At 43.3% G+C, this 101,579-nt stretch overlaps 6 protein-coding genes and 1 long non-coding RNA gene across 18 annotated transcripts in view; 4 read left to right on the top strand and 3 right to left on the bottom strand.

Moving 5' to 3' along the window:
• LOC138622604 (endophilin-B2-like) overlaps positions 1-5,997 on the top strand; it is a 32,557-nt gene extending 26,560 nt beyond the window's left edge. For all 10 annotated transcript variants that reach the window (XM_069701499.1, XM_069701497.1, XM_069701498.1 and 7 more), the window contains one exon: positions 2,933-5,997. In XM_069701499.1, the coding sequence (XP_069557600.1) occupies positions 2,933-3,040 (108 nt within the window). In that variant the 3' untranslated portion in view covers positions 3,041-5,997. The remainder of the gene's footprint in view (positions 1-2,932) is intronic.
• A 12,362-nt stretch (positions 5,998-18,359) lies between these two features.
• Positions 18,360-23,288, bottom strand: LOC138622603 (lymphotoxin-alpha-like). Its single transcript, XM_069701489.1, has 4 exons — positions 23,000-23,288; positions 21,207-21,237; positions 21,030-21,086; positions 18,360-20,692 (listed from the first exon to the last, which is right to left on the bottom strand). The coding sequence occupies exons 1-4, from the start codon at positions 23,237-23,239 to the stop codon at positions 20,271-20,273; spliced, it is 750 nt and encodes a 249-aa protein (XP_069557590.1). The 5' UTR covers positions 23,240-23,288; the 3' UTR covers positions 18,360-20,270.
• Positions 23,289-26,156: 2,868 nt separating this feature from the next.
• Positions 26,157-56,712, bottom strand: LOC138622601 (multiple epidermal growth factor-like domains protein 9). Its single transcript, XM_069701488.1, has 6 exons — positions 56,064-56,712; positions 52,168-52,372; positions 40,745-40,884; positions 38,251-38,385; positions 28,998-29,267; positions 26,157-27,923 (listed from the first exon to the last, which is right to left on the bottom strand). The coding sequence occupies exons 1-6, from the start codon at positions 56,524-56,526 to the stop codon at positions 27,361-27,363; spliced, it is 1,776 nt and encodes a 591-aa protein (XP_069557589.1). The 5' UTR covers positions 56,527-56,712; the 3' UTR covers positions 26,157-27,360.
• Positions 44,520-45,399, bottom strand: LOC138622602 (uncharacterized). The gene is made up of 2 exons (XR_011311019.1): positions 44,838-45,399; positions 44,520-44,800 (listed from the first exon to the last, which is right to left on the bottom strand). It is a non-coding gene; the product is annotated as an uncharacterized lncRNA (long non-coding RNA).
• A 1,487-nt stretch (positions 56,713-58,199) lies between the features above and the next one.
• Positions 58,200-62,079, top strand: LOC138622600 (serine/threonine-protein phosphatase 6 catalytic subunit). Its single transcript, XM_069701487.1, has 7 exons — positions 58,200-58,309; positions 59,851-59,946; positions 60,035-60,100; positions 60,212-60,353; positions 60,446-60,525; positions 60,727-60,936; positions 61,308-62,079. Exons 1-7 carry the CDS (start codon positions 58,235-58,237, stop codon positions 61,554-61,556), a joined length of 918 nt encoding a protein of 305 aa, XP_069557588.1. The 5' UTR covers positions 58,200-58,234; the 3' UTR covers positions 61,557-62,079.
• Positions 62,080-63,092: 1,013 nt separating this feature from the next.
• golga1 (golgin A1) lies at positions 63,093-82,781 on the top strand. 3 transcript variants are annotated; one of them, XM_069701483.1, is made up of 24 exons: positions 63,093-63,259; positions 64,802-65,120; positions 68,193-68,283; positions 69,760-69,834; positions 71,209-71,306; positions 71,388-71,420; positions 72,785-72,913; positions 73,104-73,273; positions 74,230-74,341; positions 74,433-74,516; positions 74,594-74,719; positions 75,048-75,143; positions 75,368-75,463; positions 75,637-75,732; positions 76,192-76,332; positions 77,002-77,076; positions 77,330-77,419; positions 77,668-77,770; positions 78,180-78,340; positions 78,737-78,895; positions 79,005-79,064; positions 79,646-79,873; positions 80,001-80,087; positions 80,641-82,781. In XM_069701483.1, exons 2-24 carry the CDS (start codon positions 64,992-64,994, stop codon positions 80,719-80,721), a joined length of 2,520 nt encoding a protein of 839 aa, XP_069557584.1. In that variant the 5' UTR covers positions 63,093-63,259; positions 64,802-64,991; the 3' UTR covers positions 80,722-82,781. The 3 variants fall into 3 exon arrangements, with proteins under 3 accessions (XP_069557584.1, XP_069557585.1, XP_069557586.1); XM_069701484.1 differs by lacking the exon at positions 69,760-69,834; XM_069701485.1 differs by lacking the exon at positions 72,785-72,913.
• Positions 82,782-83,549: 768 nt separating this feature from the next.
• rpl35 (ribosomal protein L35) lies at positions 83,550-86,010 on the top strand. Its single transcript, XM_069701482.1, has 4 exons — positions 83,550-83,573; positions 84,008-84,144; positions 85,137-85,218; positions 85,794-86,010. Exons 1-4 carry the CDS (start codon positions 83,571-83,573, stop codon positions 85,941-85,943), a joined length of 372 nt encoding a protein of 123 aa, XP_069557583.1. The 5' UTR covers positions 83,550-83,570; the 3' UTR covers positions 85,944-86,010.
• The last annotated feature ends 15,569 nt before the right edge of the window (positions 86,011-101,579 follow it).

Below are 101,579 nucleotides of genomic sequence, written 5' to 3'. Positions count from 1 at the left end.
ACAATAATCTATAACAAAATATAAAATACAATAATAAAGAGGAGGGGACACACTAGAACATAACACAATTAGAAATATTCTATAAACCAGCAGTTCTTAAACACAACTACAGCTTAAAATCCAGTGAAATATTTTTTTTTTTAAAAGACAGATTTACATTGAATTATAGGCATATATTTCCTGTTCAGGTTAGTTTAAACTCATTGAAGTTTTAATAATCTAAATGAAACTGTACAAAATATGAAATAAAAAGGAACTGTGTTCAGAGGCAAATTTTCTGCGTCTTTGCACTGAAGTTGTTTGTGGTCGCTTTGGTCTGATCTCAGTGTTTACAGATGCTCAAATAAGAGCTAATTAGTGGCAAAACTTAAAAATCTTTTTTTGTCCCCTTCTCTTTTCACACATAAACCACCGCCTCAGAAAATTTCCCCAATTCACTTTTGGGTCGTGACTCACCAGTTGAAAACCAGGAATAAAACAACGACCTCAACACCAGTGTCTGCGATGTAATTGATGAGACTGCGGTAAAACAGTGACACTCTATTAAAGATCTATCAAGATCCTTTTTACATTGTCTCTGTTTATAGTTTGAAAGTAGAGATGCCGGTGGTGTGTGTGTCACAGTCTGACATGATGATCCATACTTCTGGCAGACCCTCCGGCTGACGTCGGGCTGAGATGCGGTGAAATCCACAGGATATAAATAACATTCCGTTGGTGTCACATGAAAACATTTGTTCTGGCAGAGAAGATACTTTCTTCACAATTTAGCCAGTTTTGGTTCTTTTCTCGACTTCTCGACTCCCGATGAATGTATGACTTCCATTGAATGAAAATTACAGCAGGTGGGCAAAAGGTCAGAGACTTGGCCGTTGTTTTTTTTGTATGTCTCAACTTTTCCAGTATCCAGTGTTTCTCACCGAAACACAGGATGAAGTTGTCTGAGCAGCTTCCAGAGAGACGGAAGATGATTTCAGACAACCAGCTTTGGTTTGGTCTGACCTGGATGTCACTCCGATGCCCACTCAGTGTGACGAATAACGAAAGGGAACGCTCGGGTTTCCTGCGTTTCCTGAACTTGTTGATGGGAGAAATGGGCGACGCTGCAGATCATTTATCAAAAAGGGAAAACTACACGGTGTGATCTGTGTTTGCGAAGTAGTTCCACCCTTTTGGGAAACTGCAGAGAAGGTGTCGATGCCTCGTAAAAAGAAATTACTGAATTAAAAAAAAAAAAAAACAGAGGAAGGGAATTTAATCAACATTTATAGTTTATTTTGCTTTAGTGAAATAAATGACAAAAGATTCTCCACGAATTTTTTATTTAATAATAAAACGATTTCAACTGACCTGTCATTAATTGATAAAGGCATAAAATACCCCCAAATAATACATAAAAACAACAAAATAAGCCACAAACTAGAACAAATTACACCTGAGAATAGTTAACTTTTAAAAATAGAATAAAAAAAAAAAAACTTCACAAATTAAACCTGTAATTAAAAAAACAAAAACATAATGAAGGGCTTCATGAAAAATCTGTTCCCTGAGGAATTCCTCAGTAGCTTTGTTATATGTGATATATTCATCAGCTATTGAGTCACTGCTCAGTTTCAAATGCACTGCAATATTATTATGACAAATTTTCCTTTTTTTCTTTTGGGGGTTTAGTTTAAGTCACTCATAGGTCACCGCCCACACAAAGGAAGTGGATCTGAAGGTTTGTGTAGGAGGGTTTAATTTCAGTGTGGGCTGCAGGAATGTGTTCAGTCCAACTTCTCCGTATCAACGAAGGAATAAGCTCTTTTAGCTTCCTGATTCATTAGCCTGCGGAAGAAAACAACAGTTGGTAAGGATATTGCTAAATCACTTTTTTACGAGTGAGGCTTGGCTCATGAACAGAAACACTGGTTATGATGCAATAAATCATGAAGCCAGCAGTTACAACTTGTTTCTGCAGCATAAAAAAGAGTTTTGAGAGAATCAACTTTTTGTGACACAATAACAGTTTCATAAAGAAAATTCTAGAGTCTGTGACCAAAAACAATACAAATGTAAGGGATATAGTGTTTACAATCCACATCATTTTATTTTCAGCTCATAGAGTCTATCACTAAGCTGGGGCCATCCTGCACTAATCTGTAAAGGATTGGTTTTTAAAACAGTGTTCAAATGTTTAGAAATCAGTCCTGAGATTAGTTTTTTTTTTCTGCAGCAGATGTTTGAGATAATTTGTGGAGTTTTTGCTGTAAAATTGTGGGAATTAGCAAAAATTGCAAGTCGAGGAAATCTTTAAAAACTTTTTTTTTTATCAACTACCTGATATTACCTATACCTATAGTAATAAGCGTTCTGTGGATCATCATTCTCTTTTAATTTATTTTTTGCACTTGGAGGGACTGAGATGTGTCGTAACTTAAACCAATGCAGACACGGCTGTGAGAGAGCAACCTTTGAACGGTGAGGCTGATATCTGTGAGATAAAAAAAAAAAAAAAAACAGCAATTTACATGGATTACATGCATCATTTCCTATCAATCCCTCATGCATGAGAAGGGAAGTAAAACTGGTATAAATGGCGCTGGAGGTCCCGGGTTGTAATCCCGGACGAGCCCCCACTTTTTGCAAATCGACTCCATGCTTGTGACAAAGAGGAGGGGGGACCAGACAGGTTGAAATGCCAAGTTTATTTCAAATTAACATAAAAAAAAAACAAGATGAGGTGTGAAGATGAGTTGCATCAATGGTGAGTGAAATCTATGGATGGGTTCAAAATGTGTACGCAAGTGTTGAAGTTGGAAGGAGAAGGTCAACCAAACCAAACTGAAACTAAACGCCAGTCGTCTTTTTAATAGTTTTATTTCATGTTTGAGCCCCTCGCGCTTCTTCCAGCTGCCCGTTCTGAACGTTCGACATGTCTTCTGTGTTACAGCTTATCACAGTTTACACAGTGCCAGGAATGGACTCTGATTGGCTGATCGGAGAGCGCGGAAACCAGAAGGGAAAAGTGCCTGTCACATACCTGGAGCTCCTCAGTTAGACAGAACACACACACACACACACACACACACACACACACACACACACACACACACACACACACACACACACACACACGCACGCACGCGCATGTGCATGTGTGTGAGCGGGCACGACTAAAGCCATGAGGATATTTAGTTTTTACTTTTCCTGAATTTAACACTCCTACACTAACCCTCAATAATACTCCCAACACAACACACAAAAGAGTCACACACTCATTCATGTGCTTCTCAAAACATCGTTTAGTCGGCCCTGTTCACGCCTGACATTAGCACGCGTCCCCCCGGCTGATCCGATCACAAGTGGACAGCTCGGAGCACAGATGCGAACACAGCCAGGACACATCGAGGACGTCCTCTGAATAAGCAATAGAAAAATTTTCCTGAGTGATTTACGTCAAAGTGAAGCAGCCGTTTACTGAATAGAAAACGAAGGCTGTCTTCCTGACGCTTGTTTCACCAAAGCCTCGTCCGGGTTTAGTTTTTTTTCTTTTAAGTTGACCTCGTTTGTAAATTTCTGAGACATCAGATTCACAGCTGTTGAAGAAGCCCAGTCCACTGATCCACCGCAGCGCAGAGCCCATCCCTCCTCAAAACTGCTGAGATAATTTCAACAAGCCGAGCCTGAACTGATGGGCTCCTGACGGTTCAGGTTGTGAATTACAAACTCAAGTGTTCAGATATTTACAAACGTGAATTAAGTCATACATTTCTAACAGAGAAGAACTTTGAAATAGAACTACAGTGAGCAAAGATGTCTCATTTAGTTTCTGTACGTTTTCCCGTGTTTATTTCTGTGATTGTACTCGTTCTTTTGCATACAAAGCGTGAAAGTGAGATCGCCGTACTGCCGGGCGTGAACAGGGCCGTGTATTCACACCACACTGACAGCAGGGAAAACGGAGACGTTGTTACGATGAGTGCAGCAAAATCCCCTCGAGGGATGCTTAACATTCCTTTTAGATTAGTTTGGTGATTTATTATTATTATTATTATTATTATTATTATTTATTTTTGTTTTTATTTATTGTTGTGCATCCCGAAGGTTCAGGCTGACGTGTCCCCTGCTTGGATGAAGTCTTTATTAGAGATTTATTTAAACAAAAAAACCTGTCTTATTTTGTTTTCAAGCCGCCTTTGTTGATAAATTCATTGATGGATCTTTAGAAGTTTGACAAATCTAAAATTGTATTTCTCAACACTCGGTCCTGATACAAGACGTGATGTGAGCTTTCACATCCGTTTCGATGAGCAGCGCTTGATAAAACAAACACACAATTACATAGCCTTAATCTTCCGAGTTAAAAGTGGGATGTTAAAGTCATTGTGGGTAAAATAAAAAGTGTGGCGACATTGTTGTTTTGACGTCAATGAATTTCCAAGAATTGCTAGCCTCAGACAAGGAGGAGAAACACGAATGCCAATTTGGTTTATTTAAACTAGTTTTAGTGCATATAAAAATATTTGTCGTCCCCCCTTTTTCTTTCAGCGCGTTACATCTTTTTTATTTATATTCTGGTCAAAGTCGTTAAATACGACAAAACATTAGCTTTTTACTCCGGAGAGCTACGAAACTGCAAATATAAGTTCCTCGTGGATGGTTTTGTCATCCAGGAATCTGGGGAAGAAGATTTGCCTTAACCACTAGTCGAAATGAATGTAATACCTTGTGTTATATTAAGCGATGTTAATTTTGTGGACAGTTTGGAACTGAATTTCCCACATTTGTTTTTTGTTGCGTTTTTTTGCTTTCAACCGCACTGCAGATGTCAAACCAATACAAACGTGTGCAAATAAACACCAACACTCCCATCCTTAACTGCCTTAAGATGACGCAAAAAAAAAAAAAAAAAAAAAATTGCTGCAAACCAGAAAATGTGCTCTTCACAACACAAATATCCAACGACTTTAATGTTCTCCGCAGTTCGCATGCAAGACTGTAACTCTCTAATTACACGAGTGTTTGTGTGATTTGCCCCTTTTTTTTAATGACAGTGTTCCTGTTTGTCCGTTTGAAGTGTCTTCAGTCTTAGTGCTGCATGTGCTACAGCCCGTCCTGCCGGACACGTATGTGTGTGTGTATATGACGTAGCTAAGTCTGTTTGCGTGAGATCGTGAGCTAACGTGCTCTCTCATGTTCAGTATGTGTACGTGCATGCACTGTCTTTTTTTTCTTTTTTGTTTTAAACCAGCCTGGTTTTATGAGTTTTTTTGTGAAATGAGCACAATTATTTTTGACAGAGCGCTATTACAGCAGAACCTGTAATACAACCAACCGTCCACTAGAGGGTACAGTGTTAGCGTTACATTTTTTTTTTCCGCCTCAAGCGTGAAAAGTACGCAAACCAAATGACCACACTCAAAGAAGGAGGTCATGTGACAAAGTACAAGGAATGTTTAAGTCCAAGTAAGTTATGCAAGTAAGTTAAGTGCATAGCATGTTTGAGTTTTGTAACGTAACTTTTTATTTTTTAACCCAAACCGTGATCTTTTAATTCATTACCAACTATTTTTTACATTATTATAATCTGTTGTTTGTAATAAAATACACTTAAATGACTTTATGGACCATTTAAAGTGTCGTTGTTACACCTTTCCGTAATACTCTTGTTCACCACCAGGTGGAGCCTCACCTGTACGAATCGTACACCTACTACAGTTTAGGAATTGCTGCTCTAGTGGACTGACGGGTGTATTGCATGCTTTGGAGTGATACTGGGTTTCACAGATAGGTAAGAATAGGGTCAAATAAACATAGTCAGAGGAAGGTAACGTATGTCTTCTCTTGTGCTGCTCATTTCATAAATTTCCTTTTTTTTTTTTTTTACAACTTGCTGTGATTCTGTTGTACCTCATCTGATATTATTATTATTATTTTGTTTGGATATGTTATTGCCTGTTCCTTGCTGAATGAATGAAATGTATGGGATTTAATAAAAAGTCTGATTTATTTGAATTCCATGTGCTTTTTTCCCCACAGTTAGTATATTTGTCTTCGGAAAAAAAACGTGAAAAACCAGCGCGGTCGAGAGCTGAAACCGAAACATTTCCTCCAACTGGCTTCAAAATGTAACAGCAGAGGGACAAAATTAATACTTTTATTTTTACACAAGATCATCATGGTCACGTTTCACAGTCATGATTCCACACACACTTGTTTTTCTGTAGTTGTGAGGATGCTCATTGACATTTCCTACCCCCACTAACGCTAACCTCAACCATCTCAACTAAGCGGCTAACTTTAACATAATTCTAAGATGAACCCTAAAACCACGTCTTAATGCTCAGGTTGCACTTTAAAGTTACGAATCACCAACCGAAATGTCTCCACAAAGTATGTTTGTCTTCATAAATATGACTTTTAAACAAAATTGGTCTGCGCAACAGAAACGTGGACACCACAGACTGGATGTAAAACTACAGACTGGATGTAAAACCACAGACTGGATGTAAAACTACAGACTGGATGTAAAACTACAGACTGGATGTAAAACCACAGACTGGATGTAAAACCACAGACTGGATGTAAAACCACAGACTGGATGTAAAACTACAGACTGGATGTAAAACTACAGACTGGATGTAAAACCACAGACTGGATGTAAAACTACAGACTGGATATAAAACTACAGACTGGATATAAAACTACAGACTGGATATAAAATCACAGACTGGATATAAAACTACAGACTGGATATAAAATCACAGACTGGATATAAAACTACAGACTGGATATAAAACTACAGACTGGATATAAAAATGTCCTATGCGGAAAGTGTCTTCAGCTGCAATACCAGCGAGTGCCACTAGAGGTCGGCTCCAAAAAGCGTCCGGCTCCATAGACTCCCATTCAACTTCGGGGGGGCGGGACTTAGTATTGTCGCGTTTTCAACAAGATCAAGTCAGATCCACCGCTCGCTCGCCCCCTCCCCCCAGCTTATCCAAATATGGTCACTTCCTGCTCCAAACCACTCCGAACTAGCAAAGATGGTGACGGACAGAATCTGAACGGGAGTCTTCGTAACGGCCGTTCAACAAACCGACAGGCTGATGAACGGCCGCTTGGTGCACACAGCCTGAGAGCAAAGAACATCAGAGCCTGATCAAGATAAACATCTGTTACAGCTGGCCCAGATGCAGTGTGAGCCGATAGAAGTCGTTTAAACCAGTGGTCCCCAACCCCCGGGCCGCGGACCGGTACCGGTCCGTGGATCAATTGGTACCGGGCCGCCCAAGAAATAATTAATTATTTCCGTTGTATTTATTATCTGAGTCTGAACAATCTTTTATTTTGAAAAATGACCGGATTCTCTCAGTTACATCTCGGTCGCTTGAGCGCCAAAAATTTAACCCACAAGCAAAATGAGCAAAACACAGACGTCTTTGGAAAGTTTCCTTTCGAAGGGGAAAAGGGCAAATTAAATTAAATTAAATTAAATTAAATTAAATTAAATTAAAGAGGTGAAGAGACAGAAGAAGAGCCCACAACCTCCAAGAAAAAGAAAGTTTTTAACAGACAATCCCAGGAGTTGTACTTGAAGTCTGGGTTTATGGCGACAGGTGGTTCCCACAGACCAAGCCCGCTCTGCATCACATGCGGCCAACGGCTCTCTAACGAGGCAACGAAGCCTTCAAAATGGCTTCGCCACTTGGAGACCAAACACCCTGGATTAGAAAACAAGCCCCCGGAGGATTTGGAAAGAAAAAAAAGAGGAACACGAAGGACAGAAGGAATTACTGGCGGCCGCCACGTCAATAAATGCGAAAGCAGTGAGAGCATCATACTTGGTGGCTCACCGTGTTGCTCAGGCTAAAGAGCCATCAGTATTGGTGAAGAGTTGATCGAACCTCCACTAAAGACATCTGCCGCGAACTTCTAGGAGAGGAGAGGCTGCTGTTAACAAGATAGCACGGGGACCTTTGTCGGCCAGCACCGCGACCCGAAGCGTTGAGGAAATGGCCGAAGACATTGAGAAACAATTGTTGGAGAGGATGAATACGTCACCGTGGTACGCACTCCGGGTAGACGAATCTACGGATGTTGACAACAAGGCAATACTACTTGTTTATGTGCGTATCAGGAGGATGGACATGAGGACATGTTGTGTGCACTATCGTTGCCAACCAACACCACAGCCGCAGAACTGTTCAAGTCGCTGGATGGTTATATGTTAGGAAAACGGAAATGGTCCTTTTGTGTCGGCATGTGCACAGACGGAGCTGCTGCCAGGACCGGACGGCTGTCTGGTTCAACTGCTCGGATTAAGGAGGTTGAACCTGAGTGTGAATCTACGCATCGGATCATCCACAGGGAAATACTGGCAAGCCGAAAAATGCAACCGGAATTGAACAGCGTTTTGAATGATGTGGTTAAAGTTGTTAACCGCATCAGAGCACACGCCCTTAACGCACGGCTTTTGGAGCAGCTTTGTGAGGAGATGGACGCGGAGCACACACGGCTTCTCTGATACACAGAAATAAGATGGTTGTCCAGACGGTTTGAATTACGAGAGCCGCTGCAAAGATTTCTCTCAGAAAAGAAGTCACCGCTGGCAGCGCATTTCAGTGACGAGGAATGGGTCGCAAAACTGGCACACTTGTGTGACATATTCAGCCTGCTCAATGAATTAAATCTGTCACTTCAAGGGAAAATGACAACGGTCTTCAACTTGGCAGATAAAGTAGCTGCATTTAAAGCCAAACTGGATTTGTGGGGACGGCGCGTGAACAGAGACATATTGGACATGTTTCAAACATTAGCGGGGATTTTGTGTGAGACTGAGCCTGAGCCTTCATTCTCCAGCTGGTGCACGATCACCTGTTTTTGCTTTTAAAAGAGTTCGAGCGCTACTTCCCAACCAAAGAGGACCCACGAACTGCCGAGGAACGGATCCGAGACCCATTTATCAACGAACCAGGGGGATCCAGCATGTCTGTGCAAGAAGAGGATCAACTGCTGGAGATCGCAAACAACGGCGGCTTCAGAAGTCTTTGGGAGACAACAACTCTGCCGGTGATCTGGATCAAAGTAACGGCAGAATACCCGGAGATCAACCACAGCACTGGAAACCCTGTTGTCATCTCCGACATCCGGTCTGTGTGAAGCGGGTTTTCTGCCGTGACAGCAACCAAAACAAAACAACGGAGTCGACTGGACATCAGCAACACACTTCGGGTGTCAGGCTCTCCCGTTACCCCGAGATGGGACCATCTCGTTGCAGAGAAACAAGCTCAGGGCTCTCATTGATTTAGCGTTATGGTGAGGAAACATGTTCATGCACTTTCTATTCATTTTTGTGGGTTAGATATAGATAGATAGATATCATGTCTATATATTATCTGTATCTTATCGTGAAGGCGTGTTTAAACGTTACCATAGCGACCAGAGTCCGAGAGCGTTGGGGCTGTGGTCGCCAACAGGGGGGGAGGAGGGGGGGAGGAGGAGAGGACAGGGGAGGAGGGGAGAGGAGAGGAGAGGGGAGGAGAGGAGGAGAGGGGAGGAGGAGAGGAGACGGTTCAAACTGACAACTTTATTTCAGCTGTTGAAAAATAACATTCATGGAGTGTTTAATAATAAAAATGTGAAATTGCTGGTTCTTCGTATTTTCTATAACGTTGATTATTTTATTATTTGTTTTATTATTATATATATTTCTTTATTATTTATTATCACGTTTATTATATTCGCAATATAAACAATCTACGTACCCCCCCCCCCGGTCCGCAGTACAATTGTCAAGCATTGACCGGTCCGCGGTGATAAAAAGGTTTAAACGATCTCAGATTTAATCTGTGGATGAGGGACGGTTCAGGGCAGGTAGTACGTTTCTTGTTTCCTGAGAATGTTTTTATTTTTTATTTTTATACACTTTATTAATCCCCGAGGGGAAATGTCTTCACTACAGCAGGGGGGCTCTCAGGGGGGAGCTGCTGCAGCAGGCTGCCACTAGCGCGGCGCCAGGTAACCTGACCGGAGGTGCATGTTTTTGGATGATGGGAGGAAGCCGGAGAACCTTTGAGAGAACCCACGCAAGCACAGGGAGAACATGCAAACTCCGCACAGAAAGGCCCAGGACCGGATTCGAACCCGGAACCTTTTTTGCTGTGAGGTGACAGCGCTAACCACTGCACCACCGTGACGCCCTCAAGACGGCACGCCCTTCTTGACAAGAAAAGGGTCGCCTTTACCTCGCTCCTCGATGCCCTCAACTCTCTCTGGGTTTCCATGACAACGGGCCGATCTCCGGACAACCGTGGCAAGAGTTGTGTTCGTGTTTTCGGTAAAACGTCAGAAAACCCTCCCGCCGAGATGCACGATGATGTTTTTGTGACGCGCCATCAAATTTCACTGACTTCCTGAAATCACAGAGAGTAAAAAAAAAACGAAAAAAAAAACTCACGAGACCAACCGGGTGACTCTCTTCACTATTTCAGCAAAATACGGCGTTTCACTTCCCTTGTTGTGGACCGTCGTTCTTTCGGCTGCGATGTGAACCGTTTGAAACCAGGTCTCTTGTGACGCACGCGTTTATTTTTTTTTGCACGATCGATGTATGTTGCTGCAGCACGTCACCCTCCTCCTCCTCCTCCTCCTCCTCCTCCTCCACCTCACCAATTAAAAAATTTCCCCTCGGGGATTAATAAAGTAAAAACCTACCTCCCTTCGATCCTCCATCATCTCTGGCTCTTCGCTGATTAAAGCCTGACATGACTTAGCAAAGGCTTTCTTACCTTTGGATGACAGCAGTGTTTTCTGGAGGCTCTGAAAGGAGACCTAAGATGAAAGTTTTTTTTTGTTGTTTTCTTTTTACCCCACCAGTTCTGCAATGCACGATTTCACAACCGTTTCACTTCCCCTTCTTTTTCCAGACTTCATATTTCACGGTGCGTCACGCTGTCGTGCTGTAACGACGGCGAAGTGTGCTAAGTACTCATCGCTGATTTATGTCTTTAAAAAAAATTAAAACAAATATCCACCTCAGTTTCATCACACTTGGTGGGAACAAAAGGTGTCGTTTTCCGTATGTATGGACGGAGTATATGACCGAGCTTGTGGGGCTGCGGTGCTGGTAAAAACCTCAGCAGCGTGACTTGACACTCAACTACGTTGTTCAGGAAGCCACAGTTAAAAAAAAACAGGAATTATCTCACCACAAATTGGTTTCAAATGGTATATGAAACAATTCCAGCACCAACAGCCACATTAAAAACGCTCGGCAATGAACTCTCCAACCTGCACGGTCTAAACACTCAGTGACAAAACTTAAAGTTGCATTTTTTTTCTGAGATTTATTGGCATAAACGCGGAACGTTTTAAGAAGCTGCCAAAAGACGTCACGTTAAGGCCAAAGCGAGTCACGCTTCAGCGGTCTGGGGAGTTTTCACAGCGCTCCTCTGATGATTTTTGCAGGACTTAAGACTGCAAATCACCATAAATCAAAGTTCTTCATCGGGGAGCAAATTACAAACGACTCTGGAGTCAAAGACAACAACCCAGTATGAAAGTGATTTTTGATGAACCAGAATGAATTGCTCCAACTGATGCAGACAACCTAAACAAGCACAGAGACTATGAACCTGGCAATTAAATACTAGACGCCCTGTCTGGAGCTGACACGAAGAATAAAAAAGATCAGGCGTCAATACTTAATCTGAAGACAACTTCCTAAGAACCCTTCAGAGGAGACACAGTGTCCAAGTGTTGTCAAGACAAATTGTTCTGTAATTATGACTCATTTAAAAAACAGCATGAGTCATGATTTTTTGATATGTGCCAACAGTAATTTACAGAATGAAAAAGAGAGATTGTACAAAACATTTACGTGAACCTGGAAATAATCCGAAAGTTTGAGGATTTTAGAAACATTTCAATTCCAGATCCTGCAGCTGATCAGCAGCATTGATTCTGTGTAAAAGGTCAGACGTCCTTCGAATCTGCAGCTAAACGACGCTCAGCTGGATGTCGTTGACTCATCGGAGGCTTGTTTAGCTGAAACCATCTGCAGCTGTTGATCAGCTGATATAAGTCAAGTTTTAGTGACCACCACGGTGGGAAAACAGAAAGGGGTTTAAATGAAGAGCACAATTTGTGATTGTGAACCACATCTCAGTCGGATGATGGGATGTGGCTGGGAGCTAGGGAGAGAAAAAAAAAACCCGCCGGAGGGCACGAGGAGGCCTCAGGAGATGGGAAATGCCCACACAATACCGCCTCCATCAAAACACGCTTATTGGATCATCTGGGAGTGATTTACAGTAAACGGCGGTCACGAATTGTTGAGTCAAGCATAAGACACTTCACATTTGGGCCAACAGGAAACGGCAATGAAGAAACTCTCGTTTTCACCCTGGGGGGTCCTGACTTCCAAGAATGACGCACTCACATCCTGCAGCTGCGGAAGGAAGGTCAGTCTGCAGACAGGAAATTATTGATATCAATAGAGGCCTCCTTATTACGTAGCTGACGCTTTTATCCCTTTTTTGGACGATGCACCCGCCTGTTCCACCCGTTCCCTCCATCCATCCATCCACCCACGCGCACATGACACATCCTCAAATCCAGCCTTCCTTTCTGTCTACGAGAAAAGGAACGGAAATGGAAATTAGGAAAGAGCAGCTGGTTACAGATAGAGAAAAAATAAAGAATGCACTCGAGTGTCGTAAGAAGATTAATGGTGTCTGTTTGTACCTCCTGATTGTCTGCCAAAGTATCTCAGTAAAGTCAATAAAGTATTTCATCCGTAGTATATATGAGATGTCCATGAGAAAGTCTGGGACTCTGATGAAAGTCAGGACTCTTCTCGGGACACCTCACAACATCGGGTGTTTAGAAAAATGCATCCGGATCTGGAAAGTGAAATTAATGCAGAAGTGACTTAAGCTGCAATACCAGCGAGTGCCACTAGAGGTCGGCTCCAAAAAGCCTCTGGCTTCTCAGTCAAATAAAAGTTATGTATCACTCCTTCTTCCGAGTTTTCTTTAATTCCATTATTAATTAGAAAAATAAGCCTCAAAATCCATGTTTTTGGGGGCGTGTCTGATTGATTGACAGGCCTGTGGTGCAGTCAGGCTACAGCTATCGGTGGGCGGGACGTAGTAGAGTCAGGTTTCCAATCAGATCATCCAAATATGGTCACTTCCTGCTCCAAACCGCTCCGTACTAGCAAAGGTGACGCCTGCCAAATTCCGATTTGAGGCTTTATAACAGCCGTTCACGAACCAACGGGTGACGTCACTGCTGGTCGCCGCTCGGTCCAAATATGGTCACTTATTGCCCAAAGAAAACAAGATGGCGACGGCCAAAAACGCCAGATTGGAGCACAGCCTACAGGTAAATGTGGACGTAGCTGCCGGGTCTGAAAAACGAGGCACCTGCCGAAGTGTTTTAAAGTGCAATACCACCGAAGGCCAGTAGGGGCGACCTCTGGCTGTAACACAAAAAGACGAGCTTGTACCTTCATAAATAACAACCGGTGGAAAAGAGTTTGTTCGCAGTGATTTGTAGAATCTTCACCTCATTTACATCCAAAACTGAACTACTAGTAATATAAACCTTTGTGATCGAAAAAGTAAAAAAAAACAGGAGAAGAAAATAACCTACTTAACCATTTAATAAATAATAGTCCGTTTGTAGTTTGTGTACCTCTAAAACTGAAATATGTCCAATGCGTCAGATGGAAAAACATTTCAGCAAAGTTCATTTAAAGAGCAAAAATTCAGCGGGAAAGGGATTTGTGTCTCAGGCAATGATGACGCCTTACTCACAGATGAATCAGCTTATCTGTCATAAATGAAGGAAAACATACGAGTGCCGGCAAATGAGTTCCATGTGGTAATTTCACAAAAACAATCTCAGGTTATAAAAACGTCATCTGAGAGACCGAATCTGAAGTGTTTGTTTCATTTGTTGCCCTCTGCAGTAAAATACAGGATTTGAGTTCAAAGCCGACATGGCTTTTCAGATTTCTTTGAACGGGGAAAGTCAATCAAAACCTTATAACTTCATTCCCCAAAAATGAAGAAATGTGAACCGACACATTAAGTTCAAACGTAGTTTATTATAAAATATTGCAGCTGTACATCAAAGAAAGTGATTCTCACAGAGTCACCGGTTCCATCCAGGTGAGACTGAGCTCGTTGCAGCAGGTAGATGATGGCGTCGTCCACTCCCACACGAGGCTGGTACGCAAATTGCAGAGGGTCCAGAGAAGATTTCACCAGATTTGAGATTGAGGGCTCTATGCAGTTCACCAGGGGGGGGGGGGGGGGGGGGAGGCAGCAGAGGTGTTTGGGAGGTGTGAGGTGTGGAGGAGACAGATGAGGGTGGTGAACTAAACCTGTTGAAGAAACAGTTTAGTTCATTTGACCTCTCCAGGTTCCCCCTGGTTGTTCCTCTCCAGGTTCCCCCTGGTTGTTCCTCTCCAGGTTCCCCCTGGTCGTTCCTCTCCAGGTTCCCCCTGGTTGTTCCTCTCCAGGTTCCCCCTGGTTGTCTCTCTCGCCCCTTGAACCCAGTAATCTCCTTCATACCAGTCCACACCTCCCTCACGTTGTTCTGCTGGAGTTTGGCCTCCAGCTTCCTCCTGTAGGAGTCCTTGCACTCCCTCATCTTCTCCTTCAGGTGGCGCTGCACTCTCCAGAGCTCCTCCCTGTCCCCAGACCTGAAGGCTGCTTTCTCCTTCTTAAGAAGCACCTTCAGGTCACTGGTGATCCACGACTTGTTGTTGGGGAAGCATTTTACAGTCCTGGATGGTACGGTGGAGTGTTCACAGAATTTAATGTATTCTGTGAAACAGTCCGTCATTCTGTTGATGTCCTCCCCATGTGGTCCACACAGCACATCCCAGTCCGTGGACTCAAAGCAGTCCTGCAGGGCTTCTTTAGCCTCCTGTGTCCACCTCCTCACAGTCCTGGTGGACACAGACTGCCTCTGCACCAGAGGAACATACCTGGGAGTCAGCAGGACCAGGTTGTGGTCTGATCTACCAAGGGGGGAAGGGCAGTAGTACTGTATGCATCCATGGCATTAGCATACAGTAAGTCCAGAGTTTTATTGTTCCTTGTGGGGCAGTTCACATACTGGTGCAAAGTTGGCAGTACTTTATCCAGACTGGTTAAAGTCTCCAGTAACTGCCAAAAATGCACCGGGATGCTGAGTCTGTAGTTTAGACACAGTGGAGTGGATGGTGTCCACTGCTGCCTCTGCGTCAGCTGATGGAGGAATGTAAACAACGATAACAATGGCGGACGTGAACTCCCTCGGTAAATAATAAGGGCGCATCCCCACGGCTAGAAGTTCAATGTCCGGGCTACACACACGTTCCTTCACACACACGTGGTCGGGATTGCACCACCTCTCGTTCACATAGACTGCAATCCCTCCACCTTTCTTCTTGCCGCTCCGAACAACGTCTCCGTCCCCCCGAACGGTCCTGAAGCCGGGTACGGCCGCGCTGTGGTCCGGGAGATGTGAGTGCAGCCATGTCTCGGTGAAACACATGATGCTGCACTCCCGGTACTCTCTCTGGGTCTTTACCAGCACCGAGCTGGTCCGTCTTGTTGGCCAACGACCTCACGTTCCCCGTTAAGATCTCCGGTACCGCTGGCTTGTATTTCCTCCTTTCCGCCTTTAGCTTAGCTCCGGCTCTGCAACCCCGCCGTCTTCTCCGAAGTTCAACGGGGATCTCAGGCCTCGCTCCGGGCAGCAGCAGTCGAGGGCTACTCAGCGCGATCAGCTGATCACGCGAGTAAACAATAACAGAGCCCCCAGCCAGAAACGTGGAAAAATTACGGTCCATTACGGACCGTTAACTGAACACGAGAGAAAGAAAAAAAACAACAACTCCGAAGAGAGGAGAAAGGCTTAAAAATACTAATAATACTAATAACAAGGGGAGCTGCCGCAACAGGCTGCCGCTAGCGCGGCGCCATCTTGATTATGTTTTGTTTTTTGAATGTGTATCATAAACCTGTGTTCGCGAAAGAAGTCGACGAATTAGTTTGATGGTGAAAAAGACTCGGACAAAAAAAACATTACAAATTTTAAGACCAGTGTCCCATGTCAAAGTCACAAGACCTCACATTTTGTCTACGATATAGAAAATAGGTGCCACTTCCACCTCGGCTGCTGAGTACGCTTTTTATTCTCTGAGGTTTGCAGATTTTTTTATACACTGAAAAAAAAAAAAATTTACTCGGAAAAAAAAAATCTCGAGGATGTCAGTCGGCCATGCAAAAAGATTGTTACCCAGGAGGGCTGCAAGGAAAATACGGGTGGGTGATTTCGATGACACCTTATCGTCAAATCCAGGAGATAAAAGCTGACTCGCCGAGTCTGTTTCTTTATTTGTACCTATCGTAAACCGGTTTCCATGGTGATCATTTTGCACTGCGTTACTCTAATTACTTAGATCCAAGTGGGTCCACATGGAATTGGCAAAAAATGGCAAAAAATATATTTCTCAGCTGTTAGTGTTTTTACGCCATTGTGTTAACTGGTGACAAAGTGGTGCTGATGGAGAACAGATGCCGTCAGCTGTTCCGGCACCAGTGTGGATCCTGAGATGGGTTTTGTGATTTAACATCTTTGCTGATGTGCATACCAGAAAAACAAAACTTACTCAGCGACTTTAAAACGATCAAAAACAAAGACAAATCATTGACAGAACTCTGCACTTGTGAAATATCCTGATATATGAAAAAAATAAGAGAACGAGTTCAAACACAAAGCCAAAGCTTGCACGGGATTGATGTGGAAACAAAAATGTTAGTGAGAATTCGTTCCAAGCTTTTGTGATTTCAATTATTAACAATCTGTCAAAGATAAGTAAAAGATTGCTCCGCCGAGCTTTGACTGTTTGCAGAGAACGCTTTGTGGAGATGGATTTCTCCTGTACTTACAGCTGTGGCAGCTTTTACTAGGATGTCAAAACAAACAAATATGCTTGAGTGTTTGCACCCCTCAAAACAGATGTGCATGGAGTTAAAAGGATGTAAAAGAATACGCTTTGTGTGACGGACAAAGAATGTGTGACGGTTGAAGGATGTGGCTTGAGGTTAAAAATGAAATACCAAATGTGGAACGACAGTGATAAAGGCTGTGGGAAGAAAGATATTAACAAGATTGTGTGTTAGTCGTGCCCTCTAATGTTGCTGCAATAAGACTGTCCAATAACTCACCTCTGGCAAAATCCATCACACAACAATAACACTGCTGTCTGTGTTTCTTGTTTGTTTAAATATTTAAAAAAATATATATATATATACTGTACTGTATATACTGTGTGTTTTTATATTTAAATTTTTTTTACTGTTATTTTATTGCTTTCCTGTATATATAAATGCTGCTGTAGCGAAGAAATTTCCCCTTGGGGATTAATAAAGCAACTACCTAACCTAACCTAAATGTAAAATATCTCCGTCCGCCACAAATGTTCACTTAAGATAAATTGATTTGATTTAGGGTCAAAGGTCACTCTGACTTCACTGTCCTAATCTTGTGAACGCCTTTTTCTCAGAAACACCTTGAGAGAACTTCTGTTGGAATAGGCACAAATGTTAACTTGGACTCAAGGATGACCCAGATAGATTTTGGTGAACAAAGGTCAAAGGTCAAGGTCATACAGGTCAATTTCTTAGTGTGCTTAATTTGACAGTCATTCAGTTTGCCAATAAGGACTCAGGGAGAAATGAATCGCCCCGAATATCCCAATAAACTGTGGAAACTGTGAAAACAGCAGCCAAGATAAGAAGAACAAAACAAGGGGAAAAAAGTTAGACTGTGATTCATTTTGATGACACAGTGATCATGGGATGCCTGTAATCCAAAGGAAGTTTGCCTGCCGGAAACTTTACTGTGACCTTATGACGGCTGTAAGTTGGTTGACGAAACAATAGGCAACACATGCATTTACTCAAATACTGCACTTCAGTATCATTTCTCAATATATATCAATATCAATATATTAATACTCAATATCAATACTCAAGTAAAGTATTTACTGTTTGATGCTGCTTTATACAGTATTTCCACTCCACTACAGTTCAGACAAAAATTGTACTTCTACTCTACTAATTTACTTTACAGAGGAAGATTTGACAGAAAACAAAACCTTAAAATACAAAACGTTAAAAATGAAACTAGCGGCTTCCAAACTGACGTCTTTTTTTTTTTTTATCCAAAAGCTCAACTTCACTGTGATGTCATGGTTGTTTTGCAAAAAAATACTTTCCTGGCTATTACTCAGCACCATAACTGGAACATGGAAGTGTTTACTACATGTGTTACGGGATCTGGGCAGATATGGAGACAAACACAAAGGCTGCAATTCTTGTTTTGTTTTTTTTATTTTAGAAACTCATAGAAACGTACACATATACACAAATATATAAAAAGTTCACAAATTATTTGATAATTTTTTTTTTTCAAAGAAGGAAAAACTGTTATTGCACCAACTTCAGAGTACAGAGTGCCCCCACAAGCATTGAATTAAATAATTAAATAATAATAATAAAAAACATGTCCTTAAGCTCGTTAAATAGGTCCATGTTAGCACACTTATACAACAGCACCCTACATGTAAAAAAACAAATAAAAAAACAAGAGAAAAACCCTTATTTATATTTGTTTTATCAGCTTCATCCAAGACTCCCAAGATAAATATAAACAAAAAGCCAATTTTATCCACAGGCAGCCATTCTTTCGTACATAATTAGCTGATCTACAGGAGAGTTTTCTGGCTTTCCTCGGGCCTCTCGAGTCACACATGCAGGTAGGGGTTCCCCTGATTATGCATACTAGTTTAATATTTCCATATTTGGTTCAGTTTAACAGGTACATTTCACAAGTTTGAATGGCTCAGACACATCGTCCTACGTGACACCATTACTGTCATACTGCCGCTTTGAATGCCACCGTGCACGTGGCTTTTTCTTTTTCCAAAATAGCTTCAAAGATCAGCAGTTCTGGTGAGGTCCCCAAAAAAAAATAAAAAAATAAGTGTGGTGAAGAAAGTGTTGATAAAAACCCTAGCATGGTTAAACATACCACAAATATGTTATTGTGACAGCAGGACAGTTTGGGTGTGGGATAATGTAGCCTGAAATCAACTCCGTCAGAGCTGCTTTCATTCATAAAATCCTTCATCTGGCCAATACCCTGTTCTCCAATCTCTTTTCTCTCTTCAGTCAGACTTTGAAGGTAATATCTACTATCATCTCGTGGCTACGAGGCCTCCATTTGTTTTTCTGTTGCCAAATATTTAGTGCCTTCGTCAGTCTCCTCCTGAAAGTGACAAATACACTCTTAAGTGTTATCTGATTTGTATTTTGCCGCCAGGCTTCAATGGACTGACCTACAGGTTACCTTTTTCCTGTAACAGCTATTCAAAAAAACGTGACCTGGTTCGAAAAAAGGAGACAAAAATTATTGCAAAGTTTGGCCAGATCGCTGCCTCCAGCGCCAACGACACAAAAACAAGTTTCATAGCCGAAACTGAATCCACAGAAAATAACAAGAGTTCCCGGCATCAAACAAACTGTATCAGCTTGGTGGACTTGGTGCAAACCAAAGCGGGAGGAAATTGGATTTGGATGAGGGCAAGTTCAAAGAGACAGACTAACTTTGCGGATGCGTCGATGGTTCGCCGCCCCGCTGCTGCTTTTCTGCAAACTTTTTTTTGTTGTTTTTAGAAGAATGCTAACGTTTTACGACACCTTTAGATCACCTCTTTTGTATTTGCTCTGAAACTCAACTGAAACTTAACACTTGGTGATCTTCTAAATCCACGTTAAACAACAACTTCTAGTTTCAATCTGTCCATTGTTTATTTATTTTGCTAAGTTGATTTTTTTTTTGTAATCTTATTTATTTAAGATAAACTGATGAGCTGTTAAGTGTCGTCGGGTGAATCTACCGGCTCGTTAGGCCGGTTTGTGAGTACGAGTTGAATCACAGTTGAGGAATCTGTATGTCAACACCAGCTGAGTGAACATTTAAAAAAAAACAATGCAGCTTTTAAATTGAATGAGATAAAGCAGACCTGCTGTCGAGCAGACACTAGTAGCTTCTTTAGCAGCTTGTTGCTGTTGCAGATTTGTGAATGAGTGAAGACTTTACGTTAGCAGTAATAGTAAAAAAAACACACACAAAATAAAAGAAGGAAAACCTCAGAACTACTCGGGTCTCTCGCAGACCAAACCTCCAGCTGGGATTCGGGTCTCTTTCTGACCGTATCAGTCAGGAAGAAGTTCGACGCCGAAGAACACTTCGTGTTGTTCACTAGTGATGCATTCTGGATGATTTGCGATCACGTATAGTTTGTCAGACCCGTTCAGGCTGAATATACCGGACGTGTAAATGGATTTACGCCACGGTTCGCTTTTGTTGACGCTCATTGTTTCCACCGTTTTCACGAGAATCTTTTTACTCGAGTGGGAGTGAGGTTCACACGTCACCTCGTTGTAGAGCACGTGGGTCGTATCGGGACACCCAGTGTTTAAACGGTTGTAGGTGATCTGCAGGAAGACTCTGTAGAGGCCCATTTTGGGCACCGTGAGCCTCCCGTTGCTGTACTTGAAACCTCCGTTACACATGGCGTGGTCCACTGAATGGCTCCACAGGAGAACTGTCCCGTTACTCTTGTCGCCAACAGGAGCTACGGAGAAGAAAAGAGGCAAAAGCCGGCGTTACGAAGGTTCCCGTGTCACCTCACACACAAAGTGTCTGTGTAAAAGCCACTGAAGGCGAGAAAGGCATTTCAATTCGTACAAAGTGGAGTAAACAGGAAAAAAAAAAAAGATCTGTTGCTTTCTCCTTCTGTGACCTATTATGAGCCACGATTATGGTTTGCAACAAAACCCCAAAATTAACACCATCCGAAGCTCAAACCACAGAATAGTTTCGACGTTTTCTGACCGCAGCGCAGCACTTCTTCTGTCGCTTATTCTCAAACAACTCAAAATCTCAGTCAAAAGTCCGGTGGGTGTTTTTACCTGTTAGAAAGGCGCTGGGTCTCACCCAGTCGTCGGTGGTTTGTTTCAAGGTGTGTCCTGAAGGTGAGATGTAAAAAAAATAAGGATTGTTTTTCACACAAAATTGTTCACTTTCGTAGGCCTGTGATTTTTTTTTTTTTTTTTAATGTCGATAGATCATTTGGCGAAAACATTTACCTGATAAAGAGAAATTGGACGGGCGCTTGTCCTGTGAGCAAACAAACACACACATTTTGTTGTTATCTAACAGCGGCGATACAAGAAATCAAAGCATCGCAGACGTAAAAGAACAAATGGCGAAGAAAATGTGCATTTAGGCGGTACAATTTAAAGGGTTTGTGATTTTGCAGCTGTTAATTACGTCCCTACGTTTTCTAAAAAAAATACAAGTCAGGAGGCTGTGTTAAATGAAAATAAAAACAGAATTTGCAAAATCATCTCAACGCATATTTCAGTGAAAACAGACCAAAGAAAACATCTCGAATGTTGAAACTGTTTTGATGGCCATGGGCAACATCCGTGCTGCATCACCTCTTTTTGTTTACATTTGGGAACTGAGGAGGTCAGTTTGCCTGGAATTTTAAAAGTGAAATGTTGTTTCAGTTGCTCAACAATTCAGAGTCCCTTTGTTTATTTTTCACTTCACTGATGTGTCCAATCTTTAAAGATGGGAGACATGTCTGGACTGGCAGGCCACTCTTCTCCTGCGGAGCCGCGGTGTTGTAATACCCGCAGAACACTGCTTGGTGTTATGTTCATGAAATAAGCAAAGCCTTCCCTGAAAAAGACGTTGTCTGTATATATCGTTGAGCGTTAACGGTTCCTTCCCAGATGTGCAAGCTACTCGGCATCAAATTCACCATTTTTCATAAAACAATGAAATTTCTCAGTTTCAGAATTTGATACATATTGCACAAGCGTCCCAACGTTTTTGTTAACGGGGTTGTTAAGGAGTCAAATCAGGACTTTTACTTCATTACTTTTAACTACATTTTGCTGCTAACACTTCTGTACTTTTAGTTTTTGTCTGACTTTTACTCGTAAAGAAGTACTTTTCCATTGCTGTATTATTTTACTTCAGTAAAGGGTCTGAATACTGAGTTCTGAGATCTTTTACTCGAGTAAAAATAGTAACATCCCAATGAAAAAAATACTCCTTACTGTCCTGTACTTACAATCTTTCTTAAGTAAGAGGGGAAAAGTATTCACAGCAACCTGTAGGCTCGTTAAAGTATCAGGAGTTTTGATTTCTTATATGTAGCCTGTATTACTGGAATATTCACTGACGTGTATTTTAATGCTGTCGAGCTCATTTCAACGCTTGATACTTTTGAAGCAACTTTCAATGTGTATTAATGCACATATAGGAACTAATCATATGCTTTAGATTTCAAATATTGATTTTTAAAAGTAACTAAAGCTGTCAGGTAAAAGTAGTGGAGTACAAAGTTCAATATTTCCCTCTGCAATGTGGAGTGGAAGTATGAAGCAGCACCAAACGGAAATACTCAAGTAAAGTACAAGTACCTCTAAATTGTAAATACCCGAGTAATGTACTTCCACACCGTGGTATTTATTTTTTTTTTTTCCGGTTTACCGGGTTATCTCGGAGTTGTTGGAGCTTGTCACGAGCGCACAAAGCGAGCACCTGCTGGTCTTTTAACGCACGTGCAAACGTTGAAAACAAACAAACAAACAAACAAACAACGTTTGATCATTTCTTTGAACTTGCGCAGTCACAGCACCTGGAGCTGAAAACCAAACACGGCGCGAAGAAGTGAACTTTGACGGAGTTGTCTTCTGAAGCGCAGAAGCTCCGCGCGCGGCTGAAACCGTTTCAAAGAGCTCGCCGCCCTCCGGCGCTGTTGCGCAATTTCATAAACGTCTTTCTGCTGCGCGTTAAAGAACCTTTTCAAAGCGTGTGGCGGCGCCCGTGAAGTGGAGAACAGCAGGAGGGTTTGAAGGGTTACCTCGCACCGCCAGGTGCACGGTCCTTCGCGTCCGGCCGCGACAAAGAGCGCCAGAGATCCGGTGAACAGCAGGAGCAGCGCCGCGATGGAAAACCTGAGTATCCACTGGAGCCGCTTCTGCTTCTGGAGGAGAGCCTGGATTTTGCGCTGGTGAAGTCCTTCTGCACCCCCTGCGTCGTCCTCCATTCCGCCGGCTTCCCATTCATGGATCAGCTGTCGGTTTACATCCAGCATCTCCATTTATCGGCGGCGGTGTCGCCCACGTTGAGACGAAGTGCTGTCTGGCAGGTGGAGTTTCACCCGAGTCGTCGAGGCTGCAACACGAACTTCCTTTTTCTAATGGGTGTGTGTGTGTGTGTGGGGGGGGGGGGGGGTGTGTGGTGTGTGTGTGTGTGTGGGGGGCGGGGGTGGGGCAGGGGGAGGAGAGAGGGGATGTCTGGTTTTCTTAATTTAAGCAGTCTGCAGCGGGAACACGTAATGAACATGTGTTGTACTGCCTCCTAACCACATGTGTCCATGAGTGCACATGTGGTTAGGAGGCAGTACAACACATGTTCACCCTCAGTAAAGGTCCTGCATTAACAAGTATGAGCAACAAAAATGAAGTTAAAAGTATAAAAAGTAAAGGTCCAGGTTGGGTCCTTTCTGACTACTACTATATTATACATGTCATATATATATATATATATATATATATATATATATATATATATATACCAGGTTGATGCAACATCAGTGTGTGTGCAGCATGTTGCTGTTGTAGCTGCTGTAGGTGGAGCTGGTTTTATATCCACTTTTATATCCAGGATTAAATCAGAAAGGGTCATCAGCTGATTTCTGGGAAGATGAAATAAAAATAAAAAAAAAAATGAAATAAAAACAAGTCTGGATCCCCGATTCTGTGTTTTTTAGGACTTTTTTTGAACTGAGATTTTGAAATGAAACCGTGTAAGACGAAAAAAAATCTCAACTCTCACAGTTGGGTTATATTTGAATTTTTTGGCTGCCTGGAGCCCAATGAACCAACGTTGGGTTAAAGAGTATCTTTATGGAGATGAAAGTGGTAAACTCATTCAGTACGTGGTTTGGAAGCTTTTTACAGTCAGGCAGCTGGGACTGCTGCACAATGTGGTCAATGTGAGTAAGTTGGTTATGACACAATCACGTCACATAGCACTGACCTTTCAAAACTGGAGCCAGTCCAGCAGTGGAAAATTATGGGATATAAAAAAATAAAAAACAAAAAAATAAAATGCCCTAGCTTCTTTTCTAATGAATGAGGGATTATTTTCAGATGGACCTCCAGAAAACTGATAAGAAGGAGCGACGTTTGAGGCCACGAAGGTCGAAAAGTTTCATCTGATTCTAAAAGTTTGTTCTATTCTCCGTTGGGTCAAATCTTTATCTGGAAATGCTGTCAAATAAGTGTAGCACAAAGTGCATTATTTCCTTCGAGATGTGTTGGAGTGGAAGTATTAAGAAGCTTAGAAATGGAAATACTCGAGTAAAGTCCCAAGGACCTCTCATTTGTTTTTTGTTTTTAAGCACTTAGTTTCTGTCCACGTCCCGACCTAATGACCCCATACTTCTAATAAATGATGTGCAGCCTAAAGGAAAATAACACATTTGGTTGTGACAGATATTTCTTCAGAACATTATGCAACACGATGGTTAAATTGCCCGAGTGCTCAAAAAAACGTCACCTTCAAAGCCGAACGGTGGCGAGACCGACAGATAAAGTTTTATTTGTGTGTTTTGGGAAAAGTTTTGACCGCCGAGCAATCGGCCGGCAATCCCTGCAGAGACGCAGTTAAAACTCCTGAACCGTCTGCACACAGCAGAGACTTTGGCCGGACTGTTTGAGGCCTGCGGGAGCCTTTTAAGTAATACGCTTGGTTAGCTAGACTTTTTTTAATACCCTGCAATTGCATGAAATCCTCCCCAACCAATAAAAAAATATTCCTCTTTTAATAGCAGCTTAAGTGGTCACATCGAAACCTTCAATTCAATTCAATTCAATTCAACTTTATTTATATCGCGCCATATCACAACAGAGGTTATTTCATGGCACTTAACACATTAAAGTCCGGTCAGGCACACGGGAGACATTAAAGATCTGCAGGAATAATAGAGATGAGATGTTGATTTCCACTTCCTCCCCACTGACGTGTTTAATTGGGACCCGACTTCCCTTTATTCTCTCTCACGGTACATAACGTGTGCAGAGTTCGGTTTCACATTCGTTTTCTGTAGCCAAGCCTGTAGCAATTATTACGCAATCGCCTGAATTTGATGAAAAGAGTCATTTATATCGTAAAATAAAAAACAGTGGAAGGAAATCATAGACTGTAATAAAAGTGTTTGTAGCTATTATTAGTTTTCTGGAGGTCCATCTGAAAATAATCCCTCATTCATTAGAAAAGAAGATTCAAGAAGACCTGTTTTTGGGGGCGTGTCTGTTTGATTGACAGGTGCAGTCAGGTTACAGCTATCGGTGGACGGGACGTAGTATCGTCAGGTTTCCAATCAGATCGGTCAGATCCACCGCTGGCTCCTCCCCCAGCTCGTCCAAATATGGTCACTTCCTGCTCCAAACCGCTCTGAACCAGCAAAGATGGTGGAGAAAAATCTAAATTCTCAGAAAAACTAAAAGAAATGTCATATTTCTGTTATCGTTTCCACCGTTTGAAGTCTCTTTCCCTTCTTCTTCTTCTTCTTCTTCTTCTGTACTTTTAACGGCAGACGAGTGTCGAAATAGCGCCACCAACCGTCTTCACGTCTGACGTTTATCCGACCGCGTTGCGATGATGTATTGACACAAACATCGTGGATTTCGTTGCAAATGAGGAAATTTGTTAGATTTGCAGCCAAAAGGTGGCGCTTAAAATAAAATAAACAAAAAACAATTAAATTGTTAATCGCATTTATTTGTATGTCAATTTATCGGGCCGATCTGTAGCACCAAAGTTTCCCCGTGATCCGTTTGAACTCGTACGAATAGTATTTGAATGTTTGTTGATTTTGAATGAGGGAAAAAGAAGTTAACATACTTCTAATAATTTTAAAGTCCTTTGTATGTTTGTATGTCTTCGAACGTCTCTGCAGGAGATCTTTTCAAATGCGTCAGCGGTTGAAGTTGGACACAAAACACGGAGTCAACAGTTAAACCCATTTTTATTGGAGAGTCGGTCTCTGACTTTGGGAGATTATTTACATCGTTTGTATTCTTCGTTGAGTTCTGGGTGCATTTTTTTTTTTTTTTTTTTTAGTCCTGCGTATACGGCGAAAAAAGTCCACTGACAAATAAGAAATGAAAAATACAAAAAGCTGTGGGCTGACTGCGACATCACACCCTGGAGAGTGAAAGGTGTGGGAGAAGGGGAGGGGGCGGAGCTTGTTCGGTGACAGTGCACACACAGTATTCTACCTGTACAATAATAGTGCTACTATTCACATTCATCTGTACAGTAATAATATTTACAGTGATCACATTAGGGAAAGAGCCAGTACCTGAGGAGTTAGTTCCATAATTAAGCTTTTACTCATTCGGCGTGGTTAAAAAGAAGCGCACCCCAAACCGACGGTAGCCCCCCGCGTAAAACACAGAAAAACACGGCATCCGCGTCGAGGACCAGGTGTGAAGTGATTTCATCCGAGGTGACGAAACCTGATTTTGCAGGTGATAACGGGGAGAGCCGAAGATTTTTTTTTTACAGCCAACACGAAGGCTTGTTTCACTCCACCACATGACGACAGTTTTTATCATCTGAGTCACATGAACCAACACCCATCAGCATGAATGAGGAGCAGCAAAGAGTAAAGATCAGAAGATACCACACAGGAGTGTGTGTCACCGCCCCGGGGTAATGCCCAATAGTGAGAGTCTATCAGGTGGTATTTCCTTGTAAAAGAAAATCTCCTCTTAAAAATACTTTCAGGTGAGCTGGCAAGCTTGAACAGACACAGGGAGTTATAAACAAATAGATGTCATCCCCCAACACCATCCGAAAAAACAACAAACACACCCACTTTTTTTCTTTTACGGATTGCCCGCAAAAAATCATACCCCTGCCCCCCCCCCCAAAAATAATAATTAAATAAATAAAAAAAGGTAAAACGAGTGGAAACTCTGCGTCTCTTTGATCGCCGTCCGCTCGAAGTCTGTCCGTCCGCGTCGTGAACGAGCGGTCGTTCGTGAAGGAGCTTTGGATTCGGTGCTTTCCAGCAGCTTTTTGTGTCATCTGTGAGTCCAGGTGTCTGGTTGTTGTTGTTGTTGTTGTTTTTTGGGGGTGGGAAGTGGGGGTTGGATGGATTGCTCAGACGGATGGACGTAGAGGGGAGGGGGGAGGGTGTGGCGGGGGCTAGGCCTTGTAGCAGTTCCCCTGCGTGGTGAGCGCCAGCTGGCCGTTGGGCGCCACCTCGTTGGCCTCGTCCTCCAGCAGGCCCGACACGTCGGCGTTGGGGATGCTGTCGTGGTAGCTGCTGAAGCTGATGTTGTCCTCCTTCAGCTCGATGGTCCAGAAGGGCGCGTTGAGCTTGCGGTTCTGGTACTCCCGGTACGTGTACACGCCTCCGACGAAGCCCAGCAGCAGCAGCACCACCAGGATGATGACGGCCAGGATGATGATGTTGAACTGCGTCCAGGAGACTTCGGTCAGCGCCGCCGTGGTGTTGTCGGTGGGGCTGCTGAGGCTGGTGAGCAGGGCCTGGGCGGGGGTGGTGGTGGCACCGGTGGTGGTGGTGGTGGCGGCGCCGGTGGTGGTGGTGGAGGCGGTGGTGGTGGTGGTGGTGGGGGCGGTGCTCGTGTTGCCGGGACGGGATGTGGAGGCCAGGACGCCCCTCGCCGCGGTGCTGGTGGGAGACGTGGAGGAGGAGGGCGTGCTGGCGGCGGTCGGAGCTGCTGACATGGGAACGAGTCGCGACGCTGAGGACAGAAAAGTGTTGAAAAATGTATGAACAAATGGCAAAATTGTATTTCTTCAATTTGTGAAATTCTCAATCCTGACTGGCCAAAGGATGCAGGCCTGAATTCAGGAAGTAAATTTAACACAGAGCTGTCTTGTAACCTAGGTTGTCTTCACGAGGGACACTAGTGACACCTTGTGGTAAAAAGGCGTAACTACCTCTTAGTTTTCTCCATAATTAAAAAGCTGGTAAGTGAAGATGGCGGGTTGTTTTTATCATAATTATATAACAATATTTTCATTATTATGGTTACAGGCTGCATATTTGACTGTAATGTTTCCGTAACAAGTTAGTGTGCCAGAAATTAATGCTAAGTGGGAGAATAAAAGACAATAAATACAGGAAAGTAAATAAATAATTGTAACACACATTTGTCATCCTTACAGGAATATTGTCTTTTTTTAATTAATTTTTTTATGAAAATATAAAAGACATAAACGTTTTTGAGAGCCAATCAAAAATCAAGTTTATACGTAAAAATATCTGAATTGAGAATAAATTATTTGGATTAATACAGAACAAAGTCTTGTTGGTTTTGGTCGCAGACTTCAGGTTTTCAGGCCTCACAAAAAGTTCTGATCGTGAATCAGACGTCTTCGGTTTGCGAGTGGATTTTGGACGTAGTGGGCGTGGCCTGCGCCGATGGATGAGACGGGAGTTTCTATTGGTGGGTTTGACACGGCATAATCGTCAAGAAGGATTGAATCCGACCGTGTGTGTGTGTGTGTGTGTCGGGTCTTTGCGAGATAAATGTGAGCTTTTCTACGACACACACAACGTGTGTTTTGGCAGCTGCAGGATTCTCCTGTTTTTCACTGCTTGTTTTCCTGCTACGACGAGTCAGTGTTTTTGTTTTGTTTTTGTCCAACGACTCGTTGGGAGAAACTCCCAACAAGCTGCTCACTCAATAATTGATGAATTTTAGTCTGCAAACAGGCAAATTCGTCTGGATGTTCACGACTCCGAGAAAAAGCCACAGTTCATTCGGACGCATTTATTTCCTCACAAAAGAAACCTGCTGGTTGGCTCTTACTCGGACGGGTGCAGTTGTGCGCCCGGGCGTCCCCGGCGAAGCCCGGAGCGCAGAGCTGGCACCGCGGCCCGGCGGTGCCGTCGGCGCAGCGGAGGCAGCGGCCGGTGTCGGGGTGGCAGAGCTGGGCGGGGCCCCGGGGGTCGGCGTTCCCGCTGCAGTCGCACGGCACGCAGGCCCCCGACGCTTTGTAGAAGCCGGCGCCGCACTCGTCGCAGCGCGGGCCGCCGTACCGGGGAAGGCACTGGTCGCACACCGGGGCGCCGCCGGCATCTGAGCGGGAAGAGAGGAGGCAAAGATCTTATTATAAAACAAGAAAAAAACACAAGAAAGGTGCACACGATACGACAAAATGTACAAATACGTACACATGAAATAAGTTAGATGAATATTATTACTTTAGAAAACAAATAAGAGCAATGACTAAATACACACACAAACTATAAACACAAAAACAAATCAAATAAATAAATACAGCCTCCGAGAGCATCAGTGTTAAATAGAAACAGCTCGATTTCTGACACGTCGTAAATTACTCATTTAAAAATGTATAAAAATACTTTTTAAAACCCACTTTTAACATCAACCTTAATCTTTTTTTTTTTTTTTTTTACCACAGATTAAGTGGGGGAAATAATTGGCTTCAATTTTTGTTTACATGTTTCAAGGAGAACCAGCCAAACGTGAGTTCATCTTCATTTAGAGCAGCGGTGTCAAACTCAATGGCACAGGGGGCCAAAACTCAAAGCAAACTTCAGGTCGCGGGCCGAACAGGATAAACATTTGTTGAACACACTGAAACGACATGTTTGAACATAAATATGAATAAAACAGACAGGAATATTATTTCAGAATAAATAAACTTAAACTTTAAATAAAATAAAGTATTTTGCTCTCCATAAAAATATATCCTGTCAAAATTAGACAAGTTAGAAATATGAACATGCTGCAAAAAAACCCTGAAAAAAATAAATAAAAATAGCGCTTTTAAGTAAAATAAATCAAAACATGTTTCTTTGCTCTTATGCCATTTTGTCAGAGCAGGATGTTTGGCATCTTTTTTTAGGCAATAAGATGGTTTCGGTTTGGTGTGAGTTCCTGTGTTGTGGAGATCCTCAGGATGGACTGCAGGTGTTCGTCGGTGAGACGACTCCTGTGTGCTGTTTTGTTCGTCTTCATCACTGAGAACAGCTTCTCACACAGATATGTGCGACCAAACATGCACAAGGTTTGAGCAGCATGCAGACGGAGCTGGGGCTTTGTTTCAGGGATGGAGCGAATAAACTGTGCGTGTCCTGCGGTGTCCTACTTTGTCTTTAGTGTCTCATTACACTGCAGCTCAATCAGCTCCATCTGAATCTGTACAGGAGCAGTTTCCACGTCGACGGCAAACGGGTTGCGAAGCAGCTCCAACTTCTTTTTTCGTGCGGATTTAGTGCGTAGTGGCTCCGTTTGTCAGCAAAGTGCGTATTTGGGAACACCGTTGCGCCGACTTGGTTCAACATTACTTGGCAACAGGGGAAGTGAGGCAAGTTGGACTGGTGCATTTATGTCTCCCATAAGAGCAGCTTCATTACAGCAGCTTCACTTTAAATGCAGCTTCACTTTAAATGCCTTCACCGCATCGTACATGTCAGTGATGATGCGGTCACGTCCCTTTCGGTACTTTCATCAACAGCAAGAGAAAATGCAGGAAAGTCTTTGCTTCTCTCGCTCAACTGTGTTTTTAAATCAGTGGCCGTCTCACAAATCCGATCAGCAACCGTATTTCTACTCAGGCTTACATTTGCAAACATCTGCTTTTGTTCTGGACACAAGACATCGCACACCTTCATCATGCATCCCTTCACAAACTCTCCCTCGGTAAATGGACGGGCTGATTTGGCAGATCTCCTCTGCCACAATAAAACTTGCTTTCACAGCAGCTTCGCTTTGGGATTTTGCTCTGGTGAAAAGCGTCTGCTGAACTCTCAGAGTCTTCTTGAACTCTTCTCCTCTCTGTATCTTCTCCTCTGCATTCAGGTTTTGCAGCTCCTGATGTTTTGTCTCGTAGTGCCGTCGTAGATTAAATTCCTTCATTACAGCCACATGAGCTCCACAAATGAGACTCACAGGTTTACCGGCAGTGTCAGTAAACATGTACTCAGCCTCCCGTCGGTTTTGAAAAGCTCTGTTTTCAGAATCAACTTTTCTCTCCTCCATTGTGAGGAGCATCGCAATAACTTTTCAACAGGGTTGCAGCCAGTTGGAGAGCATCAGAAGCTGACTTGATTGACGTGGGAAAGTTCCCGGGTATCCGAGTGTCCGTAAAGGCAACTGAAGCACTGCATTATGGGATCTGTAGTTCGTGTATTATCAGCGCTTCGTATCGCCGGGCCATAATAATAGATCTATATAAAATGATCTGCGGGCCGGATATAATTGCACGCCTGGCCGGATGTGGCCCGCGGGCCTTGAGCTTGACGTATATGATTTAGAGGATCCCTAAATGGAAGATCTCGTGTTGCGCCACTAGGGGGCTCCAGACGACAAGATATGAAAGTGGGAGCGAGCTCCATGTTCTCCAACGTCTTCCCTGTTCGGTCCCGTGGAACTCAGACTGCTGTTTATATCTGAGGAGCGCTCACTGGACAGTCTGATGAGAATAAATATGATCTGAATTCAAATTATTTCCCGATCACCAGAATGGATGTTTTGGGAGCAGCGCCGTTAAAACACCACGAGAGGAAACGACGCTTCGTTCGGGAAGTCGTACGCTTGGCTCTCCATCGGTTAAGTCGTAAAATTACACAGTTGCTAGGTAACAGACGTGGAGGATAACAATGAAGGAAACGCAAAGGCACATAAAAGATGGGAATATCGACATTGTTCCTCAGACGTAGGCGATTATCTAAATTACGAAGACAAACTCTACGTGACTAAAATTACAACATATTAGCTTAACATCCGTCGAAAAAAAAAAAAAAGAGCTTCTACGACCTCTGACCTTTCTGTAAAGATAGCAACGCCAACAAAAAAAATTGTAATTAAGTCGGATTCTGCAAAGTCGGCAGAGGTCATTTACCCGAGGCCGACGCCCATCAGGATGCAACGACTGGAAACAATAACAATAAACCAGCACGTTCGTGATACGAATAAAAACACTGACTGTTTAAGTGATGCTAACAGTCCCCGAGCTTTCCTCCTCGGTTCCGCTGAGCCCTCAAAAAAAAAACAAGCCTCGATTTAGCACGACAAACACGTTTTCTAAAGCCAAAAAGTTCGTTCAATTGGCAACTTTCACGATCAACTTTATGTCTCTTTTGACCTCTCGAGAGACATTTTGAAGCTAGTTGTTAGTTTGGGCTAACGGGAATTTTTTTTTTTCCTTTGCGGAGTTTCACGTAATCCCGCTGCAGTCAACGTCAGCTCATACCGGAACACACCGGGGTTTCCCCCGACCCCGCACGATACCACGTCAACGAGGTTGCACACCGAGATACGAATAGAGACGCACATTCGGAATTGCTTCGCTCAGAAGTTTTATTTATCATATCGACACACAAGCCATCAAAAACTTAAAAAGGCCGTATCTGGGCAGCTGCTTCAGATTTTACATTTCGACCGGTACTTTTGGTTTTGCTTTGTCATCAATCTGAACTCTATCCTGTGTATTTTTATGTTTAAATATCTACCAGTAATAAGATCTTTAAAGGTCGGCTGGAGTTTGATTTCTTCCCGAATCGATCGCGGCTCGACATCATTGTTCCACAGCATCAAGGGTACAGTACGTCATTTTTGCGAAGTGTCAACTTTTCTTTCCGGCAACCTCCCCCACACCCCTTCCTCCTCCGCCCTCCACCTCCCCGGTAACACGACACCACAACATCTCCTGGCATGTCAAACGGGAACAGCGGTATCACAGCATCTACCTTCAACGGCACCGCGTCGCCGAGACCAAACGATGACTTATTTACGGCCGGCGAGCGTCCGATGTCTCCTTCAAATAACTCCGTAGAGTCCAAAACTGAGAAACACGCTGCTTATGTTGCTGAAAATGAACAGTGAGGTGACTGTTTTGTTTTTTACAGTGTAAAAGTAGACTGAAAAATGTTGATTTACTACGATATTGAAGTTTCGCATTCGGTGCGACGGGCTCTTTTTTGTTTTATTTTGGTGTATAAAAACTAGCAGGATGTTTTTTGGCTTCATTTTAATTCACCAATCCGGTCACCGGAAATGAACGCGCACACAAAGGATGAAGACTTTTTGATTAGTTGACTGACAGAAAATGAACTATTTTAAATAATGCAATTTTTTTTTTAAGCAAAACAAACATTCATTTATTAGTTCAAGCTGCGACAGCTGTGAGAAAACCAACTGATGATGAGGATTAGAGGTTTTTTTCTCCTCAGGTGTTTCTGATCTGTGATGAGCGGTTGGCTCCGCCCACTTTAGCCTATTTAGAGGGAGGCTGGAAGAGAAGCAGCTCAGTCATATATATATATATTTAAGTAAAATATATGTTACTGGTATGGCCATCCTCTTTTATATGTTAGTAATCACAAGGCTCATCAATCTGATAATTTAGAGGCAGAATCAGCTGAATGACGCCATGCAGAGCACACGGATAGACGACTTTTGATATCAAATAATTGGGAGGAAAAAAGGGTAAAATAAAAAAAAAGTGCCACGGGAGGGTTTAACGCTGATAATATTTAGTTTTGTGTGTAAAGTTGACAAGAAATCCTGTTTTTAAAGTCAACATTAAAATTCAGGTGGCTGCAGACGTGAAGCATGTAAATAACATCCGGTCATTTAAGGGTTAATCTGTACAAGTTGGTAGATGCACATTTTGATGGCTATAAAGATTTTTCATTTAACTGTAAGTGCAAGAAACAATTTAATATTTTGCATCCTTAATATGGATTTTTATAAATGATGTTTTTTAGGACCTAAATGGTAAGTTTCCAAAATAAAGACATGCATCCAGAGGAAACCAGATGTCTCCATGTCCTTCAGCTCCCTCTGGAGGATGTCAATGTGTACCCAGGCCAGACCCCCTCTTTTATTTTATTATTATTATTATTATTATTATTATTATTTGAGCAGCAGCCATCTCGCACCCTGAAGACGGCAGCGTGGCGTTCAAGTCTCTCATAGAAAAATGCTTTTCCAATCATCAAGCAGACTTTTTGAGGATGTTCATGATGAGGTCGGGACGCCCCGTGTTCAGACGTCGGGTCCTCGGCGGAGCCCCGACAGCGTTGAATGATTTAGACGCAGAGAGCTGCCTCCCGATGGCCTACATGTCGGCGCCTCGCTCTGTCTCCCGCGGTCACATGACCCGCGTTCGTGTCCCAGCGCCGAGGCCGGCTGCTCCTGATAAGCTTGATTTAACCTCTTCTGGAGGTTCAAAGGCAGCCAGTCGGCCTGCTGGGGGGCGGAAGGGGGGAGAAGCGGGGGGCGGGGGGGTGGATAACAGAAGAGGAAACACGAGGAGGACCTGACCCCACTCGGTTACCCGGCGTCCCCTCCGATCGGCCGCGAGGTCGGCCAAGTGCGGCCTGCTCCGACACACACACACACACACACACACACACACACACACACACACACACACACACACACACATTTAAAAGATGCGAACTATAGAACTGGAGGAGAAATGAATGGAAATATTTGATGAACCTCAGGATGCACACAGAGAGAGGAAGAGAGAGAGATCGGCCACCGGAGTGAAGACACAATCATACATGGATGATTTAATATGTGTGACCCACATTCAGAGCTGGTGCAATGCTCCATTTCACCTCTGTGTGTGTGTGTGTGTGTGTGTGTGTGTGTGTGTGTGTGTGTGTGTGTGTGTGTGTGTGTGTGTGTGTGTGTGTGTGTGTAGACGCCTCCTGAATGTGCTGAAGAGGCCTGTTGCAGTAAATGACTCTCCCTCTCCCGTACGTACACACACACACACACACACACACACACACACACACACACACACACACACACACACACACACACACACACACACACACACACACACACGCAATGTTGGAGAGCCGTGATGCTGCATTGTGGCATCGTCTCACTTGTCACTGTTGCCGCGGCAACCTCTACCTGGAGGGCTGCTTTCTGTTTTTTCCTGCTCCGGCGTCGAGAGTATGTGAAACCAACTCCTCCTACACACACACACACACACACACACACACACACACACACACACACACACACACAGACGCACACACACACACACACACACACACACACACACGCACACACACACACACACACACACACACACAGACACAGACACACACACACAATCTCTGACGACGTACTTCTGATCATTTCCTGTCTTCCCGTTGCGATGCTGTCTCAACAGATAACGTGACCCCCCCCCCCCCCGGTCTGTTGATGCATGACTGGCGTTGAAACGGCCCAGCTGTGCTCATGCTGTCCCAGCTCAGCTCGACCTGGTTCATGTCCCAACACCCCTCCGCTCCCCTCCCCCGTTGTGCAACCTTGGTGTCCCCCCCCCCCCAGCAGGCACCGAACATAAAGTGACAGCCTAAGTGCATCTATAGATGTGCTGTTGCCATGCGGTGCCTCGGCCCAATGGAGGGGCGCCGGGACGTGGCGGAGCCGTCTTGCGATTGGTCTGGGCAGGGGGAGGGGACGGGGGCGGGGAGGGCAAGGTGAGACAACGTGGATAAAACAGTAGAGTTGACGGACAGCTGGCAGGAAGGGTTCAAGGCGTGTGGATGAGGTGAGATCACGTAACCACGGCTACCCACCACGCTGTCTGTAAGCTCCGGGAGTTAACCTCGTTTTATCCGTCGCCACAAATTAACCTGGCGAACAGATAATTAAACGATGAGTCAGTTAACGGATCCACAGATGAGGACATTGTTAAAGGATTTAAACTTTTTTTTCTTTTTTTTTTTAAGCCTGTTAGCTGTGAGTCTTTGTTTTAAAGTAGTTTGGACACACTTTGAGGACAATTTTTTATTTTATTTTTTATCTCTGGGCAGTTATAACAGATTTTTTTCAAAAGTAGACCAGAAATAATACATCACCCACCAAAATATCTGCAGCTTTAATGATTTTTTTTTTACCCAGAAATCAATGTGTTTTTGTGTTTCCTCTGTTTAACACTCAGTAAAACACACTGATTCAGTTAGTAAAAAAGAAACACTTCTGTGCAGCTTCCTCAAACGCCTTAATTTGAAAAATTCTTTAACATCGGTGGCCCCGCCCCCTTTTCTTCTACGCAGCCAAGATAGCGATAGTAGAGCAGGTTTATCTACTAATCATGAGGTTGAGACTGCCGAGGTGATAAAAGGACGAATGAGGGCAAAGCATTTCATCATCAAATGGTCTTTTTCTGTATTTAATCAAATCTTACTGTTAATAAATAACAGAATCAGAAAAAAGCTCTGAGCACTTTAGATTCATTGAGATCTCGATCCCTAATTGTTTCTTAGATAATAAAGAAAGAAATAAAACACGAAGAGTGACTGAATTCGGATCAAACTATCTGTGATTTTTCCTCTCCGGTGTAACCCATTTACCGAAAGACTAATCAGAAAATGTTCACCACGTTTCTTTTAATTAGTGAGATGAAGCAAAAACTGGGTTATTCAGTAAAGCGTGTTTCTATAGAACTGGGTTAAGGAGGTGGAGGTGGAGGTGCGGCGGCAGCAGCGGCCCAGAGGTGAAAGATGAGGAGGTCAAAGGGAAGGTCGGCGTGTTTTGAGAGATTATTTAATCACGGCAAATAGTTAACAAACAGCTGAAGCGAGGAATAAAAGCGGTATTATTTAAAGCAGAAACAGATGGCGGTCGAATGTGAATTTGTTGACGACCTTTTCGTGGTAAAATGATACAGCAGGAAAGAAACAAAAACCTACGCAGTCGCATTCAGCCAGTTTTATGTCGAGTAAACTCACCTCTCTGTAAACGAAGAGAAATCGGACCCATCCGTGTGATTTAGTATTTTTTTTTTTTTTTTTTTGTGTTGTCAGAGAAATTTGAAGAGCTGAATTTCCTCTGCAGTGTCACTAAAAGCGGTGTTTAATATACAAAGTATTCACGTTGGTGGATGAAGAGTTTTCGCCCAGTTCGCTAATGGAACTGAAGTTGTTATGAAGAGGATTCAATCAGGAATACGGAGGCTCGTTTTTTAACGCCAGGACGACAAGACCTCGCTCACCTCACTTTATGTTGAAAACATAATAAATCAGGCAGCACAGAGATTGGAAATCAGCTACAATGATTGTCTGGAGCAGAGAACAACGTTGTGCCTCTTGTATGAGCTGAGATTCCCATCAGAAATCAGAAAATGACATTAAAACAAGGTGTAGCAGTCAAATACGGGTTAAATATCAGCACTGTAATGTTGTGTAGTTTCTTCAGTTTCTTAGTCTTGCAGTTAGTTGTGTGACTTGAAGATTCTCTGTATTTACCATTTTATGCTCAAAGGATGCAACATGGTGGTTCTCCTATTTTTTTTGTCGTGGTTTGCCTCGTTACAAAAATCGGGGGCCCGTCCGGGATAAAACACCTCAGTAGCTTCATAATGGACGAAGCTTCTTTTAATGCGAGGCTTTAAAATGCTGAATTCGAGACAAAAAAAAGACGAGAAGCGAACTAGAGAACTAAAGATAATGAGTTAATTTGACTTGCGAAGACGTCGAATAAGTAGAAAATGCTGTTTTGTAGGTGAAAAAGACTCGAGATCAGACTCACTAAAAGTACATGATTAGGTCAAACACACTGAGTGTTACTTACCTCTCATGCTCAGTATATCATTCTGTGCTATTTTGGCTTATCAGGTTTTTTTTTTTTTTTATTCCCTTAATTTTGTTTTATATCTTAATTTGTCTTTAAATGTTTCAAGTCTATCTGACTGTTTTGATTGTGTCTGATGTTGTGCAGAAGTTTTGGTCGGCTATTTTGTTGTATTTAAATGTGCCATATGGATAAAAGCAAATATAAAGAGAGGTTTTAAAGTCAAATGCTGTGACAGACACAAAAGGTGCTGCTTTGTTTCATATTTATTTCTCTTTTTCTGGATGTCTGAACTATGTGACAACGACGTGTCGCCCTCTTCCCTTTTCATCTCGTCTCCTCAACTTCTTTTGACAGTTGACTGTGCGATGTCTCGTCGAGTTATCTCCAGTTTAATAAGCTGAGACCATTTTCTGACGACACCGCCGCCGTCAGAACCTGCAGGATTAACGGTTAGCGTGCGAGGCCGAGCGGCGGGACTGACCCGTGCGGCAGGTGCCGGTGGAGGTGGAGTTGGGGCAGGGGCACGGGGAGCAGGCTTCGGCGCCGCGGTAGAAACCGGGCTTACACTCCTCGCAGTTGGATCCCTGCGTGTTGCCTTCACAGTTCAGACACACTCCTGGAGGACAGAACAAAAAGGTCACATGATCAGCTGTGCAGGGTTACGTCAGAGAGGCAGATTAGCTGGTTACGTAAGTCTCAGCTCAGGTCAGCGCACACAAAGTCAGAGCTGCTCCAACTTAAAAAAAACAACAACAACAACAACAACAAGATTACACGGAAACAGCCACATATTTATCTGAATCCAGTTGGTCATCGGGCTTCTGTGTTATTGTGGTATCATGAATTAGAGGCTTATTTTTTTGTAATAGGGGCTTCGTGATGATTCAATTTAACATGTTTTAAGATCTTTTAATCGCCATATCAAAAAAGAATCGAAAATATAAGGTGAAAAAACGATATTTCAACTTCTATAAGAACGGCAGTATAAAGTCAAATATAACACATCAGGCAGCACCTGTCGCCGAGATAGAAAATCCTGAGTGTCGACTGACAGGTGCTTTCATACCAAACATGATGTATCTCAAAATATGCAATGACATCAAACACTGTCAGATAATGTAAAGCTTTGAGATGCCTTTAATATCAGGCTTTATATTTCCTGTTTCTTGTCCAGATGTTACCTGGTGTGTGTGTGTGTGTGTGTGTGTGTGTGTGTGTGTGTGTGTGTGTGTGTGTGTGTGTGTGTGTGTGTGTGTGTGTGTGTTGTCATGCCTCCGTGATCCCTGGCAGACGTCACGAGGACGTGACTCGGCGCGTCTGCGGGCCTCTGGGCTTTATTTACGTAACGGTGGTTTCGACAGTCGCCGAGGTTAAAAAAAAACAAACAAAAAAAAAAACGCTGCACCTCACAGGTTTAAATTACAGAGGGCGAGGAAAGGTCGCCTCGTGACGCCGAGGACGGCTTTTACGCAGTAAATCATGTTTCTTTTTGGACAGTGAAAGTGAAACTAAAAGTTTGTACTTATTGTGTATTCTTCACTCATCTCTGACATTAAATACAGTTTCAGTTTGAAAAAAAACAACAAAAAACAAAAAACGCTGAGTCAGCGTGGAGGCCGTCCTCCTCGGTCCTGCTGGGAAAATAAAAAACGGCGTGTCCTCGTCATGTTTATCGGAGGCACACAGTGTTTGGGACACTGTATCATTTTCTTGCATTTGCACAGGACATTCTTGTGTACCCCCCCTCCCCCAGCTAATCCACGGCGCTGCGCTGCACCCCATCTGCCCCCCCCCCTGCATTATAATGCAAAGACATATGGCTGCTTCTAAACTCCCCCCCCCCCCCCCCCAACAATCAGACACACTGTCACTAGCTGGTCGTCTCTCTGCAGGGAGGTGAGCAGCAAATCCTCCCGTCACATGTGACCGAGGACTCACAGGAGGATATAAACCTTTAAACACCTTTAAAAAATAAAATGAAAAAATCACGCTTGGATCCGACTGGAAAACTGGATTTGTGGCATTTAAAATTATTATTATTATTTTTAATATTTTCTGTTTCGTTTGCAGCAGCTCTCTTCCTGTAAATGTTTACTTTAGAGGAAGTGTGTGTGTGTGTGTGTGTGTGTGTGTGTGTGTGTGTGTGTGTGTGTGTGTGTGTGTGTGTGTGTGTGTGTGTGTGTGTGTGTGTGTGTGTGTGCCAGGCCTGTTAGCACCGAGGTGTGACCCGGGTCACCAAAACCAAAGATTTAAAATTAAACTTAATGAGCGTTTTATTTTTTGTTTTTTTTTTATTGGTGCAGACCGGAGCGTGAAGCTTTAGCTTGCCCCCCCACCAAAAAAAGAAAAAAAAGAATAAAGGGAGTGCGCCGGCTGAACGAAGCAGATACAGCTGCTGCTTTTGTTCCCGGCTCCGGTGGATCGTTGTTGTCGAGGTCTCAGAGGATGAAACGTAAAAGCCGGTTTGAGGATCCGTTTGTGAGTCTGGTTTTACGACGGTGCACATTTATTCACAAACAAAGTCACAAAGGAATTTTAGCATAGAAACAAAATATTACTAAAAGTGTTACAAGTAGAACTGTTCGTTACCCTTTCAGAGAGTTATTTGATTTTATCGTTTATATAACTGGATTGTTGTTGATGACGCATTCCGGCTGGAGCTCATTTTTTAACTACTTTTTATAATAAGCTTATTTTAAGCTTATTAAAATGACTACATTTTTGGGGGATGAATCGACCTTCTTTGACGTCACGGCGCTGCGCACCGTTCACGCGCACCAGGAGCAGTTTCTGAACTTATCGAGTGCAAATCGACTAGTTACTTCACTGCTGATTTTTGGAGTTAGCTTCTCTTGATTTCTGCCACTCAACGTGCACCAACGAGGAAACCCTGAATGCTGAGAACAACACGGCCTCGGTTTTGGGTGTGTTTATCTGAAGCCGCCGTGCGGTGAGGGTTTTTCGTTGGGACTCACCGGACTGCGGGTGGCAGTAGTTGGTGCGGTTGTTGCACTGGCAGGGCCGACAGCCGGTGCTGCTGAAGTGGAAGAACCCCGGGTGGCATTCGTCACACTTGGGCCCGTAAACTCCCGTCTTGCACACGCATATCCCTGAGCTGCAGAGGCAAAGCAGAGGACGCAAAGAAATCAACACAACGGCGCAGAAAATACAGTCGGAGAACAACGTTGTGTGTGTGTGTGTGTGTGTGTGTGTGTGTGTGTGTGTGTGTGTGTGTGTGTGTGTGTGTGTGTGTGTGTGTGTGTGTGTGTGTGTGTGTGTGTGTGTGTGTGTGTGTGTGTGTGTGCTTCTTGGACTGCAGTCGTGGCAGCTGACGTCCAGCCTGTGCAGACTGGGCAGACTGCAGGCTCTCCCGTCCATCCCATCTGCTTCGTGTGAGTCTGCAGCAGGTGGGAATCACCTGGAGTCAGATAGCGTTCATACCGGTTCCTCAGATTCAGATTCAGATTCGTTGTTTTTTTATCCGCCCACCTCGATACAACACACGAAGTCTCAGCGGCGAAGAGAGCGAAGCGTTGGGAACGACAGGAATTGTCAGATTTGTGTGCAGCTCATTCAGGTCTTCGCAGGGTTCCCAGCATGCATTGTTTTTGAGAGGCAAAACTACGAAATAAAGTATCTTCGACCGGCGACCAACCGACCAGCGGTGCCAATTGTTGCCTGTTTTGAAGCCAGACGTGACCGTATTTGGACGAGCTGGGGGAGGAGCCTACAGGCCTGTCAATCAAACAGACACGCCCCCCCTCAAAAATACCACTTTTAGAGATCTAATATCTAATGAATGAGGGATTATTTTCAGATGAACTAATAAGAAGGGACGACTTTAGCTAACAACACCGAGATAACTTTGGATAAAATTGGACTTTGTATTTCGTGAGAGAAGTTGAATGGGAGTCTATAGAGGGTTTTTTTTATTTATTTTTTTAGCCGACCTCTAGTGGCACTCGGTGGTATTGCAGTTTTAGGCACTTCTTCATCGGGCCTCATTTCTTTAGACCCGGAGGCTACGAACACTTTTAAAAGAGAAAACTTAAACACAAATAGATATACATTTTCTGGTGATACGATCTTATTGCAGATTTCTGAGCACCAATGTAGATGTGAGCTGAAAATGCAGTGCAAAAAAAAAAAAAAAAGGTCATTTCAATTCCAGAGATTCGACCGACAAATTGATCTAATTAATTATGTTCCGCTGCCCTTTTATTTGTACGTGTTTGTTTAAAGTCTGATCATCAGCTGCAACTCCAAAAACACTGAAATCAGTATCGGCCTAAAATATCCAGTGCAGGTCGAGCTATAAACAGAACTGAAGACGAGGAAGCGGAGCATTGATGACGGACGCCTCTGATTGGCTTCATGTGCTCTACATAATGGAGCCTGATCGCTCTCAGCTGAGCGAATCTCAGCGGGCGTCAATGCCTTCGGGGAAACGCTCCAGCAACGTTAAATCCAATTACATTAGAGCTCTTCGGCAGTAACGCACTCACTCACGAGTTATTTCATTTGTTAAAGTGTCCTTCCTCCTCGTCGGATCTTCGCCGTTTCACCGTTACCCCGTCGGTTTTAAAAATAGTCGGCGATCTGCTCGTATAACACGAAAGAGGAGGAGAGAGAGAGATTTTATTTGTTTCCCTCTCCGATCCCTCCGCCCACACTCTCGAGGTAATTCTTTTTCCTCGGGAAGAGGCGCGAGTCAAACCCGATCAGCCCTAAAAAAAAAAAACAGAAAAAAACCCTCAAGACAATAGAGCTCAGAGACGTAATCTGGGGGACAATGACTTCAAAACAATGGAAGTAAATGGAGAGTAACGGGGAGCACTTTCAGTGGGTCTGTCACGCAAACAGGGCTTTGTTAAAACAACTGCACTTAATGCAAATGAGGAGACCCCAGGCGACGCTCGGCGGGGGGCACACACACACACACACACACACACACACACACACACACACACACACACACACACACACACACACACACACACACACACACACACACGTCCAACCAAAATATCCACATGCTGCATCATCATGACCCCGATACAAAGCAGTCAGAGAGATAACGTCCAACCGGCACATTATTCCTCATGAAGTGAATATATTTTTTATATGTACCTTTTTGTTTTGTTTTTTTGTGAGCAATAAATATGAAGCGTTAAAGATCAGCAAGACAGCATTCGAAATTAAATCAAAATGTAAAACACCGACTGACCGACTAAACGTTTCGTCATCAACTTTCATTCCAGTGTTCGAATCCTCTATTTTCACTCACATTTCCAGATTAAATTTTTCATTTAAGAAAATTGAAATGAGTATTATCTGCTGTTCATGTAAATCCTCGCGTGTTTTGACCGACGACGTCGCCCGTTTGGTTTGTGAACGTTTACGAAGCCTCCAGCTCAGATTCTGTCCGTCGCCAACTTTGTTAGTTTGGAGCGGTTTGGAAACAGGAAGTGACCATATTTGGACGAAATACGAAAAAAATAAACATGATAAAAAATATTCCATTTGTAGAAACGGCAACTAAAATTCAAACATGCCACGAAAAAATATCTTGGCCCGAAGAATCCCGCTGACTTCCCAAGTCTGTTTTAAAATTCCAAGTATTCCTTTCTGTGTCTTAAATGTTTCACGTCCATCCCGTTGTTTTGATTCTGTTTGATGTTGTGCAGCGTTTTGGATCAACTTTTGTCGTATTTAAATGTGCAACACAAATAAAACTGCCATTTTTACAATTGCCACTTTCTGCTAATGACGTTTTTCCCTGTGATTTTCAAAATAGAAGTTCTCAAAATCATCAAAGCTTCCTGCCAAGACGGTCGATGTCGAAGCAAAAAGGGGGATTTTTTTTCCCCTGACTTTTCATTAGCAGCGAGAGTAAACAGCCCAAAGCGCCGATCGAACTAAATGGCATTAATTTCCATATTTTATCCGGCCTCATCAACAGGAGGAGCGTCGGTGCGACGACAAAGTCGACCTCGGGGAGTGGCTCGTGCCCTCGCCGTCCTTCGCTCGTGGCGACTGACATAAAATCTCGGCGTGACGGGCGGCTTGCGTTCTGATTTACTATTCTGCACGATTAAAAATCATAAAGCTGCCGTGTCAGCCCTTTTTAAAAGGGCGCTCCATCGGACCGTGAATTAAACTCGCCGAGTCCTGGACTGGAGAACGTGTAGCGTGTCGGGAACAAAGTGAGCCAGAGCACGTCTGTGATGTTTTTTATTGCCACTGATTTACTTCCTTTATGCGACGGGAACATCCCGGGGCCGTGCCAGGTGGGCGGAGCCTCTACACCAGCACAAGCACGCTTGTGCAAAACCTGGCGAGGAAACAAAAGCACCAGACGACAGACATTTGGAAAACCGGCTGCATCGTCTCTGCCGGCAGCAAAGAGTTTAATATAATAATATTTACAGCAGATTCTCCCTCAGACATTTAGCAGCACTTACTGCCGGGCATGTTTTAATATACCGATATCGAGATTATGGGAGAAACTGCGGATGAAATAGAGGAAACAAAAAATGCGTCAAATAACGTGTTAAATAAAGAAAATACGTGATCAATCAAAAGCACCACGGTGACAGAAATTATGATATTAATCAGATGAATTCAAGAGATTAATCGGTAAAGTAAACAGTTCCAGACATAGTTCATGATTCCTTTCTGTCGCTGCTCTTCATCAGCTGATGAAGATTCAGTTTCCTGGATGCCGTCGTTCTAACGTGCATCGATCCGTTTTTTGTTTTTTTTAATATTTCATTTAATTTGTTTTATTCTTGTCCTGAACGCAACCTTTAACCTCTCGCTAATCGTACCAGCGTGTTTCATTAATTTAGAGGAAAGAGACGCAACGTTGAGCCGCCTTAACTCCAACGTTAGTCCGATAAAACCAGAGTAGTGAAAACATTTGAGGGATTTTTCTATAAAGTCAGCTGAGGTAGAGATGGTGGGCGGGGCTTAGCTCAGGTGTTTGTGCTTCCTCTCTCTCTCTCTCTCTCTCTCTCTCTAAATATATACTATATATAGTATATATATATATATATATATATATACTATATATATATACTGGCAGAAGCGGTTTCCTTGCCGTGTGAGTCACTCTTGATTGTTTTCATTAACCTTTGTTCACATTGTGAGCAGCTCCTCCCGTGTGAATGTAAATGATTTGGGTGGAGAAGGAAACTAAAACAAATGAGGGGAGCAGCATGCTGGCAGTTGGCCTGACCCGTGGCACTGCAGCATAATCTGTCAGCAGCTTTGTAGTCATGTCACACCGCGAGAATTCAGACTCTCACTTACTAAAGGTCCCGCATTGTAATGTTTTATTTGCAGCCTTCATCTCCTTAAGATGTTCTTTTGTTTTTTTTAGCACCAAAAAAACCACACAAAAAAACCACCTCGGTGTAGTTTTAAATCTGCTCTCTGCAGCTCTACTGAGAAAAAGGCTGTTTTTGTATCTGTGGCTTCTGATTGGCTGATTATTTTTCTGAATGACGCCCCTCCGGGCCAATCGCAGCTTTGCGACAACCTGCGGTTATACGGCAATACAAAACTCAAAACCTGTGGTATTTGAACATACGATCAGTTGTGACATCACAAACCGACAGAAGTCCAAACAAACGCACTTTTTTCGAACACGCGGTGTGACATTTTTCTCCGTCGACGGAGCATTTCAAAGAAAAGTATTTATAGCAGCGCGACCTGATTTACAAAAAAAAGAAAAAATAATCTGCACCAATGTGGGACCTTTAAAATGTTTTCACTGCTGTGGAGGTGGAAGGTGAACTCCAGGACTCTGAGGCCCTTTTAACCCTTGGTGTAATCCCGGTGATAATTTGTGCCCTCTTGGCCAGAGAGGAGGAGGAGGAGGAGGAGGAAGATGGTTTCTGTTATTGTTTTGGTGTGATGTCGCTGCTCTGTGCCGCCCGGCGTCAGATCTACATGTTAAGTAGGTCAGTGTTACGCGGCCGACGAGGCTTAACCCCGTTCTGCGGCTGCCGCCGGCCGTCAGCAGTTCGCCGATCCGGCACGGAGCAGGTTTAGTCGCGTTGCTGCCAGAAAAAAAAAAAAATAAATCCTGGAAACGGTGTGTCGGGACTCGCGATCGCTCCTTGACGCGATGCAAATATTTACGGAGAACCGAACGACAGAAGGCCCGAACACATTACCATCTGGGATATCTCAGCTCGTTTAATAGCGCTCATGTGAAGGGTCCGTGTGTGCGGTCGGATGTGAACTTAAAAAGTATTAGAGCCGCACAAACATGTTTCGATTTCACACCGACGCGTCGAAAGGTTCGGGCCGGCAGATGCGACGTGTTTTTATCCTGCTGCAGATTAAAAGATGGAACATTGTTGTATGACATGATGGAAAGAAAAAAATTAAAAGGATCTCCAGACAGTTTCATCCGCTTAGTTTAGTTTAGCACAAAGAGTGGAATAAAAAGCCTTGCAGCGATGTTAAAACCCAATCTGATGAACGTGTTGGAGCTCGTTAGTCTGGGAGCTCCTCGTAAATTCACCCAGGAGGCGGTTGGGTGTTGGCAGTAGCTCAAACCTGGCAACCCGCTGGTTTCAGAAAGAGGAGGGAAGTCAGAGTCGCTTCGTGACGTCACCGGATTGAAAAGAATAAGATATTAATCTTATTCTTTTCAATCCGGTGACAAAACAGCAAAGACACAAGTTCAAGTCTGAGCTTCTACGTGAACAATCAGCTCACTGATTCCACTTGATGAGGCGGCGACACTCTTGGACGACAAGCGGATGCTGCTGCTGTCACATCAGTGAGTGGACAGTGAAACCTTGAATGCCGGCTCATTTTTTTTAATTTTTTTCTCCATTGTCAGTTTTATATTTATCGTGTAAATATGCTGCGCGTAATGCTCAAGAAGAGGTTTTTCCTGACCTCTGTCGTCTCATTGCTTCAGGCTCTCTAAATTCTGTAAAAAAAACAACATCTTGAGACAATTTCTATCGTTATGAATAAACATGTAATTAAATTTGCTTTTAAACAGTAGAAGAGCTCCTGAAAGCTGCTTCGCAAGGCCTTAAATTTGATGTTTAAAGAGATTTTAGTCAAAAAATAACAAATGCAAAAAGATTATTTTGGGTATTTTTCAGTGTAAAACTGTCACCGAGCATCACTTGATATAAAATCATCTACACACTATTTCCTGGTAGAAGAATAACAGGAATGAAACTGTACCCAGTCCCTACAGGAGACTGCAGGGTGTTTTTGTGATTGTTGTGATGAAACTTTTTGGATTTTGAGGCAGATTTTCTCAAAAACTGTTTTCTGTGGCAAAATTTTGGAAATTCAAAAAAATTGCAAGTTGAGGAAAATAAATGCACTTTTTTAAGCACTACCTGATAAAAAAAAAAAAAAAAAATTTGTAATCACTTCCCTTGATAATAATCATGCTGCACATCACAGAAACATGTTAGTTAGAATCTTTTTTTAAAGAGAACCATGGGGCTCAAATTTAAAAAAAACAAAAACATAAAGGTGACATAATTTGACCAAACAGACAATCAGAGTAGAGCCGGGCTGACTGTTAAGTTATGTTTTGTTAATAAAGCCAGTTTTGTTTGGAAAACATACTTTATGCAGTTATACTTCTGTTGACAAAATATTTTTGCGGGGGAATTTTGCTAAAAAATTTGCGTTCATTTTTGCAATTGCATGATCACGATTTTTCCTGGAGGAACTCCATCCTGGGAAAAACACAACACCTTTTCTACTGAAATTACTGTTCTGCAAATGGAATAACTGAACATCGCCGCTGCGATCGTCGCAGAGTAAAGACACGCTGACGACGCGACGACGTGGAAAACATCTGCAGCCGCCATCAATATGTTAAGAACATGGAACAAGGATGTTCACCCGGATTTAAAGAGCGGATAACCTCCGAAGGAATTTCATTAGTCCGGGTTTCAGCGATGGTCCAGTTTGACAAATGACAATTGGACATTTATCTGTGAGCGATTTCACGAATACATATTCAAGACAGGCTGGACAGGCTGAGAGATCTACTGAATTCAGATTTACCGACCGGTTTTGTTTATGGTCTGCAGAGGAGGATGAATCCCTCCGAACTTTCCTCTCCGTAAAAATGTGGTCCAGACGTTCATTCAACTCTGCTGATCCTCATCAAGCAAACCAACATCAGGTCCGAATACTTTGGTTTGTGACGGAAATACCGGCAAAATATTTCCTGCTGCTACTTGCTAACAAGCAAAATTAAGTTGGTAAACATTAGGAACGGGTTCAGGAATTTCAAATAGTCAATAATTAATAAACAATTAAAAAACTTTTTTTTTTTGTTACCGCCTACTGAATGTATTCCCGCTGCCAGAAGGTGGCGGTAAAGCACCTTAAAGCTGTTTTAGCAAACCGCTGCACTGGATTGCAGCGCTACGTATCTTTACGCTGCCGCCGACGGGCACTACGGCTTCATCCATTGCAAAAAAGTTACAATTTAAGAGCATTAGTGAGCCGGCTACGTGGGAAAATAATCGCAAACCGCTTTGCGTTTCGTAAATGCCGGACAGCCTTAATTCACGCCGACTGTGACGTTCAAGTATTTTGTTTGCGAACTGATATTTCGATTTTAGCCGTCGCCATCGGGCCAGAAGAGACCATATTTGGACGAGAGGGTGGATCTGAGAACGCTATGCCCCGCCCACCTACGCCAGAAACCTGGCCTGCCAATCAAACCAGACACGCCCTCCCCACCCCCCAAACATACTTCTCTTTGAGTCCTAGTATCTAATGAATGCTTGAGCTATTTTCAAAAGGACCCACCAGAAAAACGTTGTGTGTTGGAAGCCAGCCCCTAGTGGCCCTCAGCGGTACTGCGCCTTTAAGGCACTTCTGCATCACTTTTTCAGACCCGAAACATTTGAACATAAAGTCTACGATCCAGGACTCGACTTCGAGATGGAAATCCCTCTTTTTCTCGCGAACAAATGAGCGCCACAGCGTGAACATTTCCCGGGAGAAGACCGTGTGAGGATCACTGTTATTATCTCCGTATTTAAACGATACCGTGCGTCCGTGTCCCGTGTGGTGGTTGTTGCAGCTCGGTTAGAAACACGCTCTGTTTTTACATCGTCGGCGCACTTTGTACTTACTGCTTCTTTTATAGCGTCGCCCGTCCTTCCTGGTTTTATGTGTTTTTGTTGAAACATTCATCGTCATTTGCTTCATGCCTTCATATCCCACATTATTACACACACACACACACACACACACACACACACACACAGCTCTATCCACATACCGCCGTTACGCTGTGGAGGACAGAGGTCGCGTCGTTATCTGCAATTTCAACGGAAGGCGAGTTAATCAACAACTTGAGGCCCTCAGGTACTTGTTTGTACAGATGGGATGTCTGTTTTGCTCACCTGAAGCATCCTCCAGTGAGAGAGCACGGTTTAACTGAGTACAAGTCGAGCTGTCTGGGGTTCAAATTCAGCCCCGAATCAACAAATTGCCGTTTTAGATCAAAGCTGCATCCGGCTGTCGTCTTTATAAACTCCTTTTTAGTTTGATCAAATTGTGTGACCCGGAGTTTCGGAGAAGACAGACTGACCCTCTTCACGAGGTATTTCTCCCTGACTGCAAAAAACAAAACAAAACAAAAAAAACGCTCTCCTCAGAAAGAGGCTCTAAATTGATGTTTTCTCGGCGGACCGAAAATGGGTCGTCTATTACGGTTCGGTCCTACAAAGGGGGGCTGGAAATATCTCCAGCGTGATGTCACGTCGATCTATATTTGGTCGAGTTATTCAGACGAATACAGCAGAATAAAAAAAAAAAAAAAAAAAAAAACACGACAACAAAAGCGATGGAGAAGTACGGTTTTAAAAGTGCCGAGTCAGCGCCGCGTCAGAACCGACACACAAATCTTCTTAACCGCCACCACCACACCACACCCCCCCAAAAAAAAAAAATAACTCAGAAGAGAGTCGTGTCTTTTATTACAAAGCGGTTACATAACGCAGCTTCAGATGAAACTGTTGGGGGCTGCAGACGCTCCTTAAAGGAGGCTGTTGCACACGTGTGACAACAAAAAAGAAAAGAAAAGAAAAGAAGAAGTCTGCCATTTTTTAACCCTGCAGGTGTCTGGAAGCGATCGGGGAAAGAGAGTCGTAAACGGGTTTGCAATAAACAACCTTTAGCGTCGCTTGGTGACAACGAGGAGGAAAACAAATCTCCCTTTTTAAGAGGAAGAAAAAACGTCCAACAGAAGCCGACTCCAGCTGGTGTGAAGGTGCCGTTACATCTCGCTCGTTTTACAGGCACAAAAACTAATAAAAAATACAATTTGCTCTTTTAAAAAGGGGAGTTGAGAGCCGGACGATTTCTTTTCTCTTTCTGAGAGCAGTTCTCAGGCCACCAGAGGCCTTTAATCCTCCCCAAGAACGATTAGCCATGTTATGCTCAGCAGTGGATCCTCTCTTTAAAGAAATGTCTGTGCTCTTGTTTCTTGGTTTATTTGACTCGAGGACACGTAGGTACCGTCGTCTCTTCGGATTATCAGCTGGATGTGTGCGTCTCCGAACGCACAAACTCTTGCGTTACAAATCTTTTGGCTAATGTATGCCGTTTGGGAGATTTTCCACGTGGCCGTGAAGGCGACTTTAAAAGCGCCGGCTGCCCCCAAATCTCGGCTCATTACTTAATGGGGGAAAAGATAGCTAAAGCGGCCGGCCGGGGGGTCGGAAAGCTGCCTGCTAATCTGTGTAACTCACAGTGATACGCTCCTGAAGTGGGGGGGGGGGCTAGGCTAGCAGGGTTAGCATAGGCCAGGCTCAGACCGTCTGAGAAGGGAAGGGTATCAGCTGTGTGTGTGTGTGTGTGTGTGTGTGTGTGTGTGTGTGTGTGTGTGTGTGTGTGTGTGTGTGTGTGTGTGTGTGTGTGTGTGTGTGTGTGTGTGTGTGTGTGTGTGTGTGTGTGTGTGAAAGAACTGAACCCTGACTCCGCCCCCCTCCCCCTCCTCCTCCTCCTCCTCCTCCTCCTGCATCCCACTGACCTCCAGACACATTTTCACAATTCATAAAACATGAAAGAAAAAAAGAAAAAAGAAAGTTTTATGTACGACGACAACGAATCCTTCAACACGCCGCAGACTTCACGGACTCTGAGAAGCAGCAGCAACATTCCTGTTCACGGTTCGAGGGCAGAAAAAGGAAAGCAGCTATTTTTACCACGCTGCTAAACACACACACACACACACACACACACACACACACACACACACACACTTCTTCTCGGTTTTATTGGCGATCTTCAGGGAAGGCCTCGTGTGTGTGTGTGTGTGTGTGTGTGGTGTGTGTGTGTGGGGGGTAGTTGTGTGTGTGTGTGTGGGGGGGGGGGGTAGTTGTGTGTGTGTGTGTGTGGCGGGGGGGGGGGTCGTCGTAGCGCAGAATAATGACTCACGATGAACATAATGTCCGAAACACCGACGCATCAACTAATTAAAAGAAAGCAGACATCCGTGCTGCTAAAGATAAGACGCCTTTAAAAAGAAGCTGCAGACGAACGCAAAACAACCAGAGACGCCCGTAAATATTCACTAACGCGGGAAACAAACCCGCCGACGGCCTCACGCCGACCATTTACATCACGACGACACAGTTGACTCCACAAAAACAGCCGGCGCTTCTCCACCAATCAGGAGCTTTGTCCCGTCCAATCACGCAAGCAAATAACGTTCAAATTCAAGTTCAGAGCTTTACGTTCCTTTACCGTCTGTAACTTTATAGTTTTATATCATATATAATTTTGGTCTCGGATAGTTTTCATACCTCTTTCTGATCAAAGCGTTTATCAGTAAAATTGCGTAAAAAAAAAACAACAACCAAGTTTTTATCAAGTAGCTGATGATCCAGTGAAAATAGTTGAAATGAATTCAATTAAATCTGCATGAATAGATTTTTTGTTTTTTGCCGCTTTGAGGCAGCGTAACGAGCTGTAAACAAAACATCTGTCGCATTTCAGTTTACTCTGCTTTTAGCTCTGTTTTAGCTTGTTTTGGTTTCCACCGACTCGGGGGAGTAACACCTGCACCAGCTAGTTATTTTGTTCTTGACCGCTAAGAGCATCTTTTCCTCGCTTGGAAAATGTTGATGTAGCCGGAGAGGCTAAAACCAAAATGTTCAAGCTACCAAAACAAATGAGCTGAAAGACGCTAAAATGCTCAGTGAGCTGGAGGAATAACGGCCAAATCATGGATTTACTTTAAAGGTGGTGAGAGGAAGAAGAAAAAAAAACACCGGCCGTGCGTCTCTCTTCAGTTACAGTTTAACAAAACAAACAGACATGGCTGCCAGAGGGCGAGTCGGTTTCACCCAAAAACAGGAAGTAGGAAGGCCCGAACCTGTCGCAGAGGTGGCTGACGGCCCCGAAGGAGTCGCAGGCGCAGGGCACGCAGCCGCTGGTGCCGTTGGTGGAGTAGCCCTCCTCGCAGGCCTCGCACTGCAGACCCGAGTAGCCCGACAGGCACAAGCACTGACCGGTGGTCGGCTCGCACTCGTCCGGGTCCAGAATCCCCTCGGAGCCGTTGCTGCAGTCACAGAGGCCCTCTGAGAAAGGACGGGAGAAACAAAACAAAAAACAACACACGGTGTGAGACAACAAGTCTGAACAAATGTGTTTATTTGATTTGAATCTCATTCTATTCTATTCTATCTTATTTCATATGATTTTGTGGCGTCTAGTTTTATTCTAAAAATGTATTTTTCCATGACGACCCGTCTTGAAAGAAAGTCGATGAACCAGTTTTAAAAAGACAGTAATCTGATTACTGTCTTTCTAAAATAAAAAAAAAAGAAGCAAGATTAATGTATTGTTGAAAACATTTAATCATAAAGGTGATTGACAGAAAAATTGGTCAACAAAAAATAAGATAATTGATTCATTATTTATTGTAGTTATGATTTCAGCTTTTAAAATGTGGATATGTTTTTCTTTGGTTAATATTACATTAAATGTCTTATTAATTATAAATATTCATATTTAATATGACTGTAAATGTACTATAATTATGTTATCGACTTTCACGTTGACGTAACAACAAATTTGAAGATAAGATTTTAAACTACAAATTACAACGGTTGTCAGTTTTACAGTGTAACGTGATTCTATTGTAAAATTTGACGGTAAAGCAAAACTAACACTAATTACCACTACCGGTACCTTTTATATTCATAAATTAATCTGTAGACTGCTGCTATGAAACAAAAACATCTAGTCTTAAAAATTATCGGCATTTTCTCTACGAGCAGTTTTTTTTTCCAGGTGGAGTCTGGATTCACGCAGGTATTCTTCTGCAGCATAACTCCATTATAATAATAATAATAATAATAATGAATAGTTAGTATTGAACACATGTTAAAGAAAACAGTGGACCCGCCTCGATGATGTCTGTTACTTTAAAAGCTTTCTGTGTATTTCATAACATGATGTCATCCTCTCGCTGCGGCCAACAGAAACAGTCATGTGCCGTGTTTTTTTTAAAAAGCCATTATTCTCTCATGCGTCATAAACCTGTTCGGTTACAAGTCACAAAGGCGCCGATCTCCTTTATAGTTTGTGACCACGCTGACGAAATAACTTTCTCATTCACAGCCTCGCAGGAGCGTCTGTTTTTTTGGGGTTTTTTTTTTAATCAAAGAGCTAGCAGTCGTCCGGCTCCGCTGCCGCGTACGAAGGGTGGAGGACGTAATGACAGACCCGCGGATGACCCCTCGGAGCGCCGACGGCCGACCTCTTATTCATCCGACCGCTAGGTGTGAAAGGGCTCGACTGCGTCAGACGAAGAATAAAAAACAAGACAAAAAAAAAAAAAAAAAATCTGCGGTGTTTCTTCGTACATCCGGTGCCTCGGCTGCAGCCGGATAAAAGAGGAGTCGTAATGAAATTGCTGCCCGGTCGTCCCCACTCAGATTAAACTCCTCTTTCCAACGCTGCTGCTGCTTGCTTGGACTTTTTTTTTACGTGACTGAAAATAATAATAAAAAAAAAAGTCCTGCGGGTCGGTTCGAGGGCCTTCGCTGTCGGCCCCGATCACGCCGTGAGACAGCGTGAGGCCCGGTGAATGCACATCACCTCACACACAGTTCATTCTTTAAACTCGGCGTCCTCTAGGTGAGGGATAAGGAGGTGAAGGGGCGAGGGAGGGGGGCGATTCTGTGAGAGCCACACAACAGGTTTTGATGTAGATCGGACTGGATCTGTGTGCAGTGTGGTGGGAGGAAGAAGAGGAGGAGGAGGAGGAGGAGGAGGAAGGGTGGCCGAGAGTTCACCTCCCGTCCTGGCTGTGAAGCGCTGCGACGGCGTCGGCTGGTGTTCGAAAACTGAAATAATGCGGATAAACACGGCGGCCGGGCGACTCGTTGACACCCGGTCCACGCCTTTGTTGACGTGACGTTTTCCCTGCAGGTGACCTTTTTACACCGGAACAATGCCGACTGCTGATGACCTCTCACACACACACACACACACACACACACACACACACACACACACACACACACACACACACATTACGAGAACACGGCACCGAAACGTTCGATGCTTTTAACTCGTCTACTCATTCAGGAGATTAAAATAGTAAAATAAATAAACAGCCCCGGCGGTCTCCTGGAGCCCAAAATGGCGTCTTAAGACCGAGCGACAAAATCGGAAAAACCTAAACATCCAGTTTAAAGTCTCGCGAGACGGAAAGAAAAAAATGGAAGAAACGGCGAATTTTCACAACTGGGGGAGCTCTGAAATTTTTTTTATGTTTGGCATTTTTGCGAGAAATAAAACCCAACTTTGAATCCATCATCGGGGTCATTTTGACCTGTTTACGTACCAGTCTGGACCTGAAGTGTCCAAACTGTCTTTAAAAGCCGAGATTCAAAGATGAACACCGACGATTGGAAGACGACTTCTTCAAAAATGTCTTTGCCCGTCCTCCCCCCCCCCTCTCACCCCGAAACCTTTTCTTCTAGGTGTTTACAGATGTGATGCAGCCACCTTCATCTTTTCTAATCCCCCCCCCCCCCTCCACCCTCTCATCCATCACCGGGATGACGGTCAGGTGGGACAGACAGACAGACAGAGAGGGGAAGAGAACAAAGGGTGAAATGTAAAAAAAAACATGACTGGACGGGACCCCCCGATGTGAGGGAGAGAGGGCGGGGTGGAGGGGGGGCATATCAGTCAGAATATGAAATACAGTAGTCTGGATTTTTTTTTTTTAACGCTTGGGATTTGGGGGGGGAGGGAGGCAAGAGGGGGAGGCAATCACAAAGAAATAAGCAGAGAAAGATAAAAGATGGAGGAAAATAAAGAGTTTTCAAACACATGAAAGCAAATTTTTTTGGGGTATCTTTTACATTATTAAACTGAAGTGTTAAATATTTAATAAGCTCCTAATAACAAACAAACAAACAACAAAAGGGGAAATCTCTGAAAACCAAAAACCTTCTCAAAGATCCATTTTGGAGCAGATCTGTGCTGACCGGAGGGAAACAACACATCCACATGGATGCTGGGATGATGTGTGTGTGTGGGGAGGGGTGGGGGGGGGGGGAGATGGGGAGATGGGGGGGGGGAGCAGTCTCCTCCTCCTCGCTGTCATTGCTCATTCATAGCTTGGACCTTTCCTGGCCATTTTGGTTTGGGGTGGGCTCGTTCTTTAAAAAAATACAAATAAATGCCATGAAATAATAATAATAATAATAATAATTTATTAATAATAATAATAATAATAGAAGGAGGGATGAAGCAGCAGATCCTTGTTACCAGAATAGGAAACATGGCAGGATCACAGCCCCAATGTAAAAAAAAGAAAGAAAATCACTGAACAACAACAGGATCAAGCTCACCCCCCCTCACCCCCCCTCACACACCCCCTCACACCCCCTCCCTGTTTTTCCCAAGCCCACTGGGAATATGTATCCTCCTATAATAATAATTGTTATAATAATAAAGGCCACACTGAAGAAACTGATTGGTGTTAATTTGGTAGCACCCCCCCCCCTCCCATCACCCCCCCCCTCGTTTAAAAGGGTGCACACTGTAATCTAAAGGGGTCTGCCCATTGTGTTGCAATCTGGTTTATTCTCTGCGTCAAAAGCCACAGCGCGAGACCATCCAGCAAAGTGCTCTTTCTCTTTCATCAACGGCCGTGCAAACAATCACAATAATACAAATAAATGAAATAATAATAAACGGTTTATAAAAGCTTTTGAATGTGTGCCGTTTCGTTGCGAGCACGCTCACCTTGACTGTTCTCCACTGAGGTAACAGATGTGCCGATATTATCCGCAGCCCAGGCGTCGTTGGCGGAGCGCTGCTGGGACACCATGGACACCATCATGGTCTGCAGCATTTTCTCCGGGGTAAAAAGTGATGTTTGCGCATCGGTGGATCGTTTGCGCGCGCCGCTCGTCCTGGATACCGGCGCTGTTATTCGCTCCTTCGGCGCTGAGTTTATTCCGGTATCGGCGGCGGCGGCGGCCGGCCCGGCTAGAGGCCCCGGAGCGAACCTGCTCCTCCCGGGTAGAGAACGAGGCACGTCGGTGCGGAGGGTCTCCCAGGTGTCGGAGGCTGAGCCGGGCTTCCTGGGGAGAGGCGGCGCATCGTAGGCGCTGATGCGGGGTGCAGCTTCGGAGAATCCGACGTATACGTACAAAATAAATAGCAGGGCCGGAGATATGTACATCATTAAGGACGTTAGCCTCATATTCGGCTTCAGCTCTCCATGTAAGCCCCCCGGTACCGGTCTGGGTCAGACCTTTCCCTGAATGGACGCGTACTCCACCATTGATGTCTCCCGGCGGCGGCGTAACGCTGCTAGTTTGTTGCCCTATGAACCACCAACACTTCACCTGCGCTGCAACCTAACCGCCGCCGCTCCCCCCGCCCTCCGCCCTCCTCCTCCTCCTCCTCCCCCCTCCCCCTCACACACCCCCTCCCCACCCACCGGCGCGCCAAAGATGGACATGCTCGTGAGCCAATGGGAGCCCTCGGATGTTGTTCTCCGGGGCGCTGTCGGTCGTCCTCTGATTGGACAGTCGCTATAACGCGGAGACAGAAATGTTGTAAATTATTTAAACGCGCCCCCCCCCCCCTCCACCACCCCCTCCCTCCCCCCCTGCTCTGATAATTATCAAAACATAACCGATTTCCATTCATAAACGGAACAACTTTACCCTTTGAAAAGAGACTGTAGTCGCTTAATGCGTGTAACACACACGTTTTCTATGTGATATTTGTTCACCTGGCTCAGGTGTGCTTCCTCCATATGTCCCGGAAAAAGCCCGGTGAAAGGTTGTAGTTACCACCTTATTACTGTTTATACTTACTTAATTACACGGTAAGAGTCAGGTTCCGCCCATTTGATCTGAGTGAACCTATCCTGGAATTTCGCTTAAAAAAACCCAACAACAACATTTATTGACGGTTTTAATGGTGCTGCGGATTAAAGTCCGCCTCATCACGCTTTTATTTCCACCTTTGGATTCCGCAAAGCATTTCTGAGCTTGTTTACAGGTTTCTTTGAGGGTTTTTGGCTATTAATTTTTTTTAAATATTTAAACATTTGGAAATGCAGCTCTACTTCTAAATTTACACCAGTACGCCTCAATTTAAAAGAAAAAAAAACCCAACAACTTTATTTTGAAGGGCACCACAGGAAACGTATGCCTTTGAGGCTCGTTAAAGGTTTTGTTGAGTGTTTATTGCCCTCCAGCGGCCTCGGGGCGTAACAACAAGTCAACAAAAATCAGCTACAGAAAATAAAAACATCTTATTATGTTGTTATTGTTATTATTATTTCTATATACTATGTCAAATGTATGTCATAGCACCCGACACTTTTTTTAAAAAAATCCCAAATTGTATTTATTTATTTTTGTGTATATAGTTTGTGTGTGTGTATTTATTCATTGGTCTTAATTTTTTTTTTTAAATAAAAAAAAAATCGTATTATCTATCTTTTTTTATTATTGTATACGTATTTGTAATATCTCAGAAATTCACACTATAGAGCCAAACAGATTGAAGAGTAAACTGGGAGTTAAGGAACTTAATCTAAAAAGATCCATTAAACCTTAGGGGGCAGAGAGTGTATTGCAATACTGGAAATAAATAGTATTGAGCAAAATAATTGGTACAACCCTTTTTTATTATTTAGTTATTTTATTATTATTAAAATTGATTTTGTTTCTTTGTTTGTAAGGGTGATCGGTTAACTTTGCTCCACACTCCTATACAGTAGGTGGCGGTAATGCACCTTTCGCTGGATACCATACGCCATAAAACGCAAAAAGAAGAAGAAGAAGAAGAAGAAGAAGAAACAGCCGTTAGGTGGCGGTAAAGAGCGAGAGAGAGAGCAGGCAATCGAACTACTTCCGGCCGGAAGTTGCGTATGACGACTATCTCAGCTTACAATGGCGCCTCTAGACTTGGATAAATATGCGGAGATCGCAAAACAGTGTAAATATCTCCCAGAGAATGACCTCAAGGTAAACGCGACTTTTCTAGAAGTGTTTTGTTTTGCACGGGGACGTGTGGCGGAGCTTTAGAGAGGCAAACCGTCCGCTCGCTGCTGTTTTATGTCGTAACGGCGTCATTTAGCTGACGTTAGCTTCGGCTAGCCGGTGATGCTAACCCTGCTGACTTCCACCTCTCTGGTCGGGAAGTCGAATTAAAGAGGTTATTTTTTATTTTTATTTTAGTTGTAACTGCTGTGGCTCAAATACAAACCTTTCTATCCTGTTAAATGTTCCTGAAGTGGGGATGACGATGACCTAGTTTGGCGTGTTGTTACCTGCCGACGTCACCGTGACTTCATTATGTTGTTGTTGTCGTCAGCTGATTTGTTTACAAATGCTTCCCCCCGCCTTTTGTCAGGGTCCACGTAACGCTGTGACGTCATCTCTGCCGTTACGTAATCATGCCGAGTTTTGCCCCCTTGTAGGAAAAACAATGCTTCAGTTAATATGATGACTGTCGTCACTGTCTTTTGGGCAATAACGTTATTTTATATTATTTATGAGACTAGAACCCGTATTATCGATATATGACATCATTTTTTATTTGTTTTTTTCCCCTCTGCTTTTTAAAGGCGTGATTATTGTAAATTGAATATAATTTTTACACCCCCCCTTCCCTCCCCCCCTTCCCGAAAAAGTTTTGGATGCTGTTAAAATGTAAATAATAACAAAAATGCAAATGATTTGCAAATCTCATAAACAGATATTTAACTGCAAACAGACCAAAGACAACATCTGAAGTGTTGAATCTTGAGAGACATTTTTATTGTTTTATGTAAAATATCTGCTTTTTTTTTTTTCATTTGATGCCAGCAACTGTTTTTACACCACGTCTTCCTTTTTTTTTAACGACACTCTGTAAACGGGGAACTGAGGAGACCAGTTTTTAAAGTGAAATGTGGTCCCGTTCTTGCCCGAGATGGGATTCCCAGCTGTTGTACTTTTTGTTGATATTTTTTTTTTGGTTGCACTAAACAAGACTTTTGAAATGACCACCGTGTTTCTCTTAACATTGCTGTTAGTGTTATCCAGCTGTTTTCGTACAGATAAATGGAAACGGTTCTGGTAAATAATCGTCGTGGGCTCAAACAATCGCGATCAGGCAATGATGTAATAATAGTGACAGGCATAACTCACTCTTTATTTTATTTTTTTGTATTGTTTTCGTGCTCTACACTCCTGTGTCTTTGAGATGGAAATCACAGCTACAGTTACACATTATTTGGATTTATTTACTGTCAAATTCACTTTGTAATGTTACTTCTACCAGACTTACGACATTCCTGACATGTGCACATCTGACGTAATTTTTCATGTCTATAAATGGCATTAAAAAGCTGCCGGCTCTAAAACTGTCTGGTTGTCGGGTGGACAGATTTAACTAAATAACATTGTACAGGCTTTCATGGGAGAAAACATTGAATACTCATAATTCTGTCCCATTTCAAAAGCACTGTCTAAAAATGTCTGAACTCTTATCGTGTGTGTTTGTTTCTCGTTGATCCACACAGCGGTTATGTGACTACGTCTGTGATCTCCTGCTGGAGGAGTCCAACGTTCAGCCCGTCTCCACTCCTGTAACTGTGTGTGGAGACATACACGGACAGGTAACATCTAGTCTCTATATTTCTAACCTCTCTGCCTGTGTGTCTGTGTTGTACAAATAAAACGTAACGCAAAACTTTGTGTTTACAGTTTTACGATCTTTGCGAGCTGTTCCGAACCGGCGGCCAAGTTCCCGACACAAATTACATCTTCATGGTTTGTTTGTTTTTTTCCGATCAACTCAACGTATTTTTAATCGTATTTCTTCTGAATGTGCTTTTTTTTATTATTTTTTTTTATAATAAACCTTCTACCCGTCTGCTGCAGGGCGACTTTGTTGACCGGGGTTATTACAGCTTGGAGACGTTCACCTACCTGCTGGTGCTGAAAGCCAAATGGCCCGACCGCATCACTCTTCTCCGCGGCAACCACGAGAGCCGGCAGATCACCCAAGTTTACGGCTTTTACGGTGAGATCCGATTTTACTTAAGATTATGACGAACTTTCGGCTGCAAACGTCTTCTGACGGCACTAACCTCCCTTTTTTTTTTGGTCTTACAGATGAGTGCCAGACCAAATACGGGAACGCCAATGCCTGGCGTTACTGCACCAAAGTGTTCGATATGTTGACGGTCGCAGCTGTAAGTATTCAAGTGTTACCGTACTGTGTAACCATTAGTTATTTTCTTAAGTAAAGACCACAGACTGTGGAATCCGAAAAGAGCTCAGTCGCACCCTGGTGGCTGCTTGCAGCATAGGTTTAAAAAAAAAAAAATACTCTGTTGGCTGATGGACCTGATGTCTGACCTTCTCAAAACACCTCTGTCGTATTGTTCGTTCAGCTGATGGACGAGCAGATCCTGTGCGTCCACGGAGGCCTCTCTCCGGACATAAAGACTCTGGACCAAATCCGAACCATCGAGCGGAACCAGGAGATCCCCCACAAAGGGGCCTTCTGCGACCTGGTGTGGTCGGACCCCGAAGACGTGGACACCTGGGCCATCAGCCCACGCGGAGCGGGTTGGCTGTTCGGCGCGAAGGTCACAAATGAGGTGGGTGTTTCCCGTACGAAGGTTCGATTCCTCGACAAAACCCGCGCCTCTTATATTCAGGGCCCGAGCACCAAGTGGTGTGGAAGCCCTGTTGTTATTCAAGCTTTCTTATCCTGGCAAAGTAGTCACCATTTTTGCCCCCTGTACTCCCTTAATATGACATCATCACAGCATTTGTTTTGTTTATTCCCTGTAGACTGAATTTCTATTCTGGGTTGCCAGCGGTTACGGTCTTGCAGGACTAGAAAAATTCAAAAAGGATGTGATTCAGACGGTGGAGTTCATCTTGTCACTGTTTTTGGGAGGTCTTGACATTTATTTGTATTTTTTTTCTTTCTCTATCTTCCACAAAACATAAAAAAAAAAAACAGTTCGTCCACATCAACAACCTGAAGCTGATCTGCCGGGCGCACCAGCTCGTCCACGAGGGCTACAAGTTCATGTTCGACGAGAAGCTGGTGACGGTGTGGTCGGCCCCCAACTACTGCTACCGCTGCGGCAACATCGCCTCCATCATGGTCTTCAAGGACGCCAACACGAGAGAGCCGAAGCTCTTCCGGGCGGTGCCGGACTCCGAGCGGGTCATCCCGCCCCGGACGACGACTCCTTACTTCCTGTAAGCGCACGGAGACTTAAAAAGTAGCAGCCATTCGGTTCAGGTGTACAAGATACCGACTCCGACGTGTGGCGAACCCCGTATACATTTTGTATTATACGTTTAAAGTATTTACCGTGCATTTCTCGGTGCCAACTGTCTGTTGCTATTTCCCACTCTGTGCATTTAACTTGTAACGCCATCGAGTCTGCAGCTTTTAAATCATGACGGCAAAGTGACGTTTTTGCCGAGCAGCGCCGCCCTGCTGGTGTATTAGAGGAAGGAATAAAATCAGCTGACCCCTGTACAATGTTCATATTTATAAATCTCCATTTTTACTTTGCAATAAAAAAAATTAAAGTCACTGCAGAGCAAAGCGCACAAGTAGTGGGATATCGAATGTTCCATTTTATTTTGTTATGTCTTGAAGCTGGGTGTAAAAAAAACAAAAAGCACTGCACAAAAGCAAAAAATTGCATCTATTCTGACGATGGAGTTATTCACGTAGTGTTATTATGTGATCCTATAAATAAACATGTAAACTGAGATTTTGATGTGTACAAATGTATTCTTATCCATTTTTTTTTTTGTTAGAGATTTCAGTATTGTTAAAACTGGTACATTTTAAAATACAAAAAAATATTCTCTGTAATTTCCAGATTTGGAATCAGCTCCTGTAATTAATGGTTTTTCTCTGTGTTGCCATGCTGTTTTTAAATAAATAAATCCCCCCAAAATATTTAGAGTTGGATGTCGATATTTGGTTAAAAGGGGCAAAAGATTACTGTACTTTTATCAGAAAACAACTTGTATTTGGTAATAAATAACAACATATTTGCATTTATCATATTATAATCAGTGTTTTCTCAGCATAATTACATATTTCTCGTGCTTCTAAGTGGACAAACACTACAGTATCTTCTGTTGCACTCACAAGGTCTTAAAAAGTCTTAAACAGCATTAAATTGATCCTCCCTAAAGGCCATAGAACAAAGAGCCTCAATATAGGGCACGTGGGCCAAGATTGGTCTGCACCTGCTTTGGCATTTGACGAGCTTTACTTAATCTCCATATTCTTAACTGCTGTTAAAAAAAAAAAAAAAATTGCAATGACTATGAACTGTAAATTTTGGGCTGCTAAAAAAAAAATACATAATAGGAGTTTTATGGCAACGTGCTGTTAAACTTCCCTGTTAAATTACAATGGTCTACACTTATCTATGGATAATTAGGGAATTCCTGCTAAATATACATAATAAAATGACTATTACACAGATTAAAGAGTAATACTTTAATTATTCTAAAAATGTATTTCAGATTTAGAATATTATTTTTTTGTATTAAAATATAATATATCATAATGGGGTTTTAATTTCACAGAGCAAACATTTAATTTCGTCACGTGGCCCTCCGTCCACATCAATGCCTGCAGGCGGCGCGTGCGGCTTCATGTTTTACCCAGACACCTTTTCCACGCCCCCTTCTCGCTCCCTCTGTGTTCTTGTCCAATCAGCGAAGAGGCCTGATCCCGTGACGTCGTCATCCGGCTCGTGTCGGGGGGTGATTACGTGTAGCTCAGCTCAGAAAACCAGCAGCAAGCTAGCTGGTGAAGACGAGCAGGACTTACCGAGTCGGACCCGACGGGCTCAGCAGCTCGGAGCTTTTTCTTCAGAGGAGAAAGAAGAAAAGAAAAGCGAACGGACCCGTCTTCACTCGGACGTTTATACGGTGAGTTTAACGACAGCTAACGTCACACGGTAACGTTAACTCTCATTGTTGTGGCTAAGAGGAGCTAGCTCGGCTAGCCTTTCTGTCAAAACAAGACTTGACAGCGCAAACAGCGTTTTCCCTTTTTATTATTATTATTATTATTAAACACTCAGAAAACACTGTTTGTTTGTTTGTTTTTGTTTTTACTTTGTGACCTCACTCATCCGGTAAACAGCCGGACGGTTGAGTTGGACAGGAGACACCGGAGACAAACCGCAGAAACACAGTCAGAAAGTCTTTCTGATCCGATGATTGATTTGTTTTGATGACGCGCTCTTCACGTCTCAAAGTGACTGACGGGAGAGTTTCAGGAGTGGCACGTGTCCGGAAGCAATTTACAAGAACAGAAAGCTGTCACGTGACCAAAATCGACAGGATATCTGCTGGAAAGGTGTCGGTGTGAGAAAGTGTGAGCACCAGACCTCCTGTAGGTCAGACAGACTGGGGAAATATGTCACGATAAAGAAAGGAGGTCAGGGGACTTCATTTAAACTGGAGCAGCGTCTGTCTTTGTACTCAAATTAAAGAGGGAATGAGGAAAAAGAGAATAAGGTTCAAGAGTTCCCTAAATTAAACTCAATATTTTATAAGAAAAATCTCCAAAATCATCTTTATTGGCCGGGTATGTTTACACAGAGGAGGGATTTGACTCCGGTTGCAGCTTCTCTCTTTCTCAGCATGCAAAAAACTAAAACAGACATAAATAGACACGTAAAAACATAAATAGGCATGTATACAGCTAAAAATCACAAATATACACCTGTGCAGTTGCACCTCGTGCAAACAGTGCTGATGCGGTTGGGTGTCGTGCAGAAACGGTCCAAGTGATGAAGAAGATGTTAGTCAAATTATAATATGTAGGAGCTTAAGACTAATATGGCAAAAGTGATCGATTTAGGTCCTGAGATTTTCACGGCAAAAGTTTGATCTCAGATGTCGGCTGGGCTACGAGGGATTACGTTACATTTCATTTAGCTGACGCTTTTATCCAAAGCGACTTATTTTTTTTGGGGTTCGGTGTCTCGCTCAAGGACACTTAGGCATGTGGACAGGAGGAGCTGGCGATCGAACCACCAACCTGTGTGCAACCCGCTCTACCGACTGAGCTACAGCCTCCAGGGATGCTGGAAGGAAGTTGATTTCTTACAACAACAAAAAAAAATTGTAAGATGACACAGTTTTCCCTGTTTTCTGATTGGCTGAGGTGCTGCGGTGGGGGGGGGGGTGCAGTTATTTGACTCTAAACTATGCATTTGCAAGTCATTTTTGGACTATTATCATGATAGAAAAGTTATTTAAAAATGCAATAATCACTAAGCGTTACTTAAATGCAGCTTAAAGTGAAGCTGTGAGGTCTTAGGTGCTTTAAAAACACACGTGGGTGCTGCACTTAACTGTTTTTACTGGTGGGAAAAGCCTGCAGATATTATTTTACACTCGTGAAACAGGTTTAAAATGGGCTGAACTCGGGACCGATCATTAACCGTCTCCTTTTCGTAGATGTAGCAGAATGGAAACGGCAGCACGAACCTCCTCCGAGTGTGACAGCGCGAGGACGCGACTCGGTTTCAGCCCTCAGAAGAAGGAGACGGAGCCGTAAGAAACTCCATGCGTCACGATAGAAGCCGCTCGCTCCGCACAAAACCGCCCGCCGCACCCGAAGAGAGAGAGACGCCGAGAGGAAACCAGGATGTTCGCCAAGTTGAAGAAGAAGATCGCGGAGGAGGCGGCCACGGCGCCGCGGACCGGAGTTCGTATACCGCGCACCATCAGCAAGGAATCCATCACCTCGGTGGGAGCCGACTCCGGGGATGACTTCGTAAGTACTCTCGTGATTGCGTATTATTCTTCTTTTTTTTTTTAATTTTTTGTTGCTTTTGATGCATAATAACCACCGTTTGGTTGATTTGTTGCCGTGATCTCTTTTACGTGAACGGGAACAGATAAAGCGGTTAAAAAAAAAAATCCTCATCAATTCAAATTTATATCCGTAGGTGCGTTTATGTGAAAGTAGTTGAGTAATTAACAGATTAAAGTCACTTGTTTGTCACTCAGGAAGACGATAAACAGCTTTTGTTTTCAGCAGAATATCTTTGTGATGCAGATTGAAACAAAGTTCAGTTTTTAACCGCAAACTTTGGATATTTTTTGTCCTTTTGTGCATGAAAGACAAAAACTTTCTGAATGAAATTCATTGATAAAATCCAGCGTAATAAAGTTGACGGACTCGTCGGCGCTCTTCTGTGGTGTTAAAATCCCACACCCGTTTCCTTGTTTTTTTTTGTGGTTTTTTTTACAGAGTGTTGTAAAAACAAGAGATAACACAATAACAGCGGTAAACTGTCACCTTCTCCCAACTTTTTTATGGAGACGTGTTGCTGCCATCAAATTCAAAATACGCACATATTTTACATAAAACAATACAAATTCCTCAATTCAACATTTGATATGTTGTCTTTGGTCTATTTATTGTTGTCGTTAAAGTTTCGTTAACAAACGTCTCCACGTTGGACTTGAAACAGGAAAAAAAACAAGCAGATTCCCAACAGGAAGTTCTACTAACTGAGAAGCTGCAACGGCCTTTATAAACAAACTGAGTGAATGTTTTCACATTTTAAAAACTAATCTTTCCAACAAGTTCAGCCTTTCAGGATGTCAAACCTCCGACCTCGGTCAGCGCTGCGATATTTAGGCCACTCGAGAGATTCTCTGGCCGCTGATGGCCGATGTCCAGCCGCATTAGTCAAATCCCCGCGGCCGCTTGGATAAGAGCCTTTTACCGCCTTCCTCTCTCTCCATCACTCACAGCGCACACACAGTCGATGTGATCACCCCCCCCCCCACCAACAACACATTTAAAAAGCAATAAAGCAGTTTTACTTGCTTTACTTGAACTATTTTATCGTCATTTTTACGCCCTCTTTAATAGTATAATCATGCTTTAATAATACACCTCATGAAGAAGAGGAGCCTTTTTATTGGCAAATTCAAATTTTTGTTTACCTTTTTAGGCTTTGTAAACAAAAACATATGACAAATAAAAAGGATTTAAATCACAAATATACAAAAGCCTATTTTTGAAATATATAAAGGAAATTCCTGATCAAAAATAAACATTACACACGCTTTTAAACACAGCAGAGGAAAAAAAAATCTATGTGGAAATATTGTTGGAAATGTGACATTTCTGTTTGTTACATCCAGCTGTTTTTTGTACAAAGATCAATGGAAACGATTGTGATGATAATCTGGGGATTATGTCAATCAAACAGACACGCCCCCAAAAACAGGTCTTCTTGAATCTTCTTTTCTAATGAATGAGGGATTATTTTCAGATGGACCTCCAGAAAACTAATAAGAAGGAGTGACTTTAGCTAACAACACCGAGATAACTGATGGACACATTTTATTCACTTTGGATTTGATGAGAGAAGTTGAATGGGAGTCTATGGAGCCGGAGGCTTTTTGGAGCCGACCTCTAGTGGCACTCGCTGGGATTGCAGCTGAAGACACTTCTGGATCAGAACCATTTTTCCGACCTGGAAGCTAAGAACACTTTTATAAACAGTTTATGAATCCAGACACAGCTAACAGAGATCGGGGGAGGGATTTTCTCGTCGTATCACCGGTCACGAGTCGTTTGTCTCAGAAAAAGTCGTGGGATTCGGAGGTCATCGCTCCGATGAGTCGGCAGCTCTAGATATCAGAGCCGGGGTGTGACTGACATCAGGGATGGTCTCCTTTTGTCTTCCGGCAGGATCGTGTGTTCCTCCGTCTTAAGTCCAGTCAGTGTAACATGAAGCTCTCTTCTTGGTTTCTCTTTCCACCGTCAAGAACAAACTCACCGCCACTTTCTTGTTGCTGTGTTCTTTGGGGGTGATTCCTGCACGACACAAGCAGGAGTCCTAACATTGTAAGAGCGCTATGTGTTAGTGTACTAAAGGGGGAAGTATGTCACAGCGCTACTCTCTAAATTTTCCCTGATCTGTTTTGACGTTTTTCTGCCGCGCTTGCAGAAATGTTTTCATTGTTCTCGTCGTCGGGACAAAACGTCGCCGTCACGGCTCGTTTAAAATAAAAAAATCTGTGTCGAAGCAAGTCGAGCCGACCGGGCGGTCGTCATCTCTCTCAGGGGAGTTCAGACTCCCGAGGCTGCAGTGTCAGTTGCACTCGCCTGAATAATTTAGTGAAGCGGCCCGAGCAGCTTCATACCGCCAGGAGGCTGATATGTGACATTGTGTGTGTTTTTTTTTGTTGTTGTTTTGTTTTTTGGTACGATGGAAACAAAGCGGTGTCGCAGTTTGTCATGCTGCTTGTCATCTTCATGTATTTATAATTTTCCTGCAGGCGACCGGCCAAAAACCAGAAACACGATGTGATTTGTGTCCCAGCAGGAATGTGGTGTGATGACGAATCTTAAAACATGAAGGTTAAACTGTGATAACCAGAGTGCCCGACATTTCTAACGAGTCAGCAGATTACAGGAGGAGATGAATGCTTTGACTCTTCACTTGATTTAAAAGAAAAGAAAAAGCAGATTTTGGTGCATTTATCGTCATTTCGTTCGAAAAAAATGTTTTAGAAAAAATTAGAAAAAAAAAATCACGTAGAATTTTTTTCCACAGCGAAACATTTTGAGTTTAAAATGTCACATACGATTTATATTTAGGAAGCAGAAGCGAGAGAATATTTGTCTCTATGCACTTTAAAAAAAAAAAAAAAAAAAGACAAAAAAGTTTGTCAAGTTCAAAAAGTTATGGATTCATTTTCTGTTAATTGTTTAAAAAAAAAACGCTTAACTGACACTGACTGTGTGTGTGTGTGTGTGTGTGTGTGTGTGTGTGTGTGTGTGTGTGTGTGTGTGTGTGTGTGTGTGTGTGTCTCTCTGCAGGCGTCCGACGGTAGCAGCTCCAGAGACGACCTGCCCGCTCAGCTCCTCAGAAGAAACGATCAGATCAGGAAGCTGGAGGCCAAACTGTCAGGTGGGACGAACCCGTCGGGCTGCAGCTGGGTTGTTTTTTTTTAAAGGAGATAATCAGGAGAGTTCAGTTTAAACCTGGTGAACAGGAACATCTGAAGTATTTCAAACTCTGAAGCATTAACCAAAAAATGTGTAATGGTGTTGTTTGATTAATATTTTGGACTGTATGTTAATAACTTTGGTAAACAGCCCTTTTATAGTCCAGTTCAGACCAAAGATTCACGACCAGATGAAACATTTCATTTCATTTTTTTTCTGCTTATTAGAAGAGACACCAACTCCCCTAAACGTTGGCAAAACGTTTTTTTGTCAAGTAACTCACGATCACTGTCCTCATTCAAGATGCTACAAATTTACGAGAAAGCCTGAAAAGCTGGCAGCTTTAAAACGTCAGTTAGAGGAAAGTCGTCTCGTCTGGTTTTATCCGAGTGTAAACTCGCAGCGAGTTTCAGATCCTCTCGTCAGAAATCTTTGGTCTGGAATGGCTCTAAGGTAAAAAATAGAAATTTAAAAAAAAAAAGCTTTTTTAGACATTGAATGAAGGTGCACACGACTCGAACATGGAAACAAATAAAAAGAATCATCCAGACAGACGTGATGCACGAAGAAGACTCGATATTTAATAAATAAAAACTGCCAAAGGAAAAAAAGGACGAAATCCTCGACAATAGCTGAACGTAATAATAAATGTTACTAAACATGAGTAGCTCTGCGACACTTTTATTTTGTCAAAGCAGCTCTTAAAAGTAAAAAAAAGAAGAAGCTTGGAGCCTCTTCTTGTCTAAACCCTGGAGTTTAAATCAAAGTCAAGTTAATTGCGACTGTTAAAAATGCAAATTATTTTTTTATTTCCTCGGCACATCTAAATTTACCAATAAAAAAACAAACTGGAGCTGCTTTTACTTTGAAAGAACAGCGTCCACTTCCTGTTTTGGACAGCTAGATTTCCTCTGTAACACGAGCTCTACTATCCCGTCCTGTGATTATATGAATGTCTCTGAATGAATATGATACTCGTCGCTGTTTTAAATGTTTGTGGGGTTTTGTTTAGTCGTTGTTTCAAATGACTTATTTCTCTCTTTAGTTTCCCTTCTGCTCAGTGTGTGTGTGTGTGTGTGTGTGTGTGTGTGTGTGTGTGTGTGTGTGTGTGTGTGTAGAAAAAAAAAAAAAAAGCGCCTCTTCCTTTTCGGGTGGCTTTAGAGAGAGAGAGGGAGAGGTTAAAGGTCGCACGTTCTCCTGCCGCCTTTAAACCAGCGATGGTTTTCTCCAGTTAAGAAAATCATTAGCTCGTTTTTTTTACCTTCCATTATTTCTCAATCATGTTTTTCCCTTTTGTTTTCTCCCTCTCCTTTTGTTTCCACTTCCTCTCTTGACTGTCATCTGCCTCTCGTGGTTGTGTCTGTTTGTGTGTGTGTGTGTGTTGTCCCCCCCCCTTCTTCCCCCCACCATCCCATGACCCCCAACCTCCCAACACTAGACTACGCTGAGCAGCTACGAATTATGCAGAAGACCAAGGACAAGCTTGAAATTGCATTAGAAAGGCATCAGGATTGTACGTACCTCTACTCTCCTCCCGATTAGCTTCCTTTTTCTTGTCTTTTTTCTTCTCCTCACCTGTCCGTCAGCCGTAGTGACATCATCACATCCTCTCAGGAAGGCGGTCGTCTCCAGACACTAACAGCATGAGTTATTTTTCTTTGGGATCACCGGATGCTTTTTTTAAAAAACTTTTTAATCTAATAATTCAACCTTCAGATCTGTTACACTTCAAAGTTTTGTTCCACATCTTTTCTGCTTTCACTCCCAAAGGTGTGACGTAGATTTTCAGAAACAGACGGATTATAAATGAAGCTCTTTTGCAGCCGCACCCGTTATTTAAATACCAATATGTCTTGTTTTTGTATTCTGGTTTGTTGAGTTTGCTGCCGGTGTAAAAACCGGTACATCCGCCTCTTATGATGAATCTCTGTTGACATCGTGGAATGTTTTTGTCACGTCTGTCTGACATCAGTTGTTTGGTTTTTTTGTTCATAGTGTGTTTATGGTCCTGAGAGCGAGTCCTCATGTTTTTTTTGATGACCTGAACTCCAGGCTGACGAGGAATGTCACAATCTATTGTCCACTGGAGGCGGCTGCTTTGCGTTTGCTCTGCGCGGCGCAATTAACCCGTTATAAACCCGATTACGATGTAGTTTTACGTTTTTTTTTTTTTTTTTTTTTTTTTGTAAATGTCGGAACGCTCGAGTCTGTAATTTACAACCGGAACCGTCAGGACCCCGATCAGTTCAGGCTCAGATTATTTAGTATTATTCCAGCTGGTTTGAGAGGGTCGGGCTCTGCGCTGCGGTGTGGTCAATGAACTGTGCGTAGGGGGGGGGCTCTTCCACAGCTGTGGATCTGATGTGTCACCTTTTAAATATCCTTGTTATATTCTAGGTAAAACCTGTGATTTTTATTTATTTATTTTTTTTTAAATCCCCCGCCAGGGCTGACTTTATAGATTTAGTTTATCGTAAATTGCTGCGGCGGTTTATTCTCAAGTATTAACGCTAAAGTATTAATGATATAAGAATTTTGTTTTTGTTAGATGGGATTGTAGTTCTGTGAGTTGTGTTAAGTTCTGCATCTTTTTAAGACTTACACAGATGTTGGCTTCACCGTTAGCGTTTTAGTTTCCACGTCGCTTGTTTCCTGCCTGTTTTTTTTTTGTTTTGCTTGCGTGACGAACACGCTGTAATTCGACTGCAACTTTTCACAGCTACTAACGGTGCCACTATCTTGTTGCTGTTTTTAATGTTTCTGTTCTCTTTGGCTGCGAACAAACCTCTGCATGGTTTCCATCTTTTCTTCTTCTTCTTCTTCTTCTTCTTCTTCTTCTTCTTCTTCTTCTTCTTCTTCTTCTTCTCCTCTCACTTTCTCTGCTCAGCATCCATAAAGAAACTTCAGGACCAGAACGAGTCTCATCAGGCCAACAGAGCCAAAATGGCGGAGGGGATGGCTTTGGCGCTGGAAAAGAAAGATCAGGTAAAACGTCTCGGTCTCAGTTATCATACGGTGGTGATTTGGTGGCTCGTGTACTCACTTCCTTCTATGTTTTACCCGCAGGAATGGACGGAGAAGATGGTCGACGTAGAAAAGGTACGACTCTACATCTGTCTTTGAGCCTGTCGTAAATTGAATTACACGACGTTTCTATGATTGAAGGGTTTAAAACTTGGACTCTTTGCCAAACATTTGTTGGAGCCTTTTATTTCTGACACGTTTGATCTATTTCAGTTGACTCCTCTTGAATTTACCTGCTTTCCGTGGTCAATGATGTTTATCTGAAGTTTCTGGGGACTAAAATAACTTCAGACCTCCTTAAGAAAAAAGGTCTCAGTCTGGTTCCACTTACTCGTTGTGGATAACAACTGTTAAACTTTTCTGCTGCTTGTGAACGGTTGAAGAAGTGATCTCCTTGTCTCTGCTACAAGTGAAGTATGGGTAACACATATGTGTGTTATAACTGTTGACTGTATATAAAAGTATTTGTAGCTTCTGGGTCTGTAAAATGGTTCCGATGCAGAAGTGTCTTCAGCTGCAATACCAGCGAGTGCCACTAGAGGTCGGCTCCAAAAAGCCTCCGGCTCCATAGACTCCCATTCAACTTCTCTCATCAAATCCAAAGTGAATAAAATGTGTGCATCAGTTATCTCGGTGTTGTTAGCTAAAGTCACTCCTTCTTATTAGTTTTCTGGAGGTCCATCTGAAAATAATCCCTCATTCATTAGAAAAGAAGATTCAAGAAGACCTGTTTTTGGGGGCGTGTCTGTTTGATTGACAGGCCTGTGGTGCAGTCAGGTTACAGCTATCGGTGGGCGGGACGTAGTATCATCAGGTTTCCTATTTCAGATTAAGTCAGATCTACCGGTAGCTCCTCCCCCAGCTCGTCCAAATATGGTCACTTCCTGCTCCAAAAAAGAAACAGGTTAGGGACAGGCGAAATACCAAAATATAGGTTTCAAAACGGCAGTTTACAAACCAACAGGTGAGTTCAAGGGGGGGTTGAGCCATTAGCTCGATAGTGAGGGCCGAGCAGGAGGCGGGGCCACGCTACCATGGCTCCACCCCCTCATGCCAGTCACTCATTTCTGACATATTTTAACTTTACTTCTGGAGAGCTGTCATGTTATATATCTTAACAGAGTTTTCCTCTTTCCTAAATGAACAAGGAAATGGAGAAGCTTCCTTTAAGGTGCCCTGTGGAGTAAACAAAATGAATTTGTTTCAAACTATTTTAAATCGAGTGTTGTTTACATCGATATTTACTTGCCAGTAGTCTTTGCTGCTGTGTTACTGCTACCTGTGGTACAGTATGAAACCATCAACGTGTCCCATAGCGCCATGAGAAGTCCGAAAACTCCACAGGGGAGCCTTTTAAAACGGGCTTTTTGTGAAAACCTGCCTGGACGGACTCGGGACGGCGAACGCTGGTGTAACGTAGCTGTTGTCGTTCTGTTTAGGAGAAAGCTGCCCTGTCAGCTCGGCTAGACGAGACGATGGAGCAAAGCTTAGCGCTCTTCCAGAAAAGGGATGACCTGGATGAACTGGAGGGCTTTCAGCAGCAGGAGCTCGCTAAGGTTAAACACATGGTGCGTACGTGTGGAGTCCCAGATGGGTGGGTGGGTGTGGAAGGGGGGAGGGAGGGAGGCCATTTCTAAAGAAGAAGTTGGCGCTCTCTGAGGAGTCTGTGAATAGTTTGTTGTGATTTGATAGCAGCACTTTTTTTGTGTGTGTGCGCGCGGCTCGTTCTTTGATTGTGATTTAATTACGTTCGTCAAGCTGCTGAGGAAGGAGGAGCTGCTGAGTCAGCGGGAGCAGGAGCTGCAGCAGAAGGAGGTCGACGTCCAGTCGGCCAAACGAGGGCTGTCCGAGGCTCGGGGGAAACTCCGGGCTCTGGAGCAGCGGCACGAGGAGAGCTGCCGATTCAACTCCGAGTTCGAAATAGAGCGGTAAGAAGGAACGCCACAGGTGATTTTTTTTTATTTTTATTATTATTATTGGTGGTGAGACTTCTGTGTGAACTGAGCCGTCAGACAATTTTCAGGCAATTGGGAAATCAGGCCAGGTTACTTTTTAAAGTCGACAAATCTACAACCCCCGTTTACCCTAAAAAAAAAACTTGTGTAAAATGTCAATAAAAACAGAAAGAAATGATTTGCAAAGCCGTGCACTAATGCTTCGCTGTATTGGCTGGCTTATCAGCTGAGCGCTGACAACCAGCTGGATGGTCCCTCTCATCTTTTAGCCTGGAGGATGCAGCGTCCATAATTTCCCCAAAAAATGTATCAAAGATTTTTGATTCGTCACACCACAAGATAGTTTTCCACTTCACCTCAGTCTGTCTTAAACGATTTCGGGCTCATAAGAGGCGGCGGCGTTTCTGGATCATGTTTCTTTCTGGTTTCTTCTTTGGAGAGTTTTAACCTTCATTTTTGGAAGCAGTGAAGAACTGTGTTCACAAACGATGGTTTTCATAAGTGTTCCTGAGCCCATGCAGTGATTTCCACTACAGATTTGTGTCCGTTTTTAATGCAGCGCAGCCCGAAGATCACGACTATCCAATATTGGTTTTATCAGCTTTGTCCCTTGAGATTTCTCCAGATTCTCTGAATCTTTCATATTATGAACCGTAGATGATGAAAATTTAAGTTGAGGAACATTATTCTTAAATTGTTGTACTATTTTCCCACGTAGTCTTTTGATTTTTCTTCTTTGGTTTATTTTCAATTAAATATGGCTTTACGGGATTTGCATTCTGTGTTTATTTACACTTTACGCAACATCCCAACTTTTTGGGGGATACGGGGGTTGTAAGAAGACAGTTCCAGCACACAGTCGGTCGCTCTTAAAAAAAAAAATTCGCTTGCATTCGTTGTCTTGATTTTATTTTATGTGCTTGGAGCAGAGAGGAGCTTCTGCTGCTCCGAGAGGAGGCCGACAAGAAGATCAATGAGCTGGGGGGACGATGTCGGGAGCTGCAGGCGGTCATCCAGCAGGTCTCCGAGGACTTCCAGAAGGTCGGTCGGCGAACGCGAGCCGCCGCACAACCACACTTCGACTCCGCCGCAACGCTCCTTCATCCATTATTTCTCTGTTGGTTTTTTTCAGTCGCAGAACTCGGTGTCCACGTTGGAGAAGTCGCTCTGTGATTTACAGACGGAGCACGACGCCCTGAAGCTGCAGCAGCAAAAGGTCAGAAGAAAAAGAGCCGCCTCTAAAAACCGTCGCCGTGCAGCACGTCTTTTAACTTTTCCTCCGTCCGTCGTCAGGCCGCCGTGACGGAGGAGGACAAGGAGCGCTTGTTGGCGGACCTCCAGAAGAAAGTCGCGTCTTTGGACAGACGGCTGGAGGGGAACCTGAGCCAGGACGAGCACCTGCAGGAGCTTCTCCAGGAGGTGAGGAGAGGCCACACACACCGATGGAGGGGATTTCACTTTCAGCCATCAAAACTATTGATAATCAAATGATGAGATTATCTTCACGTGAATTTCATGATAGAGACGAGATTCTTGACGATGTGACAAAGAACAGATTTTCTGAAGTTTGGAGTCGTCATTAATTAATTAGTTTTTTTTTTACACTTTTATTTATTTTTGTAAGCCTTAATTTCAATATGAGTCTGGAAAGTGATGCCAGTATTAACGTGAACGATATGATATGGACTCATGTTGATTTGTAGAAGCACAAACACTTTGTTGATCGGTGCCGTTGATGTATTTTCAGAAATCCAGCCTGGAGAAAAGTCTGGAGGAGACGAGAGCGGAGCTGCTGACCGTTCGGACGAACCACGCCGACACCGTCAGCTCTCTGGAGGCTCAGGTAAAAAAAAAAATAGGACCTTTATTCAGGCTGTAAACCCTGATTTATATGAGACAGTCTGTTATCACAACGGTGAGGCACCGAATCTCCATAAGAATAATGTCATTTATAGCTTTTAAAAGATGATGATTCGGTTTCAACACACAAATAAACTCTTTTAAACAGACTTGAGTTATTAAAAGAAAAACCTGTTTCTGAATGCACGATGTTGTGTCGACCTCCAGGTGTCCAGGATGAACTACAGCATCACCGAGCTGCAGACTCTCCTCCGGCACAAAGACGAGTCCTCCAGGGCGTACAGGGAGAGGACAGACGCTCAGGTGAGCTGTCAGACAACACACACACACACACACACACACACACACACACACACACACACACACACACACACACACACACACACACACACACACACACACACACACACACACACACACACACACACGGCTCAGACTCACACACCTCGTGCGGTTGTGTGTGTTTCCGGTTTCAGATAGCGAACCTGGAGCAGCAGCTGGTGGAGAGCGACGAGAGGCTGAAGAGGGCCGAGCAGCAGGTCGCAGAGAAGCAGCAGCAGGTGGAGAAGCTGGTGAGGAAACACCGATGTGCAAAATCAGGCTTCGTCTAAGACGGAAACAAGCCTGATGTTTTTCCCAAAGTGGTCGACAGGTTTGTTAAGGAAACCACAACGAAGGATCTTTAAAATTCAAGGTGTGCGGATGCAAATTTGAATTAGAATTAAAGTAAAAACGAGCGGACCAAACAAATAAAATTCAAATTTTCAACCAATATATGTGTAGAGGGAAAAATTATTTACTGTGGTGCCACCTGGTGGTTGGATCAGGGATTGCAACGCAGCAACACACACACCTATAATGTTCTTATCTCTGACCTGAATATTTCTCTTTGAAGAAATTGTTCTTTTAAAAGTTGTCATTGTGTGTGTGTGTGTGTGTGTGTGTGTGTGTGTGTGTGTGTGTGTGTGTGTGTGTGTGTGTGTGTGTGTGTGTGTGTGTGTGTGTGTGTGTGTGTGTGTGTGTGTGTTCAGCAGGGAGAGTGGAGTGCAGAGAAAGCCTTCCTGGACCAGCAGCTGCGTCTGTTGGAGCAGCAGAGCGAGGAGACGGTCGGCCGGCTGCAGGAGAGAATCGCCTCCCTCCAGACGGACAAACAGACGCTGCTGGACACGACGGCACGTTCGCCAATTATTATTTATTTTCTTGTTTTACTTCATCATGTTGTGTCCTGCGGTCCTGATGATTGTCATGTTATTTACTCTGATTTAGTGTTTTATTGAGGTAGACGTTGTCAGATGTCAATCTGGTCCTGTGATGGCGACAAGAGGCACTTATTGTCTTTTGAAAGTCTCCTGAGTGTCTCTGATTCATTGAGCTCATTGCTTTTTAATTTTGGCCTTGTAGTGTTGGTGCTGATACTGGCTTAATTTGTGTGTTTGTTTTCTTTTTATTTGTGTTTATTTCCATAAATCTTGGACTTAAAAGGCAGGTCTGGGTCCTAAACTTCGTTTGCCGTCTACCAATAGTCTGCATGTGAGGTGTTTATGGGACGTCTGTAAACTATGGCGTCAACCAATAGTCTGCATGTGAGGTGTTTATGGGATGTGTAAATTGTAGCTCTGGAAGAATAACCTGAATTACACTCTCCCACCTTTAAACTCCATGAAAAGTTTGTAACTTTTTAATCTTTTGTTTTTGTTTAAGTAGATTTAATATTTATAAGTGATATCATAAGAGATTAATCAGTCATGGAGTGTTTATGGAAAAGTTTTTATTACAAGAAAGAGGCGGTGTTACTTTTTTGTGTTGACTGATGTTTTTCTGTCTCCCTGTTTTGTCTCCAGGCTGAACTGGACCAGCAGGTGGTCGAGGTGAACTCTACTGTGAAGCAGCAGACAGAAGAACTGGAGGAATGCCGGGTAAAAAATAAAACCACAACATTTAAGATTCTCTTCTTTTAAATGTCCAGACTTTGAAAGCTTGAAGAATTTTTTTTTTTCATTCGAAATCTGTCAAATAAAAAAACGATGAAAACGTGACCTCAAATGTGATAGATTTACACAACAGGTGTAAAACTGAGTGATGATGGAAACCAGAGTGTGTTTGTTGCCCCCCCCTCCATCCCCCCTCCCCTCCACCCCTCCACCCACTCGCTTCCCTTCCCCCTCGCAGGTGGAGCTGAGCAGCCGGCAGACGGTGAGCACGGAAATCGCCAAAGCTCTGGAGGAAAGCCGACGGCAGAGGGAGGAGCTGCAGACGCAGGTGTGTGTCTCCCACCGCACACACACACACACACACACACACACACACACACACACACACACACACACACACACACACACACACACACACACACACACACACACACACACACACACAGACACCAGGGCGTCACATTATAAGACAGTGGGAAAGAAAATCAAAGCTGCTTGTCCTTTAGTGTGTGTGTGTGTGTGTGTAAGTGTAAAGTGTGTATTGTGTGATGACATGTTTGTGTTTGACGATGTCAGGTCGGAGAGATGACCTCATCTTTACAGAGCTCACAGCAGGAAGTCATTGCTGTCACTGAGCAGCTGGCTCTGAGAGAGGAGGACGTCAAGACACTGCAGAACGGTACACAACACACACACACACACACACACACACACACACGCACTATAAACTCTTGTATAGGAAATATTGCCACCTGACGTTTTGTTTATTTTTAATCACGAGTTTGAGCCCCTAATATATTTTTTTATATCACTAGGTAACAAAATAAAATCCACTAATATAACATGTCAGAAGGCCGCTGCTTCAAAATAAAAGAATACATTTACATTTCTTTGCTAAAAGTGGCACCACTCGGAGATTTAAATGCCAACTCCTCTTTTTATTTTGAAAGGTCGGCTCCAGCATGGCTTTTTTTTCGATTTCACATAAATCTGCAAAAAACACATTTAATTCTACTTGTACAATTGAAAATGAATAAGTGTAGCGTGGTTAATTTTTTCTCTTAACATTTGTTTTGTCGGTGTTGCAGATGTGCAGCGGCGGCAGGCGTCTCTGCTGCAGCTGCAGGAGGAGGCGGAGCGGCTGCAGCTCCAGCTGGAGCAGACGGAGACAGACAAAGACGCCCAGCTGACGGGCCTCAGGGCGGAGCTGCACGGCCAGACCCAACAGCTGGACAACTGCCAGGCGCGGGTCAGAACACACACACACACACACACACACACACACACACACACACACACAAGACACATTTACGGAGTCTGAAGTCTGCTGAATATTTTCTTATTCAACTGAAGCAGCAAATTAAATGAAGTAAACATGAAAATTGAAATAAACATTCACGTTGCTGCTTTTTGTTTTCAGCTCGATGTCTTGCAGTTACCCAGAACCACATTTTTTAAACCACAAATCAAAGACTATATTGTTAAAATACTAAACACCAACAACAAGGAAACAGACTTACGAGTGACATTTATACAATTTTAAGCTGTTTTTTGTTGTTGTTTTTTTTTAAGATAAATTCACATTTTTTTGGAGCAGTTTTCATGTCATCATTTATTTAATTGTGTACTTGTGTGTGTCGTCCAGATCTCGTACCTGGAGGTGGAGGTGGAGACCCTGACGGAGCAGCTCCAAAGCCCCGCTGTGTGCGACGAGGACCAGAACGGCAGCGTCACCGTGGACGACCTGGATCACATCCAGAAGGTCAACAGAGATCTGGAGCAGCAGCTCGGCGACAAGAACCGGGTCAGACAACCCTTTTCTTTCTTTATTTCTTTATTTTTTATTCGGTGTGAGAATCTGCAGCTTCGCCCATCAACACACATTAAACACACTCATGATGTTTTTATTTCAGACCATCAAGCAGCTGCAGCAGAGACTCGCAGAACTGAAGAGGACTCTGCAGAAAGAGCTGGTGAGACTCAGTCTGTGTCTTCGTGGTTGTTTGTGTGGTAACGTGTTTTTTTTGTTGTTGTTTTTTTTACTGGTTTTGTCCTCAAGACCCGTTTTTATTCCTCCGATGTGTTCTCCGGGTCGTCCGTCCCTCCGTCACCTCCTCGTGAACTCCATATCTGGAGAACACCTCGAGGGAATTTCTTAAAATTTGACGAAACCATTCACTTGATACCAAGGATGAACTGACTGGATTTTGTATGTTGGGGGAAGGTCAAAGGTTAAAGTCACCGTGACCTCAATTCTACGCAGAAAAAAAAAGTGCTGAGGCTTCATGTCGTGTTAAAGCTGCTGTGAACGTTTATTCTCCAGCATTTCTCCTGAGAGCTCAAAGAAACTGCAGCCGAAGGAAAAAAATACAACAAAATACTGCAGCAAACCACCTGAATACTGAAACTCTGCAGGTGAACAGAAGATATCTGGAATAAATATCTGCATCATGTGATCACAATAAAACAAACCGCATTATACAGATGTTGATGTTGTTTTCGTCTCCTTGAATGTGAATAAAAAAAATAAAATGTACATGTTTTTTTCTTATAGAAACTGAAGCCCGAGCCGGAAGCCGACGGGAAGGAGAAGCTGCAGGAGAGCCGAGCCGAGAAGCTGGAGCGCGTCTGTCCGACGCCTCCGCTGGCCTCCTCCGCCCCGAGTCCTCCCACCTCCAACACCACTGTCACCAACACCTCCGACCTCAACGACTCGCGGGAGATCAACTTCGAGTATCTCAGGCACGTCGTCCTCAAGTTCATGTCCTCCAGAGAGGCCGAGGTCAGTTTCCATTTATTAATTTCTAGTGTGTGTGTGTGTGTGTGTGTGTGTGTGTGTGTGTGTGTGTGTGTGTGTGTTACAAAAACTCACGCCGTGTTGTTGCGCGTTGTGTGTCTCCCTCCGTCAGGCCTACCAGCTGATCCGAGCCGTTTCTGTGCTGCTCAACTTCACTGGAGAGGAAGAAGACATGCTGAAGCAAACTCTGGAGTACAAGGTCGGTGTTTCGTCGACACTCCTCCCCTCTGGAAACCTTTTAGGAACCAGAGTCTCTTTTGTTGACTATAACAATTAATTAATGATAGTTTCTAATAAAACTTGTCTCAGAAGTTTACTCTCTTGTGTCGGGTCGCAATAAATCCAGTGATTAAATCCAAATAAGATCAATTCATTGATTTTTACAGACTGAAGTATTTTATTTTGAAGATCCCACTTCCAAACTACATACTAGTATATATAAAGTGTTTACTATTCTTAATGTTAAACTCATTGTTACTGTAGACTGTTGTTTTTTTTTATTGTTGGTGAACAAGAAATCAACATATTTACCATTAAAAACAAACAGGAAATCATCTGAAATATCGAAGCGAGGGAGTTTAGTTTGATAATATTTTAAGTTCAGACCGTAAAAATCCGTCTGCATGAATAAATATTCTCCTTTGTAAATAAAAAAAAAAAAGACTGCACGCGTGTTTAAAGACCTTTTTAAAAGCAGTTTTTTAAAATTTCAGTCTCGGCTGCTGACCCTATTGTGTCCTCTGCGCTCTTAGATGTCCTGGTTTGGATCCAAGCCGTCTCCGAAGGGCGCCATCCGGCCGTCCATCTCGGGCGCCTCGACTCATTGGAGCTGATGAGCGGCGACGGAGGCGGAGCCGAGATGAAGGTGGAGAAAAAGGAGAAGAAAAAAAAAGGCTAAAGGAAGACGTCCTTCCTTTGCGTGGCTCCCGTCACTCAGCTGTGGGAGAGGAACTGTTGTTTTCTGCTCCGGGGTGGGGGGGAACAAAGAGGGCGCTGCACACAATCTCTGAGGGGATGAAAGGCATCCTCTTTATAATCAGCAGTTGATTTCTAAATGACACTCGTTTTCCCGTCAGCAGTCTCCGGGTTTTTTTCGGAAATCCGATGTTTTCTAATTCGGTTGAAAACAGCGAAACCGTGAAGAAATGAGACGATTAACAGACCCGACTTTGACTGTTATTTTAAGAGACTTCCTCATTTCTACCGTCGGCGCGACGTGACTGGTCCTCGCTGTGGACAGGAAGTACGGCCTCTCCGACCGCCGGAGGGACCCGTCACCTCGGTTCACTCTTTAGTTTTAAAATCACAGAGGGCTTCTTTCAATGACAACGTTGTCGTGGTAACGGGCTTGTGTCGGCGAGAATCTCGTTCAATAAAACCTGTCAAAATGGACGTGAGTAGTTTCACACTGGTGTCAAAGGTCACGGGTTGTCTGCATGTTAAAAACATATCAGTTTTCATTCGGACTTCAAAAACATTCGAGGAGAATCTAGGCGGGCCGTTAATGTCCCAGAATTCACTGCAGTGATGACATCACTGACATCTCTGTTGTCATCAACAGCAACGTGGTCACTTTCTATTTGCTCTTTTGATGAAATCAGCTTTTAAAAGAAGTCGAGATTTAAGGCCAAAAATCGCTGTCGGTATTTTCAAGTTTGTTTTCTTTTTTTTTCTTTCAGTTTCAGCAACTTCTACATTCAGAATTCACAAATTCTTCCAACTGTTTTTCTTCTTTTTCTTTTACAGAATTTTATAAAAATTCAAGAAAACAGAAAACAAAATTTCCCTCCAGCTTAAATATTAATAAAAATAACCGACATTTAACTGCAGAGAATTTTGACTCGAAATGTGAACTGAGCAGCAGATTTCACAGTCAAAATTAAATTAAATTAAACACTGTATTGGACAAACTATGTCCAAACCAAACATCAACCATCAGTGATGTCATCGTTGGTTTGTGAACGTTATGAAGCCTCCCGTTCAGATTCTGTCCGTCACCATCTTTGCTAGTTTGGGAGCGATTTGGAGCAGGAAGTGACCATATTTGGACGAGCTGGGTGGGAGGAGCCAGCGGTGGTCTATGGAGGCTTTTTTGGAGCCGACCTCTAGTGGCACTCGGCGGTATTGCAGCTTAACGGACCTGCTCGTAGGTCCTTTAACACCAGTGTGAATTCTACGGACTGTATTTGTGCAAGTGGGACAGTAATAATAATATTAATAACAATGTGATAAAACAACTGAATGCGCTGTTAAATGAGGACGTGCTCTACCTTTACCTGCCTTTGCTAATGTAAATGAAAGTACATTCCACATGTCTATTTATATATAGAAGTATGTACATAACTGTATGCATTGAGAACTTTATAAACAAATCAGTGGGTGTAAATGGTTTGACGTGACCAGTTTGCAGTATTTATCATCATCATCATCATCATGGACCAGAACCCGTTCATGTTTCTGCCTTATCGCTCTCCTCCGTCTCCCTCAAACTGGTGTCACATCCTCATATGTTTTTTGTTTTTTTTCCTGACGTTTGCGTTTGTATGTTTGATTCCTTCTTCGTATATTTGGGATGCAGGATCGTCACGATGTTGTGACGCTAAACAACAGGTAGCAGACGAGATGTCGTACCGCAGACTCTGACGCAGACATATAACGTCTCCGTGAGAATAAAAATAACAGTGAATGCACTTTCTTTCTTTTTTTTTTTAACCTGATCGATTCTGCTTTGTTGAACCCTGAAAACACAACTGTACAATCACTACAGGTTTTTTTTTTCCTGTCTGTTTGCTTTCTATGATTTAACAAGTGCTGCCACTACAACCGTTTTTCCTTTCACACATTTATTAAAAAATAAACCCAAAGTGATATTAAAAAAACAAAAACAAAAAAACCTTCTGGCTACAAACGCTGCATCTTTTTTGGGGGAATTTAAATATCACTTTATTTTTTTCCACGAAGATTCAACTCGAAGCCTCGTTTTGATCCGCTTCCGTTTGCCCTGTTAAAATTATCGACTTCCTGTATACCCTTCATTTCTTGACGAGGCTTTTATTATAAAATATTTGCAGGAAACGGGTGCGACTGAAATCACACTTTAGATGAGTAATCCGAAACAACCATTAAAATTAGCAGAATTATATAGTTGAATTTATACTGTTTGACTATCCAGGCCATATTATTGACAATAAAGGTGCAAATTTTAATATTTATTAAAATGCCCCATTGTGTACTTGTCCCATTTTCAGTGAACAGTATTTAGCACCGTAGATAAATGCTGTATTTTTACTTCTATTAGAATTTCATTTTTTTTTCTTAAAACGTGAGCTATTATTTATTCTGATATCATTTTAATAAGTTTAGGTGAAAACGCTGAAATCGACCTACATTTTTATCATTTTGAAATCTACGCCCGTTTAGGTTATATCCATATTTTATTATTTTTTTTGTTTTGTTTTGTTTCATAAAAGTCTCCTGATTTATTTTTTTTAAATGTTATTGCACGTTTGTTCCTCATTGCTGCTTCCCCCAACCATCCCGCCCGCCCGTGTGGCGGCGCTGTGTACGCACGTTTGGTCAAACAACCATATAACCCCACGAAGAAGAAGAACATTCTCCGGAAGCTACATTTTCTGAGCACGCGGCAGCGTCCGGCCTTTCCAACGGGGCAGCGAGAAGGAACATGGTGAGCAGCAGGCGCTCTGCTATCAAACCTGACATTTCGGCGTCTAATAGGCAGCAAAACCCGTTTAATTTTAACTATATGTCGACATAAGACTCCCGGGCGCTTGTTCGTTCGTGTGTTTGTCGGTAGATTGAAGCCCGGATGGAATAAAATGTGAAATTACGGAGCGGCGGCGCGAGCTAAGCTGCGAGGCTAACAGTGAAGCTAATGGAGAAATGGCGGACGAGCTCGAAGCTGCTTTTTATTTTATTTGTTTTTTTTTTACAGAAAACGCGCGCAGCTAATCTGTTCACACCCGCTGTTGTAGTCTTTTCCTAAGTAACTGACGGGTTTAACCCCGTGATGTGCCGCCCTGCCGGTCGTCGAGTTGATCTCGTCGAGGAAGAAGACGCTGATCGGACGTTTGTTTCTGAACGATCGTTTTCTTGTTTCAGGCCAAAATTAAGGCGAGAGACCTGCGGGGCAAGAAGAAGGAGGAGCTGCTCAAGCAGCTGGACGACCTGAAAAATGAGCTGTCCCAGCTCCGGGTGGCCAAAGTCACCGGTGGAGCCGCGTCGAAGCTCTCCAAGATGTAAGTCCCGCATCCCGTAAACACACACACCGGGGGACCGGAGCACCGGGGGACCCCGGAGGAGCCCCGGGGGGCCCCCGGAGGAGCCCCGGGTCGACTGCACCGCGTCAGTGTTTGTTCTCGCCACGTTCAGGTGTTCATTTCGGAGGTTTCCTCGTATTTCTGCTCCGTCCCGGGCCTCTGCGGGGTTCCCACGTGCTTTTGTTCAGGTTCTACAAATTCGGCCTTTAAAGGTCCTGAATGGACCTTTAAAGGTCCTGAATGGACCTTTTCGTTTCTGTCCCGTCTGTCCACTGTGATTGACAGGCGACCTGTCCAGGGCGGGCCCCGCTTTGACAGGCTGCAGCTCCCCACATGTTGTTCAGGATGAAGCAGGTTTAGATAATGGATGGATGTCCCCCCCCCCCCCCCATCTTGATATAACGTCCAGCCTTAAAAGCATGAATGAGGGACAGATACCGTAAAAGTTATTACAAATGACAGCGTCTTAAACTTTTAAGTCTTTTTTTTCCGGTTCTCTCTCGTCTAAGATGATAATTGTTGAGCTGATGTTTTGCTGATGCATTTTCAACAACTGCTTACCAAAAGACTGAGACTTGAGATGAACCCGAATGTTTCCTAAATATTGATTTAATTTAAAAAAAAAAAGTTCAACATTTAATTGATGGGTGCTTTTAAATTAACTGGTAAAACTTCACTGTTTTTTTTGTTTTTTTATCAGTTTCTCTTCTTTCTTTTTTTTGCGTCTTCTTTAATAATCAGAAAAAAATTCTTGTGTTTTTTCATTTCAGTGAAAATGCTCTAAAACAGTTTTCGTCTGATTACGAATCTTCTGCAGTTTTAATCAAAAATAAGTTCCTAACGACACTGAAAAGACGTCGACGGTTATCGTTGTGTCTTCGGACCCGTTGATCTTTTCTCTCTCAAATGATTCAATATAATTTACCTCTAAAATCCAAAGTTGTCTGACTTTTACTTTTCGTCCTTTCCAGCCGTGTCGTCCGTAAATCCATCGCCAGAGTCCTGACGGTCATCAACCAGACGCAGAAAGAGAACCTGAGGAAGTTCTACAAGGTGAGAACAGCTGACATCCCATCATTTTACACACACACACACACACACACACACACACACACACTCCGGTTCTCTCTCGTCTAAGATGATAATTGTTGAGCTGATGTTTTGCTGATGCGTTTTCAACAACTGCTTACCAAAAGACTGAGACTTGAGATGAACCCGAATGTTTCCTAAATAATTGATAACTATATTTATATTTGCTGCAACGCTTCTAATTAAGACAATATTTCCCTACGAATTATTTTCTAGTTAAACCAAATAGTGTAAATATTTAATTTGAAGGGTTTCCACTTCCACAACTATAGAAAATAAGGCCAGATGTTACATCACTTTTTTTTCTCCGTTGCTGCACTTTTTGTTGATTGAGACCGTTTACGTCAAAAAAAAAAAAAAAAAAAAGTTTGTAAATGGAAGAGATGAACGTTGTATTTCTTTTTAAAAGGTTTTAAAAACATCCGTAATTCATTCACAGTTTGTACGTTGGAAGATTTGCAGTCGGTGTAAAAGATCGCAACTTTTTCTAAATCTTCTTCCTCCTCCTCCTTCTCCTCCTCCTCTTCCTCCTCCTCCAGGGCAAGAAGTACAAGCCGCTGGATCTGAGACCCAAGAAGACCCGAGCTCTGCGCCGCCGGCTCAACAAGCATGAAGAGAGCCTGCGCACCAAGAAGCAGCAGAGGAAAGACCTCCTCTACTCGCTCCGCAAATTTGCCGTCAAAGCTTAAAAACGCTTTTTCTTGTGACAAAATAAAAAAAAAACTGTTTAAAAGACGGTCGGTTCTGTTGAATTTCCTCCGTAGAAACTCTGTCGTGCTCCTTTTTCATTTTAGCTCCATAGAAACGAGACGAGTCGCGGGTCGTTTAGTTTTCTCCAGGTGCATGATGGGAAACCAAGTAGCGGACGAGTTTCTTTTGTCTTTCTGCAGGTTTTTTATTTTTAGACTTGGAAGTAACAAACGCATCAATTTGTACAAATATTACGTAGCTGAACGAAGGAGACGCTTCACACGGCGGTTGAGGAACAAATCCTGGTGAAAGACGTCTCTGAGGAGCTGGAGGCCGAGACGACGTCGTCTCGAGTCGAGAACGAGTTTTTCAGGAACGAAGACGAGAACTTCTATTTTTATGTTTGAATTTAAAACAGGAAGTTGTCGGTCCGAGTTTCAGGAATGTCGCTGAGAGCTTCCAGCTCCACGACAACACGACCAACCTGACGTCGCTCGCACACCGTCCACCGCCGTGAGCCTCCGGGTCGTCTTCCTCGCGCTGTCCCGTCCGTCCCTCGGCCCGAGCCGGGCCGCTTCAAAGTCGACGACTGCAAATGCATCGTGGGGGACGGCAGCGGGGCGATAAACCTGAAGGCGACGGGAGACGAGGACGCTTTCTTGGGCCGGTCCAGGTCCGTGGTTGCCGACGACGACGTCGTGCCTCCAGCCGGCGCTTCTCGCAGCCGGACGACCCGACGGGAAGCGAATGCACCAACGTCGCTGCGGGTCTCGTCGTCAGGTAGATTAAGACGGGATTCAGTCCTTACCACCATCATCATCATCATCATCATCATAATAATAATCTTTTTCTAAACTCAAGTTACAACAAGTGAATTCTAACAAACCTTCAACAAACAACGATCGTATAAAACAACCATAAAGAACGAATTAATAGAAATAAAGAGTTGATCACTAAAATCAATTAAAAGTAAGAAGAGATTTAAAAGATGTCAGCGACTGCAGACCTTTATTTCCTCAGGCAGCTCCTTCTATATAACTATATATATAAATATAACTTCTGTTTTTATATTAAACGAACCCTCAAACTTCTTTTAACCGGCTGCGTTCATGATTACAGTTTCAAATTTAATTAAAAAAAAAAAACATAAATCAGCTTTTAATTCCTGCAAGTATTCGTTATCTTTGATTTTTGTGGATCTTAATTAAGATATTTATCATTAAATCCGTCCTACATTACTGGCAATATTTTTTTGCACTAAACTGCTGACTGGTTTTACTCTATTTTTATTTTTTTTATTTTATACACTTTATTAATCCCCGAGGGGATTTGTATGTACTGTTACATTTTTTTCCCATTTTAATATTTTGACTCGGTCATTTTTTAAACTGCTGTTGCAGAAAAATGTCCCCTTTGTGGGATCAATAAAGTCCATCATCCATCCATCATCCATCCATCCATCATCCATCCATCATCCATCCATCATCCATCCATCTATCTATATCTACCACTAGGGGGCGCCACCAACACACACTAAACACAGGAAGCTCTCTCTCTTTTGTCAGGTCATATTTTATCATAATAAATCTTCTACAGCTGATTACGTGAATGTTTCCCACATTGTACGTTTTATTTATGAAATAGTTGTTTGTAAAATAACAATCTTTAGTTTTTGGGAAGAAATTTGCCATCTTTCTTTGTTTTGAATTCTTCTTTAATAAATATGCTTTAATTCCATATTAATGTTTGTTTATTTGTAAATATGTTGGTTTGTAGAATAATGAAGAATAAAGATCTTCGTTAATCTGATGTTTTGTAAACAGCTACGAGGGATTCAACAGGTTCTTCAACTACGGACGACATGAAGGAAACGAGTTTCACTACAATCAGTCTGAAGCTGCTGACGGTTTCTTTCTACGGTGAATATCAGACATCACAACAAATAAACAAACAATCCTGTAAACAAATATATTACATCACTGAGCGCTGTTACGACCTGACAGACGAACACCTCCTTCTCCTTTTCCTTCTTCTCCTCCTCTTCCTCCTTCTTCCTCTTCTCTGTCTCCTCCTCCTTCTCCTTCTTCTCCTTTCTCCTCCTCTTCCTCCTTCTTCCTCTTCTCTGTCTCCTTCTTCTTTTCCTTTCCTTCCTCCTTCTCCTCCTCTTCCTCCTTCTCCTCCTTCTATTTCTTCTTCTTCCCCTTCTGCTTCTCCTCTTCCTCCTTCTCTTCCTCTTTCTTCCTCTTCTCCATCTCCTTCTTCTCCTTTCTCCTCCTCCTCCTCTTCCTCCTTTCTCCTCCTCTTTGCTCTCCTCCTCCTCCTCTTTCTCCTCTTCTCCTTCTCCTCCTCCTCTTCCTCCTTTCTCCTCCTCTTCTCTCTCCTCCTTCTTCTTTTCCTTCTCCTCCTCCTCTTTCTCCTTCTTTCTCCTCTTCCTCCTTTCTCCTCCTCTCTCTCCTCCTTCTTCTTTTCCTTCTCCTCCTCTTCCTCCTTATTTCTCCTCTTCTCCTTCTCCTCCTCCTCCTCCTTTCTCCTCCTCTTCTCTCTCTCCTCCTCCTTCTTTTCCTTCTCTTTCTCCTTCTTTCTCCTCTTCTCCTTCTCCTCCTCCTCCTCCTTTCTCCTCCTCTTCCTCCTTCTTCCTCTTCTCTCTCTCCTCCTCCTTCTTTTCCTTCTCTTTCTCCTTCTTTCTCCTCTTCTCCTTCTCCTCCTCCTCCTCCTTTCTCCTCCTCTTCCTCCTTCGTCCTCTTCTTCTCCTCCTCCTCCTCCTCCTCCTCCTCCTCCCAGCTGAGGTGGTGCAGCCTCTGACTGTGGTCCACTCCTGGGACCCCGACCGTCCGGCGTCCATGATCTGGTTTCGGAGGAGCCCCTGCAGATGTGGGTAGGAAGCCCCTGTGCGTGTCCGAAGGCCTGCATCATGGGAGATCTGGGCCTCGGCGACATCTTCCTCATCGTCCTCTTCCTCAGCGCCGCCGCGGACTTCATCCTCGGTAACGTTGAAGAACAAAACCGAGCAGCGCAGTTTTCACGACTCAGCGTCGATCCGAGCACCAAAAAAAACACGATGAAGACTTTAAAATCTGAAGTTACATTTATTAACAAAAACAAAAGCAAATAGTCTTAAAAAAATTATGAATGAAATGGGGACAAACATCATAATTTATAAATCGAAGCCTCGTGTTTTATTTTCAAGAGACAGTTAATAATTTGTAAAACTGGTCTTTAAGTATTTAAGAACTGACTGATTTAAGATGACGCTAGTTTTTGGTTTCATGTTTTTCAAGTTAACAATTAAAACGTACGACTTTTTCACGTCATTCTGATTTACTGAAACTTTTATTCTGTTCTTTTTCTTTGAGTTTATTATTATTATTATTATTATTATTATTATTATTATTATACGTCTTCTGCCGCCGGCGTGAGCTGCAGCGGCCGCTGATCGGACGTCTCGGGTTTCGCTTCGACCTCGAGCACCCCGAGGTTCGCTTCTCTTCGATGAACCACAAGCTTACAGATTTTTATTTATTTTTATTTTTTTTAAACCTGGACAAACATGTTTTGTTTTTTTCTTGGAAGCAGCAGAATGAAGTTTCACCTTTCAAAGGACAAACTGCGAATTTCTACATTTATATTTTTCAGTGTTTTTAATGTCAAAATCAAAAATATGTGGAAGCAAAGCTGATTGAGGAGAATATTATACATAGATTTTATTACAACATTTTCAAATATGGCACCAAACAACAACAACCAAAAAGACAACATGGTTATATATTACATAATCTGATGAACAGAAGCTGTACATTTCAAAACAAAAGCTGCTGTCGTTACAGTTTAGGCGACTGTGCCTTCAAAATAAGAGTGTTCTGATAAAATAGGGGTCACATTTACTGAATTGTTCTTTAAAAAAAAAAAAAAAAAAATGTTTTCCTTCACGTGTTCTCCGTAGGTCACGTTCCTCATCCCGAGCACTAATTAGTGCTTTTAGTTTTGAAATATCGTGTTTCGCCTCTCTGTCTCCTGTGTGGCCCCGTCATGTCTCTGCAGCTGTCGCTATTATTTTGAAACAAACAGGCCTGTTACAGCGCCGACATATCAGGTGTCGTATCATTAGTTTAATCAGCGTGTGTGTGTGTGTGTGTGTGTGTGTGTGTGTGTGTGTGTGTGTGTGTGTGTGTGTGTGTGTGTCTCTCCAGCTTATCAGCAGAGGCCTCTTTTGCCTGTGTTTTTCTTCAAGTGGGTGAAAATCATCTCTCTGAACTCTATACTCTCTCCAGGGTGATGTCATCAGAGGGCGCCCGGGTGGGGTGGGGGGTGGGGGGGGGTGCGAATGGTTTCGAGTCGTTTCGGATTTTAACCTCACGTTCCCGAGCTTTCTTCTCCTCCGCTGAAGTCCTGCAAAGGAGTGACGGAAGAAGTCGGGTCATTGAACGCATCACGGCTCGTGTCGACTCTTTTGTTTTTATGCTCATATAATACATTTATACTTTTGTCTCTCTTCCTGCTCTAAATCCAGTCAGATACTGAAACTCTTCAGTACAGCCTAATGAACCCCCCCCACCCTCGCCCCACCCCCACCCCCCCGCCCCCCCAGATCCAGTCTGTACCTGTGGATGCTTCACAGTGAGCCTCTGACCTTCATCTAACACTGACGAGCTGACTCGGCATTCATTTTGTACTCAAGTTATCTCAAGTAAATCTATATATGACTTCTGTGGTTTTGATCATATTCCCTCGAATTTGAGGATTTTTCTCAACTGAAACCTGCATATATTTATTATTATTATTATAAATTTTACACCAAACAACCGTAGAATGTATTTATTTATAACATTATCTGTGTTTTTGGTCATCTGGTGTTCAGTGTTTTTATCAGACCTCCTAACTGCCTGATGGTTTTCCACAGCGGCTCTCCGACGCTGCTCGAAACACGATTAAACGAGCTGCGACGAACAAAACACTGAAACACCGAAACACCGAAACACCGAAACACTGAAACACCGAAACACTGAAACACTGAAACACCGAAACACTGAAACACTGAAACACTGAAACACCCTCCATCTGTCTCCACGTTGACGTTTCACAGGACTGTTTTTTTTTTTTCCACAGAACTTCCTGTAATTCATCCGCTTTGACTTTTTGTGTGTGTGTGTGTGTGTGTGTGTGTGTGTGTGTGTGTGTGTGTGTGTGTGTGTGTGTGTGTGTGTGTGTGTGTGTGTGTGTGTGTGTGTGTGTGTGTGTGTGTGTGTGTGTGTTGCCCTGAACGACTCCATGAACAGAACAGATCCCGTTCGGACCCCAGTGGGCATTTACAGCCTCCACCAGTTGTTCTAATTGCTTGGGAAAATACTTTTTGTCCTCCTCCACCCTCCCAAACTGACGTCACTGCTGAGACCTGCTTGTTTGGAGCTCGAGTCCATCCAGATTTTTTTTTTTTTTTTTTTTTTTTTCCGGTTCATGAAAACGATGAGCTCCTCGTACCTCGTCTCCTCCGAGCGACGACGGAAGATACAGATGGAGCTCCGAAACCTTCGCGGCGCCGGCCGGCCTCTCGTCGTCGCGGGCGACGGCGGCAGTTTCTGTAAAAGGGAGTTTAAAATTCACTGAACGTCGACTCAGCAGATGTTCATTCACCGCCCGCCAACAAACCCTAAAAAAAACCACCACAATCTGCTTTTCGGGATAATTGATGAAGCGTCTGAACAACTGTCTGCTTATCGCTAAAGAATATCCAACGGGCTGTCACTCAAAGTAACGCCACTCTGAAAAATACACATTAAAAAAAAAAAACTTTCATGTAAATTGGCAGTGAAATCGAATTATTGGTTTGAGGCACCGAAAAAAAAAATGAAAAAAGAAGCACAGCTGTTTCCCGCTTTTAGAGCCAGAAGTTAAGAATTCATGCTGCTGTCTGGATGTGATCATGGAGATCTGCGTGTGTGTGTGTGTGTGTGTGTGTGTGTTTGTTGATCAAAAAGACGTTTCAAGTGGTTGAGCAGTAAACAGCAGCTTCACCAACAGTAGAGAGGATTAACTAGAACCAGACAGAGTCCGTATTGATTTCAGATCATAGCTGTGAACTAAACTGTTGTTAAGTGTTACATTTTGCTCGTCTGCAGACGTCCCGTCCTCGATTACGTCGGCGGTTTGACTCCCGAGAGTCGGCGGCTTCACGCGTGACGTTCAGATCGGGTTTCAGTTCGAGGATATTCGGATTATTAAGAAGGAAATTGAACACATCCAACCGTCCAAAGAAAATCCCGCTGGGATCATCAGAATTTAATTAACGAGCTTCTCTGAATTTTTGCAGGATCAAGTGTAAAATGTAACGTGGTGGTGGGGGTGGAGGGGTGGTGGGAGGGCGGAGGTGGGGGGTGAGGGGAGTGTCCACACTTGTACAGTGAGACGATCCATCATCCATCAGCCGGCATTGGATATAAAACACCAAACATGTGATTCGTTCACCTGCTGCTTCGCTGACTGGCTCTCCACCCGGCGGGGTCATCTCAGGTCGGCCTCCGGGCCTCCACCCCCACCCCCACCTCCACCTCCACGGTGCCGGTTCTGCTCCGCTCTCCGGCCTCCATGCGAGACCGCTCGGCAGCGTCCCGTCTCCGCCCCCTCGGCTCTTTGGCGTCGCCCTGCCGCTGCCGGGTCTCTGCTGTAGGGGGCAGCAGAACCCCTGCACTGCGACGGGAAAGGAAATCAAATTCATTGTTCTTCTGCGTGATACAGCACGAATTAAAATCACGTTAAATATGATGCGACGGGAAAACCAAAACAACGAGGCGGCGTCTAGAAGCCACGGAGGCTAACGGTTTAGCAAACTAGCGGCCGGATAACGTGATGCAGGAAATATAAAGGCGTAACATTTACATTTACCTGAGACATAAGTTTGAATTACAAAACTTAAATTATAATATATCAACAAACACTTCTCGATCTCGTGGATTTCAGGAAACTCCAACGTCCGAGGTTTTTATTTCCTCGTGATTTTCATTTAAAAAAACTGAGCTTTTTTACAGCATTCTATTGAGCTACCAGAAAATAGTGCTTTTGTTCCGTAAAGTGTCATATAACGCCGTGAAAAGCAGGTTTTTTTGGGCAACTTATCGGGGTGTAAAAAGCTGTTTTTCCGTTTTTAAGAAAAAAAAAAGAAAAACACTGCTTTTTTAAGATGCTTAAGACTATTTATGCCACAACAAAGCGTTGTTTTTCTGGCCGCTAACTTGAACGCCGGCATTTCTTGACATAAAAATGTGCGTTAAAAAAATGCCATTTTTCTATGAAAATCTTGGAGGAAATATCGTCAAATTGTGGCACCATCGACCTGCCGTAGAAGGTCACGAACACCACAGAAGGACAGCGCTCATACGGCTGGCGAACGTGACGACACTTGAAGGCACCACGCAACGTTAAAAAGGGGGATAAAAAGCATGGCATGAAAACGTGCCGTTTTTAAAGGCCCGCACGGACGTGGAAGTGGTCGGTGTGCGATTGACGGCCACCTTGCAGCCTCGGAGGCTCCGAGTCTCCGGAGGGCGGCCGAGCGAGTCTGCAGGCCCTCGGCCTCGGCGGCAGCGCCGCAACCACCTCGCCCTCTCGGAAAGGTTTGGACCGAAAGCCGCGGGCGTACACGTCTTCGAATTCCTCCCGATGCTTCCTCCTGTCAGTCATCCTGCACACCTCGACATGTTTTAACTGCGGACAGATGTCAGACCGTCAGTGTAAAGCTGGCGAATAAACTGCATGACTCACAATTTAATAACTTTCGATTGTATTGTTAAAAAAGGGCGAAAAACACATTCAACGACTTTTATTGGCCTTTCAGTTGATTTTCAAAGCTTCAGATGATGACATTTCATTAATGGGGTGTTTTTCTCAATACGGACTGAATGGAAACACGTCGAGAAAACAATCTGCGTTGAATTTAAAGTTATGGAACTGAAACAATCCTAAAAAAACCAAAATAACATCTGGCTCTGTTGTTTGCATCCACTAAGTGAAAGCAGAATTTACATTGGATTTAATATGTTACAACACAATGTGTCAACCACATGGTCGGGACTGAAGGCTATTTTGTTTTCAGTTTCAACACTTATTGTTCAAACGGTATTTTCTCCAGACTTCAGTCTTCTTCCAAAAGGATATATCTCCTCATTTTTGACTACGATGTCGGAAAAGTTAAGTCCAATCGCTTTATGATTCACATCGTTTTCCGGGTCTGAGAAATGAGCCCAGACGCAGAAAGCTGCAATACCAGTGAGTGCCACTAGAGGTCGGCTCCAAAAAGCCTCCGGCTCCATAGACTCCCATTCAACTTCTCTCATCAAATACAAAGTGAATAAAATGTGTCCATCAGTTATCTCGGTGTTGTTAGCTAAAGTCACTCCTTCTTATTAGTTTTCTGGAGGTCCATCGGAAAATAATCCCTCATTCATTGGAAAAGAAGATTAAAAAATACCTGTTTCTGGGGGCGTGTCTGTTTGATTGACAGGCCTGTAGAGCTGTCAGGTTACAGCTATCGGTGGGCGGGACAAAGTATCGTCAGGTTTCCAATCAGATCGGTCAGATCCACCGCTCGCTTGATACGAATATAAAAAGAAATGGTGAACTTCAGCGCGGTCATCTGGAAAAACCTGAATGTTTTTACAGTGTTTTTTATTTTTTTTTATGATAATCTCCTTTAATTGAATGCAGATTGTTTGTTTGTCTTTTTGCAGTAACTCCAGACTGATTGGCCGGCTCGGAAATCGACCGCAGCTTTTAATGGTAAGTGCAGTTATGCAGTATATATTCAGAGGTTAACACTGAATGCATACAGGGCATCGTATAGTGCAATGCACACAAAGTGAAGTGTGTCAGAAAATGAATACCACACCACATAATTCAGAGGGCAGTGAAAAGCATTTTGATTGGACGAGAGGTTTAAATGAGGCCTTCAGACCGTCTGGTGTTCATAACAAGACAACAACACATTTTTATGTTGTTTCTCTCGTCAATTAAAATCTTCAAGTGGTAAATTTTTTAGCATTCCTGTATAAACAAACACAGTTTTACATAATGTTTGTCTGAGAAAAACCCTGCTTTTTTTTTTTTACCCCATTTTCAGTGCATAAAAAAACACAGCATATAATTGTGGGGAATAATCACATCGAAAACATGCAGCGGTGCAGTAATTCTAACAATGTGCCTGGTTTGGGGCTTATTGTACAAACTCAGCACAGACTTTCCTATTGAAAGTGATTATTTCTACGCTAACAAACAAAAACACGAGCTCGACCGATACTGAATTTTTTAGGGTCGATGCCATTTCAGGAGTAAAACAATTCTACACTGGTGTTATTAGTTCTCAAACACTCGTGACAAACATGTACAATATTTAATACAGTTTAACGATTAATTTTGTTGTCCAAAGTAAAAGAAAACAGCTAAACTCAAGTTAACAAACTGCGAACCAATGCTAACAACCAGCTAGCAGCTAATTTGACTAAAAAAAACAGCTAAATTAAACAGACAGCTAACGAAGCTAACAAAGAGTTAATTTCATTAAAAACCAGCTAAACTCAAGTTAACCAACTGCTAACCAATGCTAACAACCCTCAGATGCCTCAGAAGGAATTCCCGGTTGCACAACTCCCACCATCATCAAAGAAAACCTGTTTGAAATGTTCTTCACTTGTAGACGACTGGAATAATCGTCTTCTTTTTGTAATCCCTCGCCCGACTCACAGACGTTCACGTTTTATTTTGTCAATACTTTTAAGGAATGGCGGTACAGTTGAAATCCAAGAACATAAGAACGAAGCTCAGACTGACGTGTTTCCACCAAACAGGTTGTTACACTGTCAGCGCCACATTACACTGATTGATTGACTGATCGGGGGAATCGGTGTGTGTTTAGCCTACAAGAGGTTCTGGCAGATGTTTCCTTCTGTCCTGGGATAATCCTGCACAACAGTTCGCAGGCTTTTTTAAAAAAAAATTTACAAGTCCGTTTTAACGGCCCGACACATTTGAAAGAAAAACAGAAGGCGCACACCTCTGGAACGGATTCGGCCGCCTTGGTTTCAGTCGCTTGGACGAGCCGGGTTATCAACGGCGTTTTAACGAGAAGCATGTGTGCATGTGTGTGTGGTTAGAGGTTACAGTTCGTTGCACTGCCTTTCAGCGGCTCGCTGATTTAAAAGAAGAAAAAGAAAAAAAAACGTTCTTTACCTGCTCTCATTCAAAGTCTTCCAGCGGTTTCACCCCGAGGAACCGTGTAGCAGAGAGTTGAATGGATTCCCATTCTGTAATGCATCCACACCCAAACACGGATTTTTTTTATTTTTTTACCAGCGGCCTTGTTACTGTAGATCCACTCTGCTGTTGCTAAGGGGACCGTGAGCTCACTCTCTGGGTTTGTTTGTGGTTGGTAGGGGGGGGGGGGCGCGGTGGTGGTGAGGGGTGTGTGTGTGTGTTGGGGGGGGAGGGGGGGGTGTCATAGTTTTCTCCTGTCTTAGTTACAAGCCCTGGTTTCATGCGACACAATGGGCATCAGATTTTAACAAGGCTCTCTGGTGTTGGAAATCCAGCGCTCGGGCTCAACAACGGGGCCGAAGGACAGCCGGTGGTATCGATCAGTTCACACCCAGCGTGAGCGGTTTATTTCACCTCCGCTGTGTTTTCCTCGGGGTCATTTGGTGGGAACATGGCAGCGGCTCTGAAACGCCTCCTGCGCCAACAGCGCTGCGGTAGAAGTTGTTAAAGAGTAAAAAAAAAATCAAATCGGATCCAAACCAAACTGTTGTAAACTGCCCCCTTAAAGTGCAAGGGTTTATGGGTAATAAGGAGAAGGATGCAGTTACTCATCCAAAGTCTTTGTGGTTTTTTTCTTCTGTTTTTGCGGGAATTTTAACAAACCTAACAATAATAATGAACTTTATTTGCAAGAAATGCAGCTCTTTTATTTTTGATTTAAAATTTAGAAATGAGATGCATAAGAAACAGATAAAATGCATAGAATTAAACAGAAATAGAGTTAAAATATCAAATAAGCAGTATGCATTATAAAGGCGCGGTAGTTCAAAGTCCAAGAGAGCTTCAAGAGTAACTAGTTAAAGGTTAACGTAAAGAGATATGTTTGTCTTTTAAAAGTATTAACTGAGCTGAAGTCTAACAGCTATTGTTCCACAGCTTTGGAGCGCAGCTGACAAAAAGCTGGAATTTAAAGCTCCTCTCAATTTGGGTGAATTATTGCGATCGTAAGACTTTTTTTTGACAGTCACAGCATGAAGACAGAGATAAATAAAAAGTGTGTACAACATGCCAAAAAAAAAAGAAAAAAAAAAGGCTCAGCTTTGAATTGAACTCGTTCACATAATGGTTTTGTGGCGTGAAGCGCCGCCCAGATCGATTTAAAGTTGAGCTGGATCTCAGTTTGATTTAATGTTGTTTTGCTTGTTTAATTTTAATTATAATTTCGTCCAAATATTGTCAGGACAGGAGAGAATTTAGTGCAGTCCCCAAAAAAATAGAAATAAAAATAGTGTGAGAAAGCGTTACTGATTTAAATCCACTGGTGAGAAATGGTTTCCCCCAAATATGCACGAGGTTAACCGCACATTCTTTGATTGTCGGCCTCCGTGAACAGCAGCTGTAGCCTCTTATTTCATCTTAAAAATGTTCTGCTTTCAGATAAATATCTCGTACGGAAGTCCCGATTCGACGCCTGATGTGGTCGCCCGATTACATCACTGTCTGATATTTCTGAATAACCAAAATCTCCGAGCGGGAAGGCGGTCATCGGCTGGGGTAATAATAATTTAAAAAAAAAGGGGGGTGAGCGACCGAACAAGGTCGTGCGTGAAGAGTCGGTTTTATCACCACGTCATACGGATTTAACTTAAAAGGACGGACAGGTGCGGAAGGAATTCGCGCCGTCTGTCTTCACTTATGTCTTCGCTCGGCATCCGATTCAGCAGAGGAGGCTTTTTCTGTTTCAGTTTATACGCCGATTACATCAGCGGGACGGAGCTGGCTGCTTTTTTTGGGGGGGGGGGTGATCTGGCGAAGAAACACAGAAGCCCGAGCTGAGAGTTCAGCCTCCGGAGGTTTATTCTTTGACCTCTGTTAATGAGCAGGAGTCTGTCTGTAAGACGTGGACATCTACAGTAGGAGCTGATTTCTGTTCAGTATTTGTCTACTGGAGACGTAGTGGAGGGTCGTAGGTGATCGTGTCTGTCCGTCTGCTGCCGGTGGTCAGTCGTGGTTCGGACGGGGTAACCCAGTTTGACAGTTTTATGTCGCGGCCGTCTACTAGCAAAACATTTTTTGGTGTTGTTTGAAACCAAATTTCAATACCGAGGCTGCATCCATGTCGCCCGATAACCTGATAACCGTCTGCTAACTCGACTTATATCAGCGCCAGCACAACCACTCCGAAGGGGCGGACCAATCGACCCCTCCCTCGCTGTGATTGGACGGCTGGTGACGAGCGAGTTGATATTTTTAAACTCTCTCTGACTGGGAAAAAAAAAAAACCCGCTGAGCACCTTGTCGAGCTGCCGGCGTTCATTAAAACAATTTTATAAATATTCTGTACTCGAGAGAAAAAAAACGCTCTGGTGGACACGGGAGGTCGGCCGGTTTCGGCGCGAGCTGATTGGCCGAGATGAACCGGAGGTCTACGCCCACTTGGATGGAACGACTGCATACGATTCCCTGTTGGGCGTCGCCAGACAGTGAAATTGGTTTCTGGTTCACACCGGGCTCGAGGCTGTTGCCTAACTTTGTTATTTTTATGGGATGGATATCTATTCCCCAAAAAAATAAATCTCCAAACCAAATTTCAACACCAGGTCAGTTAGTTTGCTTTGAGACACACATCTGTCCTCAGATAAATGACGAGGTGAGCCTCCCTTTTTTTTTTTTTTTTTCGTACAGTTTGTATGTGACGTGAACAGCTGAGTTTGCTACGAGCTGATTGGCTGTCGAAAAAGGTAACAGCTGAGTTTCCCTCGACGCCGTCGGCTGGTTTGAGTTGAACGGAGACGCGACGCCAGTTCACGCCGCTGCAACTTCAAAAAAAACGTTCAGTCTCGCTGTGAATATTTGTTCTTCGATCAGACATTATGTCGTATCCGTTGTAGCCTCACGGTGGTGTTAGCGTGTCTTTAGACTTTATCTTTATCTAATAAAAAAATTAAAAAAAATCGAAGGCATGCAGCTTTGGAACTGATTCAATACGGATGTTTATGTTTAGCACATTAGAAATGAGCCTCATCTACAAGATGATAATTCGAAGCATGTGTGTGCTTTCCGCGGGTCTTCGGGGAACGATGCTTCACGGGACCCTTCTTCAACCCGCTCGCTGCCACGAAGCACAAAACTCTGCACTGTTTCTCACCTGCTGTCAACTCGGCTCAGAGCAGCCGGAGGGTTCAGCAGCTCAGTTATTGAGGGATGAGATGACATCAATCTTCTGCTTATCTCTAAAACGGTTTGTTTTTTTAAATTTATTTTTTTTATCTGTTGCTGGAAGAGAGGAAACTAATTGTCCCTGCGGGGAAAATCGGGTTGCAGCAATAACAAACAGTTTCAGCAAATACTTTCCCCTCCCTCATTCGTCTCTCTCTCCTTCCCTCTTTGCCTCATTAATCCCTTTATCATCCATTACTCACTACATCAGTTTCCCCATTAGAAAGTGTAATGTACGAGCAGTGCTCAGTCGGTCCACCCTTTTGGAAACCTTATCTCTTCCGCAATCGCTCGCTCTTCTCAAATGTGGTTAGTTTAAACAGTGTGAAACGTTCAGGACGATGATTTCCCCCTTTAGGTACTCAGCTGTCGACCCAAAGAACGACTATCTCTCTAATGCATGTCGCATTAATGCTTCTCGGCCAGTTCACCGGTATCACGTTACCGTCGTACAGCCAGAAAATAGAGTATGAATCTATCAGCTCAGCCAGCGGGTTGATTATGTTCCCCCCACAAGTGATTCCCTAATGGTCAGCACCATGTCATGTTAAAAAAAAAAGATATCTGAAGCTATACGTTGAAGCTAAATGCTGTTTTGTTTTTTTATGTTGACCATCAGAGTTAAAAAAACAAAAACAAAAACAAAAATGCAGATTACAGCTGAGGCTGATGGGAACGTCGTCGTTTTATGCAAAATAAACAAGCAAAAATCAGCTAAATAAACACGTCAATATGTACGGAGGTTATTCCAGCAGGTTTTGAAGAGGGTCTGGCTCTGCGCTGCGGTGGATAGATGAAGTGTTTGAGGGGGGCGGGGCTTTTTCCACAGCTTTGGGTCTACTGTGTCAGAAATTAAAGACAAGGTCAGCTAAAAAAAAAAAAACCAACCTGAACCCAGAAGAGGCTTTGGTGAATCAAGTGTCCGGTAGACGGCCTTCGGTTTTATTTCAGTCTGAGTAAAAGTGAAGCAGAAAAAAAAAGACATTTGTTGAAGACACTAAAGTTTTGGCTTCGACGTGAAGACTTGAACGTAACCCTTGGCAACGCACTCTGATGTCCTAAACAGCAGTTTGTGTTTACACCCTGATTCTTAACATGGGTGGAGACTTAGCGAAGGGAAAAAAGAGAGAATCTCTTTTCCGCCTCTGTTCGTACGCTGGAATAAAATAAAACAGTTCCTGGCAGTCGCAGGCTGATCCTGTAGAATCGGCTGCACGTCCACCCGTTGTCAAACTGTCAGGGAGTCCGCCGGGAGTTGGCTCGTACGGACGGACGGCTCAAGTGGATCCGACTGTGTTTCTGTTGATAAAACACAGGATCCCCCGGCAACGCTTCGCCTCTCGTCGAAGTGCTTGTAATGCCTCATTAGAACCGGGCTATTATCAGAATAATATAAAAATATAAATCAGCTGGGTTTTTTTTGTTTTTTTTTGTGGGAACCGTTTATTTTCCGATTAAATCAGTTGAAGCCGAGTCTTTTTTTTTATTTATTTTTTCCACGGTCTCCCTCCTTGCTGTGTCCCGGTGGACCGGCGGTGGCCCTTTGGTGGAAAAATATTTGAAGACTATCAATCTACAACTTCTTCTGCCGGCTGCGTGAGAATTCAGAAGCAGCGGTTGTTCAGTTAAGCGCTCACGTCGGCATGCTAACGAGATCGCGATGAAATCACGTGAAAAAGAAGTCATTTGACGTTTTTGGGGGAATATTTGCTTTCTGGGCGGACTGGGCGCTTTTTTTTTTTTTTACTTCCTGGAGTACCTGTTGGTTGCCTGGCAACTGCTTAGAGAAACAAGAAACAGTCCTGGCACATATACAGTAACTATCTTGTAAAATGGTGAACTGTCATTTTTTAAAATATTTTCAGTGTCTTCATATGGATTAGACAAATATAATTTTTACGTGACATGTAGTGAGCTTTATAGGTGATGCCCTATTGGTTGTGAAGCCTGAAGACGTTGGAGCCAGCCCCTAGTGGCCCTCCGTGGTATTGCACTTTAAGGCTCTTCCCGCACTTACTTAACTTTTCAGACTTGAGACTACGTCCATTTTTATGTACAGTTTATGATTGCAGCGATGCGTCAACTGATAATAATAATAATAATAATAATAATAATAATACACTTTATTTGTATAGCAGCTCAAAGTAATGCAGCTCAAAGTGCTTGAGAAAATGACATGT

The sequence above is a fragment of the Brachyistius frenatus genome, unplaced genomic scaffold, assembly GCF_029030835.1.
Source record: "Brachyistius frenatus isolate BFR_SWC_R1_liver_20210118 unplaced genomic scaffold, ASM2903083v1 Contig_37, whole genome shotgun sequence".
NCBI lineage: Eukaryota > Metazoa > Chordata > Actinopteri > Embiotocidae > Brachyistius > Brachyistius frenatus.
This window is presented reverse-complemented; position numbering and strand designations above follow the sequence as displayed.

Bases quoted from the DNA above. Each gene is read 5' to 3' on its own strand.
- LOC138622603 (XM_069701489.1), bottom strand. From the start codon at position 23,239: ATGGAGATGCTGGATGTAAACCGACAGCTGATCCATGAATGGGAAGCC. The intron at 21,238-22,999 runs GTAACCCTTCAA...GTTTGCTCACAG, and splicing joins CGTGCACCTGGCGGTGCGAG to GACAAGCGCCCGTCCAATTT. The intron at 21,087-21,206 runs GTAAATGTTTTC...TCTCACCTTCAG, and splicing joins GTCCAATTTCTCTTTATCAG to GACACACCTTGAAACAAACC.
- LOC138622601 (XM_069701488.1), bottom strand. From the start codon at position 56,526: ATGAGGCTAACGTCCTTAATGATGTACATATCTCCGGCCCTGCTATTT. The intron at 40,885-52,167 runs GTTCGGGCCTTC...TTGCCTCTGCAG, and splicing joins GTCAGCCACCTCTGCGACAG to CTCAGGGATATGCGTGTGCA. The intron at 38,386-40,744 runs GTGAGTCCCAAC...TCTGTCCTCCAG, and splicing joins CTACTGCCACCCGCAGTCCG to GAGTGTGTCTGAACTGTGAA.
- LOC138622600 (XM_069701487.1), top strand. From the start codon at position 58,235: ATGGCGCCTCTAGACTTGGATAAATATGCGGAGATCGCAAAACAGTGT. The intron at 59,947-60,034 runs GTAACATCTAGT...TTGTGTTTACAG, and splicing joins GTGGAGACATACACGGACAG to TTTTACGATCTTTGCGAGCT. The intron at 60,937-61,307 runs GTGGGTGTTTCC...AAAAAAAAACAG, and splicing joins GCGCGAAGGTCACAAATGAG to TTCGTCCACATCAACAACCT.
- golga1 (XM_069701483.1), top strand. From the start codon at position 64,992: ATGTTCGCCAAGTTGAAGAAGAAGATCGCGGAGGAGGCGGCCACGGCG. The intron at 74,517-74,593 runs GTCAGAAGAAAA...GTCCGTCGTCAG, and splicing joins TGAAGCTGCAGCAGCAAAAG to GCCGCCGTGACGGAGGAGGA. The intron at 78,341-78,736 runs GTCAGAACACAC...TGTGTCGTCCAG, and splicing joins TGGACAACTGCCAGGCGCGG to ATCTCGTACCTGGAGGTGGA.
- rpl35 (XM_069701482.1), top strand. The intron at 84,145-85,136 runs GTAAGTCCCGCA...CGTCCTTTCCAG, and splicing joins GCGTCGAAGCTCTCCAAGAT to CCGTGTCGTCCGTAAATCCA. The intron at 85,219-85,793 runs GTGAGAACAGCT...CTCCTCCTCCAG, and splicing joins ACCTGAGGAAGTTCTACAAG to GGCAAGAAGTACAAGCCGCT.